The 143,848-nt window shown below is 42.6% G+C and overlaps 3 protein-coding genes across 5 annotated transcripts in view; 2 read left to right on the top strand and 1 right to left on the bottom strand.

Annotated features, from left to right (window-relative positions):
- Positions 1 to 9,244, bottom strand: part of LOC309670643 (b(0,+)-type amino acid transporter 1-like) — a gene marked incomplete at both ends in the record, with an annotated part of 10,565 nt that extends 1,321 nt beyond the window's left edge. The window contains 5 exons of the mRNA XM_082481654.1: positions 690 to 777; positions 1,220 to 1,344; positions 3,964 to 4,093; positions 7,004 to 7,137; positions 8,501 to 9,244. Coding sequence (XP_082337780.1) covers positions 690 to 777; positions 1,220 to 1,344; positions 3,964 to 4,093; positions 7,004 to 7,137; positions 8,501 to 9,244 — 1,221 coding nt within the window. The remainder of the gene's footprint in view (positions 1 to 689; positions 778 to 1,219; positions 1,345 to 3,963; positions 4,094 to 7,003; positions 7,138 to 8,500) is intronic.
- A 14,183-nt stretch (positions 9,245 to 23,427) lies between these two features.
- Positions 23,428 to 93,434, top strand: PUM2 (pumilio RNA binding family member 2). Of its 3 annotated transcripts, XM_082481843.1 has the most exons (21): positions 23,428 to 23,498; positions 45,109 to 45,177; positions 50,832 to 50,937; positions 51,230 to 51,417; positions 52,075 to 52,247; positions 55,557 to 55,827; positions 56,121 to 56,214; positions 58,220 to 58,345; positions 59,544 to 59,683; positions 61,319 to 61,457; positions 68,360 to 68,503; positions 69,556 to 69,837; positions 74,378 to 74,614; positions 81,134 to 81,401; positions 81,959 to 82,088; positions 85,882 to 86,010; positions 86,549 to 86,686; positions 88,321 to 88,446; positions 89,423 to 89,544; positions 90,809 to 91,001; positions 91,730 to 93,434. In XM_082481843.1, the coding sequence occupies exons 2-21, from the start codon at positions 45,127 to 45,129 to the stop codon at positions 91,859 to 91,861; spliced, it is 3,189 nt and encodes a 1,062-aa protein (XP_082337969.1). In that variant the 5' UTR covers positions 23,428 to 23,498; positions 45,109 to 45,126; the 3' UTR covers positions 91,862 to 93,434. The 3 variants fall into 3 exon arrangements, with proteins under 3 accessions (XP_082337969.1, XP_082337968.1, XP_082337967.1); XM_082481842.1 differs by lacking the exon at positions 74,378 to 74,614; XM_082481841.1 differs by lacking the exon at positions 74,378 to 74,614 and having other exon boundaries at positions 85,882 to 86,016.
- A 14,445-nt stretch (positions 93,435 to 107,879) lies between these two features.
- On the top strand, positions 107,880 to 131,816 carry SDC1 (syndecan 1; the record flags this gene model as incomplete). Its single annotated transcript, XM_082481844.1, has 5 exons — positions 107,880 to 108,108; positions 129,112 to 129,193; positions 130,259 to 130,752; positions 130,974 to 131,103; positions 131,650 to 131,816. The coding sequence occupies exons 1-5, from the start codon at positions 108,052 to 108,054 to the stop codon at positions 131,814 to 131,816; spliced, it is 930 nt and encodes a 309-aa protein (XP_082337970.1). The 5' UTR covers positions 107,880 to 108,051.
- Between the last annotated feature and the right edge of the window lie 12,032 nt (positions 131,817 to 143,848).

Genomic DNA, 143,848 nt, shown 5'->3' with positions numbered 1-143,848 from the left:
ACAGCCTGGCAGCATCAGCCTGTCGTCTATCTCCTGGGGGAACCCCATGAAAACCAGGATGTTCGTCACTGTCCTGCATTCACGGTCTCATGAGTCCCCTGTTCCTGGGATCTTTTCTGTAAAAAGATTTCCCTCAGTCACTGAGGGGAAACTCACTCAACTCACTCATGGCACCAGGGGGGGAGAACAGCCAACTCCTGATTTCCTTCCACTTTTAGCTCTTTTGTGGGGAACAAACCTGTCCCCTGGCCATCTGAAAGGACTTGGGGCATTCTGGCTGAGTTTTCTGTCCTTGGCAAGGTTCTTGCACCTGGGCTACCCTCTGAGGAGCGTGGCCAAACTCTGAGAGCATAAACAGGTGATTGCATTGTTGATCAGAATCATCTTTCATTTTCCTCTTAAATGTCTTAGGAAAAAGAGGGTATGGTAAATATATTTTCCACAGTGAGGGGGCAGTGCACGATTAGCTTATCAAGGCAGAGAATTGAACCTTGACTTATGCCTGCATATTCACACTATCTTGCCCCTCGTTGACTTGCTGAGAGAAAATGTAAAATGAAAAAGGAAGGACAACCACACTCAACCTGTAAGCAACTGGCCCCAGTGCTCGCTCTTTCCTCATGATGCTCTCTTAGTCATTTGGGCAATATAGGAAAAAAGGGTTTGAGGGTTTTATGTTATTACTTCACCTTGTAAGATCTTGGCAGTTCTGGTTTCTTGATTTTTAAATACAGGAGACCAGAAATAGTCATGCCATAGAAAAACCACGCTATAAAACTGGAAGGAAAAGGAAAAGGAAAAGAAAAAGAAAAAAAAAGACAGCGTTACATTTGGGGTGAGATGATCCAGGAACGTCAGACCTGCCTTGCAGATCTCAGATGTTCATATCTCCAATTAAAAAGGAGAATATAAATTTAGTAGTTCTTCTGTTCATTTCCTTTCCAGCACAAACAATGAGAACTGAATATTATAGATTCATTTCAATATGAGGATGAATCACATCCAGTTAAGTATATAGTTACAGAAGCATTCATGCGTTGCAAAGATGCTGGTTCCTAAGCTCTTTCTTTTCTTCCCCCTCCCCTCGCCCCCCTCCCCCCCTCCACAATATTGGTTAGAAACCAATGGCCCAGGCTCAAAAAAATATTAAAAGGAAATACTTCTAAAACAATGTAAAAAACCGGAAGCACAGGGGATCAGAGACGCTACACATACCTACCTGAAAAAGTTCACGATACTGGTGAAGCTTCCTGATATTATCATGATTAGAGACATAGCAGATGTAAACAGCAGAGCAGGGGAGGGCGTGAGGCATCGCACATGAGCCATAGACAGGATGTCTGGCTGAAAGCCAAAGCAAAACAATATACCATCACATCACGTCCTCAGACATCCTTACTCATCCCCTTCCGCTGCTGGTGGGAGCTCTGCCTGCAGCCGGAGCCACTCTTAATCATCAAATGAGCATCATCATAGGAAAGCAGTTCAACTCCGAGGAGTATAAACATGGAAACCCCTCCTCGGGGATATTTTTATTGCGTCTCACTGATTTCATATCATACACGCTCAGTTTAGGCAGACAAGATGAGGTTTTCAAACTACCAGTGTGACAGGCTAAGGCTGAGTCAAATCAGAGCTTTCCTGATCATCATGAGGACCTTGTGCACAGTCCCACCCTCCTGGGCTTTGTCACGTCTCTCTGGGACTTGACTTCTCTTGGGCTGACTGGAAAATGAGACAAGGACTCCTCCTGAAACATTTATGCAACCAACCACAAAGCAAACTAGGATTTGTTTCAGAACACGGAACGCAGAATTAATAGCCTCTTTATTGCTTGGTTCATTGGGAAAGTTTAATGAGAAAGGCTTCTTTTTTTTTTCTCTCTTTTTTATTTCCAACCAAAATACCATGCAAGGACTTCTGCTAGAGCTGAGTGTCTGGGAAATGGCATAAGCATTCAGCTCTGAGTCTGGTATGGTCAAATTCAGACCATCTGTGAACTGCTCAGCGCAGAGCTTGCCGCAATAGAGCAGACACTGTCTGCCATCAGTAAGAGAAGCTGAGGAACCAGTAACCACCAAAACCAGTAACCACCAACCCAGTCATCTCCACCAACCTGGTCATTCGCGTACATTAAAGATTCCCTCCTATGTACAAGGAGTGGAGCTGGTGCGGAGCGGTACCCTTCGCACCCCAGAGCAGCAATGCCAGAGGGTGTGGGGGGAGAAGGACCAAAGGAGCAGAAAGGTCCGGGAGGAACACAACACACCTGCTCAAAACAGAGGAGGACAAAGGGACAAATACCCCCTCTACTCTGCACTGGTGAGGCCACAACTGGAATACTGTGTCCAGTTTTGGGCTCCCCAGTTCAAGAGGGACAGGGAACTGCTGGAGCGAGTCCAGCGAAGGACAACTAAGATGATTAAGGGCTTGGAGCATCTGCCTTATGAGGAAAGGCTGAGAGAGCTGGGACTCTTTAGCCTGGAGAAGAGAAGGCTGAGGGGAGACCTTATTATGGCGTACAAGTATCTAAAGGGTGGGTTGAAGGAGGATGGAGCCAGGCTCTTTTCAATGGTTCCCAGCAACAGGACAAGGGGCAATGGGCACAAGTTGGAACACAGGAAGTTCCGTTCAAATACATGGAAAAACTTCTTTACGGTGAGGGTGACAGAGCACTGGCACAGGCTGCCCAGGGAGGTGGTGGAGTCCCCTTCTCTGGAGATTTTCAAGACCCACATGGATGCAGTCCTGAGTAATTTTCTCTAGACAATCCTGCTTTGGCAGGGGAGTTGGACTAGATGATCTCTAGAGGTCCCTTCCAACTCTGAAACTCCGTGATTCCGTGATTCCATGAAATGCAGCTCAGCCCAAGCGCTGAGAGGGAGAAGAAGTGTGGGTAGGTGTGGGGGGGTTGTGCCTGTGGGTGAGGGGGTGTCTACCAGCAGCTGGAGGGGGGCAGCAACCTCGGGGGCTTGTATGCCCAGGTACCAGCAACTGGGGAGACTGGGATCTGGGGGCAGCTGCTGGGCAGAGTGGGTGTCTGAGCCCAGCTGCTGGAGGGACCCACACTGGACATATATTTATATAGATACTTCCCACTAACAGATCAGCCAGAGAGGGGAACAAGATGAGGCCTTTGGTGCCGTTTGTGGTTGTGTTTGTGTGAGCGCTGGGAGTGTCTGCATGTGTAGATCTGTGTGGCCTGCTGTCTGCATAGACATATAGATACACATACGTATGTGTGTATGCTGCGTACTTGTGTCTGTGTGTGTGTGCCTGTTGGGAACACGTGCTGAACTTACCGGTTGGACCAGGGAGCACAGACCTGCAGCAGCCCGACCTCCACTGGGCTACCAGATTTGGCCCCACCTAACAAAACCAATTAAAAACCCCAGCTAGGGGAGATGTAAGGCTCGGTGTCACCTTGTAATTGCTATGAAGCTTAAAGAGCAGAGATGTCCCATGCTGTATCTGAAGCGGTCTACCCCATGGGAAGGCTGGAACACCCCTGAGACCAGCTTGCGCAGTCAGGGTTGCCTGCAAAGGCAACTTGCCAGAGCTGGGCTACCTCCCCAGTGGGAGCAGGGGCCTCACAACACGCAAGCAGGGCCAGGTTCGCCCTCCCTGGCAGGTTTGTTGGCTCGGTCACCCCAGAGCCTGTGCCAGGTGCTCCAGTGCAGCAGTATTGCAGTTGTTCATTTCAAAGCTGTTCTTAAAATTCAGGCTAGATGTGATAATGTATCTTTCTGAAATTAATGTATCTTTCTGAAGAAAGTCAGGAGACAACATACACATTACGTTTGAAAAAGATGGGGAAGAAAGTCTTTAAGCAAGAAACAAACCACTGAAGAGCTATCACCCTATCAGTTCAATGTACATGACATTTTCCTCTCTGCTTTAGTGTCACAACAAGGCAAAGTTGCTCAAAACAAGCCAGACCTCCCCCTTTTTTTTTGTCCTTACCATATGGCCTTCCCTTGCAGCAATGTAGCACACGCGGCCTCCGCTGAAGAACGTGCCGTTTGATGAACCAAACGTAGACAGTGCCACTGAGAGGGAAATGAGCCATGCCCAACTGCCCAGGACTTTGTCCCTGCGGTGGGAAAGAGTGGACAGCTTAACATCCAGCTCACAGATATATGAAATGCTCATCCTAGAACCAGACAGGTTTCTTCCCTCCATTATTTTCACTGAAATTTTTCCAAAGCCTTTCTAATGATTCAAAACCTTCTTCCAGTTCCCAAAATATTTAGTCGCTAGTAACTTTGTCTTGTCCAGAAAAGGTGGCTTTTCTTCCTGGCTGGTGTAGACATATCTACAGCCGTCAACGTTGCAACGGCGTACAAAGCTGTCACAATAGGCAAAACCCCCTTTTTTGCGTACAGATGCTGTGGCACGAATGCTGGAGATATTGCTATTACAGCCAACAATATTAGCTTGGAAATCTCAGAAAAACTGTTCCCACCAGACCTGAAGAAATATCCTGCATTATAACCTCTTCCCCAATACGCAGAAGAATTTAACCCTTTAATCCCATCTGCATGTACTTCTACTACTCCGTGAATCAGGCTTAAGCCAAAGCCATTGTTTGGATTTCAGACGTTTGGTTCTACAACATGTTCAGACCTTTATGGTTTGCTTTCTCCATAACAGAAGAAGTAGCAGGGTTACAAACAGAGTTCAAGGTAAATATTTGGAAGACAGGATAATCTTCTCACCTAAAAGTGAAGCTTGTCTTCTGGAACGAAGCAGCATGATAAATATTAATTGAGTAATAAATGCTGGTGTTTGGGGTAATTATCACATACGTGTACACACACATACACAAACAAACACACTGTTCATCTCATCGGCAAAAATCCAAAATTCAAAAGTTTTTTTAGAGCACTTTATATTTCCATCTGAATTGTATGGCTTTAAGCCATGTGTACTCTTTTTTCTCTATCACCTATCCCAAGCATTCAAAAATCAAAGAGTTGGGCTTTCCAAAATGATGGCAGAAGCTCATCTATCACATTAATTTAAAAACTGTAGTTTAGAAGCTTAATATCTGTGTTATGGTCCTTCAGGCTTCAAGTTATTGAGCTACTTGAAATAATCAGAAATAAATTTTTTCCCTTTCTTAGAATGATGGAATCTGGGCATCTCCTATGATCATGCGACTCCGTAATCACAAGATCTCAAGGGCAAACAACATATATCACAAAATTAATAATAAAATCTTTAGCAACTGTGTATTTGGCATTTATGAGATTGGTGCTTTGCTGTTTGGGCCCTGAAAATGAACTATGGGGGCTACTGAGAGTAACTTCTTACAAGCAAACTGAGATCTGCTGCTGCCGTTAAATCTCTGGCACTGAAGAAATGCTGGGGAGAGTTTCACAAGCTCCTTTTGTGGCCGAGCCTCTCATCACTGACCAATATTTCTCTGGCAGTTTTCTTCTTATATGGGGAGTAAATGCATTTAAATGTGATATGTCCTCCTCTGGCTTCTTTATACTCCTCCCATCCTTTGTTAACGACCTGAATAGCTCCATCTCTCGCTGGTGAACCACAGCCACTCCACCCTCCTCAGCCTGTGGCTGTCTACCTGTCCTCCAGGCTTTTGAGCGCCCAGCTTTCTGGTTGCTAGTTCAATGTGTCTTCTTAAATGGCACTCTCGGGGTGAAAAGGTTAATCAGGCAGGAAAAAGAGATGTGTTAAAAAGGCAGAAGCTCACAAATAACTTGTTAATCAGGAACAATGGGAAAGGAAGTGCAGAGAAAATTCATGACACCGCAGCTTAGCGAGGCTTTGTAACCTGTTCAAACAAAGCTCTAGACCTTTAAAAGCTCCTGCTTATAATGACATGAAAGACTATTAGAGAACACATCTAGAAAGAGCTCAGTCAGATCTTCAAACTGGAGATCTTGTGGAATGCACACAGAAGCAAAGCCGCTGCTGACTTTTTACGAAAGAAGATGAGCAGCGACGTAATCCCTGGATGTACCATGTTGTAATCTCTGGATATACCACGTCATTGTTTCTGCCAGATGACTCCTTTAGGGCTATCACGGATTCTGTGTCTTTGTAAATACTTAGACTAAGGCTGGATGTTCTGGTGGAAGAGCATCTGGTTAGAAGTCGATGGTGCCTACATCTCTCACGACGGTCCCTTCCTTCTCTTCCTAAAACCTTTGTCTTGCACAGAACCTGTTTAATATCACCAAAGACTACAGGTTGATGGAAGGTACAAATAGTTTCTGTGCAACTCTGGAAAAGCACAGGTCAACTTACAGATACAACTACAAAAGGCTACCCAACCTGTGTATAACGCTTCTGCTTCTCAAAGGTGTTGTAGGGATCAGTGTCATTTTCCATTTCCCCACAGATGGAGAAACTGAACCAAATGACTCTGGTCTGGTCTAAGTTCCAGGTGCCGAGTGGACAGAATTCACAAAGTTGGCTCCTGCCTCACTCCCAGACCACTGCTTCTGCACTAGTGGGGCAGCACACTGTCCTTTTCACTCTTCTGGAAATATCTAACATGTGGGGCATCTCCCAGTCCCCAGATCTGAGTAATGTTCCCTCACTGCATCCCCACTGTCTGAGGGGAGATGCTCTTGGTGCGCACTTTACCCCCTCTTTATGGCCACTTTCCATGGAGAAAAACATGAGCTGGAGGGGAGGCATGGGTTCCCAGTGGGAATGAATGGGAATGAGAAGTAAAGGGTGTGCTGCAGAGCACACCATCTTGGCAGCCCGGGGGCACCTTAGAGACCATGGGCCAGACGGGGCTGACCAGCCTTGGCCTTTGGTGGGGGAAAGCTATACATCAACCTGAAGGTGACGGAGCAGGGACTGGCAGCATGCTCCCCTGTAACACGGCCTGACAGGTCTTCCTGGCCTGACCAATGTAGCACTGTTATTCCCACTGGGAATAGCACCCAAACCTCCTGAAGCTCAGGAGACAACCCGTATTTTACAGGAGTGCGTTGGCTGTGTTGCCACAAGCAGAACTCACCCCCAAGTGACAGCCACAGCTCCTGAAGACAGCACTTCAGACGGAGTCATGGCTGCCAAGTAGCTCACGTTTACCAGCAAATACAGGCATGTAACCAAAGGAATGGCAATCATCACGGCTCGGGGAAGGGTCACCTGGAAAACGGATGACAAGAGTGTTAGGTGCAGCACATTTGTGTCTGCACTGGGCTTTTTCTGTTTGTCGTTTCTTTGCCACCACCCACATCTCTCATTCAAACTCCTCCACTCACTAAGGTTTTCCCACAGAAGAAGACTTAGATCCAGATTCACATGGCAGTTTTTACACCAGTCTCCCAAAGATGTCAGGCAAACAGTAAGTCTGTACATTTGGCTGGAAGGTTGTACATCATAACATAAGGTTGTACACCAAAAGCTAGTCTTAAAAAAAAAAAAAAAAAAAAGCCAACAAACAACAAAACAACCCCCAAATCCTATTCAAAAAGACTTTGGTTCACAGCTGCCCAAGATGTCTGTTGCACACTTCTTGATTACTTTAATATTGATTTATTTGTTACTACTGTGTTACGTCTCCTGGTGTGCTGCATCTTCCCATGAACATCCCACTGACGCGGATAAAGTACCACTGTGGTCACAGAGCAACTGTATACATCTAAAGCCTGAAATACCAATTTCTGCATTCCCCATTCCCACAGTAGGACAAGACATAGCAGTTCCTTACATTGATGACTCCACCCCACACGGGTCTGAATATCAGTGTTCATGGTCCCGTGGGAGAGAGTGCCACATGACCCTAAGATCTTTGCTTGCCATTTAGGTTAATATTTAACTATGTATTTTCATTTCATTTGTAAAATCTTGTGTGCTGCCCTGGTAGAAAGCACACTCTGCACTCACATAGCTCTTTCTGAAAAAGGGTCGTTGGCTGCTGTAGCATCTGATCTGTAAAAAGAGGTAATGTCGCACAGAGAGGGCTGATGTGAGTTGCAAGCGAGCTACTTCAGTGCCCATAGCACAGGGAGAACAATGCCTAAAAAGCAGACGTATGAAGACAAGGGTCATTCAGAGAGTTAGATTCCCTCTCCAGTGAGGCTTGGCTTGCTCTGAAGTTCCCCCTCCATGCTATGAGGGAGATCTTAACTTAAGAAACCTGTATGGGTTATAGCAGTGAGTCCTTTTCTGCATAAATCTGGGTGTCTACGGTGAGATCCTCAAAATGCTAAGACAAAATTTCATCCCCAAAGCATCCAAGTGCTGCCTAATAGCTTTTTTCCAGTCAATGCGGTATTTTAGTGCTTTCCTGTAGGTAGGCTGTTATTTTGCTTAGAGACTCATTTTTGTCCTTTCTGGACACATCCGTAGGTGTCTTGCCCCAGACGGCAGAACAAACCAGGAGGAAAGCTCAGTAGTCTTTCCTCGACGCTCTAATCCCTCGATTACCCCTCTTAACACAATCATAGATAGAATCACACATTTTAGCAGCAGGACTAAGCAAGTAAAACCCCACTCGCTCACTCACCTCAGGCTTCTTCAGTTCCTCAGTTACATAGTTCAGGTTGTTCCACCCATCGTAGGACCAGAGTCCCTGGTAAAACGCCACTCCAACCGCCCCGATACCGGCCGTCGTGTTTTGAAAAGCATTTTGAAAACTCTGAGTTTGTCCCTTGGCGAGCAGCACCACTCCGCCCACCACGATCACCAGCAAAGCCAAGAGTTTGGCAGCCGTAAAGATGTTCATAATAGACGTCGCCAGCCTCACGTTGAGACAGTTGATGATAGTCAAAAGCAGGATGCAGGCAGCAGCTGTACATTTGACGACAACCTGTGGAGACGAGCATCCTGGGTAGAAGGGTGCAACAGCGTATTCAGCAAAGCTCAGACAGACAGCTGCCAAACCAGCTGGTCTCACCAGGATAACAGAAGTGTAGGCGAAAAGGAAAGCAGGAAAAGAACCAAAAATCCTCAAGATGTAAATATATTCTCCTCCAGACTCTTTAATTATGGTTCCAAGCTCAGCGTACGACAAAGCTCCGAACACGGCCAGGAGACCACAGGCTGCCCAGATAAGCAGGCTGCTGGCAGGGCTCCCCATATGATGCAGCACCCACTCAGGGGACATAAAGATTCCCGAGCCTATCATAGTGCCCGCAATTAATGACACTCCGCTAATCAGGCCGACCTCTTGCTTCAGTCTTAATTTCTCCTTCCCTTCGCTCAGATCTGTGGACGAATGAGGTGAATCTGTTGTCTTCCTTTTCCTCATTGTGGAAATGTGAGGAGCTGTTGTTGTCAGGATAAAATATGGAACAAGACTGAGGCGTTTGCATAGGGACTATCTCAGGCTTTTAGGGTGAAGTTAATAATTACAAAAGTCACGCTGAAGGCTGTCAAGAAATACAGACTTACCTTCCGTGTTTCGCATTCTTTCGTTACCCGTCTTATCTTGTTAATTTATGATGGTCCAGATCCTGCCAACATTGATCACCTTGGAGTCTCATTGCAAGCCATGGTAATGGATAGCGTTCAGCACCACCTCAGAATCGCTCAGCACCTCGCTGGACTGTGTCCCTGATTACCTCTCCTTTAAACTATGCTTCAAATGGCACTTGAAATAAGGATCAGGTAAGGAAAATCCCCATGCGAATCTGTACTTTATTCTTTGATTAAAAGTCAATGCTCAAGCACCTGCTTTAGTGCTTGGTCGTATTTTCATTCCCCACTATAAAGCAATCAAACAACGAGGAACATTTCCAGTTTCTTAACCAAAGACACCAAAATGTTCTGCTAAAAACAGTCCCGAGACTTTTTCTGCACAAAATTCTGGGGCCAATTCTGTTGGTTTTTTTTTTTTTTTTTTCAAATTTTAGAAGATGCAGGAGAAGAATGAAAAGGCTGTAATTATATTTTTACTGGGCCCTTTTTGCCAATGTACATGAAGTATGCACATTATCCCCAGACTGTGATCTTCAGAGGACTTTGTCACTGCTCATCATGTACACATTTCAGTGAGCACCCAAAAGAAATGCAGAGGCACAAGCCTTTGGAAATGTCACTGACCCCTACTTAGACATCTAACATGTAAAATTTCAGACTTTGGGGAGGGTTCTGCTATAAATCTGAATATTGTTACAGCGCATGAGGGTGTATTTTGTGATCTGTGATATATATGCAGTATTGAGCAGAAGGGAATGTCCATATGGATTCCTTTGAGCCTAAACTAAACTTTCCTGACTGCAACTGTAAAGAAGGAGAATTACTGTCCTTGGTGGTCTCTTGCAGACTTCTGTTGTGATAAGTACCAGAAAACTGAGGAGTGAGACCTTCCTCAACCCTTCATGGAAACAGCAGACCTCGAATTTTTAAAACTGTCTGTCCTCCTTAACCGTTTGAGCTTAAAAAGGCATGAATATAAGCAGAGAAGTATTTTTATTGTTTGTCTAAAAATTCATTCTCTTCTAAATCATTTAGATTTCTCTTTGCTTACTATTTTTTTTAAATAATCTTGCTAGCTTTGCAGTTTTCTGCAAGAAGAGTCCAAGAGTTATCTTGGACTCAGCAAAACTCATGGGCCCATAGGAAAAACAACATATATAAGTCACACAATTTCTTATGCTAAAGCAAATAAAGTTGCACAAATTTTAGCATCAGGCTGAAGGCCTTTAATTTCGTCAAAGAAGCAAAAAAAAAAGAACCCAAATGTCATTAAACAGTAGGGGGGGTTTACAGTACAAATCTCACTAGATGAAGAAAATAATAACAGTTGGGGGAGTTTGTAAGGGATACTAGAAGCTATTCCTAATACCAACTCACTAGTATTCGCTAGGAAATGGATCCCAGCTGGATTTCTCCTAATTCCAAAGTCACTTACAAAAATTCACAGCTGGTCAAGCTGTAGCTTTAACAAGAGTGAACGGTTACTTTATCTGTATCAAATAGTTTTTTTAAGTCTTCCTGGCAAAGGTGTGAGTTCTGAGGGTAAACATACACACCTTGTAGTGCAACAAATTAATGCATTTCAAGTTAATGGTCTGCAAAATGCTTGAGAACTTGGAGGAAGGCATCCCAGTAATGCAGAGCGTTTTGTTTTACTTCTACTAAGTGACAGTGCTCTTCTTGTTAGCTGGTTTAGCTATTTGTAGCGTCTTCTTTTTAAAATTGCTAATCACGGGGTCAGGCGATGCTGGAATCCTTCAGAGGTCTAAAGGTCTGGTTTCTTCTGCACTATAGACTCTCTGCTTCTGTGTGCATCCACACGTGTATCATGTATACCAATCCTAACTGAAAACACATTCACAAAATATGATGGCATCAATGCTAAAGGAAAACTTAAGACTACTACAGGTAGTTAAGTATCCATCTAGTAAGGTTACAGATATGTTTCCATAACTGTTCTCCTGTTCTCCTTGTGTAAATGTGTAAATGAAAGGCTTTTGGAGGGCCTGAGAGGATCTTTTCAAAACATCACAGTTTCTGCTCTTAGAAATTAATAAATTTTAATCTAACATTGTAGAAAGAATCAGAATTTCTTCAAAATTGAACATGTCAAAAACATTTCTATATACGACTCAGGTAACAAGGATTAATTAGGTGGTACATCAATAGCTTCAGTCAGTTCCTAAAGGGAGGTCTATTTCCAATCCCAGGGTCATTGTTACTCACTTCTAACTGCTTCTACCTAAAGTAATAATGAATCTAATTAATCATGATAAGAACTTGAGGCTATTCCTGTGGAAGCTGAGACAGGCTGACTGCTTTAGACTTTTTTCCCACTGACTTGTTCTTTTTCTGACCGCTATCATCAGAAAGGAGCAGCTGTAAGATATTTTAGTCAAATGGATTGTCACGATTATCATTTCTCAAAACCGGCTGTGCAAAAGGGCATCTCACTGCTCCCCTTCAAAAGACGTGCATAAGCAGCAGCAAAAATAAAGTACTGCTTTCTTCTTATGCGGAGTAGCAAAACTTTGTTGCTCAAGCTGTCACATAATAAATCCCCTACTTAAACAACTCTCACTTTTCATTTACCTTTGACATTGCAACGGGTGGTTGCCATCTACTGGTCTCAAAACAATAAGGCAGCTTTGTTCAGTGAAACAGGGCTCGCTCTACATTTGGGTTTGGTATTTTGCATTACTGATTAAAAAGAAACCCTACAATAAGTATTAGTTCTTCAATATTAATGTAACACAAATAGAGAGTATACTTGAGTTGTGAATGAAAATTCTCCTTAATGTGTTTAGTGCTATTTTTATCCCAGCAATAGTTACAAGGACTAGAGAAAGCTAATTTAAGGTAAAGGCCAACATCAGCGGTAAGAACTAGACAAAACATGTGGGCAAATATTTTGCAACATTTAATTTTAGGTCCCAGGAATGGTATTTGGAACACAGTTATGGGTTTGGCTTCCCTATTCCATGCTTGGGAAAGAGTTGCAAATCTCAGAATGGCGATTAAAAATAACCCACAATCTGAGGATGGAGTGGCCAAAGCCATTGCTGGTAACTTTCTTTGGAGGTAGACACCAATATTACACTTACAAAATTGTGCAGGGATTGAGATTTTATTTTTTTAAATTAAAAAAAAAAAAAAACAAACACAAAAAAAACCCTCAACCAAACAAAACCCAAGTTGTAAGAGATGAACTAAAGGTTAGAGAATTCATCCGGGACATAAGATGTGGGTTCAATGGCCTTCTCTATCTGAGAACCACAAACCCAAGTGGAATACTCTCACCTCCAAAATGCAGGCTTTGAGCTGCAATTACAGGCAGATCTTGGTACCTGCACTTGTGATATAAGTAGAGATATTTGCTTAAAACGAGGGAGGAAATAAAGGCTAAGAAAATGGAGCTCTGAAATAGGTCTTGAGCCCAGAAGAAAAAACGGGGCAGGAGAAAACGTGTCCCAGGGGCCCTGTATGAAAAAAGGAGAAGGGAAGAGGACTCATTTAGAGGTGTCTGCCTGGGGAAGGGGTGCCCTATAGTGTCTGACTCTGAGCCTCTACCTCCCCAGGGCATCCTGGCTCTTCTCACATCTGAACCCTCAGAGAGCGCAGCTTCAGGCCTCCACCCCGCTGGAGGTGACCTGGGCCCACCAGGCCCTTTTGTGGTGCTGTCAGCCCCTGCGCACCCAGGGGCCAGCAATGCTTGGTTGCCCCCGAGACCAGAGTCCCCAGTATGCCTTAGAATGGAATTGTTTAGGTTGGAAAAGACCATAAAGATCATAGAGTCCAAGCGTTAACCTAGCACGGCCAAGTCCACCACTAAACCATGTCCCTAAAGCTCTTGCCTTACAGTGAAGAAGCTCCGTTTGGGATTGTAAAAATGCCAACATGAGCTGCAGCTAGCAAAAAAAAAAAAAACCAAAACAGCTTGGGCTACTGGGAGTAGAATGGGGGGGGAAAAGGCATTTCTGAGGATGCACGGCAGCCCTAGGCTCCACAAGAAGAATAATCACTAAAATGGAGCTTGTTTAAGTTGGGACAGTAACTGCCTTTCCCTGTCACGTTACAAGAGCAGATCTGAGCCCAGGGGATTAAGAGGGACTCTAAAACCCAAGAATTTCCCGTAAACTGGGTTAGTGGTTCCTGCCCCGGTCTGCAGACAGCCTGCGGCGGGGCCGCTGGAAGGTGAGCTCGGGGCTCCCCGCTCTCGCTCCGTAAGGGCTCAGCACCTTCTGGGTCTGCAACTATTAAACTTTGAAAGATTTGCTTTTGTTTTACAGATACTCTGCATGAAAACATATTCGGTATCCGACATGTTGCCAGTCAGGTACTGCGTATTTTGTTTAGTCACCGTACGGTATTCAGGAAGAAGCTACTAGTGTTGTCCTGCATGTTCTCTGGGCTGCTCTCCAGAGTTGGGCATACGACAGTAGCAGTTCCACTCTTATACGCTGCATAGGTGTACTCTTAACTAAAAAAAAAAAAACCTGTTACAGAAAATAGTGGTGGAATAACACAAAACAAGAACCACAGCTGAAAAGAAAGTAATTACAAGTTTCACAAGTACTGACCCCAGCGCCGCTTGCAAAGGTCAGGAGTTGTGACTTACAGTTTAGTTCACAAACATTTTATTTTTATTAGAAAGGTTTATAATGAATTTTTATTAGAAATGAAACTAGAAAAGATAACGCTGCTTCAGATATGATTAGCGTTCTGAAGCTAAACAGGCAAATAAGGATTGCACTTTTACCACTAGATGCTGCAAACACTAAAAACCAATACAACAAGAGAAGATTCAAAGCAAAGATCTCAATCTTAAGATTGAGAACAACACAAAAGTATCTGTGTAAGTGTTTATTCCCTGGGCTGGTGGAGCAGTGACTTCACTTAAAAAAACAAAAAACCAAAAAAACACAAAACCCCTAAACAAACAAAGAACTACCGCAAAACTACAAAAAATTGAAAGTCTTAGACTGATGCTGGCTCCAGGAATCCACATTTTGGCACCACAGGCAGTTACTGTATCAAGTGTCATTGCAACATTTTCTTTCACTCACTGGGGTAATATTATACAAATTTCTTCCTTCATTCTTTTTTCCATATTTCCTGATTCTATGGCTATATACATACACAATATATAAATGTGTATACATACACAGCAAACCTGTCCTGGTTTCTTTTTCTTTTCTTAGCAGTGCTTTAAATTAGCCTCAACGATGTCTTTGCATTTGTTTGGACTCTTAAGAACTCCTTCTAAATTTTGGAATGAATTCTTAATTTATTTATTAGGTTTAATTAGAGATTAGATTATCTTGTCCTATATGAAGTCTGTTTTGCAGAATCTTTATCAAATGAATGCTGTCATTTTAAATACTAGAATACACATAAACATTTTCATTAAAACTTTCTACTAAGCAAAATGAAAAATAGAATTAAAACACAGCTGTATTTTCAACTCTGAAATTCTGTTTAATCAGTGAAACACATTCATACATTTATGAGTAGATGATTAACAATACTTTCACTAGCACTAAATAGTTTAATTATTTTCAAAACAAACTTTTACAACACATGCTTAGAGCTTAACCTGTAACTTTACATTCACTGTGTGTTAGGTATCATTCGATAATAAAATAGTGTTCTCTATATGGTTCTTGTCAAAAACATCACAGTAACACTCGCCCAAACAATTCCAGGTTTTCTTAGGTGAAGAGGGGACATAGTAACTGAAGGTACTTAACTTAGTGCCTGAAAGATTTCACCCAAACTGGTACCTATTTTCTAATGAAACCCTGGACCAGACGTGACATTGAAGGCCCACAGAAGGCAGGTCCCTTCCCCAGCCCACCCCGCTGCTGCTGCAACAGCATCTTCCTCCCAACGACCCAACCGAGCAGGTGGCTATTTGCCCTCCTGCCTCTTCTTTTTCTTAATTGGCTGGGGCAAAAGGGAGGGAGCATCCAGCTTTGGTAGAGTAGTAGAGCAGAGGACCTGTGGGGGGGACCAGGAAAGACACTCCAAAAACTGTAGCCAGGAACAAAAATAGATTAATACCGCTTGCAGCAGCTCCTGAAAGTGTTCTGTGCTGCCCCTGCCTGTTTGCTTTCTCTCGGTCACAGCATGAAGGGCAGGGTGGGGGCCGGGTGGGTTTATCCCCGCACCCCACTGACTGAGGGCAACACGCGTGGGGCAGATCACCCTCCCACTACTCTGCCCCCACGGTGGGGTGGGATGTGCTTCAGCATGCAGTCACGGCCCGCCCAAGGTCAGGCTTTGCCCCTACGTGCCCAAAACATGTCATTTGTGGAGCATGTACAGGCTGTACAACGGGCTCTGGACCATGTTTAGGGCACTGGGAAGTTATCTCCCGGGATAAGCTTAGTCAGGGACAAGGGAACTCAGCCTGTCTCTGTGCCATTACTGCCTAGCTTCTCAAAAAGCTAGGAAAAGGGATTAATTTTAACACTGTTTAATTATAACCTCACTTTGACTCTGCCAACTATCAGAGACAAAAAAAAATAATGTTTGCTTGGAAAAGTCACATAGGTTATGACCCTCTATATCTCCGGCTGGTGCTTTATGAAGTTGTAACAAACATGTATTTTGCAGCTCATGCTTCATCTTGTACAATTTTACCAATAGAAAAACTAATGATCTCAGGAAGATAGTGATGTGTTGAGATTGTAATTACTCCCATCTGTATGCTTTGGTTTAAAGTTATAAATAGATATGAATAAAAGGAAGGATGAAATGGATTACACATCTTTTCTTGGCCTTCCAGGGGAAATATGTGTGGGAGATGGGACCAGGTTTTAATTCCATTTGGTAAATTTTCATTTGAGCTTGTATGAGGAACTGTGCTTAAAGGCTTGGAGGACCCTGTCTGGTCCCAGATCAGAGCTCCCTCACTGCCCTTGTCAGTGATGCAGTCAAGCTGATGTATTCATGACGTAATGACGATGGCCAAGAATCACTCTGCAGTAGTATTGTTTTCTTGAACGCAAATTGGATGAATCTACAGATGCTGTCTTCTAATTCTTAGCCAGAATGGGTGGAAAGGCACTCATATTTACACATACAAACTTCCTGTTTTGCAGTCCACTAACAGGATGTGTTATGAAGGAGGAAGAAGTTTTCCAGCTGAACTGGATTTCCGTCTGGACCCAGCTCAAACCAGTAGGCAAAGCAAGCAGCAGGCTGCGGGGGGGGAGTCTGGTGCCTGCTTTTCCTCTTCCCTGGGAAACGGGAATTGATTATTCCCGTTTGAACGGCTAATCTCTGCTTCCCACTCGCAAAGCGCTTTGCTCCCAGTGTTACAGGAACAGCAGAGGTATAGCTGGGTGGGTGGTGGGTTCCTCCCCCAACAGCTCCTGCAGAAAAACAGTGTGCTGCCCTTCCTTCTGGCCCTGCCTCTCCCATTCTCCTGCGGAGCAGCCGCAGGCTCACCCTTGGGTCCCCACCCCGGCACCGCGGGGCGCGGATGCACAAACGGCTGTTGGACCCTGATAGGAGATTAGCGGCAGACAAGGGGTCCTGTTCTGCAAGGGCAGGGAGAGCTGACTCAGAAACAGAACTTGAATTTTGGCAATATTAAAAAACACACTATTTCAGCTCGATGACTTTTTTGTTTCGTTCTGCATTTGACCAGCTGCCTAGGGAGAGGGATGCACTGGAAGCAGAAGAGGTACTTTAGAAGTCTGTAAAACCTGCAGATATAATTAAAGGTAAGCCCACACATGTATGAACACACCGTCGCTTTTTATGTAATACTTTATGCAATACATGCATAACATTGACACCTACTTTTCAGCATTACAGTGCTCAACCATTTTGTTTATGCTCAGGAAGCAAGCTAGGATTTCCCTTCCTGAATAGCTCTCCGGCGCTGTACGTTCACTGCGCTACGCCTTGTTGCTCTGAAGGCACGTTTGGCATAGAATAAGGTTTGGGTTCTCTACGTGGAAATGGGGGCCAGTGGGTATGTCTCCATGCTACAACGGTTAGTCAGAACCGGGGTCTTAACTGGCCCTGAGCGGACAGGGCTTGGCTGTGCTTTGGTATTCAAATGGTATCTCCAGTCATGTAGACGTGTCTTGTTGCTTGCGGTCGGCCCCCTTGACACCGTGTAAGAACAGCAAATTCTGGGGAGCTTCAGGTTTGATTAAGAGAGAAGAAAAATTTATAGTCTAGTGATTATATCGCAAGAGCAGAGATGACCACAGACCTAAGCAAAGTCCGCTCAGTGCTGGGCTGCTTCTTCAGAGCCTTATCAGAAGAACCTGCTGAATTAGGAGGATCGGTGTTTGGCACAGCAACAGGTAGAAGGGTGTTGATGAACCTAAGATGAGAGAAATTATATAAGCACATTGTTGCAGATCTTTCTTCTGGTTTATCCTCTGTAATACGGCTTCTTACTTTTGAAAATAGAGAGAATTTCTAGTTCATGCAAGCTAAGTTGGTCAGACTTTATGCAACAAAATTAAAACTTCTGGATACGCTTTTAGGATTCTTAGAATGGTTTTCCTTAGGGGAGAGAAAAAAAATTCTGCATTCTGCCCACTCTGCTTTGTTCTGATATGGCTGAACCATCCTCTTCTAAGTGGGAAAAAAAACCAAAACTGCGTTTTATTCAGAGCTCCTGTGATTACTTCTGTTGCCTATTTCTTTGAACTTCTTTAACTTTTTAGAAATTAGAATGTTTACTCATTACTGCTTAATGCATGAAATGAGTGAGAATCAATTCGATGCTCATCTTTGAGGTTTCGTTCTTTGTACTGAGCATAATATGTGATCTTCGGTTCCAAAAGCCACAGTCTGCATTCGTCATGAAGAGTTCCTGGAACTTAATTCTCCACTGGAAAGAAAAATATACTTCTGTTGAGACAGGCAGGCTTTTTTCTTAAGATAAGCATTGATAGCCGCTCTATTGTGAACCAAGTGAATGCGAATCTAAAAAACAGCTGGCGTTATCTCTGGCTTTGCCGCTCCAAAGCTATTCACATTCATGTACATGAAGTGATGCCATTAGTTACTCTTGTTCTGTTACAATGACCGTCTCTGGTGGTTGTGACTCTGAGGTACATTTATGAAGTTTGTTTATACCTCAGCTAATTATGAGAGGGTGAATGACTCAGGGACGAAAGCTGTCTTGCCGGTGAAACGAGTCTTCAGCTGACACCTTCTTGGCCATTCGAGCAGAGACTTACTTAGCAAAGCACTTCCACCAGAGACACTTCTTTCTCGGGACAAGTTCATGAAGATCCATGCTGCAGGGCTGCGCAATACATTCGCTGACACCTCCTCTCATGCGTTTTCTTAAACCTCTCGCAGACCAGCTTCTTTGGACAAGCTGATCATGTCGACAGGAGCAATGACCATGTACCTGAATGGCAAGTCAGCCTCCTTGCATTTTAAAACGGTAGTATAGTAACAAGTAAGCCTAAAAATGGGATTAGTGAAAAAATGTGTTATAATTCAGCTGTGATTTTTCTGTTGGTCCTAAACAGAAGCGTTCTCATTTGCACTAGCTCAGTACATTATGCCAGTTGGTAGCTAGTCCAAAGAAAACCCAACAGAATAGATGGTCTTCCTTGAAGAAACTTACAGTTGCACAGACAGGTAGGGGAAACAAATGGAAACAGTCCCACAGCAATAGAGCAGACTGGGCTTTTCAGCACGCTGAGAGCCTGGCTGTTTGCAAATGGTTTTACAGGAATCATACTAAAGGAAGGTCTTTTTATACCATTTTGCGCATTAAGTGGAAAATCTGAAGGAGGCTAAGGTAACTCCAAAGAGTTCTTCCCACACGTGGGAAAAAAAGCTTAAAGATGTGTAGTTTTAAACATTAAAATTGGGTAATGGATGCAGTTGCATATAGTGGGCCAAATGTTTCTGTATCGGAAGAGAGAGGGTTGAGACAGGAATAGGCTGTGAAGCTTGTAGGAATTAAGGCAACAGTATCGGTACAAGGAGGCACAGCAGCAGGAGACGCAGCAGTATCGGTACAAGGAGATACAGCAGGTTAATGAACAGGTTATGTGGTCAAAAGCAATAGAAGAGTCAACCCCGAGTTGGCATGGTGAATGGTTACGGCAGGGAAAGGCTGTGTTTGTGAAGCAGTGGTCGGGCAAAAAGATGCGTGGGTGGAAAAGTCCCTCTGTATGAAGAGTCTGCATCTTGTAAGCACATTTCCCTGAGGCCCCAGGCAGAGGCTTAGCCAAAGGGGACACTTGGCCCACTGGGCCAGAGTTCTCATCTCAGTGAACCCTCCTACATATTATGGTCACTGCTGGCCAAAACCATGAAGTGCCAGCCTATTCCTATAGCAATATATTTCAGGCTCGCTGATTTTTTTAATTAATTAATTGTATGTCTGTTGACAAAGTGGAATCCAGAATTGTGCATTGGGTGCATAGATTTGCTATGCAGTAAGTGGGAAAATTAATGACTTCAGAACTGGATCTGCTCCTGTAAACACATGAAACATACATCCAGATCAGCATATTTTAGAGAGATGTAGGTAACAAGGGACATGCTAACGACATAAACCACCATTCCGGGGCCCTACCTGCACAGATAGCTCTAATTCCTTCTCAGCTGCAGTGCTGTCCTTCTGTGGAGGTGGTAGGTAGTTAACTGCAGTTGCTATTTCAGAGAACTGAGAGAGGGTCACCTATTTATGACTGTTCCTCTTAAGCAGTAAGATGGTGGTTTGACTGAGGATTAGACTGCAGGTAGTTAGACTTGGGGGTTGGACTAGAGGACCGTTAAAGGTCCCCTACAACCCAAACCATTCTACGTTTCTATGACTGCAAGGCCAGCAAGACTATTAAGTAGCAGACCTGAGATGAAGACCTTGGTCTTCTCTGCAGAAGAGCCCAGCTGCAGCACAGGGCAGCCAAAGTAGTTTGCTGATTTTTGGGGCTCTCTCTTAGAAAGTCAGACCTGTGAATCTTGAGCAAAGGAATCAAATAATGGAATCATAGAATGGCTTGTGTTGGAAGGGACCTTAAAGATCATCTAGTTCCAACCCCCCTGCTATGCACAGGGACACCTCCCACTAGACCAGGTCGCTCAAAGCCCCAACCAGCCTAGCCTTGAACACCTCCAGGGATGGGGCCTCAACAACCTCTCTGGGCAACTTGTTCCAATGTCTCACTACCCTCACAGTAAAGAATTTCTTCCTAATATCTAATCTAAATCTACCCTCTTTCAGTTTAAATCTGGGTCCTCCCCAGTCCTGGGAGTAAAGGGTGTTGCACACTTTGTTTTATAAGAGTGCAACCTTCTGTAGGTACCTGCATCTTTTCTGGAGAGGCTTTGAGAAGGTCTACCACATCTAGGTTTTTTTCATTTCCATGGAGGAATAACTTGGTTTTAATTATTTGCTACCCTTGTAGATCTAACAGCACTGTCCGTCAAAACTGCTGGGGAAAGTGGATGTCACAGCACAGCAGGACAATTTTGTTCACGTAGAGAGTTTTAGGTCCCAAAGTTTGTGGCTTTAGAAAATGTAGACCTCTTCAAGATTAGAGAGCAGCTGAGTGGGGGTGGTTAGGACTGCAGCTTTCAATTTCTGTGAGTGCTCTTCAATTAAGTACCTTGCCCAATGTCTTGTAGGAAGACTGTGGAGGAAGGCAACAGCATCCAGGTTTTCCATATCCTTGGCTACTTTTCTAAACTGTAGACTCTACATTTATTACATCATTACTCAATTTTGGCTACTACACATACAAATCACAAAATGATAGTTCTTCAGGATTTTTCATTGAGGGTGCTTATTGACAGAAAAAAAAACCAAAGCGTAACTGTTAATGGAGTTTATTAGAACCATTTGGAGTGTAAGCAAAGCCCAGTCAGCTCTTAAAACCTCCTTAAAAAAGGAATAGCAAGGAAAAGCATTTTGTAATGGAGTGATACCAAGTTAAGTTATCTAAAGTATTAACTACTTTTAAAGTTTCCATTCAGAAGAAAGGCTTTTCTTGAACTATTGTAGAGTCAGCCAAAAACTTTAGTGCCCTTATGAAATTGTGAGGCATGTGGTAGTGGAATATTTTGTGCTTTTTCAGAAAAATACTTTAGCAAATAACCAAATAATCATATTTCTCAGCTCAAATCCCAAACTGATTGCATGTAAACATTTTTCTGGTTTTTGATCAGGTTGGGTTTTCCAGTACTGAGGAGCAGGCCAATGTAGAAATCCTTCAAGCATATGCTTACCAAATACATGCTGAGCTCTTCCCGAGCATTTAATGCTTTATACAAACATTGATCAGAATTATGCAGGACAAACAGGGACCCCAAAAAGGTCTGAGCTGGAGAGATGGAGTAACATAGACAAACTGCTGTAAGTGTTCAGGATGGCATGAACATAACAGGGTTTTCTTCAGTCTCAGCCAGTCTCCATGAAGGGAAGGGCCGACTTGGAGGCTGTGACTTAAGAGACCTTCTCTCCTTGAATAAGCAAAGGAATTGGCTTTTCAGCCCTGTAGCCTCCCTGTAGACAGCCCAAAGGTGGCAGCAGGGCAGGACACTAGGGATCACCGGGATTAGCCACACGAGCAGCAGCGGACTGCAGGCGTCTGGGTACTTGGCTGACTAGCATGAAGCCGAAGAAATCATTTTCATGTCTTGGGAAAACGCTTCTATCTTTACCAAGAGCTGGGAACTTTCATGTTTTTAACCATGACTACAAATACTGAAAACAGCGAGGGTTTTTCCTTCGAGACATCTCTATTTTTACAAACGCAGTTGCTAGTCACAGACATCTCATCCCCACGACTGCTGCCACCAGCCATAGCACTGGTACACCCGGTATTCCTGCACCCCAACTCGCCCGCTCCCTCCCTGCCATACCCTGAACAGGTCCCTGGCACTGGCAGAGCCTTCCTCCCTCTGCCTACAGAAAAAAACGGCTGGTAGCAGGGTTTGGAACAGCCCCCGGAGGACTGATAACCAGGTTTCGTCTGCAGGTTTGATCTGTGCATGGCATCTGCGTGCCGCTTCCTGAAATGGAATACTCCCTAACCCAACTCCCTTTAAAAACTGGTAAAAAGGCGTAATAGAGGATTTCCTTGTGAAAACCATATTTTAAATCGTCACTCACAGGCAGAGCTCCCTCTCTTTAGCAGAAGCTGCTAAATAAGAATTTATGCTCTTATCGAGCGAGGCTATTAAAACCCATCACTAGCAGTGTTTACTAGCATCCAGTACGGTATTTACCAACGGCAACCACGCAGCTGTATCTGAGATCCTGTGTTTAACTCTCTCGAGGGAAGGAAATAATCGACTCTTTTCCCAAACGCATCGCGCAGCAGCTACCGGCACAGCAGTTAATTAATAACTCCGGTGACGCGTTTCTGTTTACGGTAAGCCCCAGGCAGCCTGGCCCGCGGGCGGCGCTGGCAGCGAGGCCCTCAGGACTGGTCGGGTACCCCGAGACCGGGGCCTCGCCTTTGTCTCCTCACCCCCGGCCTCCGGGCGGGCACCGCCTGCCGCCACCACTCCCCCCCCCGGGAGGCGAAAAATGAAACAGAGGGGAAAACGAGAAAAAAAAACACACAAAAAAAAAACCAAACGAAAACACCACCACCACCACCACCACCACAAGCCGTGTTTCAGCCGGTTTGTTTGGCGGGAGGGAAGGGGCCGGTGGCTGCCCGAACCGCCGCGGCCGCGCTGATGGGCGGAGGGCGGGGCGGCGGCGCATGCGCGGCGCGTGGCGGAAGGGGCCGGGGGCCGCCGCCGCCTCGCTCTCCCTCCCGGGCGGGGGCGCGCATGCGCTGTGGCGGCGGCAGGGGCGAGCGGCGGCGGCGGCGGCGGCGGCGGCGGCCCGGGCGGGGGGAGGTTTGCCGCGCTCTCGCTGTCCCTCTCCCTCCGTGCGCGCCGGGCTCGCCCTCCCGCCATGTTGTTGTGAGCCCCTCGCCGCCGACGGGGGGGAGGGGAGGCAGGAAGGAGAGGCGCCGAGAGGGAGGAGGAGGAGGAGGAGGAGGTGGTGGAGGGGGGCGGCAGGCGGGCAGGGGTGTCCCAGCGCCCGCTCCGGCTCCATCGCAGCGAGCAGCGCCGCCAGCCAGCCCGTGAGTATCGGCGGGGGCCGGGGCCGCGCTGGCTAGGCCGCGGGCGGGCGGAGCGGGCGGGCGGGCCCCCCCTTCCTCCAGCCCCCTTTTGTCTCCGGCCTCGGCTGCGCGCCGAGGGAGGGGAGGGGAGAGGAGAGGAGAGGAGAGGGAGGGGAGAAGGAGGGCGGGAGGGGGCCATGTTGTGGCAGGTCACCGGGCGGCGCGGGGCCTGTTCGGCGGCCGCCCGCGCCTCTCCGCCTTTGTGTCCTCCCGGCTCGCCGGGGAGCGGCGCCGAGGTGGGGAGGGAGCGCCGGGAAGGGGAGGCGGTGTGAGGGGGGCGGGCGGGCGGGCGGCGGCGGTGCTGGCGGGGACGGACAGGCATTGTGTGTTCTGGGCGAGCTGGGGGGAGCGGGGGCTCGGGGAGCAGTTTCCATCCCAGCAGGGGGGTGGGGGGAGAAGTTGGTGCCTGAGAGAAGTCCGGGGGTGGGGGGTGGACGCGACACAGGGCCCTCGGGGCGGGGGGGTTCAGGTGGGAGAGGTACCGGTACACGCGTGAGGGAGACGGGAGCGTGTGGCAGGCCCCGGGGAGGTGGGTGGGGGCGGGGGGCGGTAGGGACGCGCCGCGCTGTGGTACAATGGGCTCCGGTACCGAGCGCCGTGAGGAGCCGGGGACGTGGGGGAGTGGGTTCGGCAGCCCCGCGGACGGCTGCCTGCCTGCGGAATTTGGGTGAAATGGGCTTTGTTTAAATGTACCGAGAGCGTGAAAACTTGCACTACGTTTTTTGGTGTGTGTGTGGTTTTTTTTGGGTTTTTTTTTTTTTTTTTTTTTAATGCTTTTAAGGATAATGACTGCTTTCTGAGGGCGGAGCGAGGAGGCCGAATGCTTGTGGTAGTTGATAGCACACAATGAGGTGTTAGGTTTTAATTTTTCTTCTAATGTGACTGCGTAGACAACAATAACAAAAAGTTGAAGAAAATGCCAGCTGCCCTGAGTGGAGTGTGCTTACAACCAACAGTTTGGGTTTTAATCTCCTTGGCAGTCGTTGTACAAGGATTTTAGTTTGGTTTGGTTTGGTTTTTTTTTTTTTTTTTGCATTGTTCTCTTTCGTATATTTCATAACTTCAGATTCTTAATTCCTTGAGAGAAAATTAATATACTCGGGACGCTTTATATTTTTTCTGGTTTACTGTTTGAAGCAAGATGGTTTAACACCGAAATGTGTAGCATGTTTTATACATGATGGGGTAAGGAGGTTTTATCAGCTGATCTTGGAATGCTTTTTCTTGAGTGGTGTAGCCGTGTATGAGCTATATAGGCCATTGCAAATGAGAATTGGTAAAACTTCTTATATCGCCTAATTCTTTGTCACTTATATGCTACATGTTAACAAAATCCTTTCAGATTTATTTTAGTTTCTCTTTTACCGAAGTCTTTGTTGCATCTCAACTGAGAGATCAGGCCTTTTGAGTTAGCATGAGTTGATGGTGTAGCTCTTCAGGTATGTGGGATATGAATGCATTTGAAATATAATTATGGCCCCATGTTACCATTTTTACATATGAAACATAGTATTTTGTTATATTTAGTCATGTCTACGTTTAAAACCGAATGTTAACAACAGTAATAGTTTTGTTCAGAAGCTGAGAGAATTATTGTCTACTATTCTCTGGTGTACAGCTCAATTGGTGTAAATGCGAATATAGATATGTTAGGTAGGTGGGAGAAGGAAACAGATAAAAAGGGAAATGATAATTTAGTGGTGGTGTAGTTTGGGTTATATGTGTAGAAATGACACTAAATCACCTGACAGTTTTCTGAAGTGTTCAGAGAGTTGAAAATTTGGAATTTGTCCCAGGAGAATGGTTAGTAGGCAAATGCATGTGAGAAACTGCTTGATAATGCAGTTTATTATGTGGATATTGCATGTAGGAAAGTCCATGTAATTTGAATAGCATTTTTTCTTCATTAATAGGGAATGGTACTTTTTTCCTATAGTACTTAATATTTTTCTTCTATGTTATGGATATTGGCACGGTGCTGAATAATATAATCTTATCTGGTATCATGATTGAGCCAATAGTGCAAGAAGCAGTTGGCTGAAAAAGTTGTACTTGCCTGTCTTCTACAAAAGATACCTCTTATTATGAGAGTATGTATTAAATCTTATGTAGGATTGCAGTGCACAGTAAAAGCTTTGTGTACGTGTTTTCCTCAAGATTTGCTCTCTCAAATGTTTCGTTGCAGTGTTCTTACTGGGCCAGATATTGCAGATGTTTGGGGCAAGTATGTTAACAGGACATTAGCTTGTTGAATACTGTGAACTAGATCTGATTTTAAACAGCACTTTTTAGTTCCCTTTTAGATATATATTTCCACATTGATTTAGTGATATGTGAGTGTGCATGGAATAATTGGCATATGTAGAATTTTGTAAAAGCGTTCTTGATAACTTCTTTTTTTTTTTCTTTGTAGTGGTTTCTAAAACCCCACAATGATTAGACCAAATTTTTATACACAGAGGCAAGTAATCCACTAGAGGGTTTGAATTCCTGCTTGTATGTCTTCAAGCTTCTTTTTGAGTGTGGAATTATATAAAAATTCACTGTCCATTGCAGTAAAAAGAAACCTAAATTTTCTTGAATGTTAAATTCTTTCTGTGTTGGGTATCTCCTGTGAAACAAGCATTAATACATTGTGTTGTCTTTAAAAACAGTTTCTAATAGAAACTCTACAAAGGAAACAACATAAAATTGTAGACATGCTTTATAAACACTTCTCTTTATGTGTATTACATGTATAGGTATGTGAGAGAGTTATCAATCTTCTTTCTCTTCTCTTCAATAAATGTAGTTGAAAATGCTTACCTCATCTAATGTGAATTTTCCCCACCCATAACATAGCTGTTGTCGTGATTATTCCACACAATGCAACCATTCCAGTGTTGTCACAAAGCCAGTGCCCAGGCTCTTGTCTCAGAAATGGGACAAGAAGTTTTTCCTTTAAAAGCTTGTTTTCTCCGCCCATAACAACAAATACTAGTTATGTAGTGCTTCTAATAATGAAGTTGGAGGCACTGCACAGTCATATAGTGGAAAAGAGTTATAAATGACATCAGAACGTATAAACATGTTCAGTTCTAGCTGCTTGGGTGTAATTTCAAACAAGTTGTATAAAGTTTATTTTATAATAATGTCTTGCATACTGAAGCTTTATAGCAAGATTTAGTTTGAATTCCACTCAGAGTACCTGCTATGGCTTTTAGAATAGCAGGCAAGAGCTTTTCAAGCTGGTATATGAAATGTTTAGCTTACAAATGAAGACCAGATGTCATCTCTAGCAATATCTTTAAAGATTATATTTTTGCTAACTGTTCTGTATATGCATCTATTTCCACTAAACTTTAAAAGCGGTGATATGATTCTTCATCCTCTACTGGCTGTGCTAAATATCACACCTGCAGCCTTTCTAAAAGGAAGATTTTTACAAATATTTTACATATATTTGTATACATTGGACTAAGTAATCTGGTGTGCATTTGGTAATTTTGTTTATTTTCAATTTTAGTTTTTTATACAATTCTAAGATAGGTTACCTCTTGCTTCATCAGTGATATTGAGGTATTGGCAAAACTCTCAGTTACAAGTAATAGGTCTGGTTGTCTCTCTTTTCATTATAAAGCTCTCAGCATGTAAATCCTAATGGAAATAAGGGTTGTGTCAGGCCTATGTTCATAACTTTGCTCTTAGATTTCATCCATGTTATTTCCAGGAAGAACTTTGAGAAGTGTATTGAATTAGTTGTATACGTTTTTTCTTTGTTTGTGTGGCTGGTCTGAAGTTTCATACAAAATTTGCCAACTAATCTCTTCAAAGGGGAAGTGAATTTTTGAAACTTGAGTCGGTGTGTTTAGTTCCGTAAGTCTTTACACTTGCATATTTATTAAATACAAAGCTAGGCTTGATGGAGATGACTTTGTGTAGTTGAGCTAAAAATAATGAGTCTGTCTGTTTTGACTCATATTTTTCAAATATCTTGCTGTTTATCTCCATTCCAGTATATATTGCTTAAACTTCAGTTCTGGGCATACTACAATGATAAGTCAGTCACGTAGTCTGAAGAAGTTGCAAAACTGATGTTAGTAAGGTATTTTGACAATAAGCAAGTATCTACTGTAATACTACTAATAAGACAAAGTAGCTTTAGATCTTATGTGTTACTCACAAAACAAAAATTGTTCAAGATTATTTAAAAAAATCCTTCTACCATGTATCTATATGTTATATATTTCCCTAAAGATTGGACATTTGGTAGTTGATAAGGTTAGATTAAAAATGTAGTTGTGTAGAGGGATTAGAGGATTGTGGTATCTTCTGTCTACATCTTTATACCTAAGTGTTCTTTTCTTATCAAATATCTTTCCATATACGTCAGTCTTTATTGTTTGGACTTAATAGTTGTTTAGCATGAAAAGTGAGACGTTTCTTGGACTCAAAATTTAAATTCTTCCCCCCCCCCCCCCCCCCCAAAGAGTACTTGGTTAAGGTTGTAGGGGATATTTGAGGTTTTATATATGTAGCCCTCTTGCCTTAAAGTGCATTTACATACTAAAAGATTGATAATACATCAGTTATGGTACATTAAGAATATTTGTGGAAGTCATTAAGTGTATGTGTTCAGGGACAGCTGTTTTTTCCTGTGGAGGATTTTGTCAAGATTGTAGAGATATTTTTGCTGTTGTCATTTATACTTGTTTAAAGCCAAGATTTAAATTCTTCAGAAAGGAGCCAGCAAACTTCATTTTAATCTGAGCCTGAAATCTTTATTTTGTTAAAACGCCAAAATGTACTATCACGTGGGTTAGAGAAGTTTAATGTCAATTACTGTGTTAGAATCTTACATAGCTTAACAAATTTGAAAGAAAAACTGTAAGAATGACGTGTAGTTCAGATAGAGAAGTTAGTTTTTCTGTGCTACTTCATAGTCTACAAATGTATAAAATCAGACATAGTGGTATGATAGAATTGCTGGTTTTACACATCATGGTGAGTAATGTAAAAGAAACTGCTGCCATTATGATTGAAAAGAATATTTTGATTGTTTTTAGCAAGGAAATATGTGGGCAAGCATTTATAATATATGGAACTGTACCATATTAATATATTGTCTTGTAAAAAAAAAAATTGGTGGTACTTTATTTGTTTATCTTAGAGGCTTAGTTTGGTAATGGTATTTAAAATTTAAAGTTTCAATCAATAAACATTTTGACAATGAATATTGAACTTACATAGCTTGGGCTTTTAAAATCCTAATTATAAGAACTGCATATTTAAAGATACATGGGAAAGCCTTTTATGTTACCAAGACTTTTCCTTTCTACATGGAATGAGCATTCCATGTGTCTTCCTAGGCATGAATGAAGCGGCCTGGCAGGAGACCAGAGAAATGATGCATGGGAACATTGGTCAGGAAGCCAAGTGGGGTTGGAGTAGGGGTTGCACCAGATGGAACAGTAGTTGGAGTGACATCTGGGCCCAATTCAGGTGGAAAGTCTTCTCACACCATCCCAACAGCTGCAGTGCTTCCAATGCTTCCATTGGACAGATGCTTCCAATGTCCCAGGTTCCCCTTCAGTGGATGTTCTCAGAATGATGCCACAGTTGGGTACTTCTTCCAGAGGCATGCTGGTGAGCAGTTGAGTGGCTACTCCAGCAAACTCTGCTAGCTCACATATAGTTAGCATTCATATAGATCATTTGGTAGGTAGTGTATTTGTTTTTAATTGAAACATTTCCCGTGTTTTGTGTTGCATCCACATCTTTAAGAAAGATAGGTGTGAGTTAAGGTAGTTTTAGAGTTTGTTACCACAGACTTTGAAAAGCTTCCATAAGTGAAACTGCATAAAATAATTTTGAAATGTTCAGTTTGAACCATTCATTTAACTTATATCAGCATTTCATATTTCTGTGAGTACTTGTTTTTTATCAGCATACCATCAAGTCATTAGGTTTGAATTTCTGCAAAACAATTGGTTTCGTTTGAAAAGGGGCTAGTTTCTGGTGGGCTTTGTGTGTGCTAAATCCGTATTACTCCTCAATTTTACATGTTACACTTGCAGGTAAAAAAAAATTGCTCAGGTAAAACAGAAGTAGTAGAATTGTGTAGATCAAAACTTAACTTTCTCCTTTTGTAGATAATAACCTAGAAGAAAAAAAAAAATTGAGGTTTAAGCTTTTACTCTCAAATGTTTAATTAATACAGCTTCCTAATTTTTCTTTAAAAACTTCACTCTGAACTTGAGATAGGAATGGCTTTTTTCTCCAGGACTCCTGTAATGTGCCACACTTAAATCCATGAGGAACTTTTTGCAACTTCCCAAGCCCAAATTTATGGAACATGTTCATAAAATTTAGTAAATGTAGGAGCAAATGTGAATAAACAAAATTTTCTTAAAAGCAGGAATACCTGTTGTGTCTGGTTTTTGCTTCCTCTGTTTTTTTTTCTCATTCTTTAATTTCTTTTGGCATTTTATTTTCTGGTTTTACTCTTACTTTTTTCTCCCTCTTACATTGATTTGCATAGTAAAATAAAAAATCTTTTCCCCTGCTATCCTGCTTCAGGCTGTATCACATTCTGTATTACACTTATACAGAACCTGTAAAGCAGTTCTGTAAATAACAAAATTCTACAATGTTCTACTTGTCCACATGAACACAATTACTAAATATAAAAACATTGGTTTTTTCCTTGCCAGCGTTCAGTTTGTTATACAGGCAACAGTGCTGATTTTCACTAGCATTTTCCAAGGCTGATAATTTGTGTAGATAAAATTATTCACAGATAGGTAAAAGCCGAGTAACATTTGCATCTCTCTTCTGCCACCTGCTTTCCATCCCCAGTGGGAATCAGAGCCATGTCTTAAACAGTAACTTTGTTTAATAATCAGTTAGGTCCATCAAAATATTTCTGTGTTCCTCCAGCAGGTAAATGTCATGTGTTTTCTGCTAACTTGAATGGGGGATGCAGGGGAACTATTCTTATTTTTTTTTTAAGTGCTTCAATGGTTTTGCACACTATGAAGATTTAGTGAAGGGGAAACTACTCTTACTCTTGCTTTGCTGTGCATTGTTACCCATGTGAAAACAGTGTTTTCCAATTTACTGTAATCAGCGGTGCCTGTATGTTCTGCCGTTTTTCACTGCTCTCATTCTTCCTTAGTAATATGAACTAACAGAAATCAAGTGCAGATCAGGAGACTTCTCCATCTCAGTTCTTTGATTTGAGTGTTCTGTGTACCAGTGCTTTTGGGGATTTTGTTAAGACAGAAGTTGTATTTTTTTTAACTTTGCTTTTTTAAAAGACAAGACATCCCGAGTTAAAAGTACTAAAGAAACGTGTTGGTTTTTTTTTTAAATCTGAATTTATGCAAACTGTGGAAGGAGTTTAGTTGTGATGGTGTTCTGTGAGTATTGGGTAGACAATCTGTGTAGATAAATATATGAAAGATAGAATATTTTGATGCATTTAGAGAAAAACTGGAAAGAAAAATAATAGAGATAAGTACGGTAGATAAATATCACAGAATGGTTGAGGTTGGAAGGGTCCTCTGGAGGTCATCTGGTCCAACCCCCCTCCTCGAGCAGGACCACCTAGAGCCAGCTGCCCAAATTATTATATAGGTCAGAAGTAGAAATGAAGATACTGAAATACTTGATTCAACATATGTTATCTAAGCAGTCTAAGGAGTCCCCTTCTCTGGAGATTTTCAAGACCCGCCTGGATGCGGTCCTGAGTAATGTGCTCTGGGCAATCCTGCTTTAGCAGGGGAGTTGGACTAGATGATCTCTAGAGGTCCCTTCCAGCTCTGAAAATTCTGTGATTCTGTGTGAAGCGTATCTTAAAACTGTGGATTTGACATCAATTATAGCATGCCATAGTGCAGTCAAAGAATGTAAGACAATGCCAAAGTTATAAAAAAGCATTTTAGATAAATATAGCAAAACTGAACCATTTTTGTATTAAGATAATGGAGCTTTAGCCCCACTGATTTAATAGGAACTTAAAATGTATAGAAAGCGAAATACAAAAATGGAAAACTGTGAATTCAGCATCAATTTTTCAAGCAGAAATAATAATTAAAAGTAAGAAATTGTCATATATTGAAAATAAGGATAGCTTATAATTATCTTTTGAAACCCTGCTAGTCTTCTGGTAAGAAACTGACGTAAGCCTGAGGCCATAATAGGTGGATTCATGTAAATGCAGAATGTGGAAAAACCTTGTATTTTCTTCTGTACCAGGAGATACTTGATAATTTTGACTGACTCTGAGTGGTACATGGAAGTGAGTTGAAAGAGGAGTAGTTGTGAGCAATTCTTTTTTAAGAGGAACAGATCAACTTGGCTGGAATCACTGATGGATTTTGAAGAATCTTCATATTAGTTGAAGTGCTAAAGAAGTCAAGTAACCCACTCTAAATCAGTCAGAATAAGAAGTTAATAAGTATGCTTGATTAATTCCAAGAAACTAATTCCTGGGAAGACTAGGGAAACATTATTTTGGTCTTCTGAAAGCCATCTGAAATGCCTTCAAAAGAACTGAACATCTTATTAAGCATAAAGCAAGACAGTGTCTTTAGTAAAGATAATTACTTGTCTAGTAGGATATTTAATTTTTACTCTGGTTAAAAGACTGAAGAATTGCTTGTCAATGTCCCTCATGAGGGATTATTGAGAAATGGACTACGGGAATTTTCAGTGAAGCATCAATAGTTGGAAGGCAGTTCATGCTGTTAATAATAACATGCTTTAACTTTTGGTCAGCCCTGAAGTGGTCAGGCAGTTGGACTAGAAGGCCCCTTCGAACTGATATACTCTGAAATACTCTTCTATATTGATACGCAGTAGCATTAGAGGCCTTTGATAGAATGGGGAAAGATTGATCAGGTTATCCTGGAGTTCCGTGGTAGTACTGAAGCTTAATGTATGCTGATTTGGAAATTATCAAGACTGCGATGGAAAAATTTCAGGTGCCACACGTCTTTAAGAGAAGAGCAGGAAGTTCAAACACTCCACAGTTGAATGGAATTCAACACTTAGATGAGACGGAAAAATCTTTTTGATATGTGTATGCTTGACACTTTGCTGTCTAAATTTACTAGCTGCTCTGACTCAAAACTAACTTCATTGGCTCATAGAACATTACAGACTAAGAGGCACAGAAATGTGTGATATTGTTAACAGTCACATTCTCTCTGTATCCTGCTAAGGTTGCTTCAGCTGTAGCAACAGAAAATTAAAGTGATGGACAGCAGTTACTCCTATGGCAAAAACTGTGGAAAGTTGAACTACTTTGTTGGCAGAGGGAGAGCCTATAGAGAATTATTGGCAGCATAAGGGAGGGCAGAGGCTAGAGGAGCACTCATTTGCATGAGAGGTGATATCCAGAAATCTTTGGACACTCAGCTGAAAGGTAATGCATGTGCAGCACCTCAATACAAGATGTCAAAGCCAAAAGTGCAATTCGAGTCAAGAGACCACCATTGTCACCCTTCATATTAAAATGGCAGTGAGCATCTAGTCACTGGCTGACAGAATTAAGCATAAACTTCTTAATCTAGAAATTACTGTCCCTGGGTCTCACTCATCTTCCTTTAAAATATTTAATATTGAAAAGAGTTGTTAAGGATAATGAACTAAGTATAAAAAACAGCTCACTTGAGGTTTTGCCATTTTTTTTCTTTCCCTCAAGACTAAAAAAGCACTTCAGGGTCTTTGGTAGCACAACATCTGAGGAAGACCACTGTACACTGTGGCATCATCCTCTTGTTAACATCCCTATGGGCTGCACGTAGGTTAGTGATCTGTTTGTCATTAATTCATATCACATGAAGAATCGTTTAGGATACAGAGGCTTAGTGATCAGCAGTCAGTCCATAATATTTGGAGTTACGGAGATGAGGTTTTTGGGAAGGTTAGGATGTATGTTCATGGATGTCAGAGTGCTCATAAATGTGCTTCCCGTGTGCTAAAGCAAGGAGCTACAGCAGTGTGATATTGCCCAAGCTGTTTGTCCGGTCTTTTCCCTTGTCGGCCCTATCTACTTTCCTCCTTCATGGCAAAGGTACTTAAGCATTTCAGCAGTTTAAGCTAAATACATTGGGTTATGAATTTTAACGTTTTCTGCTTCTGCTCTCTCTGCCTCCAGAAGAGGGAAAAGGGTAAGAACTGTTAGTGAAAACATTAGAATCCTGCAGCTAGGTCTGCCAGAGACTGTGTCGGATCCTGAAGAAGCAAGAGTTGATAAGCAAAAGAATGCCACAGAAATGCTCTGATTGTAGCAGCCTTTTCACAGCATCAGAAGGATAGTAGTGCTATAAACAAAAGAATATAAATTGTGTCTTTGCACAGAGCTTCAGTTGAGCTGCAGTTGCTGCAATTCATTTGTGTGAGAATTTACGAACTTCTGGAGAAGTTTTGTGAATAGCTGCTGAAACAAAGAAAAATCCTTTTTTGGGGGGGATGGAGAGAACAAAGGAAAGAGTCTTACTGAGTTCAAGAGCTTTTTAGCGCTTCTGTGGTATGGAGGAGAAGCTCTGTATATCAGTTTTTGCAAGTATTCAGCGTGGCTTCCATGGGAATCTATTAGAATTAATATAGCCAAGAGAAAATGGGTGGATGTTATTAAACTAATAAAATGTGCAAATGTTTAATGTTGTTGCCTCCAGGATGAAATGGACAATTTTTAGCAAAATTTTTGCCTTGATTTTGAACAATAAGATTGTTTTGTTTGTTTTTCAAATAAGATATGCTAATATGTTTGCGCAATGGAAATTGGGAAATAATTTTCCCATATGAGACCTCGCAGTCATGTAGCCATCCCTTGGAACAATGAACATAATCTCATCATTCAGATTGGGAACAACATAATCTGTTTCCTGACCTTACAGTGGGAGTTGCATTTCCTGAATCATTAGTTTGTCTTGTATAGATTCTACTTAAAGCAGTCCCTAGAAATCTGAGCAAGCTTGCAGTCCATATTTTTTGATTTCCAAACTTTGTTTGCAACTTTTACTTCAGTTTAAAAATAAAGTATAATTGTGAAATACAACTATTTTGAAGTGCTTTCAAAATAACTTTCGTAAACAGATACTTCAAGACTTTCTCAAGTGCTAAGCAACTAAGCAGCACATAAATTTCGTTTTATTGCTACTCTGTCGTAGTAAGAGCTCAAGTTTTACCTTAGCTGATTGATGAGGCCTTCTCCCTGTAAAGTTAACGTTCATCTGAAGCTGCTCTAAAGATCATTTATTTCTGTTTCTGCCATCAATATGTTCTATAACAACTTTGTTATAAGTCTTGTCTTTCTATGTTTAAGTTTGCACTGGTTTTAACTTTTTATTTTGCTATTTTCTTCAATTAATTACAGTAGCATTTAGGTCCACTTAATTAGAAACCCAGATTATGAATGTCAAACATCTGATTTAAGCAGCTTCTCAAACTTGCAAATTAGTAAAACTTTTCAAGCTTCACAAACTAGGAAAAGAAATTTTAGACTGGAAGGATTTTCCATTGTGGTTAGGGGAGAGCTGGGGGGAGGGCATTTGATTCCTGTTTTGGAAAATGTTGTATGCCCTGTTAAAACAAGTTTTTTTAAGTTCTTGGTGAAATTTTTTCCCATCATACTAGTGCTGTATAATTTGGAGCATGTATCATAAGTTTTTCAGGTGAATTTTAAGGTTGTGTCTTTTTGTGTGTTTAAAAAATCTAAATGTCTTGCAACCTGCATACTTGAGACCTTATTACCTGCTTGTGACTCTCTCAGTTCCAGCAGCAGACAGGGCTGGAAAGAGGTTACTTGTCTGTCTTTCCCCTCTCTTTGATTTGAAATAGCTAAAAAGGAATATTTTGTGACATACTACAAGGTGTTTTCATGTAATTCAACTGAAAGAAAAGCATTGAGGAATTTTCTGTGATATACTTTAAATCACTTCCCTAGCTAGAGAGAAGAAAATTACAGCTTTGAATTTTGCAGATGTTTGGTTTGTATTTTTAGTAGTTTCAAGCGTATATTGCATGGAATAGACATCTTTACCTTAACTGTTGTCAGGACAAGGAGAGTAATTGCAGTCACCTGTCTTAGATAAATTATCCTGTATTCTTGTGCAGCAGTAGCTGTGTTCAGAATTGGTTCGGGTCTGCCAGGAATTATTGACAGTAGCATAAACCTGAATGGTGGCACTGCTTCTGGAAGTCAGGAGGGCTGGAAGCAGCCGACGCGTATTCATGCACTTTGGAGCCTGACAGAGTGGGAACCAGAGACCCGAGCTGGCTGCTTGCAGACCCAGTTGAAGTTTCTTTGTGTTTTATTCCCATGTGCTCCACGTTCCAGGTGGGATTATGAGTGGGGCCTCATTCCAAACATGATTATTATGTGGTTTTGGAGTTTTGTCCCAAAGCTAAAACTTGTTTTAGGCATTCTAGCGTGTTTTTGCATAGACATCCAGGATAAGGTGCTGGGAGCCAGTAAGGTTAGGGGAAAAACGGCTGCATGTAGTCATTCAGGCATTTTGCATTTGCAGCATATTTCTTCATATTTTCTTATTCACTTTCTTCGATTATTCAAGGTGTCAAGTAAATGAAGACATTTTGAATTTGGGTCAGTGTTATTTTTTTGGCTTAAGCTAAGTTCTTATCTGCAGGTTTTTTCTTATCTGGGTTTTTTTGTGTGATTAAAATTGGGGCTTATGAAAATGTATGATACTACTTTATTGCTTGGAGGGGCTACATATAGTTTTCTGAACAAACTTGGTTTGGTAGAGTTTACGCTAAAGTCAGGGTGATGAGGAGCATCACTGTTGATATGCTGATAGCTGCCTTTACATATAAGTGCTCTTAAATTTTTGCTTCTTAAGTGAAAATGTTGAAGATTTTGGCTTTAAATCCATTGTAACACAGATGTATTACTCAGTCTTCGAACTAATTTTTGTTACAAAGCTTTTATTACTTTAATTTGAATTGTAAATAGCCTACTTTATTTCCAGTAGCTTAATTGTCATTAGTATAAAGTCCTCGGGTTTATTTTAGACATTTTTTTTTTTTTACTTCCTTTGAAGGACTATGCTGGCTAACATTTAATGAGATATTAATGTCCAAGGCTAAGCTGCTGCTCTTACTGAATTAGAAATGAGGCTTATTGAATTAGAAGTAGTCTCTTTGTAGGTTTGTTTTTTTTTTTTAGGTGGCTGTTTTTTTCAGGCAATCTGTGGTTAGTTTAAATACACATATTGTCCAAAGAGAACATCCTTAGAAAACAGCTGAAAGAATTAATAACAATTTCTTTAAGTGTCTATTCCCCTGTTATAGACGGATAATGTAGAAAACACATGTGCGTCCCTACAGTAGTTCTTTTAAAATATGTTAAAAGAAACATGCTCTAGTGTTCTCTGGCTGTCCTTGAGGTTATGCAGAGTTTAAAGGCACGAAGAATCAAGGTAGATTTTGAAGCAGACCAGCATGTATTTGAAACGTTTGTATTTTTTAGTGCTGTTTTATGCTGGTGATACAGAGAAGTTGTGTGCTTTATCAGCAGCTTTCTTTCGAACAACTGTGTGTTTATAGTGGAGTGCGAAGTCTGAAAATTCTGAATTTCCTCTTTGTACTACCCATGATTCAACTCATTGCCTTAAAACTGGGTAGTTCCAATTCTTCATCTCTTGTTTTAGCACCCACTTTGAGAAGATCAGTGTTGGTGTTCCCTGGTTTCCTATTGCCTGCTGGAGGAGAAGAGAAAAAAACGACAAGAGCTTGTTCAAAGGGTACTGGACTGTGAGGGAGGAGAAGTCACAATGCTAATAACTTCTGGGCAGGAGAGAGAGTTACTGATGGAACTTCTGTTCTTGAATCTAGTGTCCTTGAAAGATGAATGTTATCGTACATGCATCTGCCGTAGTCAGGAGTAGAGAAAATGAAAGTAAATGCTCTGAGGAAGAGGGTTGTTATATATCCAGAATTGCTGGGGGTGGGAGGAACTTCTCTGACAACTGTTACAATAACACAGAATAAAACTGTTTCCTGGAAATTTTGTTCGTGTGACTCTTGTCACTTCCTCAGCCCCACTTTTAATGTGTGTGGGGGTAGCAAATAGAAAAGTGAAAATAATTCAGATATCTGAAGAAAACACATAGCAAAAAAAAGTCTTGATTGCAATGTAGAAAGCTAATTTATGGAAATTTCTACTTGACTCTAGGCCTGTACATTCTAATTGTTCCAATTCTTGTTAACACATTTAAAAACTTGTTGACTGTCTGTTAAAATGACTGCTATATGCTTTAATAATCATTACAATATATATTGAGATGAATTGTCTCTAGTTCCTGCTTGTGGATAGATAAATTTTGGGTTTATACAGTTTTAATCTTCAGAAAAGGCAAAGTTTTAATTCATCTGTTATAGCATATTGCCTAGAGAGCACTGAAGTTTTTTAAGTTTTTTAACTTACTAAATAAAGTTTTTGAATAAGAGCTAATGATGAAATAACAAAGGCAGATGTCTCAAAACAGCAATGCAGCAAATTAATGTCATGCTTCCTTATTGAAGTAACTGTATAGTGTTATTACTCACAAAGCCTTTCAGTGTAGAATGGAACACGTTTCATGAATTCCCCTAAACTTCTGTTACATCACCAGTAGCACTTACTCTGCTGTTAGAGGAAGGTGATGCTGACTAGCTTAGTAAGAAAAGCGTAGATTTTTAAAGTTAGAAAAAAGAGATTTGTCATGTACATATACTAAGTAATCAGCACCAATTAAATAATCGTGTTTAGACAAGAACTGCAATTCAAATTTCATTTCACAGCTTTGTTTTCAAACTTGTGAATATATTCAGTGTCTTCTCTTTTTGTTTGTGGTATATACATGCAGGAACATTAGAGTGACAGATGCAGAATAATATACGCGTGTCTTAGAGTGCAGTAGGAGGAAGGTTAAGAGTATCACCGAACTAGACGGGATTACACCTAAAGTATTTCACGTTGAAAATTAAACCTGTACACTTTCTTGTATGAAAGACACTTCTTGAGTTTGTACAAGCAGTAAAGGACCAGTCATCCCATTTTGTGAAGAATTATCTTTTCTCCTAGCTCATTTAAATAAAAATATCTATCCGTACATTTTTTAGCTTATTTAAATAAATTGTTTTAATTAAAATTTTTAAAATAATTTCCTGTTTACAAAAATTCTCATTGGACAAGTTTTTGTGGGATTTTTCTTCTATTTGTAAAACAATATATAATTTTTTTATCGACTGTCTCTTCTCTAGACTTTTATTTTAGAAACTCTTGCAGCATCTGTCACCCTGACTTCCTGTTCTATACATTTCTTAGAAACTCTTTCGAGTGGATAATTTCTTACATGATTAAAAGACTTTGAGAAACCTGCTAAGTTATTTAGTATAAACTATACGCCCTACTTATGTTGGAATATATCACTTTAGCTCTTCAAATGGAGCAAATGGTGTAACTGTTATAAATAGTTATAAAATCTGGTTTCAGTACAGACACATTATTAATTTATGGGAGGCTGGTAGTTCTACCAGTATTTGACTGTAGGGATTAAGATCCTGAGCATTGAGGGCACCTGTCAGGAGTTTTTCTAAACTTGTGCTAAACAGTTCTGCCACTCTTGGAGCGAAACTTGAGCTTGTTGGGTGGGAAGACAGGCATGACAGTGTGTGCAAGGAAGAGATAAGTTTCTTACACCAGGGAAGAGTTCACATTCAGGGGGAATGAGTGCAATTAGCTATTTCTCAGAGCACATTTCATTCCATAGCTGGGAACAGAACCCAAGGTTCCTGAATCTTGGTAGGCCGATGGACCATCATGTAGCTCTGAAACAGGTGGCAAGATGTGCTTCATTGTCTTTTGCTTTTCTTCATGGGAGGTGGTGTCCTGTTTTGTTTGCTCTGTATGGTCAGTTGGCAGGGCAAGTAGATCTGTAATTTCCAAACTTGGTAGTGAGTTGTGACATGCTAACCAGCATAATTTTATATGCAAATATATGTGCTATTGATAAAAATACTAGGAGATTCCTTCCTCCTGTGTGAATGCTTCCAGGTTACTGATATTCCTGTTGAAAAGGAAACAAGCAAAACATTTGGTCAGTGTTGTGTATACAAGTGTCAGCTCTTACCACCACCTTGCCCCTTTGTGACTTAGGGTTTTTTTAGCAGACTGGACACTGCTTTTGCTGAGTATATTCCCCCCCCCCCCCCCTTGCTGTATGCTGCAGAAACCCTACATTGAAATCTCCTAGTTTCTTTTTTTTTTTTCTTCATTGTTGATGTCCTCAGCACTGGTAGGACTGCTTCTCAACCTTACAATAGAAAGTTTACAAGAAAATAAACGCAAGAACATTAAGATCTTGAGTGATTACTGAGCCTGGCCAGCTGAATTGACAAACTGAATTTGTTTTTGTTAGAGCATTTGAGTGTATTAGGGGTCATATGTTTCAATATATTATATTTAATATTTTAATGCAATGAAAATTGTTAAATACTTATTGAGGGAAGATGTTATGCTGCTGGGATTGTAACCATGGAAGTGTGTGTTAGAATGTAAAATTGGTTGCTTAGGTGTTTTGTCAGAACTACCTAGCATCGTGTTTATTTGAACTGCTTAAGGAGATTGGGCTGCTCCATTTTGGAGTATTTACTTAAGTCTGCAGTTGCATTACTGTTACGTACAGTGCTCAAAAATGTTCTCTTCTCAAAGCACAACATACCTGCAGACTTTGAATTACTCGGGAGCAGCAACTTTTATTAACCAGCTTGGCAGTGAGCAAACCTTTGGTTCCTTGATGCCTCAAAGAGGTATGGGAAGATGCATCTAGCCAAAGGCATCTTTAATCAAACAAATGCCTTGTTTTCTTAAAATGTTACACAAAACATTTAGTATTTTGTAACTGACTTGCATACAAAACATAGTTCAGTTGTAAGTGTAGTAGTTGCCTGTTCAGCTGCTGAGCAGCTTTTTTTTTTCATCCGAATGCACTATCAGCTGGCTTCCAGACCGAAAATGTTTAGAAATTTTAGCTAATTTGGCAAAATATTCTAGAGGGCAAATCTCTATATACAGCCTTGAACTGCAATATTTGGTAATCAAGGTTTGGGGATTTGCAGTTTAGGCTTGTTGTATAGTTTTCCCTCGTTGGCCTTTGTTATAAATGTACTAGATTTGTGTCTAATGTTTTAATTTGTATTAAAATATTATTTTGATTGCTGGCTATCCATCTGAAATGTTAATGAGCTTTTTTATATGTAGTCAAGTGTAAGTCTCTGCCATAAGCATATATCATACATAAGATAAATACTGCAAAAGAGCCACCCCTGTAGAAAACTGCTAAAAAGGTATTTTGCATTAAAGCGTTCGGCAAAATAAAGAAAAAGGCTCAAACATTTGCAGTGTGAACAGAAGCTTCCTTTTCTTTCTAATCACAGTACCATAATTGCCATGTGTTTTGTGTTGAATTTATGGCCTAGTACCATAACTTCAACAGATGTCATTCTTTTCTTTGTCAGGGTGGTTAAGAGTATCCACCTGGAAATGGACAGATGAGGTTTGGAATTTCTTCTTGCAGACAAAAGTGTCTTTTTACTACTTTCTGGTTAGCTGGTTTAACCACTTTTGATGTATAAAACGTAATCTTCCTATCTCTCGTACTTTTTGTTGTTGTTTTATTATTTTTCTCCAAGTCTTTTTTTCGAAGAAGGGGATGATCTTTGTTTTCACAAGAAGATGGTTGGAAGCTTATTTCTGGCAGGATTCAGTGTTACTGGAGAGAGTACTTGCCGTAGATCTGGATCTTGGTGCCTGGATTCTAGAAATTGATATTATTTTAAGCAGTGTTTCTTGTGGTAATCCTAGATAACTATCCAATCTACAGTCTGCCTCCTGAATTCTGCCCTAAGTTATGTCAAGACTTGGTTTCGTGTTGCTGGTTTGTCATCTAGCTGCTGCTGAGCAGGTGCTCCTACCCCACCTTGCTCCACACTAGTTTCTCCTTGTTGCTTTCCCTGTGTCAAATCTAGTGCCCTCACCGCTGTGGTGTTTTAGCCAGGTCAGCTGGCTGATCTGTGAAATTCTTATGCGTGGAAAAAGAAGGGAAAAACCTTCTGGATCAAACCTTTTACTTGATGATTACCAAGTTCATTGCAAAGGGGAGTGGTAAAAGCTGTTGGGGGAGGGATGGAAGGACTGTCACGTTCATTAGTAGCCGGCTGGATGTGCTCAGCTCTGTCATGAACTCAATTTATTGGTTGAACGATGCAGCATTCAGTATTGAGGACTGCGTTGTGGGCATAGCATGAGGTAGTAGTGAAATACAGAAAGAAATGAGATAACTAATCTTACTAGGAGTTTTGACAGAGTAAAGGAAGGTTTTTGTGTAGGACTCTTGATTTTAAATTATTTTGTGAATTTCAAGGGGAGAAAGAAAGAGTGTAAACTTTGGGAAGAAAGAGACTACTAAAAAAATAGAATTTTGTTTTTACTCTGTGTTAAAAACTCATCACAGCATTAGGAATGAAAAATGGACTAATACATGCTGGTATGTTGTATCCAGTTTCTGTGGAAGGGGGTAAAGGTCAGAATTGTCTGTCGGTGTGTCAAAGGGGAAAAGTTCATGGATACGCTTAAACCGTTCTACCTCTTTAACAGCAGTGTGTGAGGAATTGTTATACCTAAAGACTTCTTTGGTGTGTAGTATCCATTTGTGCATAATTTGGGGGCCCGGTGGAATGAGCTGATGTGTATCAGAAATGTGGAACTGTTGCCAGCTTCTCTTAGTTGGAGAGGCTCGTTAGCATTCTACTCCTGAAAACTACGATTAGATCTAAAAACTAATCCCAAAAGCAGGTAGGTGGTAAATGGAGAAAGAGGAGTCTTCAAGAGTGATGTTGGGGGAGTCAAAAAAAGAAAAAAAAATGTAATCAACCAAACCCAGGAAATAATTGTAAACGTTGAGCAGTATGTTTCATAGGCCTCTCTTTTGATTTGTGAATTATTCCAGATGACAGAGAATAAATAATAATAGAGGCCTTCTTTTTTGAATGTTCTGAATTTGAGGTTAAAAAGATATAAAACAAAAATTTTGTTTCTGGAGCATATGAATTAGGTGAATGTTGGCATTGAATTAGAGAAAATAAAACTTCCTGGTAAGACAGATAATTCTAACCCAAGTTTCTCCTGCGGGGAGGGGGCATGTCTTTATATGTAGTAGATGTAGCTTGGTTGTTATTACACTGGATGTTTTCTTCTGTTTTTGTAGTGATAGGGCTAGCATTGAAGAAGGCAGATCTTCAGAAGATATTAGTGCTGCCTGTATTTTCTCCAGACTCTAAACTGATCTGTGAAACATGTATTTACAATATAGGACAGGATTTTGTGGGCTGCTGTTTTTGATGGAAACAGAAATGGAGACTCTTTGCTCCAGGAAAAGGACTGTATTATTTCTCTTGCTGCTGATGCCAATAGATAATACTAACTTTAAATTCATGTTTGTGAGAAAGGGGCCAGTGAGCAAAAAGTTCAGAGTACTAAAGTTTATTTACAGTTTCAGAAAACTTCAGTTTCTTAGAGTTGGCTCTGAACCGCTCAGGAAAAAAAGGAGTTAGCTGTGCTATTACCCTGATTCTTGGATTGTCTTTTCTTAGAGACTTGGAAGTGTGTGCGGCCATGTTTTTGAACTTTGCTGGATTGTGAAAAATAAGCGTTTGGTATTAGATCTTGCAGCAGAAAAAAAAAGACAAAACAAAACCACCACCACTAAAAATAAAAATAAAAAAAAAAAACCCACAACAAAAAACAAACAACCCACAACCAAAAAACATAAACATCTTTCAAGTTTGGTTGTTTTGTATTTAACAGTCAACAAATTTGGTTTAGAGATACTGTTAGATCCAAACCACCTTTTGAGACAAAAGTATCTAATTTACTATTTGATTGTAACTGAGACTAAAGTGCATTACTTCAGCATAGGGAGTCGCTTATGGTAAGATAATCAATGCTCTCAACCAGCTATAGAAGAAATTCTGTTTCCAGAAGCAGTAATATCCAAATTCAGAAGTCTTCAAAATTTGAAGTTCTGATTTTTCTTTCTAAATAATTCCACTTCTACTGTTATTTTTTATCTATGTGTGTGCAAAGATTTGATTATCCCTCAGAGTTAATAAAAAAAGAGCATCTTTCACATAAATTATAAATAATCTATTTTTTAAATATTTTGAAAGCAATACTTCTAGCTTTTCTAAGGATACATGCAAATCTGCTCTCAGTTTTTGAAAGAATAAAATAACCTAATTGACTTAAATGTTGGCATCCCTGGAAAAAAAGGTCAAGGTGCTGATTCCCCCACCCCACCCCCCCATAAGTCACTGTGAAACTAAATTTACTATTCAGTAGCTCACTGAAATTGTTGGGAATTGGTTTCAGAATCCATCTTAAATAAAATATTGTTCTTTCTGAGGGAATATTTCTTTGAGCTGTGAAATTTCTTCTTCAAAAGTACAGAGACACTCAGCTTCAGAAGTTAATGGCTTATAATGATTATGGGACAATAACAATATTTTGAGAATAGAGCATTTTGAGAATGCTAAGAAAGAATTGGAAAAGTTGTTTACGCCAGAACATTAAAAGCGCAAGATTGTTGCTTTGCCTGGTATTTGAGTGTTTTTTGAAAAGTGATCTTAATGTGTTATCAGCTGTGTGGAGTAACTTCATTGTGTTTTATTTGGGTTTACTGGGTGAATTTAGCTCCTTAGGAGAGACTGGCATGGAGATGGAAACTTTTTAATTTTACTTTGAACTTTGAGAACTCTACCATTTTTCCCTGCTGCATCTCACTGTTGAGAAAGAAGGGAAGGGCAGAAACAACTCTGAATTTCCCTTTTTTATTTGTTTTTCTAAGCTTGTCATGGCTTTGAAAACTCCTTGTGGAAACCATTTTCTCAGGAAAGAATGCACCCAGTGAGTGCATTGTGTCTGCATGCCATGGAAAAGGAGGTGGTTTGTTGCAGCAACAAATCTTGCTTTAGCAATACACCTTTCATATTTACAACAAACAAAAAAAGACAACACACAGAGAAGGAAGAGTGATATTTCCTGGAAGAAAGCACAAGAAATTGTAATAATGCAGTCAGTAGATTTTAAAAGCAACGTATTGCTAGTAGCTTTTGTGACCTGTCTTTTGAGATTTTCTTTGCTGCTAAGTGGACTCAGTAGCATTGTGTGCAGCGGCTCATCTTCTTTCCAAAGGATATTCTATGTCCAAATCTTTATTTCACTTTTTCTTTGGATTTCTTGCAAATGTAGTATTGGTCATTGTTTCTATAGTGAGTGATACCCATCCAGATATATGAAGATTAAAAATTTCAAGTCTCTTGGAATTTCTTGCATATTATTATATTAGCATCGTTCATTAAATCAGTCACTAACTGTATCTGTTCACGAAATCTAAACTCTTACTGAATCTAGATTGAGTAGCAAATTTTGTGTGCTTCCAATTGTCAGAAATCTTGTGGAGTATTACAAACTCAACTTTTGAAAACATATTTGATTAATCTTCTGTTTTTCCCCCTGCAGGTTCGATCTGTGGATGAGATGAATCATGAGTTTCAAGCTCTTGCCCTAGAATCTCGGGGAATGGGAGAGGTAATTATTGAAGGCTGAAAATTCAGTTGGTGGTTTGGAAATGTTGATACAATTTAAGAGGTCTTAAATAATAGGACAAGAAGCAAAAAGCTTCTCTTAAGACCAAATTGATTTTTCAGGCAACTGAAGATTTCTTCTGTAAGGTGAAGATAAACTAAGTACTTTCAAGAACACTGGGATGATTGTTGACTGGATCTACTGTGTTACTATGTCGGTCTTACTAGATGACTGATACTCTTGGGGAAGTGACAGAGGGGAATTTGTTTGAAAGTTTGTGCAATTCTGTGAAATGAGGCATGTTTTCAGGGTCACTGTATCTAAGCTAGTGAAAGAATTGCTTACGACCTCAGAGAAGCCAAAGAGGCTTGGATCTGAAAAAGGTTTGGCTCCAGAAAAAGTGAAACTGGCATGCACTAGCAGAAATGTGTGGTAATTTACTTTTTTTTTTTTTTTTTTTAACTGGTATTTACTCCTTAAAAGAAGATTTTGACCAGGGTGAAGAGAGCTATTGTATAACTTAGCTAGAGGGAAGGAGGACTTTTTTGGTTGGGTTGGTTGGTTGGTTGGTTGGTTTTGTTTTTTTTTTAACTCGGTGTACTGGGGGTGGATTAAGATCATGGAGGATGACTTAGTGCCTTCAAAAGGAGTTCCCTGAACTGTTTAGAAAGAATCAACATGCATTAGAATTACTTGCCCTGACAGGACATGGTAATGAAACAAATCCACGCTGACCTGAGATTTCAAATACTGATCCTTTTGTCTTGCTGGTTATTTACCTAATTCATTTGATAATTGAACCACTGACAATATTTCAGCTTAACTTTCTTAAAATGATGATAGGACTGATTTCTACAGAAACAATAACTCATTTATGAAAAACAAAAGCCATGTTCTAGTTGCTGAATGTTTCTGGGCTTGACACATGGCTATTCTTACTTGATTTTTTTACTTTGATGAAGCATTTAACCAATCAGTCGGCTTTTCAGCAATTTTTGCTTCATCCAGGGTTTCATCTTGACTTTTGTGAACCATCTCCCATGTGAAAAAGCAGTAATAGATGAAGCCCTGTTCTTTTGAAAGCTGAGTAACTACACTGGACATGCTTGCTTTCACACAACCCCCCCATCCCCCCCAGCTCTTAAAACTTCTTTTGAAAGGTAAAGGTGTTAGTAAGGTATCTGTGATAGTACAAAGAGTGTGATAGAGTGGATGGGTAAAATTCATATTGGTGTTTGTTCTTTTGCTACCCATGAAGTACTCTGAAAGATTGAAAGCAGTGAAAGTGACGGATGGCACAAATGCCTGGGAATTAAGTTGAGGTGTATATAGCTGCTCATACAGATCTTTGTTTTAGGTTGTCTCAGATTGAGGGAGGTATTTCTGCGTGATTATGATTTTGTTTGTTTGTTTGTTTTAATGGTATTCTGTGGATCTGTGAAGATGTGGTTGGTTGGTTTGTTTGTTTTTCAAAAAAAAAAAAAAAGCACAATAACACCCACCCCACCCCCCCAGCCTCCACGCCAAAAGCCAGAGTTCTGGTACAGTAATACAGCATCAGAAATTGATACTATATTGTGACCCTGCACTTACTAGATTATTATGTCTTTCATTTTAGTGCTGTCTTGCAGGTATCTTGAGGTAATACAGGTTCACATAACTAAATTGACTTACTCAGTAATTTTCTTAAATGTATTGCTCAACAATAAAGTAGTTCTGGAATAGATTCCATGGCTGTTTTAACCTTCTTTTTGATTATAACCTTCTAAAATATTAAAGGAAATGTCTTCATAAATACCCTTGAAAGTTACAATTGGTAGTTGTATGTTCTTACGTGCCACCCTCTGTCTACTTTGAAAGGTGTGAAAGGGAGGTCACGTCAAGTGATCTGCTTCAAGTCTTCATTTTCTCTGTCTGGATTGATTTTTCTCTCAACTGGAATTAATGTCTTGTTCATAATTGTAATCCTTCTTGGTCTTTTTTTCCCTGACTGGGAATCATACTTGACATGAGGAGGCTGTTAAGTCTTACTTTTCACATCATTACTAAAATCAAGGCAGTCTGTGAATCGTCAAGCAAGTATCTCTTTCATGTTCCAATGTAAAGGAATATAGTATGAAATCTGTTTTCACTGTATCATAACACATTTTGGAAATAATGCGTACTGGAAATCCTTCTGTTAAGCTATCCATCTGAGCTGCATTCAGATGGAGCCTGGTATCAATCAGTATCGGGAATAGGACAGCATAACACGAGCCAGATGTACCATTTCCTTGATCTGTTTCTGTCTTGCAATTCTTTGTTAATGTATTCTGTAAAGAAACAGACTAAAGTTTTAATAGCAGATCTGCTGTATTGCAGGGATCTTTCTCTAAATGTCTCCTAAAATTTTAGCTGTTAGATTGGTTAAACACAGATGATGCTTCTGGCTCCGGCTCCCAAAAGCTATCATGACCCTTAAGGTCAAATAATATTCTGAAGAAATACTGACACATGGTGATGTTTCTCTTCTCTAGGTATCTGTTTTTTGCTATTTCAAGGCCAGCATAGTGGGCTTCAGGACCTTTAGTGTGACCTAATACAAGCATACATAAAATTAATTGCCAAACAGAATATAAAATTAAATCTTTTTTGGATAATGTCTATTCTTATAGAAAGTTAGAGTCAAAGCATACACAAATTTCATCTTAGGGACAATGTATCCATTTCTGGTGTCAAAACTTCGTTCAGAGAAATTGTAGAAGGCTCTGTGGGGATAATTTCTGCTCTTAAAAATAGATAAAATAAAAAAATCTTTAACTCAAGAGTCAGTAATCGAGACTGTGCAGTTACTTTATCAGAGAGCTGGTTAAGAGGCAACTCTAGCATAATTGGTTATTATCTATGCACAGAAAAGGGCTTTGTTCATCTGGCAGAGACATAACAGGGATCACTGCTGATAGTGAAAAAGAGACTTTTTCATAGTGTTGGAAGAGCTTAGTAACAAAAAGGGCACTCTTTTTCCATTATTCTGAAGTAGGGTTGGATGTATCTTTGTTAGGTTTTTTTATTGGATTAAATGCAGGAAGTATTGACCAAAATGCATGTTACCAGAGGGTAAAGCACAATTTTAGCTGCTTGTATTAATTTGTGATGACTACTACTTGATTAAGTCTTTTTCAGTAGAACTAATCAAGTGGTTTTTTCTTTTCTGTTAAAGAGAAACAATGTTTTGTTTTTCTGAAAAGTACTATTTTTTATTATTATTTTTTGAGTTTCACAGTGTATTTCTCATAGCTCTCATCTCAGCTGGACATATTTGAATTTGTCTTAGACTGCATTTAAATAAAATGGGATTCTCTTTCTCAAAACCAAAATTTCATAGATACCAGGAAATGCTTCCTTTCTGTTCTACCCCTATCCTACAGCATGAAAAATAAGTAGTATTTTTCATGTAGGCCCCCTTAAGGTAAGGGGGCCTACAGGAGAGCTGGGGAAGGACTTTTTACTAGGGCATGTAGCAATAGGACGAGGGGGAATGGCTTTAAACTGGAAGAGGGCAGGTTCAGATTGAACATTAGGAAGAAGTTTTTCACTTTGAGGGTGGTAAGGCACTGGCTCAGGTTGCCCAGAGAGGTTGTTGAGGCCCCATCCCTGGAGGTGTTCAAGGCCAGGTTGGACATGGTCTTGGGCAACCTGGTCTAGTGGGAGGTGTCCGTGTTTATGGCAGGGGGGGTGGAACTCGATGATCTTCAAGGTTCTTTCCAACCTAAACCATTCTATGATTCTGTGATTCTATGATTGCAAACTTGTTACAATATAAAGCTAAAAAGGATGAGTAGAATGCATCTGAAATTTCTAATCTTCTGCTTGTAGTTGAAACGCAGTGGTAAGATTCCATTAATCTATTTCTTTGTCCTCTGATGACTAACTCAATCCCTTAAATTTGGGGTAAATGTAATTCTGGTGCTCCCAAAGTACATGTAGTTGATACCTGGTGATGTATTGAGAAAGTTGGTGTCTCTGTCAGGGCAGGTCATAACACTCTTGAAAGCATAATACTCTTCTGTAGTTTTGTTGAGCTTTGGCTGTTTATCATCTTCTACCCTGAGTCCTTCTGCGTTAATAAATTTACGTGAGGAACCCAGGGATTTCAGCAGGTTAGCTGGTCAAAATACTTTTTCTGCGAAGAGCTCTGGGCAGCTGTGAAGTTCAAAAGGGTTTTTTAGTCAAGTAGCAGGAGAAACAACATACTTGTTTATTGTGAACAAAGCTTTATCAGATTACATTTGTGTTTCCATAAACTCTCAAAATCTAAAATTTTGAATTGATTGTTTTGCAAAATTTGATGGATTACATTGCTATCTTCAGAGCTTTTCCATATTATTTTTGCAAGTTGGCTTCATTGTAGCTTTGCTTGACAGACCTTGTAAACTTTGTAATACATAGTCTGAAAATACAGTTTTTTAATTACATATTCAAGACAAAATGTGATACGCGGAGTTTGGCAGTTGTACTGCTACCAATGGGAAAAGTTAGAGGAATAAAGTAAAAGGAGGAAAATAGGAGTAAAAAGAATGCTGACATTTGAGGTATTTTTGTTTGTGCAGTGTTTGACATGTTGCACCAAGTTTTCTGTCCTCGAAGACAGTAGAAGTCAAATCTAACTTTAAACACTCTGCTTTAGAAGTAGTAATGAAAAAAAAATCATACAGCTAAATGAAATTGTTGGTCTATCCGACTTCAAATTTGAATGTCACAGATTTGTAACCAGCAGATCCCTGTGGTCTAAAGGAACTGACTAGCCACCACGTGTGTTATTGCTTTCTAAAATTTGGAACATGATGCATTTCTAAGTGAAAAGAACTTTACAATGAATGGCTGCTGTTTCTGGTTCTCATTATAGTATTAGTTAAAGGCCAAGCTTTTGAGCCAACATGGAAAGAAGGCAGTGTTAAGTTAAAGTTTCTGATGGGATTGACTTGTTTAACACAGGGATTAATTTTAATTAATTACTGGTCCCATATTGGGAACAGCACTGTTTAATATCTTCATCAATGACATAGTGGGATCGAGTGTACCCTCAGCCAGTTTGCGGACACCACCAAGCTGAGTGGTGTGGTTGACACGCCTGAGGGACAGGATGCCATCCAGAGGCCGCTGGAGAAGTGGCCTGTGTTAACCTCATGCGCTGAGAGCGGTGAAACACTGGAACAGGTTGCCCAGAGAGGTTGTGGAGGCCCCATCCCTGGAAGTGTTCAAGGCCAGGCTGGATGGGGCTTTGAGCAACCTGGTCTGGTGGGGGGTGTCCCTGCTTATTGCAGGGGAGGTTGGACTACATGATATTGAAAGGTCCCTTTGAACCCAACCTATTCTATTCTATGATTCTAATTTTATTAACTTTCTTCACAGCTGCTTCTGTGTTCCGTAGGTCTCCCTCATAACTTCAGAATCTCAGTCTCAAAGTGATTTGAGCAATTCCTTTATACAGCATCAGCTTCAATAACAGAATGTAACTTTTAAGTGTTTACAATTATTCCTTGGCAATGCGTGTTTCCTTATGTAAAGCTGACTTGGGTATCTAAAATTAATTACTTGCATATCCTCTTAATAGTATTGCTATTTTCTGGCCATTTATAAGCATATTTGAAATAAAACCATTTTTTCTTTTGGAACAGCTTTTACCTGCCAAAAAGTTTTGGGAACCTGATGATTCAGCAAAAGATGGACAAAAAGGGATATTCCTTGGTGATGAGTGGAGAGAGACTGCATGGGGAACTCCTCGTAAGTGATTCATGTATATGTATTGAAAAATCAGTCATGTTTACTAAATGTTATTTCAAAGTAATATTATACATTTTAATTGTATATTAAATTTGATTTTCCTTTAATTCTGAAAACATATACTGCATTAGCGGTTGTGGGTCAGTAACATGTTTTGAAACTGGGATTCGGAATTTTTTATTTAATTTAATTTTGGTCTTGTTTAATATTGCCTGTGTAATGAAATGCGAAAACATTACAAGTTGTACTTAAAAATATACAATAGTTCTCTTTATTTATTTGTTTTTAACAGACCATTCTATGTCCCAACCTATTATGGTACAGAGAAAGCCTGGACAGGGTTTTCATGGAAACAGTGAAGTAAATGCTGTATTGTCTCCACGATCAGAAAGTGGTGGCCTTGGAGTGAGCATGGTAGAATATGTGTTAAGTTCCTCTCCAGCTGATAAATTGGATTCCCGGTTTAGGAAAGGAGCTTTTGTAAGTAATGCAGTGTGTTAAGCTTGCTAGTTACCTACTATGGTCTTACTGTCTTATATGGTTATAGTTTCTGCTATATTTGTCCATTTTCCTTTAACTCTCCTTTTTAGAAGGAAGTGTGTAGTTTATATCTGTCTGTCTTCCTTGGTTGGAGGGGACAGAAGAGGGAAGTGGTTTGGGAATCTTGACTAAATAGCTGTCTTAAATAAATAAATAAATAATAAAAAAAGTACTTTCCTAATACCTTTAAATAAAGGTAGGAAAAAGATTGCAAATACCTTAACTTAAAATGTGCAATGGGCTTTATTCTCGATCTTCCTATTCTATGTTTCCATACGGGTTTGTTTTGTGCTAGATGTTTTAACTGTATAAAGTAAACTTTATCTAATTCGACGTGTTACTGCTTTAGCAGCACCGCTATAGTTAAGGTTGAGTTAGCTCTTCCATTATAAATCTTGGCATTCCTTTTCACATTTTGGCAGTTGTTAATTGCATGTGGTTGAAACTTGATGACCAAGTTACCCACCAAATGCAATTTCATTGAAAACAAACTGTTTGTATTGTTTACGTGCACTGTAGTGTAGAATTAGGTCACCTTGTGGTGCTCCTATTGTGTTCTGTTCAATATTCAGAATCAAACAGATTCTTTTTCCTCAGGGCACTAGAGATGCTGAAACAGATGGACCTGAGAAAGGAGATCAGAAAGGCAAGGCTTCTCCATTTGAGGAGGACAAAAACAGAGATCTTAAACAAGGAGATGATGAGGATGTTACTAAAATAAATGGCAGAGGTTTGCCAAATGGAATGGATGCCGATTGCAAAGATTTTAAGTAAGCTTTTAACTGTTTCTCAAGAAGACGAGCATGTCTCTTAAGGGCATTATTACAGTTCTGGTTTGTGTGTCAGCTTTAAACATTACCCAGCTGCAGACTGATTCTTCCTACCTCACGTCCTCCCTTTCCCACTGTGCCACATGTTTCTTAGGATGTCATTAATGTGTGTGTCACTTCTCATGAGACAAACTCATCTTATTTTAGTAATTGTTCAAAGTAAGTGGGTACCTTTAAAATGTGGTGAATTAAAGAGGGATGAAAACTGTAACCCTTTTAATTTCAAACTAAATTCCTTTCTCTCTCTGCTTCTTTTTAATACTCTAACTTTTGCATCTGATTGTTGTTGTAGAGAGTAAGTCCTACAGAATTTTAATTTTCCTTCTAATTTTGCTAGTGCATACCACAGCCTAACACAGTTATTTCCCCACAAAACTCTTTATAGAAAGCATTTGTTTGACTAAGGAGAAACAATGTATTTCCCTATTCACATAGTTAAATGTCACCTATTCGCAGTATAGAATGGTGTTGTGGTTTGGTTGTTTTCTTAGGGGAAAAAAAAATTGGACCAAACTCGAGCTTTTGAACTGAACCACTATATGACAGCACAGCCAGACTGTTTTTTCCTAATACTAAACTGCAATTTAAATTGGGTATTTTTAAAGGACTAGTCTTTGTTTTTTAAGTGACTGTCATGAATTTGTAACTGTCATACAGAAGAATTAACAAGACCAGAAAACTAGAGTGCTACTCATAAATTTGTGTTAGTGCGATGAATGTGACCGAATAGTTGTGGTTTCATTAGTTCATAATTGAGCAAGTATATTAAAATGCATATTTGAATCCCATACGTAAGTATTTTCTACCCTTTAAAAAATGTATTTACCTGAGGCTAAGGAGGGATTCTTCAGGTCTATTTTTCAAGACATATTATTGGAAGTAATATAATACCAAGCATATTAGAGAGCTCAAATTAGCTCCTTTCGGATGCATGCTGCAATATGCACTATAAAAAAAGTTATCTTCAGTATCATATGTAGAAAATACAAAATAAATTTTGTCCTGCTTTTCTTTACCAGTATCTATTTCAATTTTGAAATAGTTGCTTGCAAAGTACCTTTTGCATTATTTAAAGAGAGAAATTATTTAAAAATACACAAGTGCAAAAAAGCATCCAAAGCCAGTAAACCTCTCTCTCAAAAAAAAAAAAAAAAAAAAAAGGCCATCTAATTTAAATGGGCCGTATAAAGTGGTGGTATAAAGCCCTCCAAACAGAGGTTTATAATTGAAGTATTGACACAACTTTAACTATAGCAACAGAACAGCAACAATATAAGGAGCAACCTATATTAGGTAAACAAAGAAACTTTGTCCTGTCCTCCTCCTCCTTGTATTTTTATTGTACTTACAGCTATTTTAAACTAAAATATGTACTGAAGTAACTGCCTTTTTTCCTTTTGTTCTTTGCTTTGTTGATATTGTATGTCACTTGGGAAGAATAAGAATATTAAGTGGCTTCAAACTCAAGTTTGTACGTTGAGCAAGACACAGTTGCTAGCTAAGATACTTAGATGGTAGCTAATATGTTATGTCCGATTGTCATGAGGTTGGTTGTTGCATTTAAAAAAAAAACTTTGTGCAACTGCTTTATCTCTGAAGTACTGTGTCCAAAGTAATAGATTGTACAATACTGTTGAATAAACTCACTAAAACCTGCTTTCTAGCTGTGCAGTCTTTAGAGTTGGTATCAGCAAATACATAAGTATTAGCAAATTTCCTTGCATTAATCTTGTGCTTCACTGAGGAAACAGATACTTCAACTTTAGAGTCCTGAAGAGGGAGGAGAACAGGTAGTACTAAGACTGTATCACTGTCCTAGAATTAGCGTTATACCAGAATGATCTGACAGTGTACTGGTGGAATAAATGTAGTTGCATCCTGCATGATGGTATTTTATATTTGAGGCCAGTTTTCACAAATAAAGCAAACTTAACTGGAAGTTGTATGTTTGAGAAACAATATATAGTTACCGAGTTCGGCCAACACAATAGTGCTGTTAAGCGATCATAGGTTCTCTCACACAACTCCTTCTGAGTAATTAACTTCTATTTTTGCCAGTAAAAATTGGTACTCTAAACAATGTGGCCTGACACAGAAGGTGGGGTACCATTGCAAATTAACGTACCCTAAATCTAAACAAAGGTAGGGCTGGGAATCTGTTTAGGATGTGAATCTGTTGACATCTAACTTCAGGTATTTGCCTGTAGGTGTTTATAGGTGCACAGAGATTTCCCTGTAGTCAGTGGGGACGTGGTCAATATAGCCAGTGGAGATGGAGAGCAATTCAGCTTTTACCCTAAAGTAAAAGCCTAGTGACTGGTCAGTTGAGTTGCTGTCTGGGCTCTGTCAGTGCTATGACTGGACTAGTGCAACTAGAGATGTGTAAGTCTAGCTGTCTACATCTCAGTTGCCTCCGGCCCTTCATATTCGGAAGCTGAACTTTCAAAGGTTTGGCATAGTAAACCATTTCTAACTCCGTATCTCTGTCTTACTGTCAACAGAAATCAAAGACCTACGTTTTGCTCCATCCTAAAGATTTTCTTCTGGAACAACAGGCTGTATTTATTCTTAGGGAAACTGGAATGGAATCAATGGAATTATATTAGGAACACTTATTTTTCCCCTGACCAATCATCTGGTGTAGTGTAGTCTACTAAATGAGTTGTGTAGGAAACGAAATGTTGTAGTCATGCTAAATGAGGCAGTTCTTAGTCCATTTTACTTAAGGTAAAACATGTATCGTTTGTCTTTGAAATATGAAAGATACGTACTGTATTGTATGTTTGTCTTTTCCAGTTAAGGTTTTATTGTCTTTTTCTTTCCTTGCATGAGATGCACTTAGCCATTTCCTTTTTTTTTTTTTTTTTAAATTTCTCCAATATGTTTTCTGGTAATTCCTGTTGTTTCTAAAATGCAATAGAGAGCCATCCCAAAAGTTACAGGTGACCACAGTTCACTCCATTTCATTCAAACAGCCTCAAAGATTAGTTGTTTTTTTCTTAGATATTTGAAGAGCTGTATAGTCTTAAAGTTTGAAAAAAAAACCAAATAAAACTATGCTTTGAAATTAAATGTATCCTTTATCTTGAACCATCTATGCATGCTGGTTAAAATTATTAAAATCAGTCTGTCGCTTCCCTTTGTAAAGTCTCCGAGTTCTGAGAGCCTTTTAAAGTAGAAATACTGTATTCTGTCCATGAGCAGCTTTATTTAAGACTGAAGAGTCTATGTTAAATTTGTTCCGAACAGTCGTACCCCTGGAAGTCGACAAGCCTCCCCAACAGAAGTAGCTGAACGCTTGGGCCCCAATCCCAGCACCACAGAAGGATTAGGTCCACTTCCCAATCCTACAGCCCACAAGCCTCTGGTAGAAGAATTTTCAAATCCAGAAAATCAGAATCTAGATGCCATGGAACAAGTTGGTCTTGATTCTCTGCAGTTTGACTATCCTGGCAATCAGGTACAAATGGACTCTTCAGGAGCTACTGTGGGACTTTTTGACTACAATTCTCAGCAGCAGGTTGGTACTGGACTTGAAAATGTGCCGGATTGACCCTTTAAGTAGTGCATTATCATCTTTGATAATCAGTCATTTAAGCATATAATGCATTTCATTTTGTTTTGTCTGTGACATAGTCAAAGGCAAATAAATGTATAATTAATCTAGAAGAATATTGCTGCATAATTTTCTAGTTTAGTATCTTATTAGGATAGAAGGTTGCTTTAAAATCTTTTTTTTTTTCTAAGTAAATCCCAGTATATTATAGCCCTGACTTTTCAAAACTGAAATGCATCTCTTTTTTTTTCCAATAGCTTTTCCAGAGGACTAATGCTCTGACTGTTCAACAGCTAACAGCAGCCCAGCAGCAGCAGTACGCACTGGCTGCAGCTCAGCAGCCACACATAGGTGAGGTTTTTGTAAAGTACAGCAGGCAGCCCTGGCAAAAGTGGGTGTGTTGCTTTGGTATAACCTTTTCGGTTTTCTGAAAGTATTCTAATTCAAATAGATGCTGATCAATTGGCCCATATTAGCAGTGCTCCTGAAAACTCCTCAGAATGACTGCATAAGACTGTCCTGTCCTTAGAGAAAGTTTTCTGTTGTGTGAATTTTTACCTGCTTTGAACTGTTGTATACAAAGAAAAAAAAATTATTTTTTTGTGTAGCACAGTAGTTGAATTTTGATGGGAGGAAAAAAAATCTTTTCTGTTATAAGTAGCTATTTACTAAACAAAAATATGCAATTCTGTTCTGTTGCAGTTTTGTATTTTGATAATCCAGTTAAAAACTGTTATATAGTAGGATTTTGAAATGAAACTTTTGTGTTGATTAATACATTCTGCCTTGTTAATGACACCTTTTAAACAGATAGCTCTTTATTCTTGTGGGTACCTTTCTTTGCGATGGAATTATTCTTCAGCAAGCATTTTTTTTCTGTCCCTTTAAAGTAATTCAGTGGATTAATTAAGTGCATACAATTCCTAGTTTGCTGGCAACTCAATAAGGAGGCTGTATTTCAGTGACAACGGTTTTATCTGCCATTATCGGGAAGCTGTGTGTTTGGGGTGAAGGAGGTAGGAATGCATATGGAAGCAATTCCTTATTTAAGGAAGGGAGCTCCTCAAATTCTGACACTGTAGGGCAGGTCTAAAGATTCCTGCCTTTCCCTGTCTCACCACTAGGCTGTTGAGGTGTGTGCACCTACCTCCTTCCTCTATGAAGGAAAAAGAGTTCTCGGGATCAGAAGGGCAGACAGAAATAGGAAGCAGCATCTCCAGAGGAATGTGTCCATGTTCTCCTGTGGTACGGTGACAGTTAAGTCTTCCTACGGGCTTGTTTAGCTCGATTGTGGGGTCTGTGCAGACAGGGGTCAGCAGCCTGGGGTTTAAAAGTGGCAGCTCTTTGGTATTACGTAGCTGACTAATACAGTCTTAGAGGTGGGACCATGGCAGATTGAGATGTTTGTGTAAGTCCGCAAGTCCTGTCTTCTGCCTGTCTTTCACCTCTAAACTGCAGAGGAGCCCCTATTTTGTATAAAGTTCTGACTGAGCAGTCTGCTCTATCTTGCCCCTTTCAAATGCAGCCTCTCCTGATATGGATATTAGTAGAAATGTAGCAAGAAGCCTCCTGTTTTGGAAGAGGAACACAGTTTGTGTCGTGCTTGCTGGTCTAGTTGCTGCCTCATTGTTGGAGAAAGTGTATGAATCTGACTGCCGGGGGAAACTGGGTAGCGATGCTTTGTTTGACTGAGTTTCTTCATTTATCTCCTTCCATTACAATCCTTATATCAAATTTGGATTCTTGAAAGTAAGACTAGTATCTCCTAACTGGCCGTTTAAAGGCCAGATATCTGATTTAAACTATCTGGTTAGATTTTTTCCTATTGATAGTGAAAAGTGATTTGTATCTCTAGCAGGTGACTCATTCTATCTGGCTGATTCACTTAAGACACTAGATGTTAGGGACATGGTTTAGTGGTGGTTTTGGCAGTGTTAGGATGATGGTTTAACTCGATGATCTTAAAGGTTTCTGCCGACCTAGACAATTCTGTGATTTGTCTGCTACAGGTTTAGTTCTAAGACTGGTGTAACTTTTAGATCATTAAAAGTCAGGCAAGGTAAATTCCACTTTGAATAATCCCTTCTATATAAGGGTGGGTAGATACGTATGAGATAAATTTTCTTGGAGTCTGTAGGTCCAGCAGAACAAAGTTGTTAGGCCTTGGGATTAGTAAGAAACGACTGGTGAGAAGGCATAGAAGTGTTGATTTCTGTAATGGTGTACCTGCTCTTAGAAACTTCCAAAGTACAAGCAGTTCTGATTTTAACAGATATGCTTTGTGATTTGATTGGTTTGAATATGATGATTCTTGCTAAGTATGTTAGCTATAATTAAACTCTGTTTATTACTGTAGCAGGCGTATTCTCAGCAGGCTTGGCTCCAGCTGCTTTTGTGCCAAACCCATACATTATCAGTGCTGCTCCTCCAGGTACTGACCCATACACTGCAGCTGGATTAGCTGCAGCAGCTACCCTAGCAGGTAACTGAACACTTTCTAGTGTCTGTCTTGATAATTTTACTGAATGAAATCAGAAAAAAGCTTAAATCAGTCCTGTTTATTTCTTTAAAAGTATTTCTAGAAAGGAGGGACTTGTAGGAAAATTAACAGTGCAGTTTTGAAAATTTTCACTAAAATGTTCAGGTTTTGTTATATATGGATACTGAGTATCTTTTTCCACAGGACTTCTATGTACAACAATTACGTTTCTTCTGTTTTAAAACCATTTATCTTTAATAAGGTTTCATCTGACATTGGTAGCACGTATTATTTTCGAAAGATGAGACAGCTAGCCTTTCCTTAGATGTTTTTACTTGGTGCCTTAATTTTCTAATTCCAGGTTTTCTTGTTCCCAGTGAGCATGAGACTAAAGGTGGTCTCCGGCATCCTAAAAGGCCCAGACGACAGATAAAACTGCAAGCGCAGGAAGATATCTTAAAAAGTTAATATCACTGTGAAACAGCACTACAGAGTATTCAAGTCCCGACCAGTGTTCAGACCTGAGCATAACATTTTGAAAAAAAACCTGTATCTCCAGTTAGTGGTTTCACAGGAAAGGGAGTAAAAAGAACTAAAATATACGTATGTGTAATGCATTGTGTGCAATTCAGTTGATACAGAGAGCTCATTCTTCTGCAGGTTCTTTATCAATAGACTGGAAAAAGTAAATGTGCCCACTCTGAAGAGTGTGAGATAGTAGGCAGGGGAAACTGAGGCAATAGTTGTGTTCACAAGCAAAGGAAGCGTACAGAAAGGAGGAATAATAGATGATCAAAGTCTCAGTATATCACTGTCAGGAGGATGAATTTGGTTCATTCTGTGACATTCTGAAATGATCTTTTTTCCAACCGTGGAAACTGATTTTGAGTGTTCTTTGGTATCCCAGCTTTGATTACTTTAAGTATTTTCTTTGTCACTTGAGTCTCACAAGGGTTTGTTGGTTTTGTTTTTTTTTTTTTTTTATTTTTTTCATAGAGACGGTATGGTTTGATTTGAATCTTTTAAATTAACGTGTTTGTGTTCATGTATCATTTTGACTAATACAGGAATTCGTTTCTTTTTAATACTGTTCTCCATTTTGACATTTAGAAGATAGATCAATGAGGGATGCTACAAACAATATAAACAGTTATTTTTAACTACCGGCAATAGATGGAATAATCATGTTTTCTGGTTTTAGGTCCTGCTGTGGTTCCGCCTCAGTATTATGGTGTTCCATGGGGGGTGTATCCAGCCAATTTATTTCAGCAGCAAGCTGCAGCAGCAAATACCACAGCAAATCAGCAAGCAGCTTCTCAGGCACAACAGGGACAGCAACCGGTATGTTCCTCATAAAAAGGAGATGTGCGTTTAAATTCTTACCTTAACATTTTCAATATATGTGTATCAGCTTCTAGAAAATTTTACATAATTCAGATGTATTGTATCCGATAATAAATGAATATTTTAAATTACCAATTTCCTTACACTGTTGATTATCATTGTCTTTAAAAATTCATTTACTGAATACTAAATATTCGGCTTATTTTGCAGTCCAAATTTTTAAAATAAAAAACGTTAAAAGAGAGAGACGTTTTAGTAATTTTAGGAGGATGTTTTTCTTTTAAACTTGGAAAAAAAATTGATCTGCATTTTTATTAATTAGCTGGAAAATGGAATGTTACACATTTTTCTTCTGTTTCTTTCAAAAGTAGGGAAATAAAGGTGTTACCAGTTTTGTGGCTTCATGGGGAAGGATTGCCCTGCGTATTTTTCTGTGATAGAATAATTGTATTGCAACATCACCATGTGCCATATGTTATTTTTGCCTTGGTAAATCAAGAGTAAGCAATTGTTACAAGAACTTACTGAAATATCCATTTCTTAAGTAACTAAAAAAAATTTTCTTTTGTTAACTCTGGATGTGTTTTTAAAACCATTGTATGATCTTTCAGTATAAACAAATGGCCTTTCTCCACAAAGGAAAAACCCAAATTGAAGTCATATAGTAATGTTATGCTTGAATGAATGTAAATTTTTTTTTTTTTTTTTTTTTTTTTTTTACTGGCAACATAGTTAATTTTAATGCCATTCTTATAAATTTAATAATGAGATGTGACTTTGAGTTACCATGAAGTTCCAGAGTGGCTTCATCACTGTTTTAATACTCAGGTGGATCTTTCCTCCTACTGATAGTTGTTATCAGTGAACTACATTGATAATTGAATGTATATAGTCTCTCCAGTGGGTTTTTTTGCCTTCTTTATAAAATATCCAATTTATGCAAATCACATGTAAGATAGTTTGTGGGGATATAGTGTAAGTTGTATTTCCCTCCTAATTTGGACCTGGAAAATACTATTTTAACCAAGAGGAATAGAGTAGTTGCAAGAATTTCGACTGCTTTTCAGTCAGATTCCCAGAGGTACGCTGTCAGAACATAATAAAACAAGCCTGTGTTGCGCAGTGATGGAGTGTTACGTGAATTTTTAAAACTTAGTGGGTGCATTTTTTACAGCACTGTTGGCAGTGTAGTGTTAATTATTTAGATGAGTTACTACAAGCCCTAAAGTACTCAGACTTACATCATTCAATTGCCTGAAAAGAATGTAAACAAATGAATTTATTAGGGAAAGACAGGTGTTCAGTTAATAAATAATGCAGAACATAAATGTACAACTCTTACAGATTTTCTTCCTTACTTTATACTCATTGCCATTGATGGAACATACGTGAGTTCTGCTGTCCAGAGCAGCGCAGATATTTTATTGTCACATTTGTCAGCAGAATAGTTTATGCCTTTTGTTCTTTGTGTGTATATATCTGTGAAACCAATAAGGTGGAGTATTCCCAAAACGAAGTTTAGAGCTAAGTGGCATCAAATATGCAAAGTACTTGTTCTAGACCTTTTTTATCATATAATGGGCTTGCTTTCTTACCTTTTAAGAAAAAGGGTGTTGTATTGGTCTTTTCCAGGTTCTGCGTGCTGGAGCAACTCAGCGCCCGCTTACTCCCAATCAGGGGCAGCAAGGGCAGCAGGCAGAGTCACTTGCAGCAGCTGCGGCGGCAAATCCAGCTTTGGCTTTTGGTCAGGGTCTTGCTACAGGCATGCCAGGTCTGTATGTTGTCAGTGGATTAAGAGAATCACTGCAAGTTAAAATATTGGTGTTATTAGATACCAGATTAACTACCAAAATCCTGCTATGTTTATGATAAGCTTCTTAGAATTGAGTTTTATATAGTTATATGTTGTTCAGTTGGATTAAAATACTGGCACAGGATTATTGGAACACAATAAAGTGTTTGGTGCAATTACCTGAGTGAAAACAATTTAATTGTAGCTGGACGTTCTTCAGAATAAAAGTTAAGATATTACACGAGAAAGTCAGTGTTGATCGTAGCTGCAAATGCATTTGACTTGTACAGGTTCCATCCTCTGTCAGCACTACTGTGAAGTGCCTCACAACCCGTAGAAGTCAGAGTTAGTTTGTTGCTGGATGCTCTGGGACTGCATTGTGCGCTTGATCACACGCAGATTTTACACCTCTAGCTGCAGAACAGACTGGCTCTTGTGTTTTTCTTACCTGTTTTGTTTTGTAACTGCCATTTTTATTTCTTCTCATGCAGTTCTATCTTCAGCTTTTAGGATCTTTCTCTTTCACCTAAAACGAGGAATCAGCAAAGTGTGCTGTCACAGCACCTGTCAAGTGGCATCTCTGCGCCTTACCAAAGCAGTGGAGAAGGCCTGCAAACAGTGAGGCATATCAGAGATGCTTTAAACATCTTTGCAAAAGCTCAAAGGCTTAGCTATACCTTTTTTGTGTGTTTGGGGTGGGTGGTGGCGTATGTGTGTGTTTACTGTTACTTATTAGTTCTTGCTTTGGACATGGAGCTCTAAGACTGTGGAGTGGTCCGTGCCTCGTAAAAAGCCTGTGATGTCTAGCCTGAGCCAGATCAGCGTCTGAGACCTTGACCCAGCCCAAATTTGTGACTTCATTATAGGAAGATGTAAAAAAAGCATTATTAAAAAAAAAAAAAAAAAAAAAAAAAAAAAAACAACAACCAAACAAAACCAAGTATATCTTAAATAACTCAAGGCTAATTCCTCTCCAAATGGATGATTGAAAAGAATACTGAATGGTCAAATACGTAAACTTGGTAATGCAAGAGCCTGTCTTCAAGTTTGGACTTGAAGATTATTTTTTTTTTTCTCCTGCAAAAACCCCAAGAGGTTTTCTGTGAGGGCAGGAAGCTTTTTATTGTTTCCATTGTAGGTTCCTTCTTTGTCCCATCTGTTGCGTGCCTGGATGGCCAGAGAAGAACTTTATTCATGTGAACATATTTTATGGTGTTCTATAATAGGAATTGTGTGCAACTGGCTTTCAACCTTACTGACCGTGCTCTTACAGGGAATGGGGCTCAAAATATGAACAGAAAGGGCATTTATTTTCTCAGTCATCATAAGATGGTTTTGTAGTGAGTCATAGGGAACGCTGGTGATTCCTCTTTTTAGGTGAAGGAGAAGGATATAGAATCATGAAATGAATACAAGCCATCTTAGATGGGAATCATGGTACTGGTTTATATGTCTGTATTTGAGCTAGGCTCTTTTTATATTGAGCTAGGCTCTTTTTATAGCTAGTGAAGAGAAGTAGGAACTTTTAGCCTTGATTCATTTGCCTCTATTTTGGTTACCTGATGTAGAATAAAGTGGGTTTTGCTCCAGAGGTGCCCGTTTCTATTCACTACTATAAAATTGAGTCAAGATGACTAAATTACATCTAAATACCAAAATAAATGAGCAGAAAATATGTGAAACTCTTTTTGCAATGAACTTAGATGTTTTACAGAAAGTGTAGGTTCAAATTGTATTTCAACCTTTTGAATATTCTTTAGAGAGAGAATATTTGTAGTTTGGCTTTGCTGTGAACTAATAAATGAGTGTATTATTCAGCTTGTCCATATTGCTCTTTAGATTGTTTCAGCTGCTTTCTCCTTGTCACAGCCTTAATGTTGGATGAAATTAATGAGCTATTCCAACTATGGGACTGTTTTATTTTTCATATTTGGTATTTCAAGTATTCCTGTATTAATTATTTAGGGAGGTGTATTCATGTAGCACTTAAGGCACATATCCTAAGTGCAACGAGAAAGTGTCTGAAATTCATGTTACTTTTGACATAATGTTTTTGTTAAGTCTCTTTGCTGAAAAATCAGGTTCGTTTTTAAAACCTTCAAAGTGAAATACATTTTGCATTGGAGTTGTGCAATTACATTTTTAATTTTTCCAGTCCTAATTTAGCAACTCTTTTGGTAACAAGATTTCTTAAAAAAACAGACAGTTTCTGGTTGAGTTTGTCTTGCACATTTGTTCAGAGGGGACTCCCAATTTCATCATAATATGATCAGTATACATTCTTTTCTACGAATAAAACCAGTCCTCATCACAGATAATGGTGGGACTCGGCTTAGTCATCCAAATTCAGGAATCTGCATGTGACCAGTTGTCTGAGGAGCCATTGTGCTCAGCGCAGATCTCCCTAGTGCAGTTGCTGTACAGAGGCTGCAGAGCTGCTTAGTTTACCCTAAAATAGATGTCTAGTGGAGGGTCAGCTGAAGCCCTCTGGAGGCTTCATTGACTGTTTTGGCTAGATCAGATGAAACTTAGTTTTATTGAATTTCATGTAAGTGAAGCTGTTAGCATTGACTGTAATGGTGCATCTAGTGTGCAGGTGGGCATGTAAACCGAGCTGCCTGAAAAAGTTGTATAAAACATTAAAATGAGTTTCTATCTATTGGCATTGTATTTTTTATTACCTAGAGGAATTCGAAGTGTGGCGTTGCAGTGGGTCGTACATTCTGTGCTTCCAGGTAGTATGAAATAGGAATCAAATTTAATTGTGGCAAACATACAGGGAGTTAACAGTATTGGCAAAGTTACAATGGTTATAGAAAGTATAAATCATGTACTGGTAGGATAGTGAGTTCTGAATTTGATTTGTGAGGGGACAAGTTCAAAGATAAGGGTGTGTTCATCGGAACAAACAAAAGGTTATAGTGGTTCAGGTTTTGGTAAGCTTGGGAGACTGAAGTGAAGACTGCAGCATTTAAGGAAAGATGGAAGGTTAAGAGATGTATAAATCGTCAAATCTGCATGCAGAGGAAAATAATTGGATCTTGGGAATGTTGAGAAGGTAGAAGCTGTAAATTTTCTACATAGGGAGAGAGGACTGTACAGTGACTTGCAGGTTATGCTCCTGAGTGGAGGGGGAGAGAGAGAGAGGTGTCGGGATGATAGTGTTAAAAGGGGCAGATAATTGAGTTGGCAGCAATATGTGTCACATCTGTTAACTTAAATTGAGTAGAGAGAAGTGACAAACTGTGACATACGTTTGGGTGTCATCAGGGAGGGAAGTTGCATAGAGGGAAGGGAGTAGGAGATCTGGGCAGAGCTTTGTGGTATTACGTACAAAAATGTGAGAAGAGAGTGAGAAGTATCCAGTGAAAGACACTGAAGAAATTACTGGATGGATAAGAGCAACACTAAGAATGGGCTGCACGAGCCAAGAGAACAGATTTCCTCTTATTCTTTAAGAACATTTAAGGTTTGTGTGAAAAGAATCCAGAAAGTTTTCAGAGTCTGTGGTTTTGGAGACATTTATAAATCATTTCAGCAAAGCACAGTACTGGTAAACCAGATTGTTTACTTTCATATTCCCCGCTGATCTCGAGAATAGATAGAGCAGTTGAATTCTAAAATAAAAGGTGTGATTAGGAACTGATGAGGAAGCAAAGAGTATGTTTTAGGTTTTTGGTTGCAGTGGAAGACAACAGTAAGCTTGAATGTGAAGGTACTGAAATGAGCTTTGATAGTTGTTAACTTGGAGGGGAAATTGCACAGCCACAGGGAGATGATGATGTGAGGGAGAGGTAATAAAAACTGAAACAGGAGGAGAGAGGGAATTAGAGGGGAGAAGATATCGCAAGCTACCATCTAATCTTTGATGGGAAATAGTTTTTATCTTTATGTTGACCTTATTAAGGTGGGGTGCAAAGTTGGTAGAATACTGTGAAGGAAGGGAAAGCAGAAGACAAAAGTTTTGCTACGGGAGCTGTTCTTCGATTATTTAATCCAATCTGAGACGGTATCCCTGAAATCATATTTTTGGTGTCAAAGCAAATAATTTTATAGCTTTGAGGCTGCAGGTGCGCTTAGCAACATCTCAGCAATTTCACAAATAGTCCTACATTGCTTTATTTTAGTAGATTTGAGTAGAAAGCTGAGAAAGCCTCCTATTCCAGGTCAGAATGTATTCATTTCAGAGATTAGGAACTTAGAAGCACCCATCAGTTCTCATACATAGCTTGAACTTTCTGTGATGGATGGTATCTTGATGCTAATAACCTAGCTTATTATTACTAATTTTCAATGACCTGTTTGGGGGTAGCATCGCAGATAACACAATATCAAAAGAAACTGAGCATTTTGCCCCTCTACTCCACTCTCGTGAGACCCCACTTGGAGTCCTGCATCTGGCTTTGGAGTCCCTAACATAAGAAGGACATGGACCTGTTGGAGAGTGTCCAGAGGAGAGCCATGAGGATGATCCAAGGGCTGGAGCACCTCTCCAACCTAAACCATTCTATAATTTTGTAATACAAAGAGCAAGTTCAAGTTGCTTCCATTTTTTAATTCAGCAGTCATACTAGTCAATTATTTTAGAAAATCTAGAATTAAACTGCATTAGTATTAATCCCAGTAAATTTAATTTACACAATAGCGTGTAAGTTATTTTTGGGTTTGTTTTTTTTCCCCAAGTATTTTGCATTGGAAAATAGGCTTGTTTACACTGTGGATCTGAAGTCATATAAAATGCTGTGTATTAGTTTTAGATGAGCACAACAGTGTAAATATATTATCAGTCCTTTTTTATGCAGCTATATCATTATCCATGGGTTTGAATGTTTGAAGAGGGTAGGTGGACAGAGTAAATACTGGTAAGTATTAGCCACTTCTGAGTTCTGAAAAAGTGGTTTTATATGACAGTAATAAATAGCAAGACCAGCATGGTATTATCAATTGATCACGTTATGAGTAAAAGTAGAAATGATGTAGGTACTACTAATTAAGCATGTTAATGTATGCAGGAACGTATGTAGTATTATAAAGAGCTTTCCTACCGTGTCAGTCATCTTCAAATATTCTATTCTGTGTTCTCTACAGAACTACAGTAAGACAGGCGGCAGTCGCTATCATCTTTCCCTGCCTTGGGAATGTAGCAGTATTTCTTAGTGGGGAAGGTGGTAGAGCAGCACAGCACAATTTTTTTAGGTGGAAGGGGCGGTAGCACCTATAGTGAAGGTTTCCTAGCCAATTCAATTGTAAGAACCTGTTTTGGGTGTTCTCTAACTAGCCAGACTTCCAGACAAATGCTGTGGAGGACAACTGTCTTCCTGTGCTGTTGGTGGGAAACAGGAGGTAGTTGCACCTGGAATGCAAAACAAGTAGTGAGCAGTGAGAACAAACAGGTTTGGAATGATAGGAATGACAAGTGTTCATAACCACTATAGTGCATTCATCTCCAGAACTGTGAATTGAACTTAAAGATCTGTATTTACATCACTGCTCTCCTGTTCAGTTAATATCTGGGTCTCCTTCACATCCTCAGATTTTCTTAGTGGGAGAGAATTTGGACCTGTGTTTCCAGCTTCCCTGTAGAGAACCATAACCACCAGGCCAGTAGGCAGATGGTATTTCCAGCTCTGGTTTTGGAGCGAGGCCTCTAGGCAGAAGAGGTTACTCAGATGTTATAGAAATTGTTGAGGAGGAGAAAATATGACTTGGAAGCCTGGTACTCGCCTAGAATTAGAGGCCCAGGTCTTTATGTTCAGGTCTATATTTATTTCAGAGAGAATTTATTTCAGCTAGACCTAGTTCTGAACGTACATGGAAACTGACTTAAAATAGCATGCAGAATCTTGGTTCTTACATGTACAAAAATAGATGTGTGATTTCTGTGATCTTGACTTTTTTCTTAATAGCATTAGTATATATTTGAACATGGGAGGAATATTGAAATTCTCTTGGGTTTTGTTTTATTTCTTTATAAAGAATAGTAAACCTAACAATTAGACAGTGTTACTTTTTCATTGTCAGCACCCTTTCTTAGATTATCCTAGCTTTTGTCTTCCATATTTTAGGGATTCTTAGTCCAGGTATTCATTATAAAATGTCAGAGCTTTAAAATTAATTCTCTTGCTCTTGTCCTAAATAAAGCTTTTTGTTTTGCCTTTTTTTGTCTCTTGGTTTCTTCATTCATATCTTGTATCATGTTTTCCTTCCTGCTGCTCTCTTTTCTCCTTTTTTTGATCCCTCCTCCTTTTTCTCCCCCAGTTCCAACTCTCAGCTATCAGCTGAATTAAATTATAATTGGATTAGTCTTTTTTTTTTTTTTTCTGTGAAACTGACTGGTCCAAGGTATTCCTGCACATAGAGCATTCCTTTCCTAATGTGTATTTGTATATGGACTCTTAAGCACGGCTAGGTAATGTATGGAATTGCCAAACTTGCCTTTAGTTCGGCCCTTTAATTGTACAGAGTTTACCACCTTTTCCATGTACAAAGGAGTACAGGAGGAATGTAGAATATCTTAAATTGCTAAAAGAAGTTGATTTGATAATGATACAAATATGTGGCCAGTTGTTGTTCCTGTACCTTTTCACTATGGTGTTAGAAATTTAATTTGTTAACCTCGAAAATAAAATTCAACCTTAGACTACTAAATTTAGCTGTTCTAGTTTTTTAAAAAAGTTATGTAGAGCATTCCTAAATAAGATTTTTGTCACACTGTTTTACGAGGTTCACTGTTCTTTTAATGTCCAGTTTGACGTTCTAAGGACATATGGCAGAAATGCTGTTTTCCCCCTTGTAGATTGTTGTCAGAATATTTCAAGAAGAGAAATGCTGACTGCATGAGACTATCTGTACTACTAATTCCTGTATTCTGTGTTGTGTAGGCTATCAAGTACTAGCTCCCACTGCCTATTACGATCAGACTGGTGCCTTAGTAGTAGGCCCTGGAGCAAGAACTGGCCTTGGAGCACCAGTCAGGTTGGTGGCCTCAACTCCTGTTATAATCAGTTCTGCAGCAGCACAAGCAGGTAAGTATTTGATCCTGCACGGAGGTTTCTTCCGCTTTTGTACTGAATCTTAACAGTAATGTTGGTTGATTGGTATCTGATATTGTTGATATGTTTCGTATGCATCTGTGACGTTTTCTAGTTGTGAAGGATACACTGCACATACTCTTTCTTATTCTGTCACCTCCCTTTCTCTGAGAGACACTGCTCTGTCTCTGAGATGTAGTTTTCCTTTTTTAATTCAAATTTACAATCCTCTCCCCATACATATATAAGCACGTTTCTGCAAATGTTGTTGCTTGTCAGATATGAACATTTTCCCCTTTCGTCTCCCCATGCATATAACATGCACTTCTCATCAATCCCCTAAATGGTGTCCTCTAGGAAGCATCATTTCATTGCTTCGGCCTGGCAGAAGATGATGGAGTGCTCTGGGGCCTTGCTATGCTTTTCTCCTGAAAAGCGTGGCAAGGAAAAAATCTATAGAATGAAAAGCAGAAGAGGAGAATTAGTTATATCAAAAGTCTCTAGTTTTCTTTTTCTCTTTTTATCAGTGATAAAGTCTGGTGCTACTTTACTGAACCATTGTATTTATTGCATTTGTTAAATTAAAATCCAGAATATTAACACCAGATTAATTAAATTAATCTGTTCAGAAAATTAGATTTTAAGTTAATCTGTAAGTTTCTTTCTCTATGCAGAACTCACTTCTGACATTAGTAGCTGAAGATGTCTTAGACTGACTCTTAGCTGCAATTCTGCTATGGCAACTTTGGATATAAAAGTACAGTTCTGTAAACAGTAATGTCTTATATGCTTACACTGAAAATTCCCTCAATTACATTAACAATTCTACAGTCTTGATTAGCCTACAACGTGTGCTGTCTTCGTTTTTTTTTTTCCTTGGGTAATTAAAGACTGTGTAATACTGTAAGGTCTCCTTTAGTCCTTTAATATGTGAATTTCTGCTTATTTAAGAGGGCTTCAAGAAAATACAATTTAGATCTGAATAGTCCGTTTTCAGTCAGAAATGTTTGAGAGAGTAATTATGATTGAAAACATGTGTTTTACAGCTGCAGCTGCTTCAGCTGGAGGAACAGCAAACAATCTCGCGGGAGCCACGAACGGTCTATTTCGGCCACTTGGTGCCCAGCCACAACAACAGCAACAGCAAACAAATAGTAGCCTACAATCCAGTTCATTTTATGGCAGTAATTCTTTGACCAATAACTCCCAGAGCAGTTCCCTTTTTTCACATGGTCCTGGCCAACCAGGAAGCACATCTCTTGGCTTTGGAAGTAGCAGCTCTTTAGGAGCAGCTATCGGCTCTGCACTTGGTGGATTTGGCTCATCAGGTAGGTTGTTAACATAGTGAGGAAATTCTGTGAGACTTTTGTGTTAAGCAAAAAAATGTATCTGTATCCAGACATATTATATACACATACATTTCTAAAAAGAATGCAAACATAGGTTATTTGAGTTTAAAACAAATTATGGGGGAAGAAAAGGGTTTTTTTAAATTCACTTGGGCTCTGTATACAAGATGCATTTTTGAAGAATATCCTGTAGTCATAGGTATCTCCAAAATTCTTTTCTATATTGATCATTGTACTCTGCCCCAGAAGTTTGTTACTGTTTTTAGTAAGCTTTTTTTTCTATTTCCAAGGAAGTCTTCGTTCTGTGTTTAAAGTAACGATTAATGACTTTTGAGATATGCGTTCTTTTGTTGTAATTTTCATGTCAGGAAAATCCCTATTTAAAAAAAAATAAATAAATAGCATGACTTTCTAAATTTGATCTGATTCAGTATTAGTAAGGCAAGCAAAATATCTTTTCTAAAGAGTATTTCCTTTGGCTATTTATCTCTTTAAGTTACAGCACTGAGTTGCTTATTATTACTTTAATGAAATCAGTGGAGCATGTTTATAATGTTGCATATCTTGCAGATGGGTAGGAATTGGGGGAAATTTATGAACTCTACCAGTATTCTTTACAAATTTAAATGCCCCAAAGGAAATAATTAAAATTAAAAAGTAAGTGTTGAAAGAAAGATTATTGGAAGATACCTTAATATATGGAAAAACTTGCCCTTCAGTGTTAAAACATGATACCTGTTATTTGGTAACTAAGTGGAGGTGAATAGTGATGTTAAATATACTGCGTACCAGCGCAGTGTTGTTTTTCATAAAATAATCTGAAACCTTATTTACTTTAGCAAAACTAATGCTAGGAAATCCAGAATCAAATTTTACACTGATCCTCTCTAATATCTGATTTTTAAAGAGTGGAGTAAGAGACTCTAAACATACCACTTTGTAATTTAAAAACAAAATGTAAAAAAAAAAAAAAAGTAGAGGCTACTCAGTCGTGTAGAGTTTCTTAATTTTCCGTAATACCACAGCAGATATTTGCAAAGTAATTGTGCTATCCAAGTGCTGTTTTCTGTAATATAATTTGTCCTGAGCTACTTGTAGGATTTCAGTGAATTCTTAGCAGTTGCGTTTCACTCTAGGTATAGTTTAATTTCATTGATAGATAGTGATCATAAGTATATCTGCATATTTCATGCAGTGCACCCATTTTAAGTCTCTAGATAGAATGGTTTTAAGTCATAAAAGTCTTTATCCAGCATTATTGCAAGGACCTCCATAGAATACAAATTTTAGTTGTTTATCTACTTAAGAAGAATCAGTGTAGTTCTTTCTGGCATAGGAGATTAAGCCTTTTTCTTCTAGCAAAGGTCAGTTCCAGAGCTTGTCCAAAGCCTTCAGCATAGACAGCATATGCTGAATTTTTGCAGCAGTATCCTAGGTGATTTAATTAGCATGATAGTTTCCACAGGGAAGCAGGAAGCCTATGCTTTTGCAGTTTGAGAAGTGCTGGTGAAAGGTGCTGTCTAAACCTGAAATATTTTTAGTAGTATTATTGGAATAAAAGTATATTGAAAGTGCCCGTCTGGCAAGTATAAATTGTACTTGCCATAATAGCCACTTAAAAAATGCTTCCTGATAATTTTTTTTAGAGTTCCTGAACTGTATGTATATATGAATTGCACAGATGAATATTTAAACAAATGGTGTTAATGCATGTTGAGGCAAATTAAAAACAAGTTTAATTTTTTATTTGCCAAAGTTTCAGCTTCTTTGTAACTCCCCTCAGTGTGGTGCAAAGGTTGAATTTCAGTTAAAATATAGCCATAAAGACTGACAGATGGCAATACAGATCTTGCCCTTATGTTTTCAGTTGTTGCAGAGGAGGGGGGGGGGAAAGCTCTGCAAAAAATGCAGAGATGAGCATGTTCCAGCTAAATGACTGAACAATTAAGTGAAAAAACAGGAAGAGGCGAGTGTACCATATAAACGGCTGTATGTACTTTACAATCTCAGCTATTTCGTTATAAAGTTACTCATACTCCATTTTAAAGGTTTAGGTACATGGTAAGTTACTGCAGCTTAACAGGTAACTAAGAATTAGATCAACTACAGTAGCTTTCCAGATGCCTACTTCTGGCTTGTAACAAGTGCAAAGTTAATTGCATTAGCTTAGACAGTGGTGAAGAAGGGTAAGCTAGTTCAAGCTATCTTCTGGTTTCTGTGAGCTTTGCTTGTGTGTGTGTGTGAAAATGCAGCTCAGCTGGTTCACGGTAACTTGTTAAGCTGCAGTAATTTAGCTGAGTAAGAAACCCTGAAAGAACGCTAAAGTTTCCTGAGCTTTTTTCATAGTTGGAAAAATAAAAATCCATCAGTAGCATCATATTAACATTCATGTGGTTCACCAGCTGAGCTGGAACCTGCAGAGCTAGTCTCAAATCTCGAGATTTCTTTCAACTGTTGCCTTAATTTGCTCTTCTGATTTCTTATTCTCAGTCTCCTTGCCTAGTTAGTCCAGTATCTTTTCCTTCTGGCTTCTCCTTTAGTATGTCTTCCTTCCTGGTCCAGGCAACCTTTATCTCCCGCTTCCCCTCCCCTTCCCAAATATGTTTCTGTTTCTGCCTGTATTGTGTGATGTTCCCATCATCAACTTACTATTCCAGTCTTTTTGACCCAGTCACGTATACCTTCTACAGCCTAACTTTTCTTCAGATCTGCTTTCTTTTCATCCTCAGTCCCACTGGTTTTGAAAGTGCTTGCCAGTTTTCTTGCAGTCTCCTTGTTGGCTCCTTTGTCTGACCTTCTCCTCCTGGTTCTGGTTTCTTTCTTTTTTTTTTTTTTTTTTTTTTTCTTCCCCCCCCCCCCCCCCGGTCTATTTCTTGTGTTTGGCTTTTGTCTCCTCTGCATTTGAAGTAGAAAACTCCCTTTCCACACTGGCTGATGGGCCTTCCAAACACAAGATGGGATCTTGGCCAGCAGTTTGAGTTCATTTTTTGGCATGGCACACAGAAGCCTAGAAGTTCACTTGCAGGAAAACCTTTATCAGTATCTCAGATGTGCCATGTATGGACAGGAGTTTAAATTTTCAGCTATGAATTTGCAGCAGATCTGTGCTGAAATTGTATGAACTGTGATTTTGCTAACATTTTTCACTCAAAGAGAGCATGAAAATAAAGGTCTCCTGTTGCTAGCACATTGGTCTGAGTACATGAAAGCATTAACTTCTCAAATAATAGGTAGCTGGATTATTTTGCTTAGGATAAAACATCTTTCCTTGCCTGTTTTTTTTTTTTTTTGAAATGGCAATGTTTCAGAACACTGAAAATGAAATGGCAGAACTTTGAAAAATTTGGTCCAAGCAGGTACCTGCCATGAAAAGGATTAGCCAAGATGCTAATGTTAGGAGAAAACAAATTAGTGTCTTAAAATGGGAAGGATCAGGCGACCTTTATATTGGGCCATGCTGCCAGCTTTAGTGGAAGGTACCTGACAAGGGTAAAGATTATGGATGTATAAATTCTGGCTTTTTCCTTTTTAAGTTGAAGTCAAAATTGGTTTTCCAAATTCATCTTAAGCATCTCTGTTATCAAAATACCCATAATCTTGGGTTTGTTCATGAGTATAATAATGTTCCAGTGTTTAAATAGGCACTTTAATATTTCACAAGTATGCAACAGATACTAGAATTTAACATTTCTAAAAACTTTTTATTGTTCTCCTAATTTATCCTAGACTATTCATCGCCCTGCTGAGTGATGCTGTGCAGGATAACCAGTCTTTTGCTAATACACTGTTATCCAAAGCTTCCAGTCTAATTTGACGTTCAGAAATACCCATAGCCGTAAAATCACATTTTCAGTTTCTCTCCTTAATTTTCCTATTTCTGCTCTGCTTCTTATGTTCTTCTTAGCCTATTCCTCCTTTATAATGTCTTTTCAAAATACTTCTTTGAGAACCATAATTCTCATAGGGAATTTTAAGTAGTCAATTTTTTCCTACAGGTGAGGGGTTCACAAACAAGAGGAAGTTCAGAAACAGCTGAACAGCAACACAGATTATTTTCTGAGCCCTTAAGCAGCAGCAACAAATTGTCTCTAGCCTTTTTTCCTGAAATGAAGTTTCACTGTCTGACTAATAATTAGCGGTGGAAAAAATTTATCAGAGTTTAGTGGAAATATTTTTAGAATCATTTATTCTGTAAAGTGACAGTATAATCTAATCTCAGAAATTCCATATTTGTCCCAAAGCCTAAAGCCAGGAGGTTAAAACGGAGTACTGCAATATTACTGTGAGAAGTCTAGAATGAAATGTTGAAAGACATGGGCATTGGTGAAATTACTTATCAGTGGTATGTTTATACCCACTTAGTTTTACTTAAAAGCATGTGTGGTTATCACAGTAATTGTCTTTGTCATAACGATTGCTGTAATTATTGTGATCGCATCTGTTATTGCCCAGCTGTAGTTGGGGATAGGTTTTATTCAGTTGACACTGTGTAATTAGGGTCTTTTTATTTCTTCTTCAGTTGGCAGTTCTGCAAGTAGTAGTGCCACAAGGAGAGATTCTCTATCTACTAGCTCTGACTTGTACAAAAGATCTAGTAGCAGCCTAGCACCCATAGGGCAGCCATTTTACAATAGTCTGGGATTTTCCTCCTCTCCAAGTCCAATAGGCATGCCTCTGCCAAGCCAAACGCCAGGACATTCACTTACGCCACCGCCATCACTTTCATCACATGGATCCTCATCCAGTTTGCATTTAGGTAAAAAAAAAAAAAAAAAAAAAACCAAAAACAAAAAACCAAAAAAACACTTTCTGTTTGTATGTGTGTATGTATTTCTATGTGTAAAATATATGTTGCATAAGAGATGTCACATTACCTTTGCTGTTAAAACAGTTCTGTAATGAAGAGGGGCCGTTCCTCAGAGGTGAAGAGTGCACTTAAATGCTCATTGATCTGACAGTGGAGGGCACTCAGCTTTTTGCAGTATCGGGCCAACAACTGATTTTTCTTCCCTTGCAGAAGCCCGATAGAGAGCCCAGTAAAGACTTATTTATCAGTGGTCCTTTCTGTATTATGTTTCTACAGTATGCCAAGCAAAGGTGCACTATTTTTCTTTCTACTTCAGTGTGTTACCACTTTAAGGACATTTTAAAATGATACTGCATTTCACAGTGAAGTGACTTTTCAGGACTGCCCCTTACCGTGATAAAGTAGAAAAGTGAGCAAAGCTCTCAATGTAAAATATATTGAAAGATGATTTTTTGAATCGGTGAGCCTGCTACTACCTCATGGCCCAGATGCTTTGCCAGGAAGGCAATAGTTTATCACCAGGCTGGTGGAAAAAAAGAAAATGCATTTGTGAAAGAAGTAGCAAAGGCTTTGGCAGTGGTGGCTGTCTGTTATCGGATGTATTTTTTAAGGAATTATGCTGGTAATCCTTTAAATTTTTTTTTGAGCTAGTTAGATGACATGGGAGCTCAACCTTTTTTTTTTAAAAAAATTAAAAATGACCTAAAGAAACCCCACCACAGCCTATAGTATATTTACAAGAGAGTGCCTCAAACATGAGGTTACTTGATAAACTTCCCTTTTTTCGCTGCAAATACTGGTAGTCATTTAATTTGGATGCTAAAATCATACAATGAAGCTGGATGTAGTTTCAAGACTGAGTTGCCTGTTGCTCCAGTAACTATTCAGAGCACAGTTTTGTGCCTGTAATAGGCAACCTAATCCCCTGTACTTCTCTTAGTGCAAATAAACCAGGAAAAAATTAAAAGTGCCTACCAAAATACACTTTAATTGAGAAATGTGTGAGTGATTTGTATAACAAGGTTAAAAGTAATTTAAATATATTACATTTACAGTTCAGTATCCCGTTCACGGTTAAGTGCTGAATACCCGAAGTAAAACTGGGCAAGGGGATGTTTCAGCACGTTTTATTTTTTTTACTTACCTTTTTTCCTTTTTCAGGTCTACAAAGTGCACCTTTGGGCTGAGACCAAGCATGGAAAGTTTCAGCCCAAATGGAGGCTTTTGAGAAAGTTCTGAACATCTGACAATGGGGTTATCATGGAAATCTTTTTCTTTCTTTCTTTTCAAAGTATTCTCACAATAGTTTTCATATTACTGAAAACTATGCTTAAACCAAATTTTGGAAGGCATTATCTAAAATTCAAAACAGTTAAACTTTTGTGTTGTTTCACATTTGATAAATGTTATAAAGACTTTTTTCACTTCTGAGAAAATAAGCTGCGATCAGTACAGAGGATTACCTCTGTCAGCAGCAATTGTTAAATACTGTTTTTTAATCCATTTTGGACTGTTTGGCAGTGTGAACTAAGCATAATAGTTTGTTAAAATCATGTACTAGATCAGTATGTAAAGGCCAGAATGTACAGTTGTACTCTGAAAATTGACACAACCTTGTTGGCTTCCATGTGTGCTGCCTCTTCATCTTCCAAATGAAGTGGATCTTGATTACGGGTAAACTTTTTGCTACCTTATAAAATCAACCTGAAATTTGGCAATTGAGGTCTTTGGATTTTTTGCTTTCATAAAAATGCAGTAATTTTTTTTAGCATTTCCTGCACTCTGCCCCGTGTCGTATCGTTGCGCAGTACATCCAAGATGCATCATCACAAAAAGTTGAAGACTATTTCTGCAGTTAATTGTCTGTCCTGTTAAATTTATTCTGGTGTGTTCATCAACCACTCTTGGAAGCATTTGTTTTGTTCTGACATATAAAAAAAAAAAATAAAAAGGCAAAGCTTTCTCACCAAATGAGAAGTTATACCTGAAATCAAATAGAAGTATATTTTAAGAAGGGTATGATTATCGTGTAGTCACTTTTCAGAGTAGAACAACATTGTAAGTTCATGTCTGCATGCAGTTTCCATTGGTATTATGATAATGCCTGTCAAATGCAGCTCTCCCTCCACCTTCAAAACTCGTTGTCCTGCCTGCTTGTATCAACAGGTTCAGCTAAGTTTAACTCCTATTTTAAAATGGGCATCAAACTCGGTTGCTCCTGTTTCAGCCACCAGAACACTAGAGCACAATACTGGGGAAGGGTGCATGGTTTTATAACCCCTTTGTCAGACACTGCTGCAATTTGTAGCTTAAGACCAATTTCCCTTTTACAAGAAATTTGTGATATTTTACTGTTTTTATCTCTTCTCACCAACTTTTATCCAACATCCTAAAATAGGAATGTGCCGATTACTTTGTTGTAGTGTCAGTTTTCCTGTATTTGAAGGGATCTCTCAGTTGTCTGTAACTGCTTCTTTACTGTAGTCAGTTGGAGCAGTAAGGTCATGAATTTGAACTACCCTTTCACTCCCAGGGACAAAAAACTGCAAGAGGAAGTATTTTTCCGATGCTATAAAATAGCCTTCTAGATTGGTAGTGCTTACTCTGTTTGGTACATGGCAGCATTTTAAGGGTTTGGTGTAGAGTAGGATTTTAAAATCTGGGCTTTTGGAGGTAATTACTTTCTGTGCATTGCAAGCCAAGCTTGTTAGTAGTTTAGATTGGTGTGGTGTTTATTTTCAGAAGTGGTCGTTCTGGGTAAGAGTGAAGGCCCCTTGGCAAGACAGTATGGGGAACTTTGCATTGCCTCTGCTGTGTACCTACTCTGTAGGGCTTCGGCAAACCAGGCATAATAAGCACTTACATTGGTTCATAAATTATACGTATATATGTGTACATATATGTGTGATTCTATTTTATGTATGAAGATGAAATTTTTAGCTGAGGATGAGATGAAGATACATTTTTTACAGATTAACAAATACTTCACAGCAATCAAGTTTAAAGTGTTTATTATATTCTCCTACGTCTTTTATTAGAGAATAACATTGCTGACTGATTTAAACAACAGTTACTGTGTGCTTAGTCTGTTTTATGTCTTGGTTAGAAACAATTGAAGGAATACTTTGGTAATAAGTACTAACAGACTAATGCTATCAAAACAATGTGTCTAGATCTAGTTTTTAATATTTTTTTCATGTTCTTTACATTAAATATGCTGTCCATGTTAAGGAGTTAGTAATTTAACATGGTTTGTGTCCGTGAAGCTTAGTAAGGCTCTGCTTTAGATGGTCTATATCCCCTTTATTTCTCTGTGCCTCTTCATCCCTATGGACTAGCCACAGGGACTTAGGTTCAATTAAACTGTAAAACAACTTAATATTATTCATTGCATTGGAGATCTTTGTCTTAGGAGATCAGAAGTGATAGTTCTGAAGAATGAACTTTATTCCCCAGCAGTTTGTAATTGTGTGGCTATACTGATGCCTGATAAATCTTTTAAATTTTCAGTGTTTGCAGAAAAGCTTTAGAGTAGGTGCTTTATTCAGTAGGGTATGTTCCCCAAGTAATTTATAAGACCTAGGCTGTTACCTTTCTAGTTTGGAATCAAAATCTGTGAAACAAGTGTCCTGAGTTCTTGAAGAACATGGGCATGTGGTGTGCTAACCAGGAGGATTTGGGTAACTAGAATTCAGATTTCAGTTTTCCATTTCTAAGCTGTTCACACTTAAAGTTTTCAGGAAGGAGACCAGGTGTTCTTATGTCCACACTAATGCTTTGGTGGTTTTGGACTGAGAAAGTAATGAGTACAGTATTTCAGAAAATAGTCCATTGTATACAAGAGTATATCTGCATATAATAAGTACCTATGACAATATGCTTTTATTTTGAGGGTTTTGCTGTTTTTCAAATCTCAGTTGCCACTGAGCTATAACACTGCTGTAATAAAAGGTTACATGAGGAGAAAAGCTAATTACCTATTAAATTAATGTTTTTTATAATAGTGTCCAGGGTTTTACAAGGTTATGCTTTCTGTGTGCTTTTGAAGTATGACAGGTTCTTCTAGGCATGATGGATATGTTTTCAGCCTTCCTGTATTATGATCCTGCTTAACTTGATCGTCTTAAGTAGTTTCACAGGCTAGACAGGAGTCTCCCAGTTGCAGCATAATTGTCTTACAAGTCTTAAAAAGAGATGGTTCCCAAATTAGACTGAAGAAAGGCTTGATAATCCTGACTGTGAAGTGTATTGTATACGTACAGTTCTACTACACGTATATAGCGTATTTGTTAAAAGCTACCGAGTTTCTTAATTTCTATTTTAGTTGCTGGACAAATTGTCACATTTAATTTATAGTTACATGAAGGATCAGCTAAAATTTAAAAAAAAAAAAAAAAAAAAAAGAAAAGATGAAACAATTCCTGTTTCACACGTGCAATTCCATGACTGTTTATGGTAATTAGAGCCATGCAGTTTGTGAACATATAGTCAAATACCCTATTAGTTTCTGGCACAGAATTGAGCATGTGATCAGTGGAGCAATAGAGATGCTACGACAGGAAAGTAGCCTATAAGATACCCTTTTTAGCAGGCTTTGCTGCCCTCTTGTGGCATTATAGTGTTACTACACACCATTTACAGGGAAGATAGGATTTCATTCATATTTTTAAATAATCTGGATGAGAAATACCATGATTTCATATGGCTTTTTGTTCTTTAGAAGGCTGTTCCTAGAAGAGAAATTACTGTAGACCATCCCTCTGCATACTGCTTCACCTGCAGAATGTTGGGTTTCTTTTTTCTTTTTGTGATGTTGCTGTCAGCTCTTTTCTTGAAATACTGATTGTCAATGGAAACTAAAAATGATAGTTAAAAAAACTTGATTTTTCTGGCTATAAATAACGAAGAGGCTTTAATTTAAAAGAAAACGTAGTGGTTTTTAAAAGGCATTTTGGGGCATAAAGTATTTACTGATTCTTTACTGGTTCTTACCACTGCATTTTGAAAACTAATTGTAAATTAAATACTAATTATTTCTATTTTAGGGCATAATCATATACAGTGCAATAAATGTGATGCTTCATATGTCTTGCAGAGCACTAACACCTCAGATTCTGGTATTGCAATTGGACTTTTTGAAAAACATACCATTAATATGTTACCAGCCCACTGTAATGCTGTTGTTGCCTGGCCTTAAAAATACTTGGAACCAAAAGAAGGCTTGACTGGGGCACTGTCAGCTGATTATTTTTTTTTTTAATTGATTTTGTAATAGAGCACCATTCAAACAGCACATACTGCAATTTATTTTAAATTCAAATGTAGATATTTCTTCTGTTCATTTTGAAAGGGCTTTCTAGTTAATTTGTAGGGAAACTGAAAATGTTTTCCTTTTCCAATTCATACTTGATAATTTTAGTTGTGTTTTTTTTAAGTAGAAGAGCTGAGGTTTCTAGGTAGGAATTGTCTTTGAATATTTCTGGTTGTAGTACAGTAGCAGTATCCCTTTAAAAATCACACTGTAGTTGGGAAAGATGCTTTGTTTGCATGCTTATTATGATAATTGCTGCCTGTGTTAAGGTGGAGGGGAGAGAGGCATGCTGAAGGAGTGCAGTGACCTAAACTGATTAGAGAGCAATATGGGAGGAGAAATTCACAGGCCTGTGAGACGATGATAGCTGTAGGTGGAATCACTAGCAAAAAGGAGCAGGACCTAGACATAAGAAGGCAATTCAGTTCTTAGAAAGTCAGGAAAGATGAAATGCAGTGAGAGCGATGAATGTTTTCGCAGGAAGGAAAGGACTTCATGTTTCTAAAAAGAACTTCAGTTTGATCTGTCTTTGGTTGTTTTAGAATTGAGTAGAGCATTCTTAGTTACTTGGTTTGAAATTTGACATATTTAGTGCTTACAAGAAGTACCAGATTGAAAGCCTGGGATGCTGAAGTCATTAAATATCCTGCAGAATAGGTACAGCATGACGAGGCACCATGTGTGCCTCCCCAAAAATGCCCTTTCGCACTATAAGTTGGAGAGGTATCTCAGTAGGGACTGAAGGGTAGTTCAGATTTCATGGTCTATTTTGAAATAATTGGCTAACTTCAATAACAAGGATATAAGTCAGTATTACTTGTGAAGTGGAAATCTGCCCACTAAGCTAAGGCCCACCCAATTCTAAAGTTTCTGTAAGTCTGAGTGGGTGCTCGCTTTACCTGCTTCGTTATATTCCTCTAATGACATTTCTTTTCCTGGTGCCCTTCACATAAAATAAAAATGGGGAGGAAAATGGTTTTATTTATTGGAAGATAAAGCTATCTAACTCCTCCAACTGTAATGAGGTAAATATAAATAACAAGACATCACTGTTGTTTTCTTTGGCTCCAGGGTGTATCCATAGTTTTAGTACACTTACTGTTGTGCTTTTGCTTATTTTCCTTATGGCTTTTACTGACAGAACTGCTTCCTTGTAGGAGGACTGACAAATGGTAGTGGTCGCTATATTTCTGCAGCACCTGGAGCCGAAGCAAAGTATCGCAGTGCAGCAAGTACCTCCAGTCTTTTTAGCTCCACCAGTCAGCTCTTCCCTCCTTCACGCCTTCGTTACAGTAGGTCTGATATTATGCCTTCTGGACGTAGTCGATTGCTGGAAGATTTCAGAAACAATCGTTTCCCCAATCTTCAACTAAGAGACCTTGTAGGACATATTGTTGAATTTTCCCAAGACCAGCATGGTTCTAGGTAATTATTATAGTAAAGTTAATAACTTAATAATATTTTACTGCTTTGGTATTGTTATATTGACATGAAACATTTGAGTGAGCTGCTAGGTATCTTAATACAAAGCATGCCCTTAACTGGAGAACCTGCTCTTACACTGACCTTTTTCTTCTCTAGGAAATTTCACTATAAAAGTGGTATTCATTTAGCTGCTTGTAGAAGTTCTCAGTGTAGAAATAGCCTCATAACTAGACTTGTAAACTCTAGTATTTAGGTATCAAAAAGCCGTTGATTAAGAAAACAAAATATCTGGCATCTGGAATGTAAAACCATTTTTCAGCAATACATCATCAGGTACTTAGTTATCGTTATTCTTTTCATCTTTAATCCTTTTCAAATGAAAGTTTTTAAGTGACATTTTACTAAAATACCCTTTTATATGCAAAGGCAGTACTTTCATTTTAATAAGTTTTATAAATGCTGAATACTTTAGAATCTTGAGGTGTCTCATTGAAACAGTGTTTGAGAGGTTTTCCTGTTGTTTATGTAAAGCATAATGTACCTTTTTTTGCACTTAGATTTATACAGCAAAAGCTGGAGCGAGCTACTCCAGCTGAGCGCCAGATGGTATTTAATGAGATCCTGCAAGCAGCATATCAATTGATGACTGATGTGTTTGGAAACTATGTAATACAGAAGTTCTTTGAGGTAAGCATAACCCTGAGTGTATGAACAGAAATGCGAATGAAATGCTGTAAATAAAATCTGATTAAATTTAACTGATTTTTTTTCTTAACATCGGAGCAGAATTCTACTGGATTCTTACCACAGAACCCAAGCGTGTAACACTGCACACGTGTTTTCTCTTCTGTATCTCCTGCTTTTTCTCGTAATGGGCACAGTTTCTCTTTACACCGGTGGTGCACATGTTGGTGAACATTGGTGAACGTACAGGCTGCACACTCAGGCTTTGCAAGCCCTTTAGTGTAATTTATGGAGATTTTCAGCAGATGATGAGGAACTTAAAGATTTGAAAGATACTTTTTGTTGGTTAGTGCATTTTGGTAAAGAGTGAGTCTAGAAAATGCTCTTGCACCCAAATAAATAGCTGTGTGAACTTCATCCAGTCCTGTATATGTAGAAACTCACATAAAATGCATTGAGGCGGAAGAATTTTGAGGAAGGGATATCATAAGCTTTGTTTTTTGTTAAAAACTGGGGTTAAAAAAAAAAAAAGCCTTATCAATAAGTTACAAGATTTGACTAACAGAGAGAAGAAAAAATTAATACCTGTGTCCTGGAAAAAGTTATCTGTAGATAAGGTATCTAAGGTATCTAGCGTAGTATACTGTAAATCAAGGACCGTATCAAAGTATCCGGGTAGATAGAAGGTGAAGCTGGAAAATATCCAGTAAGAAATAAGGTGGTTGCTGTAAACAGGAATGTAGTTTTTAATGAGTAATCTATGAAACACTGTGCTCACTTTTTTTTTTTTTTTTTACTTTATATCCTTTTTGCAAATCAAAATATCTTCTGAAAAGCATGGCTGACATATGGTGTGTAAGATCTTGATCTTGCTCAAGGGTCATCAATTGCTGGGTTTTCTTCCGTAATGTTATGTTGGATAGAATAGATGCATAGATAATCATTGTCAATTGAGTGTTTTCATCATAAATCTGTGGAAGAGTTCTCAAGAAAAAAAGTGCACTAGGCCTTAGGTGTACTAACAGACTTAGTTCATTATTTAAATAGGAAGATGAAGTTGTTTGAGTTTTCTTCAGAGTCTTAGGGAAGTAGAGGTGTGGGGTTTGACAGGTCACAGCAGTGCTGCATGAATATTGCTGGTGCCACCCAGTTGATTGTCAAGGCCATCGCTTCTGTGTGGTCTATTGTACTGTGCCAGCTCAGGACTTGTGTGGGGATCTGGGAACAGGGTTATGTATATTGTTATGAAGCTTGACTGGCTTCTACTATGCTCAACATGGAGCAGCACAGAAGGTTGTAGTAGCACCATGGAGGGAATAATATGGGCAGGAATTAGCTATTGCTGAAAAACATGGGTCGAATTTTACTCTAATACAGCCAGTGTACAAAACCCTTTTGATTTTGCTTTTCGAAGCCCAGGTATTTATAGATTTCCCAAAGTGCCCATGGTAAGAATTATCCTTCAAGCCACGTGAAGTTACCAAGAAACTACTTCAGGGGTTGAAATCTTTCTTCCGCACACCCTCCTGTTACAGTTTGCTTGCTGTATACAAGATAGAACTAAATCTGGCCAGGGACATCAAGACAAAAATAAAATCCTTCTTTAAGTATGTCAGCAAGAAAAGAAAGACTAGGGAAAATGTGGGCCCTTTCCAAAAGGAAGTGCAAGAACTGGTTACCGGGGACAGAGGCGGAGCTGAGGTACTCAATGACTTTTTTGCCTCAGTCTTCACTGGCAAGGACTGCAGCCACACTGCCCATGATGCAGAATGCGAAGGTGGGGATTGGGAAAATGGAGAACCACCCACTGTAGGTAAAGATCAAGTGCGAGACCACCTGAGGACCCTGAAGGTGCACAAGTCCATGGGACCTGATGAGATACATCCACGGGTCCTGACGGAGCTAGCAGATAAGGTCGCTAAGCCACTAGCCATCATATTTGAGAAATCGTGGTGGTCTGGCGAGGTTCCTGCCAACTGGAAAAGGGGAAACATAACTGCTATTTTCAAAAAGGGAAATAAGGAACTACAGGCCAGTCAGTCTCACCTCTGTGCCTGGCAAGATCATGGAGCAGATCCTCCTGGAAACTCTGCTGAGGCACATAGAAAACAAGGAGGTGATTGGTGACAGCCAGCATGGCTTCACCAAAGGCAAGTCATGCCTGACAAATTGGTGGCCTTCTACGAAGGGGTTACAGCAGCGGTGGACAAGGGAAGACCAGCTGATGTCATCTGCTTGGATTTGTGCAAAGTGTTTGACACTGTCTCACACGATATCCTGGTCTCTAAATTGAAGAGACGGATTCAACAAATGGACCACTCGGTGGATAAAGAACTGGCTGGACGGTCGCACTCAAAGAGTTGTGGTCAATAGCTCAATTTCCAAGTGGAGAACGGTGACAAGTGGCGTTCCTCAGGGGAACCTGTACGGTACCTGTACTGTTCAACATCTTTGTCGGCGACATGGACAGTGGGGTCGAGTGCACCCTCAGCAAGTTTGCCGATGATACCAAGCTCTTTGGCAAGGTAGACACGGTGGAGGGGAGGGGGGTCATCCAGAGGGACCTGGACAGGCTGGAGAGGTGGGCCCAAGCCTACCTCATGCAGTTCAACAAGGCCAAGTGCAAGGTCTTACACCTGGGTTGGGGCAATCCCAAGCACAAATACAGGCTCGGCGGGGAATGGCTGGAGAGCAGCCCTGAGGAGAAGGACCTGGGGGTGCTGATTGACACAAAGCTCAACATGAGCCAGCAGTGTGCGATCGCAGCGCAGAAGGCCAACTGTATCCTGGGCTGCCTCAAAAGAAGTGTGGCCAGCAGGTCAAAGGAGGTGATTCTGCTCCTCTACTGCACTCTCATGAGACCCCACATAGAGTACTGCATCCAGCTCTGGAGTCCTCAACATAAGAAGGACATAGATCTGCTGGAGCGTGTCCAGAGGAGACCATGAGGATAATCCAAGGGCTGGAGCACCTCTCCTATGAGGAGAGGCTGAAAGAGTTGGGGCTGTTCAGCCTGGAGAAGAGAAGGCTCCGGGGAGATCTTACTGCGGCCGTCCAGCCCCTAAAGGGGGCCTACAGGAGAGCCGAGGAAGGACTTTTTACTAGGGCATGTAGCGATAAGATGAGGGGGAATGGCTTTAAACTGGAAGAGGGCAGGTTCAGATTGAACATTAGGAAGAATTTTTTCACTTTGAGAGTGGTGAGGCACTGGAACAGGTTGCCCTGAGACATTGTTGAGGCCCCATCCCTGGAGGTGTTCAAGGCCAGGCTGGACATGGCCTTGGGCAACCTGGTCTAGTGGGAGGTGTCCCTGTCTATATCAGGGGGGTTGGAACTCGATGATCTTCAAGGTCCTTTCCAACCTAAACCATTCTATGATTCTAAGATGTAAGATACACTGACCAGTACAAATTTGAGGTATCAGAGAAAATGTGATTCTAATTAAGATATTACAGTAATCTCTGATTAATTTCCCTGGTATAATCAGTCTAAATAATCAGGTTATTACATTTAAATATTCCTACAGTCAAGTATAAACTACTTTGATCTCTTCTGTTGTCTTTCAAGGTCATGCATTTGATAGCAGGTATGTGGCAGGAATGTGGAATATTACAAAACGTTGCATTTAGAATATAAAAGCTTCTGGTAAATATAGCCAGCAAAAACACAAAGGGAAAAATCCTTCAAGGCACGCAGTAAACCTGTAATACATCTTGAAAGTACTTACTCTGACCTGTAAATTTCAGCATGGTGCAATATGTCTTCATTTGTTAACAGCATATTTATTTTCTTTTAGTTTGGAAGCCTGGATCAAAAGTTAGCCCTAGCAACACGCATACGTGGTCACGTTCTGCCGTTAGCCCTACAGATGTATGGTTGTCGTGTTATTCAGAAAGCACTTGAGTCAATCTCACCTGACCAGCAGGTAATTGTAAGTTAGAGCAATACTTCTTTTTAATTTTATTTCTTTCTATTGTATCCATCTTTTTACTTGCTGAAGTTGTTCATTGTTCCTTGACAGAACAAGAGGGAATGGCTTCAAGCTCCAACAGGGCAGATTTAGACTGAACATTAGGAAAGAATTTTTCACAGAAAGAGTGGTCGGGCATTGGAATAGACTGCCCAGGGAGGTGGTTGAGTCACCATCCCTGGATGTGTTTAAGAGAGGTTTAGATGTGGTGTTGGGGGATATGGTGTAGGGGAGAACTTTGTAGAGTAGGGTAGATGGTTGGACTCGATGATCCCAAGGGCTTCTTCCAACCTAGACAATTCTATGATTCTATGATTCCTTTCATTATGAAATGCCCTAGGGACTAAAATAGTTGTTTAAATTAAATTGCTGAGCTATACAAGTAAACCACCCGTGAATACGGGGATTGGATAGTTAGGATGAAATGGGATATTCCTTTGAGGGAGGGGGAAAATCATTGTAAAGACAAAGATAATCTTTTTTTTTTTTCCAGAATGAAATGGTGAAAGAGTTGGATGGTCATGTTCTGAAATGTGTGAAAGATCAGAATGGAAACCATGTTGTACAAAAATGTATTGAGTGTGTTCAACCCCAGTCGCTCCAGTTCATCATTGATGCGTTCAAAGGACAGGTAGTGACAACAGCTCATTTCCTTGTCTGTAGGGTTGCTTTGATTTGCAGATCTTTTTCCATCATTTGCATATACAAGATAGTGTTTGATGCTTTGCAGTCAGCTTGTTTTAAGTAGGATAAAAAAGGGATGATGAAATGGAAAAGCTGTTGAAGAGACAGTTAACGTGCTGTAAAAAGATTAATATGTTGGAGATAAGGCTCGAGAAAGACCTGTATTTGCCTTAAGGCCAGGCTTTCCGTTTGAATTTTGTGATATGCCATTTCAGATTTCCTTTATAACTCTTAACATTGCCTTTTTTGATGTAATAATAAAATGTCTGCGTTCTAGCACATATTTTTCATTAAAATTTCCCTTTTCTTCTTCTGTTGCTTATGTTGCAAGTCTGTCTTTCAGTGTTTCCCCATTAATGTCTATCATTAAGGAAATACTTTGAAGAAATATACTAATCTGTTCCCTACATATGGGCTAGTGTTAAGCGTATTTGTTTATTTAAGGTTGGGGGGTTTGTTTCCAAAAAAGTTATTAATATAAGATTGATATTGTGCTGCAGGCTAGAGAACATGCTGCAGCTAAATAAGATTTTAATACTGTGAGACAAACGTGTACTTTCATAGTCTCGAAGAACTGTAAAATCTTACTAACTTGGCTGGGTTACTCAATTTTACTTTAATGGATGGCCAAATGTATTTCTTAACAAAATCTACAATATCCTTCTCTCGTGTTTTACACAACAGCAATACCTGAATTATTGTTGTACATAGTAGTAAATGGCATACCAAGGTTTCTAGGGTTGGGTCTTCTTACATCAAGAAGTGTGTATGGGTCAGATGAGATGCAGTTTCTAAACCATAAATAGAGCCCCTTGACTAAAATATGACTCTGTTTATTTACATCCATCCTCAGCTCCAAGTAATTATATTTAAAAAATATTAGCTAATCTGAAGCGTAAATGGAAAATACCACATCTTAGTCGTGTCATGTAACAATACGTATCTTTTTTGCCTGCCTCCTGCATCGTTTGTATCTGTGTCTAATCAGACAAGATTCTGTGTTCAGTTCTGACCAACACTGACTCTTAAATATTCTGAATTAATCCCTGAAACACAAACCTGGTTTCTGGAGACACAAGCAAAAGGAATAAACAAGATTTTGACTGTATGTTTTGAGTACTTATAACGTTTATAAATAACTGTAACAGGGAGCCTGTTGTATATGCTGGAATGTGGAATTAGTGAAAATCAGCCACAGTAATTGAAGTCCTTTTTATAAATGTCAAAAATCTTGAAATTTGAAAATTAAGTACAAAGTTAAAAAGAAAGCTTGAAAGGTGAAGAGTGCTTAACTAAGGGTCATACTTCCCGGCTTTCCTTTGCAGCTAAGTAAGCTAGAAACGTTGTAATGAAAACTTGGGTTCTTAGTTGTACAATTATTGGAGTCCTTAAAACACAAAAAAGACTGCGTTTTCATCTTTTCATGAGTTCTACTGGAGGTGGAATTCTGATATTGGCAGGCAAAACTTTTTTTTATAGAAGTATGTTCAATTCCATTTCGAACATGGTAATATTACTATATCTGTAAATATATTCAGTTGGTTCTGTTGGTTTAACTCCAGTTTGCAATCCTATTTTAAGGTATTTGTACTTTCAACTCATCCATATGGTTGTAGAGTAATTCAGCGTATTCTGGAACACTGTACTGCTGAGCAGACTTTGCCAATCTTAGAAGAACTGCATCAACACACAGAACAGCTAGTGCAGGTTAGTGCGTATATTAATTTTTTAATGCATTTTAGAGCTTTTTATTGTTGTCATAATTTATTCCTATTTCTTAGTTTAAGAAATAGTTTAAATGCATTTGCCTCTTTTTAGTTTTGTAGATATTGATTTTTTGTTTTTCTTTCCTTCCATAGTTTTAATGAAAATGAATTTGGAAGTTGGGAGGCAAAGAAGATATAAAAAGCCTTTTTCTTACACTTTTGACTGTAGCTTCGAATATACATTGTAAATGCACAGAATTAGTATTTTTTTTATTGCAAAGATTGCTTTTTTTGTAGTTTATCTTGATTCACTCAGATGTCCTTCAGATGACTTCTAATAATGTCTAAACACAAATACATTGTCAAAAATATACGTGTTGCATATCCTTATACAAAAAGGGCATCTTTTCTAAAAGAAGGCAAAAGACCTTATACAATATGATTTCCTGTCTTGGTCTCAGAGGAACGAAATAAGTGCTACAATTGGCTTTGAAACTGAATCAGTTTAAAATATGGGAAGGGACTTGGTGTTGAGTAGGAATTTCCCCACATAAAAAGGCAACAATTGCCTTTTGCGACGTATTCACAGCCTAGTTTATTTCTCAGTGGTTTCTTGTGTAAGCAAGTCTCTAGTTAAAACAAAACTGTCTTGGAGAACCAAAGTTCAGGGAGATATTACAGCTGTTAAAGAATTATGATCTTAATTTTGAGGACTTCTTACTTTAAGAGGATAAAAGGTACTTTAGCAAAATGATGTTTTTTACGGATTATTTACATTTTGCATGTAAATTTTGTGGTCCTTTAAGTAATTCTTGGTGCAGTATTTCTTGCATCGCTTTGCTTCTATAATGTTGACATTGTTGTATTTTTCCTTATGTCTGTGCAAATACTAATTTTAAAGTTTATACAAATATACAAAAGCTATATGGATTACTTGGTATGAACGCAAAAGAAAATTGAAGTCATCTTATTTTCAGGATCAATACGGAAATTACGTTATTCAACATGTACTGGAGCACGGCCGTCCTGAAGACAAGAGTAAAATAGTTTCAGAAATACGAGGAAAAGTTCTAGCTCTGAGTCAGCACAAATTTGCCAGGTATTGCACAGCCTTCGTATATTAAAGGTTCACTAACCTTTTTAAAGTTGTAGCATCGGATTTATTTATTGTGTTACAAAAAGGCTATGATATGTATTTTTCTGTTGTTTAACTTGCCTCTTGACATTCCGTGTTTTTATAGAAATGAACGCTAGTGGTATTTTATACTAGATTTGGGGAAGGGAAAGGGGAAATGCTGTTCTGTAGCAAAACAAAGAAGATTCCACGGGTTCACGCAGTGGTTTTGGTTCACTCTGTACGAGTGCAGGGAATGGGTTCCAAGTCTCCATGTGAGGATCCGTAGAGCCAGGTGAAAACCTCTCCTAGGACTTGGTGGATTTGCTCATGATGATAAGCTGCGGCTTCCTGTCTGTCTTATCAGTCCGGCGAAGCAATTTACAAGTATAAAGTGGTGGTTCAGCCTGACAAGGATTTTATGCATTAGGAAGTCTCGAAGACTATTGTAGGAGTCCTGAACTACTCTTAACATTAGAACCTAAACCTCATCCTTCAGTGCTTTTTTCCAATTATGTGCCTTTTGCTAAGGAAAACACACCTCAGAATTCGTGCTGGGTGATTTAGTGAGACTAACCACCTCATAAGGTAGAAACGCCCTGTGACCTTATGGGGGCATTTCTTTTAAAAAGTGATTGTATGCAAACTAGCAAGTTTATCTGGATTTTATTTTTCTTTGCCTAAATAGAGCTGTTCGCAGCCCTTTCCATGGAACTTGCTTAATTTCTAAAGCACAAACTTAAGACCAGAATCACTTTGCTATCTTATAAGCATTGATGGCCTTTCCAGCTTCTGAGATATCTGGAAGTTCAGAGGCTTCCTCTACAGACAGAAATATTTGACAGTATCCCCTGATCCAGGCATACTCCTGAAAAGCGCCTTCATTCAGGAAGCAGGCAGCTTTTTATCTGGCTTTCTCTGTTGTGTCTTAAATGGGCCCACAACCGAAATAGACGTACTAGAATACCTCTGCAGCCTGAGGTCCAGTGTATCTACTGTAAGTCCAGTGGAAAATGTCTCCTACAAGATAATAAGTATCAAAAAACTACTTTTGCATGAGTAGGAGCATATAATCTTTTACCTTCCTTGGTCATTACAGGCAAAAGATTTGGAAATCGGGACTTGCTGCTGTGTTTACAGTGCGTTCTTTAGTGGCGTTAAGACACTTGAACTGTTCAGATAAATTTAAAATTGCTACTTAAAAGAACGTTACATCTTAAATCACAAATACATTTGTCTTATTTTTCAGCAATGTGGTAGAAAAATGTGTAACTCACGCTTCTCGCGCTGAAAGAGCTTTACTTATTGATGAGGTCTGTTGCCAGAATGATGGTCCTCACAGTGCCTTATACACCATGATGAAGGACCAGTATGCCAACTATGTTGTTCAGAAGATGATTGATATGGCTGAACCTGCTCAGCGGAAGATAATAATGCACAAGGTATATTTGTATATAGTTTTATTGGTTCAGAAAATATCGATACTAATTTTTCTGCTAGAATACATTTCCCACTAGATGTAAAACTGACTCGTTCTGGAATCTAGAACTTGATGTATAAACTTTAAATTCAGTGGAGTTTGATAAAGCAGAATATATCCAGGTCTCTGAGCACTAAGCTAAAAATGCAAAGCTACAGAAAAGTTTCAAAAGTTGCATTTCATATCCTCGCTTTTTGCCAGCTTTTCTGTGACAATACTTTTAATGTAAAAATTGAGTATCTGTCGTCTTTATTAATATCGCAGAAGAAATACAGGTTTCCCTATTTATTTGCTGGTTGCTGGTATAAATCCATTCTGCAGTTCTCCCAAAAGAGATTCACGCACTTCCTAATGTACGGGCACATTTTCTACTTAATATGCAGACAGGGACAAAAGTGCTATTGCCATAACTGCCCTAAGCTATTTAACGCGGGGCCCAGAAGCTCTGCTTCCCCCAGTCACCCACAGGGCACTCCCACAAAAGGGCTGCCTCCCGTTTCCCGTGACAGGTACGTCAGTTTTTTGAGTGAGTTAAAATCTCCAATTCTACATCTTTCCAGAAACTTCCAGTTGAATTACAGGCTTCTGACATATTTTTTTTTACATAATATTTTTAAAGTGTAGTAACCGCTACTTAAAGTTTTTGAGGGGGGTGGGCAAAAAAAAAATATAACCGGTTTCTCCTTACAGATTCGACCCCACATCACAACTCTGCGTAAATATACCTATGGCAAACACATTTTGGCCAAGTTGGAAAAGTATTACCTGAAGAACAGTGCTGATCTGGGGCCAATTGGTGGACCACCAAATGGGATGCTGTAAAAGACAAAAAGAAATGGAAGAAAAAAAAAAAAAAAAGAATTGTGAATGATCAAAACATACAACTTAACTATAAATGTTCTGATTTTTTTAAATCTATTTATTGACTTTGTTCATCCATTTGTAAAATTTTTATTCTTGTGTATATTTTTGGGGAGTGAATTATTAAAAAAAAGAAAAGAAAAAAATATCTCCAGCCCTGATCCGGAGACCTATCAGATTGGATGGCTGGCAAAGCACAGAATGCCTGTATATGATGTAATTGTATCAAAATAGCTGTCACATATTTTGTAAATTTTTACCTTGTAAAGTCACTGAAATAGTTTTTAAAGGGAAAAAGTACAGTATTCTTTTAATACACTGGCTTGCAATCTGGTAGGTCTACCCAGCATCATAGCACAACAGGTTTATAGAGTTGTATATAGAATTAATCCTTATTTTTCCCTTTTGTGTGAAGTCTTTTATACCAGATTAAAATTGATCAGCTGCATAAACATTATTTAACATGTTCAAAAGTTAAGTTGTATTTTGGTGGTTCACAACATACTATCCAAATACTAAACAGGGCACAGCAAATTAAAGTAGGGAATAACAAAACAATGGAAACTTTAAAAGTCTAGCTTTCATCACTTGCTGTGGATACAGGTTTTTTTTTAAAGGTGCCCTAAGGTTTTCTCTAGCGATGTATTAAAAATAAAAGTGCTGTATATACTTATATATTTAATTGTTGTACAAGTTAGAGGGATTAAAATGATGGTGGTACTTCCACTCAGTAAAGTACACTGTTGGAGAAGGAGTGAACTCTGTATTAACTTTACAGTCAGTTTTACAACGCAGGAAGAGTAGAGATTTGTATTTTTTTATTTTGCATATAGAATCGTAAGGATTTGAAAGTGTTGAGCATTTATTTTGCTTTCTCACTGTAGATGCAAAAAAATAGGTATTGATGAAGAGAAAAGGGGCCACTGAAAAGTAAACTTGATAGCTCAACATTTAAGCATGATTGATTAAATATTCAGATAGCTTTTTTGCTTCCTATAAATATATGCATTGTATACGTGTAGTTAATAGGTGTAAGTTTACAGTTTGAAAACAAATCTCTCGTTTCGATGTTTATTACAAGCCTTGCTAATTTAGTAGTGATGCTTACCTTGGTTGTACAGATGTACATTTGTAAACCTTCATGCTGTAAATGTAATTTGTTTTACCCCTTTTTGGGACAAAAATTTGCATTTTAGTGTATATTCATATCCCCATTCCCCTTTCTCCCCCCTGGCATATAGTGTTGTATAATGTAAATTTATTTCAGCAAATCAAGAGTGATTTTTTTAAATTCTATCTTTATATGGTTTCAGAAATATGAACCGGCTTTCTTTTTATCTATTGTGAGAAACATTATGTTTTGTTTATAACATAGCTGTTGATTCTGTTAATATGGACACTTTGGGAAATCAATCTGTTCAAATTTTAAGTCGGGATAATAAGTATAGTAAGAAATGGACTGAAATATTTGGTTATCGCAGAAACCAATGCTTCTTCCATCTTAATAAATGTGGCATGATTTTTTTGTACAGAAGAGTACTGTATTTTTGAATAGCCTTCTCCCAGCGTAAAGCAAATATGTATGATACTGTCAATTTTTTTCTCTGGACATATGACATTGTAACAGTAACATAAAGATGATGTACATTTACAAGCGGCCTTATGTACATTTCCCAATGATCTTTTTAAGGCAGAATTGTGACCATATGTGTATAATTAAAATCCTTTTTAATCCTTTGCCTATGGAAATATTTTGGAAAAAGCTTACTTTGTATATTCAGTTTCTGAAAGATAAAGAAAGTGCTTTGTATGTTGTTGAAGTAAGTATTTTGTGTAAAACATTCGTTTGGATGGCTGAACCTAAAGTTTTGATCAGCACGATAGTCTGAAAGCAGTGTCTTGAGCATTGATGGAATGGAAGGCTGTTATGGTAGGGCTCTGATCATGAGGAAGGAGAACAGTAGTGCTGTAAACTTGTATAAGGAATTCTGTCGTATTACTGTTTATATCAGGTTTACATAAATCTTATTAAAGCATACGTCGGAGGCGCTACTTTTGTTAATGGTAGCGTTAACTCATTAATAGGCAAATGGGAAAGTTTGTTCTGGCCTACTTCCAGTTTCTGAATCTGTCGTTTAGTGCCTGCATTAAGTGATGCAGGAGGCCTAATTATTTTCGGTAAGCACAATTCTCATCGCCAAGTAGTTTTTGCATGGCAGTTGACAAAATTCCTCTCGAGAGGGACAAGCCCTGTCACTGGAGCCAGAGCTTTCCCGTAGTCACACAAAGGATGACTTTAGAGCCACTTCCGTGGACATTTTAATTCTCCTCAGTGACTATTTTTACCCTGTGTACAAATGCTGTGTGTTACAACCCACGGAGCCGACATTCTTTTCAACACGTAAGGTGGTAATTTCGGCTTTCGGGGATGTCCAGGCAGAAACTGATCATGTCCCAGTACTTTGTCCCTGTAGCATTCATGCCATGGTTGAATGTAAACAGTCCTGTAACTATCATCCTTAGTACTTTCAGTATCTTGAACATAATCTTCTACTTGCTCTCCTAAAATCATTTTGCACAAATTCTATCCAGGAACATGAAAATCACTGGTTTTCCTTTCAACTATTTTAGGCTTTGGGTAGAACCACTAGACTTTTTGCTCAAGTATCGCTTTTTGATATAGATTGTTTATGGACCAGTTTGATTAGGTTTGACTCCAGGTGGCTCATATTGAATAATGTAATGTTCACATGTATATACTGTAAAAATCAAAATGAAAATGTGTGAATAACACTGTGTGAAATACATCTGGTCTTGTGTTTTTCCTGTAGGAAACCAGCCGTTCTTTACATTCTCAGTTGCATGACTTGTCTGCTGTCTGTGGAGCTCAGCTTTGAAAAGGTACACGTTTCTAGTGATCTGATGGGAATCGGTCCATTATTGAAGACCCCTGTAGTAGATCGTTACGTTTCCAGAGGCCAGTTCTGAGCAGCTAAACCTACATATTGTCTTACAAAAAAATCTTTACCCATGTATAGTTAAGGCTATAGCCTGACGATAGTTTCTTTGCCCACCGCTGGATCCAGGATGAGTTCTTGAGCATTTGAGAGGGCTACAGTTGTTAGCTGTCCTATCACTGGGTCCACGCTCGTTTCTCTTACTAGCTTAATATGGATGGATCTGCTTTTCGGTGTTAAAATAACTCACCTAAGCGGCCCCTTCTGGACAAAACAACCATAATGCTACTGCCTCCATCGCTGACTGCTAGATCCACTGATACTTCTTCATCAGAGCATGGGGAAGACTGAGGTTTCTGGGGGCATAATGTCTAGATGGTTTAGAGTGCTGATGGAGGTTCAGAAACCGATTTGGTCACTCTTCTTCCCTCTGCTCTAAGGAACAGACATTTGAAGAGATGCTCATGATTCACTGTGTAGTAGCATAGTAATTGGGTTGATTTGTCAATCAGTTTTGTTCCGTGAGAATGTTTGGTGTTCAGCATACTAGGAAAATGGGTAAACTGAGGTGACAACAGCTCCAATCGTGTCACTCAAGGAAGTACAGTTGAGAGAACGATTGCAAAAGCATTTTAAGATCTAGTGACTGGTCATTAAAATTGCAGATCGCATGTAAGTCACGCGCCTGGGGAGAAAACCCAGTGCTAAGTCTACAGAAAAGCAGTTTGCTGCTGAACGGTTGCAGCCAGGTCAGCCACAGTGTTCTAATGCTGAATTTCGTACCACAGTGGCTGGTCATCGCGTGTCCTCAGCGTGGCAGATCGTTCTGTAGCTTTGCTCAGTGATGATTCTGTGGTGCTGCTTGAGGAAGGAAAGGGAAAAACCACATGCTGTGGCTGCTCTCAGCTGCCCCGGCCCACAACAGCGTAGGAGCGTCTGTCGGTTTAACACAAAGTTCACATCTTGCCAAGCTACTGGTAGCACTTGAGGCAATCCCAAGGTCTCATGAGTCTATGAGCAACACTGATGTTTCGATGAGTGTGTGGTACAGGCAATGCTTTGCTCTGCCTGGAGTTTCAGTTTGAGGTGTTTCCTGCGTTCCCTCAAGGGCTACTGTGCAGAATTGGGCTGGAGAGGTTTCGGGAGAACTTAGCGAATTTAGGTCCTGCCACCAAGGAAGGGACAGTTGAGTGATGCTGCAGAAGGAGCCTGGGGTGTCAGCACTCCTGGGTGGCAGAGCAGCCCAGGCCTCCCCCACTCCATCATCAGGAGGGGTTAGAAACCAGCACCATTATCATGGAAAGACCAGTCACCTGTCACCTCCTCCCATGGGGAACGGATGGAAGGATGTCCATCAAGTGTTGATAGCACTCCAGAGCCAATACACTACACGGGCTTTTCCCTGCTAGTGCAGTGCCCGCGTTAAGGGAAGGAGGCAACTGCTTTATTCAGGAGAGTGAATCAAAACCCACCGTTGCGTATTAAGTTTCAGAACATAGAGGCTATCGGGAAGCTAACCGCCCTGCGTCGGGGCAGAGAGCCAGCAGGGAAGACCAAGCTTAGCGGTTTAACTGAACTGCTGGTGTTCCTCGGTGAGGTGGTGCAGGAGGGGTTCCTCCATCAGCCCTTTGGACGGAGCCTGCTCCCTTCGCATGCTCACTTTGTGGTTAGGGAACCTGCCCGGCAAATGAGGTGCTTGAATTAGTTTCCTTTATCAGCCTCAGGGTTTTGAACCCACCTCCTTCACTTCACAGGAGTATGTGCTAACCGCAAGGAGCTGGGCGGGTTCACTTTCTACTCCTGAATTTGGGCTGGGCTTTTAGCACAGCTTGAACCATTCGTTGCATCACAACCAGCACAAGACGGAGCATGACTCCCAACGCACGCAGGTGGGAGTGGGTAGGTTCTGCTCTCCAGATCCTTGTCTCCACCTCGGTTCTCCCAGACTCACTTAATGCAAAATATGTCTTGGGAGCAGCATTCCCCCATCATTAACAAATTGGAAATGTTCCAGAGGCTTTTTATGTAGCAGCTGAAATGTAGGAAAACCTAAAGACCCTCTTCGTTTCATTAGTAAGAACGAAGATAGGAATAAAACGTTCACCCTCTCACCAGCGTTGGTACGCTGGGCACAAGAGGCCCTCTGCCTCTTCCTCCTCCGCTTGCACAGTACCTACCCAGCCTTAAAGCACCTAGACCTGCAAACCACAGTCAGGGCCACGTTGCAGGTGACGCAGCTGATGTACTGGAGCATAGGACAGGGAGAAACCCCTTACTAAGCTGAGCTGAGCAGCCCTAATGAGCTTCCTTGGAGCTTCAGACCTGCCTGGAGGGTTCAGATTTCCTGGCAGCCACACGGCACCGCAGCCCTTCCCCTGATCGGCTGCCGGATCTTTTCCCAGCCAAGCCGAAGGAGGGCAGGGAGGGAGACAACCCATCTCCGGCACGACAGGGCTCAGGTGGTGGAGGCTGTTTGGGGACCGCAGCCTGCTTGGCTGCTCATCACAAGGCAGGTTCACACGCTACGGTTTCACAAAAGCTCCCTTCGGTTGCTGGTTACAGATCGTACGTACCCACAGCAGCGCGGAGCTGCCCACCACTGCAGAGGAACGTCACCGGTGGGGACTGGTGAGTAGTTGGCCAAGCCCCAAGGTCCCTCTCCTTACAGGTCAAGTTCGTTGTGCCATCTCAGGCTGCAGGACCACAGTCTGCTCCTTTTCACGGTGTTATGGAAGCTGTTTCAGGCACCACTTAAAGCATGTCCCAAAATAAAGTAAGGTCCCCAAAGATACAGAACTGCTTACTGAGGGCCCGTGGAAACTGCGAGAAGAGGGAGTGTTGTGGCAAGAGTGACACATGGGAAGGGGGTGGCAGAAAGCACGTTCATGTAGTCTCTTCTCCCATGAGCACAAGTATAGGCACCCTATTCCTTGTCTACCTCAGGAGAACCAGAATTTAGAGGTTCCCCGGTGGGAATGATGACCTCTCTTTCCTCCCCTATGTAATCCTTACCTCCCTCTCTGAGAGCTGAAATACAGCGTCAGAAGCATTTGCAATTCTCCACCATCTGCCCCAGGATCAATCCAGGAGGAGAGGTTTCAGGAGACCCTCTGCTCATACAAGCTAGGATCTTGGGGAAGGGTTCAGCTGAGTTGCTTCTCCGTTGGGCTCAGGTCTGGTGGGTCTGTCTCAGTGCTGTTCCCTGCTCCACACCTCTGTATCTAAATTGGCTTCCAGAGGCTGGTACAGCAATCAGAGCAATCGCTCGTTAAGCGAGGATTCCAGAGGGCTGAAGTTGGGCTGAAGAACTGAGGAGAGACAAACTCAGTGCAAGCCGCCGAGTCAATTCCAAGCCCCTGCATGAAGGGATGGGATGAACAGAGCAGAGTTCACCCCTGTCAGAGCTTCAGGCTATACACTGATCTCATTCAACTGGGCTATTTGGCTCTTAAATGCCTTTTTGTTTGAAAACTGGCTATCTTAAGTACTCCAAAATTCACATGATGTCTCCTATTTCCTTGAAATGTCACGTGTCTCATGAGAACCAAGGGTTTGATTATTCACCCCAGTTTGGGAGTCATACGAGCTCGCATCCTGCTGGGAAAGGGGCTCTCATCCAGCCCTACCCCACGTGCCACCCCCTCCACATGCAGGGAACCAAAAGCCCAGAGACCTGATAAGGGCGTTTAAAGGTCACCCACTCTACACTACAGTGCTGCACAGCTCCCGCTCTCCACTTGGAGAAGGGACACTTCCACAGGGGTCACACAGCTACACTCCATCCACAAGATCATGGAGGAGACACCATTCCAGCTTAAAACCACTTCTGTTCAGGTGTAGACCCTTCCATGCAGATACATACACTGGAACAGCTCCTGTTGCCTCCAGAGGTATCTAGTGCCGCTTGAGAGACCCTTGAGCATCCAAGAGACCTGGAGAGGGCAGGTGAACATCCCCTAGGAGCTTGCCTCAGCCTAGCCTCTACCTTCTACTCTAGAAGGACCTCTAAGAAGGTACTGGACACCTTCATATAGACAATGGGTCTCTTCACCCAGAAGGTACCAGAAACCAATAAGCAACTTTTTAAGAAATCGGTGGTTAAAAGGGGGAGGAAGGGAATCGACGGCAGGAATAGGTCCAAAATGTTTATTGGGGGTGGGAGTGAGAACAGCTTTATATGGCAGAATAGGATGGGAGGAGAGGCGGAGAAGCAAAGCACACTCATCCCCACACACATGCTCAAAGCTGCTGTAACCAGCATGTAAGAAACAACCATAATGATTTTTTCGATTATAAATACCGGGAGAAGGAGCACCTCGGGAACTCAGTGGTTATCTTTAAAAAACTGCAGTAATATAAAGACACCATTCTGCACGGCAAAACCTTCATTCCAGGCCTCCCTGTGAAGTACAGCTCATTTCACAATCACCCAAGAAGAAATCAAATTTCAAAAAGGAAAAAAAAAAAAAAGGGGGCAGAAAAAGAATATTAAGCAATTAAAATCTCTGTGTTCACCCTGCCAGAGTTAGTGCTGCTCCGAGTGGGGCAGGCAGCACCCACACACGCCACACCAATCCTGAACCCCAGGTAAAACCCCAGCTCTTGCTCCCCTGTAGACATGTAGGTCCTCTCTCCCCTGTAGACATGTAGGTCAACACTGCAGAAACCCACCCCGTGGCCCAACCGGGGGTACGGCCCTTGCTCCCCTCCTTTCTTCCAGTTCCTCACCCACATATGTCCCCTCCTGTGCCCCCCCTGCTCTCCTCCCTGTGGCCCTGCGCCCTGTCTCCCGCCTGGGCACATGTTCCCACGGTGGTGGTTAATCACCAGTAACACGTGCTGACGGGCAGACAGCTCAAGCACCGCTCGGTCCCTGCTCCAGCCTCGTGCCAGCTCCATCCCTACCTGGGGTAGGGGTTACACCGACCCCTGCCCCCAGGTGGGGTGACAGCGTGTCGTGGTTTAGGCCGAATCGGCTTCTGGGGACGTGGGGGACGCCAGATGGGACCAACAGATGCTCCCCTCTACCTCTCTTCAAAGAGAGAGGCAGAGGAGGGAAAAAGAGACTTGTGAGCTTAGAAGGAACTGAACTACTTTAATGAAATATTAATAATAAAATAAAAGGAAATAATGACATCTATACAAAACCGTATCAAGCACCCAGGATGACAATCACATCACCGGCTGGCACTGGGGAAGTCCCAGACTGGTCTCAGTGATGGAGGGGAACTGGATTCTGGATCTGGATTCAGGATCGGGATCCAAGGCAGACGAACAGACAGAGTCCTCCTCAGAGTCTTCCTCAGACATCGGCCACTGAAGAAGAGCGCTGACCCTTTGATCCCTCAGCTTTTACACTGAGCATGAGGCAGATGGGATGGAATACTCTGTTGGTCAGTTTTGGGTCACCTGTCCTGTCCGATCCTCCCCGCAGGTGGGACCCCTCTATGCTTTTCTGCTTCTGACCCTCCAACGGGGCAAATAACAAAGTTGGTTGTTGGCCCTGGGGGTAAGAGCAATGAGTATAAGTGAGAGCCTCTCTGCACGCCATGCCTGGGCATCAGCTATAAACATCGGTCTTACCACGCTGAGAGCGGACAGTGTCTACAAAGCACGCTGCTAATTTCAGTAGTTAGAAGAGGCCCAGCTAAGAAGCAAAGTTACTGAACAAAATTGGTCCTGTTTTACCTCAAACCAGGACACAATGGGAGCTGGGCAAAGGCGTTCTCCTAATGACTGCGTGAGAAGGTCCAGGCTGAGACAGGATGGGTGGGGAATCGGTGGGTGAATCAACGCTATGACAGCGATGGCTCAGAGTCACTCGTACCGCCCGGAGGGATGCGGCAGCGGAGTGACTGCACACAGCCCTCAGACAGCCAATAGCCGCGGAAATGGGTAAGTGGCCTCGAAATGCTAAATGAAGGATGATAATTACAGCAAGACACATCCTTTTGGTTAATCAGGAAGAAAACCTGTATGTTATATCATAGCAAATTCACGGCATAGTCACGATTGCGAAGAAGAGTAGACGATAAAACCTGAAGTTAGCCCAAGAGCAGCATTCCTCCGAGACCCTCAGCGAGCCTGGGGTCCAGATCACACCAGATTGATGAAAAGAAAAAAAAAAAGAAAAAAAAAAAAAACCAAACAAAACAGCATTTTTCACAACGTTGCACTTAGCTGTTCTACCCAGCAGTTACTGAAATCGAGCTAAAAGCCCTGGTGCAGCCTAACCCTGCTCTCATGAGCTACAGCAGCTGCTTCTTCCAAGACCACAGCTTTTTTGCATACGTAGGAGTATTAAACCCGCTTTGGCAGAATTCCTGCAGCTATACGTGCTCACTCAAACTCTCCGTGCAGCAGAAACACCTAACCCAGGTCACTCGGCCGTTTAAAAGCCGCCAGTGTGGCCGCACACAGTTCACGTGTTTCGTGCGGACCGAATACTTCTGTATTTTGGTTAAGACTTTTTAGTTTTCTCTTTCGTTTTGGAACTTTTTAACCAGCAGTACAGCACCGGTTTATGCAAAAACTGGTGGCTGACTTCAAGAGTCCCCTGTATAGTTGGTACGGCCAGAGAGAAACAGGCACCACACCCCACAAGGAGGACTTTTACTGAAGTTTTGTGCGAGTTATTCGAGCATCCAGGAGCCTCTGTCACGAATGAGGACAGTAAAGGTATAAACAGAGAAAACAGAGGAGTCCTTTGATAAGAGATTATGCCTCATTTGACCTGGAGTCCCCACCTCGCCCGGGCAGATGCTGGCTCTCTGTGGCACTGCCAGAGCCAGCTGTAGGATTAAAACTACATATATTTATTCTCACCGGCAGCCATCGAGGCACTAAAAAGGCGTTGAGCGCCACAGGCCCTATACTGCAGGGCGGTGGGCAGCTATGAAAGGTTCAACTTCTCGCCCACGGTCAGAGGGTTTGCAGCTCAGGCATCCAACCTGCGAGTCTTGGTCTGAAGCAAAGCTCCTGTCCCTCGTGGGACCACAGGATCGATGGAACCCCCCCCCGGCAGAGCCGGGCTGGCTGGCAGAGAGAAAGTCACAGTATCACAGTATCACAGTATGCTAGGGATTGGAAGGGACCTCAAAAGATCATCTAGTCCAATCCCCCTGTCGGAGCAGGAACACCTAGATGAGGTTGCACAGGAAGGCGTCCAGGCGAGTTTTGGATGTCTCCAGAGAAGGAGACTCCACAACCTCCCTGGGCAGCCTGTTCCAGTGCTCTGTCACCCTCACTGAGAAGAAGTTTCTTCTCAAATTTAAGTGGAACCTCTTGTGTTCAGCGGGTCAGTCAGCGAGTACCAAGCAGGGGATGCCATGGAAATAGGTGGGCTCTGCCCTCCCGGTGACTCTTCCTTCTTCTCCCCAGAGGGAGCAGCAGCAGATGCCCATCTGTGTGCTCCGGGGGGTTGTGATACCCTTCTCTCTGTCACACCAGGGCAAACCCCACTCTGTGCTTATTTAAGGTCACAGAGGTTGAGGGATCGCACACTGCAAACCAGTGTTAGTCACTGCGAGTGAGTTGTCCCGAGTTAACCACACGGGTAAGTGAATCACAGAAATGCAGGAGAGTCTCTCCCTGGGCAAGGGAAAAAAAAAAAAAAAAAAAAAAAAGTGGTTATTCAGGTGAGTGCTTTGAGAAATACCTGCCTAGTCCACAAGCCCTGAGACTGGTGGGCCAAAATTGTTGAACAGTGAAAGCATCAGCCAGTATTACAGAAAAGACCTCATTACGGGAGAGCGAGTCAGTCTTTTCTTGTGGGCAACAGCCACGTAACTCCAGCCAAACCCCACGGAGGCTAATGGGAAACCCCTCCGTAGATTTTGATCCACCAGCCCCCGAAATCCAGTTCTGAGGCTCTCTGTAATGAGCATGCAGGATCCTACAAGGCCCTCACACACAGCATCAAAGAAGCGCAGCTGGTTTTATTACAGCTGTTTATGAAAACTACCACAGAAGTGGCATGCCACTGCCAGCTGGGCTTTTGCCAAAGGAAGCTCTGCTAAACTAGGTCGAGAAATATTTGGTTAGTGCCACAGACACATTTATATATGGTTTTCAGTGTCCGCCCAGAAGTTCTCATGAGCGGGACGCTGGGGAAGGGGATGGAGGAGAAGAAAAAAAAGCCACCAAATTCTTGGGAGAGGCAGCCAAGTTGATTCAGTTGGTATCTATAAAGCCAACGCTACAGCTACACTGACACTTGGACCATTAAATATTGCATTGTTTAAGCCGAAAAAAAAACCCCAACAAACAAACAAAACCCCCAAACCCTCGGAGTTTTTGCAAGCAGACCTATTCTTCTCCACATAAGCACGGTCACCCCTTCCATCTGAGCGTTATGTGGGGGAAGAAGGAGGGAGACGGGAGCAGGCATCCCCTCAGGCCACCTTCTCACCCCACGCCTCGGGGTGGGCCCAGGGGGGAACCTCCTTTGGTCTCTGGCTTCCTGGGAGTGGGAGCCAGGAGGCAGATGGAGCTGCTCAGAGATGTCTGACTCACCGCAAAGGCGGCCGGACAGAACAAGCGAAATCAGATATCACTGTGCAAGCGGCCTGGGTGGGTTCAGGTGATCCTGCTATAAATCACCGTCGGCATTTGAAAAGGTCAGAATCCATTATTTCTACATCAGTGCAAAAGGACATCCAAAACAAACTGCAGAGGATTTGCCAATGCATGGGAGGAGGCGGGAAGAGAGTTAAGCGTATTCAGTGCCACCACCCTGAGGGAAGAGTGACAGTCTCAGGAATAGGGGACCGCAGCGTCTGGGCTCCCAGAAGACGAGCCAGCACAGCGACTGGATGCCAAATGTTGCACACTGGCAGACGGGCTTTGGTAACCCAAGGTTGAAGGTCCAGGCTGCTTCCTCTGCAGACTTGTTCTTCCACTCCGTATTGACTTAAGGAATGGGCGAATTGCTCTTTTGTCACTGCACGGAGTTAGAAAGAGGAGGATGTGGTGTGAGCCACGGGTAATAGAAACACTGCCCAGAGGGGCTTTATAAGGGGAAGGAGTCGAGAAGCTCCAGGCTAGCAGGGATTTAAACTTTGCAAACATTTCTGGTCTCCGCAGTCTCCAAATAGACCACCAGCCACATTGTCCTAACCTCCTCCCGGCCCTCTCAGGATAAACAATCCTTCCTCTGCCATCCCCAGGTTTTAGGCCACTGATCAAGACCTCTCATTGCCAGCTCACCGGTCTGAGGGACCATCCATGGGAAAAACCCAGACGCCAAAGGGAACATCAGTGACGGTACTTCAAGCCCTTACCAGACACCATCACTTGTTTCAGGTGCATCTCTCACCTCACTCCAACCGATTTCTGGGGCAGACTCAATCTGAAGGCATTTAAGTGAATGTATCTAATGTCCTGTAGCTGCCCCGTGCATCTGAAGGCACCTTCTTTCCTCTCTGTCCCGTTCAGCAATCGCCACACAGATTCAGGGCTTTCACTCAAAGCCTTGTCTACGCGTTACAGCCGAAAAGTGAAACACCCAAGGAGCTGTGGGTTTCCCGGTCTTAGAATCTGCCTTTCGTTAACTGAGCTACCGAATAGGGGAAAACAAAGAGTTTTCTCTCTGGCACAAAAGCAACAACTGAGAAAAGAGCAAACATCAGGAGGGAAGCCAACTATCTGACACCAACCAGAGAGAGCACCCACTGGCAGTGAGCTGTCACCTCCACCACCCCAGTAGGCAGGCAGCTGCCTGTATACTTCAGGCAATCTCAATATTTGCATATACTCTAACCTCCTGCCATGTATTAGCAAATATACTCCCCTTCTCCATTCAAGGCGTCAGGCTGTAACGTCCTCAAACGGGGTTGTCACCAGGTGAAGTCACTGAGATGTGATGTGTGAACCTACCCAGCTTGGTGCCGCAGGTACGATCCAGCCCTTGTTAAGGAACTTGGAACAGGATCAGCTTTCTCTAACCCCATCCCATCTGGTCACAGGCCATTAATAAACCATCTAAGGACACATGGCACCAGACTTTGGGAGAAGAGGTGGTCATCTGCTCTGCAGGCTCCACCGCTGCCGGTGAGCAAATGGGAGGTGGGGGCACACGGTGACAGTGGCCACGTCCTCACACGCTGCCGTGGGTAGGGGCGACACCTGGAAAGGTGACATTTTCAGGCGGGCAGCTCCTGCTGCTGCGTGATGCTCACATTCATTAGGGGATGAGGAAGGACGGCTTCTGCTGCAGAACGCAGCGAAGAATGGTGGCGGTTGCCCAAAAGCAACAGTTGCCATTCCTGCTCCCCCCTTGCCTCTGGTGGTGGCGGAAGCAGCGGGCTGGATTCCTCCCCCGGCTGTGTTTCCACTCTTCCCATGGCAGGACACAGTTCAAACCAGCCCCTTATCCCGGGGGAGGCTGAGTTCAATTGGGCTACGCTGTTGGAAGCCCTTGATCCAGTGCTGGGAAATCCCCACAGCTCCACTGTGCTGGGCAGAGGCAACCAACTCCTGTCGCCCCCTGAGCTCGGGCCTGCCAAGAAGCTCCTCTCCATACAAGTCTCATCTGGCTTTTCAGCATGGAGCGCTTTTGACTGAAACCACAATACTTTGCATGCTTCAACGATCAAGCAGAGGGCACGGGAATGTCACTGAAAACACTTGGCTTCCGAACGCAGCATTGTTCTCCCCGTACCCCATTCACAGATCCTGACCAGAACATCCTGATCGAGCTCTTGACTGTTTTCTAGCAAACCCAGCGAGAAGTGCCGCAGCGCTGTTTGATCTACCACCTCCCCGAGCGCGCACGCGCCCACGCTTGCACGACACCCACGCGTCGCGCAGCCCCACCGGTGCCTCACCACTGCTCCTGGGAGCAACCTCCCTGGAGGTGTTTCCACCCTCCTCCCTGGCTGCAAGGGTCCATCAGACGCAGCCTGGCCAAACCAGCCTCTGCCACGCCGAAATCAGCCGGGAAGAGTGTCCATGCCCGGCGTGCATTTCCCAATTCCCAGGGACGCCGTCACAGCTGGATGTCACGACCTGCCCACCAAGCCAGGGTGACATTTTCAGCCTCACGCCCTGCAGGCCCCAGCACCAACGCATCTCTGTCCCAAGCCCCATCCCCAAAGCCTCATCTCCAATGTTCTGGTGGCATCAGGTTCAAGACGTGGCTCCCCCCATCGGCCCCTCAGCAGCAGCCTACTCTCCCACCCGGGAGCTGCACAGCCACCCGTGTGCCCTCACGACTCGTATTTTGCCTCCTTTCCCCTCCCCGTGTCGCCATCCCACCCGGCCACCTCGCGTGCCAGTGTCCGTCGTGGCTGTGGAACCCCATGGGCGCCATCTGCTCCCCATCACCCCCATCGTGGGGAGAAGAACATGGTGGCCATGGTTCACCTGAGGGAAAGGCGTCATGGTAGGAGTCATCCCTAGGAAGGCTGCATGAGTAATTTAAGAGAGAGGGAAAGAAAGCAAGCTAATTAAAGACACGTGATAAAATCACAACAGTTTTAGCCACATTGAATATCCAATTAGGTCTATTAAGCCTTTGGGCCACAGCTGTGGGAAGGGATCCTGGATATGGCACAGATGGGTCAACACCCACCAGGAGCCTCCCGAGCACCCAGGAAGCAACAGTTACGGCTCTTTTTTGGGTATCCCCCCTCCTCCCCCAGCAGTCCCGGGGTGGCACGGCCCCATACCCGCAAGCTTGGCCACATCCCTCATCCCTCCAGCCGCCCCACAGTGCCCACCGACCGTGTGTGTGCTCCTCCAGCTCCCAGCAGTGACACTAATTCTTAAAAACTGCCTTTTTTTTTTTCTTTTTTATATAATGTTTGCACACCCGTTCAGTCACATTGTTTATAGCCAACACTTCACCGTGCGCTGGCACACACACAGGAGAGGGGAAAAGAAAAAAACCAAACAAAAGACGACGGAATCGACTGGAAGCGAACAGGAACTCCAGCCCTGACCCTGCAAGTGGGGTAATAAAATTCAGCCTTTTTTTTGCAGCATGGTTGCCCACCTCATTTTTGCAATCTTCGGTGGTGAGACGTGCAGAGACCGACCCGTGGCAGCACTGAAGAGCACTAAAGTTGCTTTTAACTCCAGAAGAAAGGGTAATTTTTCAGGAGGGCGCTGCTTTGAAAGCAGCACTTTTTTTTTCTTTATTTTTTATTTTTTTTCCTTTTTCCTTTTTTATTTTTTCTCTTTTTTTCTTTTTTCTTTATTTTTTATTTTTTCCTTTTTTCTTCTTTTTCTTTTTTCTTTTTTTTTTCTTTTTTCCTTTTTTCTTATTTCGGTTTTTTTTTTCTTTTCTTTTTTTTTTTTTTTTCCCCTCAAAACCTCTCGCAGCGTTTTCCAACTGCCGGAAAACTTCTTCCGAGCAGCCGAAAATCGGATGCGATGAAGGCAGGGGGGAAAGGGTGCGGGGAATCCGTGTGCAGGAGGGTGGGCACCCGCTTCCAGCCCCCCCCCCGACCCCAAACCCTTCTTTTTTTCGGGGAGAAACCTCCGCTGGCGGTGATGGGGACCCGCCCGGGGATCGGGGCCGCCGGGGGAGCCCCCTCCTTTCCCCTCTCCCTGGAGCGGCGCCGGGGGAAGGGGGAAAAAGCATCGCACCCCCGCGATTTTCCCACGCTGGGAAGGGAAGGGAGGGCTTTTAACGTTATTTTTTATTATTATTATTATTAATTATTATTATTATTTTTAGCGAGAAGGAAGGAAGCTCGGCGGGAGGAGAGGAAATGTGGGAATGCGGTGGGAGGGGAGGGAAGGGGCGGGGAGGGGGGAGCGGGACCCGGGGGCGGCGGCGCAGGTAGGGCGGGCGGGCGGGCGGCGGGGCGGGCCGGGCCGGGCCCGGGGAGCCGACGGGGCGGGAGGCGGAGCACGGTCGGGGCGGGCGGGCGGGCGGGGAGGGGGGGGGGTGTGGGTGGCCGTAAGGTGAAGGTTGTTGCAGCGTGGGTTCATTAAAAGACAGAGTTCAACTCCTCGCCGCCGCAGAGCGCTGCTGGGAGGTTGTGTGCGGCGGCTTGAGAAGGGGGGGGGGGGAGGAAGAAAAAAGAAAAAAAAAAAAAAAAAAAAGAGGGGTGAAAAAAAAAAAAAGAAAATAGAAAAAGGGAGAAAACCCGCAGCTACTTCAGAAGACTACGAAGAAGAGCGGCGGAGGGGACCGCGGGAAGAAGGGGCAGGCTGTGCTCTCCCGAGGCCCGGCGAGGAGGAAGGATGATAAACGTGGTGGCCCTGTGGCTGGTGGCCCTTTGCTTCCAGGCGGTCGTCCCGGTGAGCCGGCGGGCAGCGGCGCACGTGGGGCGGCGAGACACGACCCTACCGGGGTGGGATGGGGATGGCGGGACCCGACTCGACTGGGATGGGATGGGATGGGATGGGATGGGATGGGGGGGGTGGCCGCCCCCCCCCCCGCTTCCGCTGGGTTATCGCAGCGGTGCCCTGCCCTGGGGGGTGGGGGTGGGGGTCTTCGGTGGCCTTTTGTGCTGTCGGCGGGCTCCAGCCCGGGCTGCCCCGGCGGATTTAATTCAAACCAGACCCGCTGCGGCGGCTCCCGACCTGCCGGCGGCTCCGCCCCGGCGCTGCTCGGGAAGCCCCCCCCCTCCCCCCCCTTCCCCGAGCAGCGGGAGCCCCTCGGTGCGCCCGGGAAAGGGGGTGGTGAGGGTGTTGGGGGGAGGTGATGCTCACGCCCGGTGTGCTGCGCCCCGGAGGGAGGGGGGAGCGATAAGTTTGGGCGAGCGCCGGCATGTGGCCCTTTGTGGCTCAGCGGTGGTCCCCCCACCCCCGGGCACGGGTGACTTCTGAAAACAGGGGGTGCTCCTGCCGTGCCGCTGGCACAACCCGGCTGGGCAGGGAGCTCGGGGTGGGCTGTGTCCCCCCCCCTCCCCCCCCGCCTTTGTGCCCGCAGGGCTTGGCCGGCAGAGGGTACCCCCGGACGCCTTTGATTTCTGCCCGCTAAAACCACCACCACCAACAAAATATAATCCCCCAGCGCTGGGCTCGGCACACGAATCCCCCGCCTTCCCCGGTGCCCGGGGCAGCCCCGGGAAACCAACCCCGCTCCCCCATCCCCCGTGTCCCGGCCCCCCTCCTCCTTCCTCGGCTCCGCTCCCATTGATTTCATCCGCTCCCTCCTGTGTAATTAATAACGCCGCCGCCGTGCTGAAGGTTTGCGCATCCCCAAAACTCCCGTGTTTGGGGGGAGAAGCTGTCGTGGGGGCGCCCCCCCCGGGGCTGCGGGCGGCCCGTCGGTGTCCCCGCGGCGGTGGCCGCCAGGTGTCATCCGCCACTCGGGGACGGCTCTCCCACCGCTCCCCGCCGCTGCCCGGCCCGCCCAGGGGCTTCTCCGCAGAAATCCGGGCCCGCAGCCTTGGAAAAGGGTGCTTTGTGTGCTGGGGATGGGGGCTGGGCTCTGCGTGGGTCCCCCCCCAAGCTGTGCGTGGGGTTAGGGAGCGTGGGATGAGGACACTTCACGGCCACCTCGCGAGGGGACACAGAGCCCCTGTGGCCATCCCCTTCTCCTCTGGCGAGGGACAGGCGCTCGCTCCCCGCGTTCGTGTGCCAGACCTGTGTGCGTGTCGCTCGTGGGGCCTTCCGGGGGTGAGTTTGGAGGACGAAGTGGCCCGTGGGGCTTAGAGTGACGCAGGCAGGATCAGCAAAGTCAAAACTGGCGGGTTTGTTCCTTTCTGTAAGGGAATAATTGATTTGAAACTTGTCTGGAGAGGGGACTGCAGCAGTTGGATAAGGAGCAACAGAGCAAAGTGCACGGCAGGATCCAAAACTGCTCAAAATGCCTCGTTTCGCTGTGCCGTTCTTTCTGTGAGCTCCGCCTGTGGCTCTGGACATGTACCCCTCCAGCCCACGTGGTAGTGAGTGGCGATGACATGGCTAAAAATGACAAGCGTGTGAGTGTAATCAGCCCCGTTTCATGGGGAGAGGGCTCCGCTCGTGGCTTCTGAATAAGCTTTCTACTGAATAAAGTGAAAAAAGCGCAGTTTATTTGCAGCCTCTGTAGTGCATTTGGATAAAATTTCCCTATTGTAAATATTCCTTACTAGAAATGGTAAATGAAGTAAGTGCTCGTCTGGAGTTCTCCTGTGCGCGAGAGACACGCCGGCCTGGATGACACTTCAGATGGAGGGGTTCCCTGGGTGAACACATGGAGGAGCAGAAGTCCTCGGGGCTCTCCGTGGTGACTCAGCGCTGAGGCTGTTTCCCTTCTGGTGATCGCAGTGGCCTTTTTTTCCCCATGTCGAAATGTCAGTGACACAGACTAAGCTGCCTTTCCCACCTGCCTGGAATAATTACGCTTTTGTAGAAAGCCCCTCGTGTTGGGCACAGAAGGCAGAGTGACCTTACACGGTCCTTTGCACGTGGCAGACCGCAGTGCCACAGGCAGTGGTGTGGTTGCGTTGGGTTCTTGGTGGTCTGATTATTGGAAAGTGTGTCACTGCTGCTGGCGCATCACTTCACCCTCGGCTACTGCTGCGTGACTTGACTCGTATACTGTCGTAGAAGTAATAAGCAGGAACCAGAAAGTGGCCAAACGATAGCTGTTTTCTTTCTGAGTACTCTTACCCTCAGGAATGGTTGGGGAGGTTCCTGTTCTTCTTCAAGGTGACACTTTATTGCTCAAAGCGCCTTGTATGACAGTAATTGCCCTCTGTTGTTATGATGGGGGCACTGATCTCCTTGAAATAAGAAGGGTGATGCGTCCTAATGGACTAACCTAGTTATTCTCTCACGTGGAAACTTCAACATGGTGTAGCCCTGCCGTGAAGCCAACTCGGCCAAGGTGCGGGGCCTTCTGCAGGAGGGCAGTGGCCAATCTGGCCTGTGTCGTAGGGGAAACCAGGCTTTGGGTTGTTTCATCTGGTGTAGGTACGTGCGGGTGGTTAACACAAGCTTAGCAGAGCAGGCAGAACCTTTTTCCAAGGGTGATGTCATGCCTATCTGAATGTAAACTAATTAGAAGAAATTAGGTAGTCCAGCTTGCTTATTAAACATGGAGGCAGTGGATAACGAGGAAACACTTTCTTCTATAGTACATGCAGAGCAGCGTCGTGTTATTTATCCAGCACTATCAACAGCACTTCTCCATCTGAACACTCACTCGCTGGCGGCTGCCTCCCGGGAAAATGGGGACTCCGTTGTATCTGGTCAACTCTGATCAGAGCAGAGACAAATGAGCTGCGGTTTGTATTCTGTAAGGGGGCTCTGGTGCAAGAACCTTTTGTTCCAGGTTTCCCTCGGTTTCAAGCGGCTGGAAGAGCTAACATTTTTAATGGGAGCGCTCTGAAACTTCTGGAAACCAAACAATCCTCTCTCAACAACCCCAGACAAGTTACAGCAAGCGCAAGAAACCTGTAAGCCTTCTAAAATTAAGCTAGTGCACTAACCTGAAATGTAGGCTGCTCTTTTAGCAGCAAAATTGGTCCATTTTAAGTTTGTGTTTTGCATTGCTAGTGCTTAGATGTCTCCAGGTGGCCTACACAGCAGCACCTCGTCCTAACTCTGTTTGAAGTGGCTCTTGTATCCAAGAACCATACTAACGCTTCTGAGAGGGACGTTCCACACTTTTGTGTCACCCGGCACCCAGGAAGCTGGGATTTTAGTATTTTAGTAGGGCCTGCTACAGGGAGGAGGGAACTTCTTGGGAGAGAGAAGATAGGACCCCATTCCAGAAGAGGTGCTGTCAGGGATAAAATTGCAGTGCTTCAGCATTGCAGCGTTAGTATTTTCATCTTGGACGTCTCCTGTTCTTTATTAACTCAGAGTTATTAATGCAGCACTCCAGGACAGCTGGAGACTGATGCGCTCGCTGAGACATAGGGTACTTCAAATGGCACTAGTGCCTCAGGACAATGTTTGGTTGATGTTAAGGCACCTAAATGTAGGTGTCTGTGTGTGTGCCGGGTGCCTAATCTCTCATTAGAGCCATGGAGATGTAATCAGTGGAGCCAAAGCGAGCGATTATCTGACCAACCCCTGCACGTCTACTTCAAGGTGAGTTGCTTTGTCGGGGCTTTGACTACATCTCATTTTGCCTATGAGGGGAGCGCAGACACCTTTACTCTCGTGTCTTTATCTGAGAGCAATTTAGCTCAAAGCTCAAAGTCTTTTTATTTGTGAAGCTTTTATGGTAACTCTCTCCATAAACAAACAGACTGGACAGGTGCTGTTTCGGTGCCAAGAGAACCAGCAAAGCATTGGGAAACATCAGCTTTCAGCTGGAACAGCAGCTCTTCTTGTCCTGGTGCGACTGGATCAGTGCCTCCAAACAAACAATACCATAGTCTTGCTCTGCTAAAGGCTGTGGAAGACGTGAGGGAGTATAGTTGGGTCCTGTATCAGTGTTCTGAAGTGAGGAATATGAGCAGAAACATAAGCGGATGTATTTGGGGGGGGGGGGGATTGCGAGCTGTTGAGGAGGCATCAGGGTATTTTAGTATTTAAAGGCACTGTTTTATTTGTGGTTAGAAGTGAGGAACCTTTGTTACTCCCTAGACTTTGATACAGGCAGTGAACTTGCAAAGTGGAAGTTGTTTTGACCAACAGCGTGAGGACTTCTGGTGTTTCTTGTAGGTTCACTTCTCTTCTGAGCTGAGGAGATACTCTGAAATGCAGAGAGCATGTGGTGTCCCCTTAGGAATGTCAATTTTGTTAAGAGGTCTCTAAGTTGGAGATGACTAGCATACTTCACTTGAACTACAGCTCTGCTAGGCTACTGGTGTACCGCAGAAATGAGCTTTATCTGGCCTGGCTACAAACCTGGGATAGTGCACTTTCTACTGTGGAGATGCTGGTGGAAAAGTTACTGCACTGTGAAGCCTTACCTCAAGGTGAGATAACATTTGGACCTCCTACAAGCAACTCTTGTGGAGCAACATCTACTAATGTGGTGGTTTCCCAACCTCTCAGTTTCTCAAGCAGTGCTTGGCTGCAGCTGACGTTCTGGGTCTTGTGGAACCGGCATGGGTCCAACGGAGTCTGTTAGCTTGGGCTCCCTGCCACGCTTGACTGTAATGTTTGTATCTCACCGCTGAGACCAGTCTCACCAGTGAGGCTTGCTTTGCTGGATGGGAACCAGTGCGTTAGTGGGATTTGGATGGAGTTGGTAATAGAACTTCCCGTTGAGTCACTGGAGCTGCAGTTACAACTGAGTCATGGAGGTGTTGTAAGTCGTGGCTTTCCCTTCTAGGCTTCTAGTTTGAAACTCCTCTGGATATTGATCAGTTGAAGAGCTCTCGCCGCTTCACTTGTGCGTCTTGCTGCTGTGCCCTCTGGCAGAACTACCTTCTCCATAGCCCTTGTTTTTGCAATATGGTTCTCTTTAATGTCCACTCACTTTGCCTCTTAGTGTTCAGGGCTTTTCTAATAACTGGAAGGTCTTCAGGATTGCTATTGCAGAATGGCTCCTGACTAAATCAAAGGCATTGATAAAAGATAGGGAACTGGCTGTCAACCAGCTTAAAATACCCATGGGTATCTTGCCTTTCATGGAGGCTCTGTGGTCTTCTTGTACTCCACCCTGTAACTTTTCTGCACTGCCTGTGCAGTAATGACAATGTCTTGTGTGCCAGTCATGGACACAAAGGCTGGCAGTCTCGATTTTGGGCTGTAGGCAACCAGCCTTCTGCAAAGTACAGTGACAACTTCTCTGAGTGCCCCGGCTCCATCGCCGGCGCGTACGCAAGCCATAGCTGGAGACCAGGGGTTGCTCTTTGTCTGCCTCCGCCACGTGATGCGGAGCTTATTGCCTCTTAAATGGAAGGAAACTTGAACTCCACTCCAGTTGTATGGGGAGCGTGCCGAATGCTTTCTGGGCAGCACTGCAGACCGTGACTGTCCTGCGCTGTACACAGGAAAGCTCTTCTAATTAGTTTCTAATGCTGGTGGCAGTACACATCCTGGTCAGAGCCAGTCAGCAGCTCCAGTCCAGCCCCTCGCATCTAGGGGTTATTAGACGAGCAGACTGTATATTGAAGCCAGAGGTGGGCAGGGGAGAGTGGAGCCAGTCTGCCATCTGGAGAGCAAGCGGTGATTAACGTAACGATTTCCAGATGAGAGCTCTTGTGAAGCTCCGTGTCGCAGCAGTGGTGCTGCTGTGGCTGTGTTGGTGGGGAGCCTTTGTACGTCCCCGGGGGATGAGAGCTGGCAGCTACGGTGCTATAGGAAGAGACTACCTGGCTCTTTCCTGTCTCAAGGCAGGACCCTGTTGCTGCCTTATTGTACTCTGTGAGAGCAGTAGAGTGGAGAAATATAAATACAGTATGTATGTGTTTATATAGAGAGATATCTATCCCTGTCGTGTGCTATTTGTTGACCAGCTCACAGCAGGATTTGGAGGCTGTATGCCCTGACCCCAGGATGGTGATCTGGGAGATTTGATGCCTGTGCTCTGCACAACCCAAGGAGGTCTGAGCAGCCTGTCTGTCTACCGAAACAGCAGTCTTGGGTAAGAGCATCTGAGTAGGAAAGAGACCCTGTTATCCTATTGACCAGGTAATAGGTATCTTCTTTAGGGACCAAGGGGTTTTCTTTGGTCAAGAAGATGAGGGGTAAGAGGAGCAAAAGCCCGAACTAGAGGAACCACAAAGCTTGTTTGAATCCATATCTGACACAAACGCTAATACGTGGGATATTTTTCACTCCCCTGCTGTGCTCTCAGCTTATGAAACTGTAATAGAGACTCTCATGCTGGCAGGTTTGATGGCCAACTGAGATTTGTCCACCTCACTGGCTCTAACAGGGTGTAAGTGGCACCTACGTGCAGTGGAACAGCGGGAGCGAGGCTTGCATCGAAACTTGCCGAACAGCCCGCAGCTAGGCAGCTTTGACTTCTAAATCTCTTTCTGTCCTAACGGAGGAATCATCTAGATCCTGACTACTTTCCCATCGGTGAACAAAGCAGCTAACAAAAGAGGCTGACTCTGGCATGTCTGGGCAGTGGCAAAGGAGTGCTCTGCTATCGTGCGCTTACATCAACTGAGTCATGGCCTCGCCGAGGAGAGCTGCTAGCTTAATCCTCCAGCGGCATCGGCTCCGCTCTGAAGCACGTTTAACTTGCGAAAAAGTTCCTCGGTCTGCATCTGTAGTAGCACTGAGCTGGGAAATGGGGGCGAGCTTCTTGCTACAGAAGCTGGAAGACGCGATTGTGAATAATTAGAAGTTATTACAGCAGTAGCCGAAAAGTGCTAAATGCTCAGTACGCCCCCGCCTCCCCAGCACGCAGCCAAAAGGGGTTAAAGAGATCCACCAAATCTCCTGACGCTGATTCTAGTAAGTAAAACAGGCTGGACGCTAGTTGTCCTGTGGCCAACTTGAATGCTAGAGTCCCAGTTGTATAGCAAATCTTATTTTCTGACCTGTCCTTTAACGCTCCCCCCTCCCACCCCCCCCCCAGCTTGCCTACTGGGGAACCTTCCCATGCGTTGTTTGGGGGCATACCAGTTGGCGAGGCTCAAAACTGTGCCAGAGATCATTCTAATAACTTGATGGTATAGATTGTGTTCCAGTTCCCCGGGGATGTTCCCTGATGTTGTTTAATTTACTAGTATGGATGTAGCCAGTGGGTCTCTGGCAGCAGGCCCAGAATATGATGAAACTGTGAAAACGGCAGTATCCAGTAAAAGAAAGTGAAAGTTCGTAATAGGAGATCACGACTTTCTCATTGAAAACTTCACCTTTTTGGATGCTTCAGAAGGATGAGCGACTGCAGTTGCATGAGAAATCCTGTGTAATCGATCAGCCGAGGGTTGCGAGGTGAGTGCCACGGACCTGGAAGAGCAGAGCACTCAGTGCAGTAGTGGTGGCGCTGGTACCTGCCTGTGCTTTCAGAATTGGCCCGTAAGGTGGTCCTTCTGCATTTCAGGCTCTGCTTTCTGTAGAGATACATTGTGCTGACTCGACTTGGCAGTCAGTGAGTAGACCCAGAAGTTTATTCATATATGAAAAATCTTTAACTTAGTGATGCTTGAACAGTGTCTTACAAGTTGGAACTACTGATACGTAGCATCTAACTATCCTGATGGTAGTCCTTGCCAAAAACTTGTCTGAACTAAAGGACATGTTGTGCTAGGAGTGACTTGGTACTACAGCACCTCACCTTGCCTTGCGGTTTTTAGTACTGTTTTACTGACTTGTCTGAAATGCCCGACAGTCCGTCAGAGGTGGCGTTAGTGAAGTCTCTCATCTCTTCACAGTATAGATGTGTAAAACACAGACATGTCCAAATCGCAACTTAGTTCTTACAGTTGCCCGTATGAGGCAGGAGAGCATCTAGACTCTACAAATGTGGTAGCATCTCCCCCTGCACTCTAACCTCTTCAATTGATTTGGTGACTGCTCCGAAACAAGGCCATGGGGAAGATGGGTGAATGCGCTGTATACCCAAAAATGAAGGCATGAGGTAGCTGAAGCTAGTATCTGTTACAGTGGCGCTTGGATAACAGCTCAGATCAAAAGGAAGCGCTCAGATTTATCCTGCCTTTGTAACAGTCCCCTGTTCAGGGCTCGGCTGTACAGATGTGGTACTAAACAGTGCAACTGAGTGACTCTAGATCAGAGCAATTAGTTTAATCCATTTAGTGTTTGGTCAAGAAATGCCTAATGTTCATTTCTGAAATGAGTAGAACTACAGGTGACTGGAGCGCAATTGCAGAGCAGTTTTTTTTAAGACTGTTTCTGATGGGAGGTTTTCATTTGATGCTTCAGTTTTGAAATGATGCTTCAACACCCTCGTGACTCAGCTTGGAAGCACACCAGCCACCTTCCATCATCTCACTGAGGTGTTGCATAATTTAACTGCAAACGGGGCAGTAGTAAGCAACTGCTGTCAGAACTTTGTCTTACATGGAGGATTGCCAATGCTTTTGTAAACCTGAACAGAGAGACCATTAGTGTCTTAGGAAGAGGTGCTGAGAGCTTGATCTCCGCACCATTTTGTATGGGTACATCCTTGCTGTATGCTCCCGTGGTTATGAGCACACGTTTCTCAAAGTGATTTCAGGCAGTCTGAACTGTGTTCTAAATTAGAGTAATTCAGTGAAATGTGGTCCAGCCTGTGCCTGAAGACCATCTGTCCTACTGCTGTTTGTTACAAGAAGACTAGTAGTACCCCAAACGCTTCCATGCTGCTTTTCTTCGGCACCTGCACTCTGGAGCTGCTAAGACTATGTGGAAGGAAGGGGTGATGCTGAAAGTGCCTCTTTGAGAAGACTCCTGGGATGGGGGGATGGGGTATTCCTGACCTGAGATGTGGCTCCTGCATCTGGTGGAGATGTTTCGGTCCTTTTGTGCATGGCTTAGTCATGCTGGTGTAACTGCATCTGTTTGCCAGGGGTAACTTCTGCGTTATAAACAATCTAGGCTTAGTCAACGCTGAGATCTTGCGGATAAACCAGACCTGATAGGGTGCCTCATAGTGTAGGGAGAGACTTGATTTCTTCACGTCCATGCTGGTTTACTTGGAACTGCAAATGATGAGGCATAGAAGCACATGTAAAAAGTACACTCAACCATGCGTGGTGGTGCAAGACCTGCCAAGGCGCGGGAACTGCCCTGCGCTGGATCAGAAACAAGACCTAAAGCTGCTTGCATAGTCTGTGTGAGAGCAGCAACTGGCTGCTGATGTCTTGCACCAGTTCCTTCTTAACAGACCTGCAGCTGACTGGTGTGGGTCCTGCTGTGCAAGAACAGAGTTCTTAGAACTGGTTAGAGCTTGGCTATAGGGACCGTGACCATATCAGAAGGGAGCTGCTGACTGCCAACTGTTGGCTCGTTTCGCTGCCCAAGTCTAACTTGATTCTGCAGCTTCTGTGCAAATAGCCGAGGTCTTCTGTAGGAGACTGACCAAGGGATCAGGTTGTGGGGTGTGACCGGTCCCGCCATCTGGTGTGCATATGTGAGACGGAGACTTGGGACAGTGTCTGTTCAAGCCGGGCGGCTCTTTCTGGATGCTTCCAGTTCCCTGATCAATCAGCTCTTCAATAGGGGGTGTGCCTGAAAAGGGGTGGTGGTGTAACTACAAAGCTGGGTATGAGATTTATAATGAAATACAGCGTTCAAAGGTGACAGATGTCTGGGATGCGTGCATGGCAAATACAGATTGTTAGGAAAAAACCTCTTCACAAGCATTGGAGACTTCCTCGTGCCTCCTTCTGGAGAAAAGGGGGAGTTTACAGAAGCGATCAAGAAGGCCTTGTCTTGGATGGTTGAGTCTTAGGATGGCTGTCATGGTATGAAGGGCTTGATGTATGTCCTGTAGGGTAAACTACGTGCGGCTCAGCTGGGGAGCTAAAGCAGAGTTTGGCGGCAGCAGGCCTCACAGCTGGCAGGTGTTTCTGCCACTGAAGTGTCAGCAAATAAGTAATTTCTGTTGTCTGGTGCATGGGCAGTTGCTATAGGATACAGCCACTTGCTGTAGGATATATCCTCCCATAAAACCTGAAGTCCGGGTGGTTCCACTGTAACTTTATGTAACTAATCAGAATGCCTTGTCAGCTTTTTTTGGGTTTTGTAAGGCTAACTGTTTGTAGGTTGAAGTAGTCTCATTGAGTTTACCAACTAACCTGCTTTAGCTGAGACCTTTAGTACTCCAGGGCTGTGACTTCATCTTTCTGCTGAGGTTTAAGTAACTTCCTAGCTGCTAGGAACCAGAAGTACTGCCAGTAAACCCTTAGTTCGATGACACACTAGGGATTTTTGTCTGAAACTTGTGTTTCACTGACCTAGCGTAGCATCGCTAGCAGTTTGCTCAAATTAGAAACATATACATGTATGGCGAATAGAATGAAAATGTGTCTGTGATCCTTCAAGAAGATCTTGCAGCTTTGTCTCCTGGCTTCTTGGCATATCTCGCACGAGGTAATTGCTGGGGTTCAAGGAGGAGAAAAGGGAAACTCCCAAGGCTGAGATAAGGACCTGGGTCTTCTCCTAGCCATGTGCCTGGGTACAGAAGGCTCTTACACTTACTCTTGCCTGATGCCAGTTCCTGGAGGCAGAAGTGTTCCTGGCTGCTTGCTGGCTTCCCTTTCTCAGGTGAAGCGGGGCAGCTTCTGCCCCCCGAGAATACTGGTGATGAGGTGGCTTCTGACTTCTGGGAACGCATCTGCTCAGGTCAGAGCAGTCGTGCAGCTGTAGTGTTGCTCGTGGTAGTTCCTGGATCACACAAAAGCTGTCGTGGAGCTCGTTTGTAATGGGTAGGGATTCCACCAGCCAAGTTGTATGGCATTTGTCTCTGGGAAATACGCTTCCTTAAGTCCAGAGGCGTACGTGTCTTCCTCGTGCTGCTGAGAGGCGTGGGTGATTCATAGTGTGCCACCAGCCTAATCTGAAAACCTGAGATGCCATAGACACGTCTCTGATTTCTGAACTGGGACTTCCTAAGCTGAATGGCTGAAAAGAGCAAGTTGTGGTCCTGTGGGACCAAAGTCCTTGAACTGTCTCCCTTGTGTCCTGACATTGGTGTGCTTCAGGCTTGCGCTCTATGCTGCAGTGGTGGCCTCTGCAGGAGGAGCGCGTGGGGTTGAGCCTCTCGGCATCCTGGCACTTGGCCTACAGCCGCGTGCTGACCAGTTGGAGCTAACAGGCAGACTGGAAGAAGACACTCTCAAACGACGGGATGAACGGAGACGCTAGCTGCTTCGCAGCTCTTCGCTCAAACCCACTCTTGGGCTACATTCTTCAGTCTCGGGGCTGTAACGCTAACTGGTCTGCTTTACTGGGAGCTGGGCTGTTTCTTGGCTTTATGGGGAGAGGAGACTGGCTTCTCCAACTCGTGCGTGCTGCCCAGGAGCAATGGGGCAGCCTGAAGCCCACTACTTGCATCTGCCAGGGAGCCTGGGTGGTTCTGTAGCAAGTTTCACTCCAGTGACAGTCCTCAGTGCTCCTCCTGAAAGACAGGGTGGGTGGGTGGCAGGAGATGGGGCACAGAAAGGAATTTACACCCGGATGCAAGCGAGACTGTTTGTTTGACCATGGCAACAGAGGTCAGCGCAGGGATGGGATTAAATGGCCAAGGATAGGGACTGGTTTTGCTGGGACTGCTGGTGAAGACATAAGGTCAGTGTGTGTGTTTGTGTTGGAGGGCAACGCTACAAAGTCCAGTCTGCATTTAAGTGGCTGTAACTGCTGATGACCTGTCTGAGGTGAGTTGCTCAACCTCACCTGCCTGAACTCCACAGCAGAGGTTGCGTGTACGCTGCGGTCATCTACATGCTGTGAACTGGCCATGTCAGAATCCGTGGTAGCCGGGGGGCACGTGGCTGTGCCGCTGCAGGGGGAGGAAGAGGCAGCAGCGACCTTAGATCTTGTCACTTTTAATTTCTTCCATCAGGAGGGTCACGTTTATCTGTGTTGCAGTTACTAGTTATGGGCGGGTGGTGGGGTTTGGGCTGTTAGAGCCCTTTGCTGGATGGGTTTCCATTGCATTAAGATTCTCTGACCTGCAGCACAGTCCACTCTTTTAACCTTACTTAGTCCGGGTTGCTGCGATGGGCAGCCCACCACTCGCTTTGGCTGAAAGTCCGTAACGCCCCGTCTGCGCTTTTCCAAACACGCAGAACTGGCCGCTGCTCTAAGACCAAATCTTCTCTGCTGGTTTTGCTATGTTAGAAAGTAAGAAGTGCTGGTGACTTTTAAGTCAGAGGGGCTTTAAGATAAGTTAGGTTTGTCTGGTCTCGGCTTACGCAGCTCACTGCTCGTGTCTCAAGCCAGCTGAAACACTTTGAAATTAATTCTCCAGGATGAACTGGAGCTGTTAAGCTATCACAGTATCACAGTATGCTAGGGATTGGAAGGGACCTCAAAAGATCATCTAGTCCAATCCCCCTGTCAGAGCAGGAACACCTAGATGAGGTTGCACAGGAAGGCGTCCAGGCGAGTTTTGAATGTCTCCAGAGAAGGAGACTCCACAACCTCCCTGGGCAGCCTGTTCCAGTGCTCTGTCACCCTCACTGAGAAGAAGTTTCTTCTCAAATTTAAGTGGAACCTCTTGTGTTCCAGCTTGAATCCATTACCCCTTGTCCTATCATTGGTTGCTAAAGCTATGGCCTCCCTGAGCTGCACCTACTTTGCACAACTCTTTGAGGTTATATGTCACCTGTGGCTTTCTCATGCTATCTGAAGAAATGGATGCCTGAACTATCAAGTATGCTAAAGAGCTGCAGAGAATGTTCTTTAAAGAAAAGCAGCTGCAGCATAAAACTGAGCTGGCTGCTTCTCATGGGATTCGCTGCAGGGAAATGAGCTTTCTCGTTAGACTGCATCTTCACAACAGAGGCTGCCTTGAATGTGAGAGACAAAAGGTACCCCGCTTTTGGCCATCTGGTGACAGCCTGCACCTGCCGCTGATACAGAGTTGAGCTGAGTGCTTGTTGGGTGCCACGTCTGTGGTTATGTTGACCTGTGAGTGAGATTCAGTCGTTGGCCTGGGCTGTATCGCTTGGCTGGAAGGAGCAGGTTGGCATGAGTGAAAGCAGTGTGTAGTAACTTACTGGTTTGATGCATCCTCCAGGTGAAAAAGCAAGAGCACGGACCCTTAACTTGCTTCTCTGTGTTGCTGAAGGACTGACCCGGCTTCTAGTGGAGTTGGCTGAGAGAGAACAGGGGGGCAGCTCAGCTCTTCTGCATGAGAATGGACGTGGTGCTCTGCCCGCTCCTGGCAGCGCGCACAAGTGATGTGTTGTCACTGATGCTGCGTGTGTTGCACGGCCACAGGCTTCCCTGGCTGTGGTGTCCATAAACCTGTTGGGACTCCTGCTACCCCTGCCTTTGCCCAGCCCTCTCTGCTGAAGGATGTGCAACATACTCCTTGTCCAGTGCTAGACAGCAATCGCACCGGACCTCCTGTAAAGTTCAGGTGGCTCAAGACAAAAGCAGTACTACTGCTTTTTTTTGAATAAGGCATCTATTTAGCCTTTGCTCCTGTGTTCAGGAGGTCAGGGGAGGACTTAAAACCAATGTCGTGAGACTTAAGAACAAACCTTATCCATCGTGAACAAGCAAACTCTCTGCAGAAGTTTCTCCTTGCTCCTTTTTGTATAAACCTGTGTGGCCCATTGAGTCAGCCTCTGGTTTGCATGTCGCCCGCAATCCGATGGTGGTGATGTGCGTTTCCATCATGCACGGTGGCGGCAGGGTATTTGACTGCCCCTCTGCCGCAGGGTGGGTGAATGTGTGTCAGCGGCCCGGGAACCCAGGCTGTGATTCTCCACGAATTGCTTAAGCAGCCCCGGCTGCCGCGCTCTGCCCTGTGCCAATACAAACACTTGTGCGTTCATGCACCGAGCAGGACTGGGGAACTGGTCCTGCTGGAAAAATCTTTGCATGATGTTTTCTCCTCTTTTTATTTTTTTTTTTTTTTTTTAAACCAGACCAGTTCCCTGATCTGGTTCACCATGGGACTGCATGAACAGCTATGCCAGGGATGGTCCAGGAGATGTGAAAGGGACACGCTGTTGTGGAAGGTGGTAGTTTAAAGGGCTCTGCTACAGAACGTGAAACCCAACCTGATGGTGACAGGCTGGTTCGTTTTCACTCTTGGCATGGTGATCGCCTGTGTTTCAGCCCTACTTAATTAAAACAATTGCCCTGTCGCAGTAAAGAGAAAATGTAATGCTGATTGGGCTACAGTGTGGTGTTTCTCAGGTGAGCATCTAGAAGTATTGGGACTGTCGCTGCTGGAGTAGCTGGATGCTCTTCTTCCTTGGCCACTGCATCTTGTTCAAAGGATCAGGGTATGCTTCTACTGCTGCAGCCGCAAAACTTGACAGAAAAGGAGGATCAAAGATTAAGGGACAGTGGGCAGAGTTTACAGTCTGTTTTGGTCCGCCCTCAGTGGAATAGGTCCTAAAAGCTCTCATCCTATTTTGAGTAGGAGTTGGAAGGCGTTTCGCTGCCTCGAGACCCGAGTGCCAAGAGGTAGCTACTGTGTGATGATCGGGTGGTTCATGCTTCAAACAAAAGCAACTGCTGTTGCAGGTAGAACCTGTCCCTCAAAGATAGTCCCCTTCTCAAGTCACCAGCCAAAAATAGAAGAGGAGGCCAGTAGGAACTCAATTAACCAAGTTTTTTCCAGATTTCTTTATACTAATAATGATATGATAGAGAAGCAGCCAGATTAACTGGCATATTTACCTCTTGCTGCTAAAATGGTGTTTGCCGTGCTGAGCAAAAGAGTGTCCTTTGCTTTCCACTTGCTTCCCTTTGGAAGGAGCACGCTGCGAGCCACTAACCAGCCTTACTCCAGTTGACATGGACTGATGGATGGAAGGGTGGGGGTGCTGAAGCCCCACACAGCAAAAGCTCATTGAAGGAGGGGGGGAAACAACACCATTTGAAACAGGGAGGACAGATAGTGGTAATGCTTTGAACAGCCTTGATTGGAACGCTAGCCAGGGATAAAAGTACTGCTTAAATCTAGTCTATCCAGTCCATGGGCTCTTTGTGGGATGGTTTGTAGCTGTTTTCCTGCTCTTTGGCCTGTGTGTGTTTGACTCTTGTAGGAAGATAACTAACTTCATTAACCTGCAGAGTCACCAAGCACCACTGGGTGCTTCTCCTGAGCAGTGGAGTAACAACTGGAAGAGCATTTAGCTGAGATGGTGCCACATTGCTACTGACTTCTGATGTAGCAGACTTGCACGCAAGCTTCGCTCCTGACTTGCCATAGAAAAGCATCACTTCTATTTCAGCTACTCCAGAATTTCTGGCTAGCAGTCTGTATGCCTGCAGAAGATAGGTGAGGGTACTGGTGATTTGGGGTTGTTTTTTTTTTTTTTTTTTTGCTTTTCCCTTAACCATTTAAGCTGTCTGCAGACCATGGACATCCGGGATTGGAGTTAATAGTGATAGGACAAGAGGTAACGGGCACAAACTTGAACACAGGAAGTTCCATCTTAACATGAGGAAGAACTTCTTTACTTTGAGGGTGGCAGAGCACTGGCACAGGCTGCCCAGAGAGGTGGTGGAGTCTTCATCTCTGGAGATATTCCAAACCTGCCTGGACGCCATCCTGTGCAACTGCTGTAGGTGACCCTGCTCTGGCGGGGGGGTTGGACTAGATGATCTCCAGAGGTCCCTTCCAACCCTGACCATTCTGTGATTCTGTAATAAAGTGCGGGCTATTAACTGCAGAATATCAAGCTTTAACAAAGCTAAAATTTCTTTCAGTAGGAGGTGGTTTTGTCTTCCCACATAGTAATATCAACATTTTGAGGTTAGAAACTCAGACAGCATTTCAGTTAGCAGGTCTGGCTTTGATCTTCAATGTATAGAAAAAGGTGAAAGACAAACCTTTCTGTTTATTTTAAAGCTGATCAAATACTCATGAAAAGTCTTTTTCTATATGCTCCAGTGTCATATTTGGTAGCCAAATGAGAGAGCAAATGCTTGTCTTGTTCCTATATACCTCTCTTAATCAAGAGCAAACCATTGGTTTTGCTTCCCATAAAGTTGGAAGAATCTTGCAGGATGCTTAGGGAGGAGTTTGAGGAGGGAGAGCTCATTACAGCTCATTGCTTTTCAGCTGAATAAGAAGGATTTATTAGGAGAAACAAATGTGCAAATTTAACAGCATTATTCAGATAATGGAGGATTTCAAGTGGTTTTGACACTGCTGTAACAGGCTGATCACTAACTAGGATTAATAAGAGTGGGATACAAATCATCCTTAATCTAGTTTAGGGCTTGTAGCAGCTTGTGGCAAAGCCAGTGTTTTTGCTTACCTGAAAGAGCGATTTGGAGAAAAAAAAAAAATTCTTTTTATATATACCATGGCTCCAAATTAAAGAAATGCGGTTCCCAGTTTGGGTGGGGTGAGATCAACTAATAAACTACAAATCTCTCCTTCATCATGAGAGACTACTTGAGATCTGTGCTCCAGCAGGAGGGAACTCGGTGGCAGCTGATGGGATAAGCACAGAAAAATTCATGTATTGAGACTGGGACCAAAATGAAGACTGGAGAATAGTTAGAAACGATGCTTTAAAAATAATAAAAAACCCCTGAAGTCTGGAGTATGTCAGACTTCTGGAGCCAATAACATTGCTAATGATTTGTGAAAGCCTGGCCCATTCTTGATTAAATTGAAGATGCCACTAAGCAGCTTTCTGGTTGTCCCAGCAGAACTGAATAACTATTGTTCCGCAACAATACAGCGCTCAGCAAGAGCAGAGGCGAACCGTCTCCCCAGGGTTCCCCCTAAACAGGCTGCTTTGATACTCGGGGAAGGGGGTCTTCCACTGGTTAATGGGAACTGGTTAATGCGTATCAAAAATGCTGGTAAAGATTTTCACCCCTTGCAACCAAATTCAGTGACTCCAAAAGGGCTAGGCAAGTATTTCTCATCGGTTGTCTGAGCAGCTAAAAAACCAACCAACCAACCAAACAAACAAAAAACCAACTAAAAAAATAGGAGCTTGTTAAATGGTAAAAAAGCAACATGCTGTAGGTGCAGTATAAGGATTTTTTGACAAGAATACGTGAGATACCATCAGAGATCCTTCAAAGGATCCACTGCCTGAACTTAAATGTGTTCATCCAGCCTCGCTGGCATCAATTACAATGTCAATGGCCCACAAATAGTCTCAGTGGACTGAAATATAAACTGGATGATGATGGAAGTAATTTCTGAAAGCACATCCGCATTCTCTGATTATATCTAACAGCCTGATAATAAAATTTTGAGCTAAAGTAACGCAAAGTTTTTGGTAGAGCAATCTTGCTTTAAGCTGGAATTTATTTTCAGCTCTTTCATATGATAACACAACCTGGCGATTCAATCTGTGCTCTGCGCCCCTAATCCTCTTGACTAATCAAAACCTTTCTCATTGGTGTAACTCAGCTGTAGTAAAAGGTCATGGAAAAGCCTTGACCATGAAGTGTTTGTCGGCTGAACAGCACGCTCCATCTTCCTGATGCAAATTAGTTCAATCCCTTTCAATGGTATCCTGAGACAGTGCTTTTTGTTAACCTTGCTACGTCTGAAGTCCTTCAGCAGCACGTCATCATAGAAGCGTGACCTTTCAGCAGTACTTGTATTTTGTGGGGCCATAAGGAAAGGTTAGCGCCTGTCATGCCTACTGAAGCTGTAGTCCGTGGAGCAAGAAGTGTTGTCTCCGTATAAGCGTACAGTTACATAAATTAGGCAAATGTTCCTTAATGCTCATGTGTCATGAAATTGGATGATGTCATGAAGTTAATCACTTTGTGGATATTCTGACTGGTATCCACGTGTGCGTAATCCTGTCCTGTCCCTTGAGTGTTTGGGGCAAAGAAAGTCCCTCTCCCATCCCAGGCCTTAAACTACCTGGTCAAAGGGAGATGCTGCAACTCCCAGAGGAGCAGCCTGGGACAAAACCCTTTGGGACAACTAAGTAGAAGGACACATTTAGTGCACCTTCACTAAGTTCTCATATAAAGCTGTGGAAAACAGACTATTAACCCTAAATCGTGTTTCTTGAAGTCCAGCAGCCAGCCTCAGGGGACAGGAACCAGTCTGAGTCTGCCTTCATGTTTGCAGGGTGGCTGCTGGGCAGCAGCTGGGCAACTCTACACTGGAACAGCATGGGTCTCCATTGGTATAGACTGGACTGCACTGGACTCTCCTCCTTGAGGAGGACCTAGCTATCCCTGCTAAGATCCAGAAGTCAAACTAGGATTCAAACAAGTACAGGACAAAGGCTATGGAGAAGCAGGACATGCAGCAGCCTGGGAAGAGGCTAGAAGCTCAGGTGTGAGGGGAAATGGAAGGGCAGACTGGCTGAACACACTGGATAACGAGAAATGAAGCATGGCATGACTGAACAAACCTCATCCGTTAACACCATGAGGGGAAGGAAGGGGTGCTGGCTCTGTAGTCAAGATCAAGAGTTGCTCTTTCATTTCCGGACAGTCTGTGATCCTTTCGGGAGTGTTGCTAAGGTCTGCAGGCCATCAAATCTCTTCAGGTGTTCTTGGAAATCCTGTATGAGCTACCCCTGAAAATTCAGATTTGGGGGGAAGTTAGTCTCATTCCTAGATAAAGATGTATGGCGGCGGGTCTTAAACTGTATGGGCAGTCCCTTTCTTCAATAAAAAGCTGGAGAGATTGCTTTCTAACTGCTTCAAGGTAGAGCCTTCCCACCGGGAGGAGAACGCACCCCGCCTTTTGCAATGCATCCGCCTTTTGCACTCAAAACCAAGCTGAGAGTGGGAGAACGAAGGATTGTGCTTGCTACTGCTAGTGCAAGAAAGGAGGAAGAAAAATGGTCCCCAACCCCCTCATCAACCAAAATGGTGCAATTTCTGACGCCTGTTCCGAACTTACTGGAAAGGACGCTCAAGGGAGCAGAGTTTGGGAAGCCCGACAATTCTTTTTCCTTTCTGCACTAACAGTTCAGACTCTTTAATATTTGAAGTGTAGTGAGATCAGCCTGTGTGAGTCACTGGCCTTCGACACAAGATGGAAAACTTAGAGGAAGTACTTATCTGACCTACTTTCCATGGATGACTGCAAAAGCACAGCGCAAACAAGCAGGGACAAATCTAAAAATCCAAATTACCTCATGACATGCAGCTAAACAGAAGATTTCTCCTTAGAAATTACTCTAGATGTTGCTTGCAGAAGCTTGAGGAAAAGTGGCGTGGTTTGGTTTGTTTTTCCAGTAGAGAGAGTACTAAAAAGTTTAGTGTCTATATGAGGGTTTTTTTTTGTTGTTCTTACTTTTTTGTTATTTAAAAAAAAAAAAGTCATCTAACTGCAATGACCACCTGGAAGGGGTGAGATCTTGGGCGTGATTAGGCTGGTGGCAGCTTGCACAGGTCTTTGTCTTTGGAGAGGTTGAATCTAATGGGCTAGTTAACCACCTCGGAAACTAGTTCTTCTATGGAAATGTGGGGAATGGATAAGGTATTAAGGATGGAGGAGAAAACTGGATAAACCTGGTATCTTAAAAGGATGAAAAGGAGATAGGGCCAATAAATACAGCCTTGTAGGTAATAAAGTGACAGTGTAGGTAATAAAGTGACAATGAGAGAGCTCAATTGCTTTGTTTGACAGATCATACTAGTGCTGGCTAACTTCTTCCTAGGGTGAAGATGAGTGTTACCGTCATTTTTAAGTGACACTGTGTTAATACAAGCTGGAGAAGTACAGTGGGTCTGGGTGCAAAGCTGGCCGGAATGCGTGTTGCTCTTTTTACATAACAAAATGAGATTTCACACTTCCAATAAAACCATGATCAGCTTGGACGATGCAATGCAGCATCTCCTAAACTTGCAGGTGGGGCAGTGCTGGAAAGGGATGATGAGGGCATCTTGAGGATGGGATAGAAGTCAACATTCCGGAAAACGGGGAATGTAGTTGGATGGCAAAAGATGAAATCCAGAAGGGAGTGGCTTACAGGGCTTTGGTTTGAAATCCGAGAAGGGAGAATAGCTGGTTAGGTAATGGTAACCCTGCAGAAACGTACCTGGGGCTAGTCATGAGTTGAGAGTCGAACACTTTGTACCGATAGGAACAGTGAGTGTATACAGCAGAGGCCAACAAGATGAGTGAAGTAATCGTTCTGTTTTATTTAGTGTTGTCTTCTTTGGGTATCCCGAACAGCTTTGAACGTCGTGTGTTACGACAAACAGGGGTCTGGCCACTTGTTTCAGCAACTGAATTTCTGTGCTGGTTACTGTACTCATTGAAGCATAAATGGAGAAACCTGAGGGCTGCATTCTCCCACATGGAAGGCTGGTTTCTATCTAAGTCTGAGCACCCACACTTATAAAAAAGGAATCTCATTCTACTTCCAGTTAGATGCTGTAGTTTCAGATATGTGGACAGTGCTGAAGAGCTCAAAAAGGCAGAGAAGACAACTTTGTCTCCCCTTCCTTTCTGCTCCTTAGAAGTAATGCAGCAATTCACAGATGAAGTGGTTGGGAGATAGCGAAGACACGAGTGGTTAGAAGCAGAAGCAGAATGGTCATGTTGTGTAAGGACTGAGCTTCGGCTGCTACCACAATGCAGCTCTGAAGGGATTCCTTGCTTTCTTCTTTCCCAAAGCAAGTGCAGCCTGGAAGCAGCGCAATGAAGGGAGACAGCAAGACTGACCTTCCCAACACCAAATAGGCTAACCAGAACTACTCTTTTGGGGAAGGGGGATGGAATGAAGAAAGATAAGAAAATGGAATCAGAACAAAGAAAGTTTGTGTAACCTTCAGGAGCCCTTAGAGGACTCTGCGCAAGCAACATGGTAACTTAAAGTAATCTCATCACTAACACACCTTTCCTCCTTCTCTTTACAGCAAACTACAAATCTGAACCTTCCTCCTGAAGATCTCGATTCATCTGGTGATGACGACGATGCATTCTCAGGTTCAGGCGCAGGTGAGTTATTAGCACTTGCACTGTTAGTGCTTGATCCTTCCAGAATGTGGCAATTGAGATCCTGATGAGCATCCAAGCTACAAGGGGGGGAGGGAGGAACCACACACACCCCCCCCCTCAGAATATGAGAATTTGGAACAGAGAAAGAGCCTTATCTATTCATCTCGTATTGCTTCAGATACTAACAATTAGCAGAAAACGAGTTGTAGGAGACTTGAAAGGGAGCAGAAGTAGGTATACTCCATGTTACTGCTGATATGAGATACTGCGTGAAGAATGTTATGAAACTGGAGTCATTCTTTACTCATGGGGATGAGAGACCGTAAGAAGGACCTTTGTCCTCTCTTACGAGCTGGTAGGAGATACCATTTGAGGGTGTGTAAACCTCAACCTGCCAACATACGTTAAGTGCAAATTTTGTCTGTCATCAGATGCGTAAGTTCCCATGGACCATAATTTTTTTAAAAGCAGAATAAAGTGTGTTTAGGGTGGGGAAGAAGTCTATCGGAATGATTACTAAACTGCCTGAGAGAGAAGTGTTCACTGCTGAAGCTGAGGAGATGCTTCTGAGGAAAGAGCAAGCTATTGAAAGCTGAAGCATGGTCTCCTTCTGCTACCGTCCAGCCATGTGCTTATATTTTCAATTAAATTCTGCAGGAATAAGACCCAGAAATCGGAGCCAAATGTGCCAATGGCAAAAGGTGTTGAGTATATGGGTGACTGCTCTGAAACACATGAAAGATATTTATGGGAAAAAAAGTCAGATAACCATCCTGAGCAACCAGTGTACTGAAAGCAGACGTCCCCCTTGTTGACTTGTCTGCAAGCAGACTGGCACTTGTGCCTTGGGGAGAAGCAGGTGACTAACAAAGTATTGCTGAATAGTGCATTGGTCTGTCCTGTCCTTTCTCCACCAAAAAGGATAAGGAATTACAAACTGAACTGCTGTTGTTATGAAAACTGGCTACGCAGGTTAGGCATCCTCCTGAGACCAGCGTCCTGAAGATACTATTAATAGGTCTCTAAACTGGTCATGGAGGATAATTTTGTTTGTTTGTTTTGTAGGTCCCCTGACTGACCAGTCTCACACCTGGAGAATCCCAGAAGAACCGACTAATTCCTCGTTGCTGGTAACACCAATGGATTTCAATGAACAGCCATTTCCCGGGATTGAGAGCAGAACTGAAAAAGAAGTAATATCTCCTTCTGCAACTAGTAATGTAGCGACAGAGGAGCCAGTTGTAGCCGTGAAGGATGAAGTACCCATCCTGGGCTCACCTGACGAAAAACCAACAAATGACATGGTTACAACAACAGTGAGAAGCCCCACTACTCACTTGCCTTCAGTGGTTCATGTAACCCCTTCAGAAGCCTCAGGCACAGTCCATGAGCTCGAACCTAAAATCCCTACCTCTGATGTGCCAGACACTAAAGACGAGCTTGACCCCCACGCTACCATCCATCACGAGGGAGACGTCACTGCCACCCCCACGACGGCAGCTCCAAAGGACGTTGTTCCTACGCATGAGGAGGTTTCTGAAGATGGCTCTGGAGATCCGGTGAGGACTAATAGCTTTGACACACTTTGCAGGGGGGTGGCTTTAGTAGTATGTAGTAAGTTTGTTTTGCAGGAAAGGGTGGTAATTTGTCAAAAACAATGATTGATTTAATAGGTTATATTGGTGGAGAGTTTTAGATGAGAAAAAAACAAAGCTGTGGAAAGGCTCCAGTAACAGACATGATGAGAAACGTGAATAACTTGCCTTGTATGTCCCAACAGGGAGACTTTATCTTGACTAAAGATGAGGATTTGGTCCCCACCCAGAATTCGGAAGTGCCGGCTGACTCTGGGAGGAATGCCAAAGCAGCAGGAGCCGCGGGAATTATGGACAGAAAAGAAGTTCTTGGAGGTACCTGATACTCTGGATTTCTAGTTGGTGAAAGCACACTCCTGTAGGAGTCTTCCAGGCAGCCAAAGCTGCAGTTGTGCAAGTACATCTCTGAGTGTGAAAGGCAACCTTTTATGTTAGACCTCTGAAACGAGGGTGGTGATTCATGATCCCGTGTTGTGAAAACCCCAACGGGGGCAAATATTAATCTGCCAAAAGCAAAGCAGCCACTGCTAGTTATCTGGCGTTTTATGTATAAACCTATTCCATTGCTCCTCTCAAAAACTACAGTAACGCTGCTCTAATGCTGCCTGAGTCACATTACCAGAGTTGAACAACGTAGCCTTGTGCACTTTGCAGCACGGTCCGGTGGGAGATGTTTCTCTAGGTTTACCTCCTGGAGATGAGCGGGCTCTTGGTAACGGGAGGGGGGCAAAAGGACAAATGAATTTCCGAAAGTCATGAAGTCAGGGACCGCACAGTAAGGAACAATTGGGAACTTAACAATCATACCGGCATTATCTGGTGTGGTGCCTAGAGTAATTTGTGGCTCTTTTCCCCTTCTAGGTGTTATTGCCGGAGGACTAGTAGGCTTGGTGTTTGCGGTGTTTCTAGTTGCATTTATGCTGTACAGAATGAAGAAAAAAGACGAAGGCAGCTATTCACTGGACGAACCAAAACAGTCTAATGGAGGATACCAAAAACCACACAAACAAGAAGAATTCTATGCATAAACACTGATCTTCAGGACATTTCTTATTTCATCTTTCTTGGACTCTTCTCTCCCTGCACGTGGACCTCCTAGTGTGCTTTGCATTAAACTTAAGCCATATGATCGTTGGGTTATTTGCCCTTACCACTTTGCCATTGGAAATTTTATAACTACAAAGTAGATCTGGATTCATTGAACATTCCCCGCTTTCTTGCACTTTTTTTTTTTAATTTTTTTTTTTTTTTTTTAAACAGAAGTGGGACTGCAAGTTCCTAAACTCACTTTGGTTTATCTAAAGACTGCTGGGGCAGGCGGTGGGGAGAAGATAAGGGAGCACTGTATGTATAAATCTCTCGATATTTAGGGAAAGGGCTAGCAAGAATAAATGATCATCAGTGCTTGAATTCTGTACAGCAGGGATCCTTCCTATTTAACTCACAGATGTGTATTAAGTGTAACAAATGGCTGCGCTGGGCAGATGCTTGTTACACTGCAATCCTCTAGCTCTTTCTAACTGCCATATTTGGAGCACTTAATTCCTATGAAACATCAAGCTGAACATGGTTTGTAGTGAAAGGAGGTGCGAGGGGCAGGGTAAGCAAATGACTGTCAGGTGGTTTAAAATAACATATTTTGGAAGCATTATCCCATACTCAGAACCAGCTCCTAAGCGGTTGGTGCGTACACTAATACAAAACAAACCCCAAAGACCCCAAAACTAAGTGGAAAGTTCATCTTACCGATAGCGTCGGACTGTCCCAGTACCCTCTTGCTCTTTCTAGGCTTAGGTAAGAAATAGACTTTTTTTCTAAGCAGTCTCATCTCAGACGTTCCCTCTTCTTAGGTGCTGATTCCAGGCTGGGCTGTCGTGCTGCAAGTACTCTTATCCCGCGCTACCGTGTAGTCGCCAGGCGACCGATGGCGTGTTGTAGCACCTACCTCTCTGTGCACCGTTTACAGTGGTTGGCTCGGGACATGGTCTGCTGTCTATGCCCCAGAGTACCTGGGCACACAGGGGTGGAAGGTAGAAAGCAGCACGTCATGACTTCGCAGCTAAGGAGTAGAGAAGCACAGCATCCGAAACAAGCCTGATGAAGGCTAAGTGTAGATGGCCTTAAATATATACAACAGTTGGCGTGCTTGACTCTCTCGCAACTTCGGAACGGTTCTTCAGAAGCTGTTCCTGCACTTTGGAGAGAAGCAGCTCCAGGGATGTCAGACTAGTAAGGGCCGAAAAGCACCTCCTGAGGAGAGTCTGGATGCATGAAGCTGTTAGTGGTCAATGTGCTGTCAGATGCGAGGCGCTGAGGCCTCATTGAGGGTCTGGAGGTCTCCAGAGTATCTCAAACCGAGTGAGAAGAAAAGTGTGGTGTTCTGCACAAGCCTTACATCTGCTCTGCCTTTGGTTAGCTTCTTGCAAGTTCAGGTCCTCATCGCTCAGCGCAGAAGGTATGGGGTGGGTGGAGGAGTGTTTACAACTGATGTAAATATTTGTACTGTTGAGCCAGAGGGAATGATTGGAGAATATTGGAGAATATTGCAACAGTTGGTACAAATGTGGCACATTAATGGTAAAACTTAAAAACCTGTGTAATTTAAATGAAGTATATAACACTCCTGAGCTGCTACGCGGCTAAAATTGGTGCCTTCTCTGCAAACCCAAGAAAAAAAAACACCACTTCTTGATTCCAAACTCTTTATGCACAAGGAAAACTTGTGCATACATGTAGCTGGCTGTTGTTAAGTAAAGCTGCAAAGTCCATTACGTCTTTTTTTTTTTTTTTTTTTTTTTTTGTTACTGAATGAATTTTTATAGGTTAATGCAATGACCAGATGGTGTTAATTTCAGCTGTAATTCTTTGCTTTGTATAGGAATGTAGAAATGTTGTTTGATAGGTTTATCTATGAAAAGGTTCTTGTAAAGCACAGGAAGATAAAGTGGTAAACTTCAGTTGTACCTCATGACCTTGCTAGGGGGAAAGGAAAAAAAACTGTATATTTTGGTAGTCTAAACTGACAGTTTGTGAAACAAACATGACATTCTGTGTTATTTAAGTGGTACAAATGAAATATGAGTTCTAACGGAAGATGCAACATTTGGTTATCTGTATGCCGCGTAAAGGTATACTGCAATAAATGACATTTTGGCAAGAATGCGTCTGATCTCTGGACGTCACTCTATATAATACTTCATAAAGTAGATGTGGCTTTTAAGACTGCCCAGGTCTTTAAGGAAATTGGATTCCAAGTAGGAAACGTGAACTTTGGTGTTGAACATATGGAGTTCTAGCTTGCCGTTTGAAAGGTATGAGTGTGGTCTGTTTCCCTCTTACCCTGCCCTGGATGTCCCGGTTGCAGGGAGCTGCTCTACCCGGAGGCAGCGGTGTGGGATGTGAATGGGCTGTAACGGATACTGGCATGAAATCGCTTTGTTGGAAGCCTGCAGCATTTCATGGGAGCTCTCCTTGCTTGTGCAGTATGTCACCATCCCCAACAAGGTGGAAAAAGCTCTAAATCTTCCACAGGATTCCCTCTTGCTGCCTGTTTTCTGCCTCCAGGAGCCTGAGAGCAGGGAGGGTGACAGGAGCGGCAGCTGCCGACCTTTCTATTAAAATGTACTTCCCAAGACAAATTTGGAGATTGTACCTCTAAGGAGGGAGAACAGAGCAGCCCTGTCTTAAGTATTCTGCCGTACAGAATTACTCTGGGGTGCTACGGCTTGCGCGGGAGGAGATGGAGCAAAACAGAAGCAGAGGAAAATGCCCTTCACAAAACAGGGAAGTCAAAAGCTGCTGCCTGTCTGGGTGGGTCTTAATGCAGTTTATACAGTTATTTTCTTTTCCAAGGCTTTGAGCTGTAAGAAACTTACTTTCTTTGTTCTGTAAGCTAGCCACCGTATCTTTAGTTTATAATCTCCTCTTGCTTGCACTGGAACCATGTGGGCTGTGCGTTTCCCATCAGAAAAATGTTTGGAGGACTGTTGGTAATCGAAAGGTTTTGAGATCAGGCAAAAGAATCGAAGGATTGATTTTAGAAGACTTTGCTTCCATAGCTAAAGAAAGCTGCAAAGTGCTTTCTAACTGCATACAAACTTTGCCAGTTCCTTAAACTGGGTAAAAGATCAGCATTGACTTTTGCATAGCGGTGTCTCACCTGCTCCGAATTCTCCTCCTTGGGGGTTCCCAAGACTTTCGCTTTTCTAGGCAGAGATAATGTGAGAAGGTGGCAGGGAGGGAAAGAATGAATTGCTGAGGAAAAGTGGGAAATTTCTGTGTGAAAACCCTTACAAGTGAAACAGAGCGTCTCATCTGCAGCGTGCATTTGAGAGAAACTTTGTTGTACTGTGAATAATGTGTAGAAGGGATAGTCTGCCTCCGTGTTCTGGCACAGGGCAGCCTGGGTTTTCCCGAGTCACGTTTCTCTTTGCTGTGCTTCCTGACTTTCTTCTTCATCCACGCTGGAGCAATTATCACATTTGCTCTTGTTCACAAGTGAGATGCAAAGAATGTGGCTGGCAGAAACTCTGACCTCTTCTTTGTTCGGGAAAAATGAGCTGGAGGGTGTAAATGCACCGAATGTCAAGGAAGGCAAACTGTGAGAGAAGGAGGACTTTTCACAATTCTCACTTTGTCAGGTTGCATTAGCCCCTACAAAGGAAGCTAAAGCAAATCTAAAAGGCTGTATAATCTTGTAATTGAAATAGAGGACAAGAAAGAAAGAGGGCCGCTCTATGGGGGTACTGAGGAGAAAAGCTATTTCAGACATTTCATAAATGCCTTATCTGAGCCTTCATCAGGGCTAGTATGTACATTGCTGAAAATGAGTAGGGGAATAATGGTGCAGGATGAAATTTGCTCCGTTTGAGGTAGCAGCAAAACTCCAAAAAAAAGCCCTTTAAATATGCAGGAGATGAGACAGAGGCTCAACACCAAATAGTTACTTGGCATTCTGGGGTGGTGTTTAGCTCACGAAACCGGAAGCCTGAAGGACAGCGTTTTTAATAAGCTTGTCAAATTAGAGGACAGCACTTTCACTGCAGAAAATGAAGTGCAGTGTCTGCACTAAGGAAGGATGGGAGAAAAGGTACGGCCTCAGCAGTATGCAGGATCTTACAAAAGGATCTGACAGACAGAAAAATGAAGAGATAGGATGCTGATACATGGGATAAAATATAAAATAGATTCACCAAAAGTAGGTGGTGAATCAGATCTCTTGCTTTTTGATAGCAGTTTTTTCAGTCAAAGGCAATCTAATCTAACAACCTCAGTAAAGCAGTTTATCAGTGTCATGCAGAAAATGAATAATCAAAAGGAGGAAGCTGGGGATTGGTGCAAGAGTTGTAAAGCGGTGCGGAATGGGCTAAGGAGGAGCCTGCAGCAGGCTCTGCAAGACGGGGAGTTAGCAGGAAGAAAAGACCTCATTTTGGGGCCATCTTTCTAAATACTGCCTGAAATGGAAGGGAATATACGGAATTACATTTGCTGTTGGGAATTTGGGCAGCCTCAACAGTGTGAAATATCAAGAGTAGAATATTTTAATGTTCTGACAAGTAATAATTAGCATCAACTTCAACGGGACAAGGTCAGGCTTTGGAGGGGGTAGCAACAGGAATTTCTGCCCTGACCTGGGAATAAGGCAGGGGAAGAAAGGGCTAGGTGAATTAGTCAAATTTAGAATAATTATCTGTGTGATGTAGCTATAAGAAAGGAAAAAATAAATAAATACAGGGTGTAGTACCCAAGGCATTTCCAGCAAACAGAGGGAATTTTCAGCATCGTGGGTATTGTTATACAAAGAACTAGTGAGCCCTTTGCTTCCCATCACCTACATGCTCCAGGATTAATTCGTGCTGAGCAGGAACAGAGGAAAAATAATAAAATGATGTGGGAGTACAGAATCTTCCCACAGTAAACTTAACGGTATTGGGTTTGTCCAACTTGGGAAAACACAGACTGACAGGTCCTACAGTTGCTGTCTGCATGCTTGTTGTGGTACAGGACAATACCAAAGATGGAGATGAATATTTCAGTCTAAAGAATAATATGAGATCAAGAAAAAAAAAAAAAAAGAAGAAACTGGCAAGTATAAACATTGAAATAATTTAAAACCTTGAGAATCCTTCCATGAATGGTAGGGGCAAAAAATCAAAATGGATTGAATACGAAGTTTGGTGTTCAGGAAGATTATGGTATGAAATGTTCCTGAGCCAATAGGATGTCTTTCAGCCAACAGTCTATGTAAAGAATACAGAGAGCAGTTAAAACCCCTTCCTCTCTTATCCTGTTTTTCCTGCTAACATTCTCTAGATCAAGATTGGAGTTTTTCAGGCCACTTCACGACAAGCTGAGAAGAAAGTTCTTTGTCTAATACAGACAAGATCAGCTGAGCCACATTTCCAGGTGGAGGTTTCTGGAAAGCCACCTCTTTTAAGAGAGTAGACTGATTAGGCAAGTCAGCGTCACTTCTGTTAGGAGAAAATGTGAAAGTCTTCTTCAACATGTTTATCATTAAACTTTCCCAATTACACCTCTCTGCTAACACTGCCTGAAAAAAAATCCTAATTCAAATTTAAACCATTATGTTTCTACACTTACCATTGCTTAGAGCAGATAAGCCAGGCTGGGATTCTGACAAGATTTAGCCCCACTAGCATAAAAGCAGCAAATGCAAGAGGAAAGCGTGGGGACAGAGGGAGGATGACGCAATATGTAGCCATCTGGAGCAATATGCTGCTTCAGGTATCAGCACTGCTGGGTTTATGAATTGCCCTTTAGTTTGCTCTGTTGTTCCACACACAGACAGACAGTCCCATCTTACCCTAGTGCCAACGGTCTGGTATTATTTAGCACATATTTTATTTACTCTAGTTCCCTACTTTCCTTCCCCTGGTGTGCTTTAGCATGGGAAAAGCAGATGGGCAGCCTTCTGGACCATTCTTTGAGAGGATAACAAAACATAATTGGGACCAATGTACTCTACTTTGGGTGTGCAAACACACGTGTATATATGTACATGTGCTTATGTGCATGCATGCACACGCACACACACGTATGTGCTAACTGGAAATCAAAACAGGAACTAGGTAAGGGCAACCACTAAATTTAAAAAATTCAGAAAATACAAAGTGCTTTTCGAAGTAGAAAACCCTACTTCAAAATGGCATAAAGCAAAGAATAAATAGGTAAGATTTAAAAATAAAGAAAGATTAGCACTTAGTGGATCTCAGAATAAAGCCATTCCAGTTAAACTAAAGCCATGTGGCTGTTGTATTGAGAGGTCCTCAGCATGAACCCCCACTTGTCCACCCCTGAGAACCTGTGTGGGGGAGAGCTGTATGCTTAAGATGCACCACCAGTCCAGGGGTCCCCAAACTGCGGTACATGTACCACTGCAGTATGCAATATATTTCCAAATAAAACCCCTAAACAAACAAACCTCCAAAAATACACCATCAAAACCTGTCACACCTACCTTATCTCTGGAAGTGATAGGCAGGAGCCAGCTAGATCCCTCCTTCTGTACACAGAGCTAGGAGCTGCTGCAGATGATTGAGGGGACGGAGGGACGGACGGACACTGAGGAAGGGACTGGGGCGGCGTGGAAGAAACTTCTGTTGGTGCCACCAGTGCATTTCTCCCTCCAAACAAAGCCTGGGAACTCCAGTCTTAGGTGACTGGCTAGCTGTTGTCCTAGGGTGGTAAAACAGGTTGCATTTCTTTCTGAGAGGAGAGGGTTTGAGGGCCAGCAGAAACTCAGCAGGAGCTGAGAAATGCAGCTTCTGAACAAGCTATGATGGTGGTGACATCTTTCTTTTCTGCAAGGAGATGCCTCCTGACTTCCATCAGATTTGGAATGAGTAGGTGCTGAGAGCAAGGGGCTGCTCCCTCTGGGAGATGCTCCGGGCTGTTGTGGTTCCCTAAGCATGAGCAACGCTCTGGTCATAAACCTGCTGCTGCCCTGCTTCGGCGCTGCGCTGGATGCCATTCCCCGCTGCAGGACACCAGCCAACGTGTGACCTAAAGGAATCACATAGTTTTTTTTGTTATTCTAGGAGATACACCCAGACTTTTTCATGCAAAGCCTTAGCTAAGGAAAGCTTGAAAGTGTTAAAACTTAAGATATTCTTTGTGCAGAACAAAATCAAACCAACTGGAATTAAGGCTGAAATAATTTCAAAAGGCCATAAAAGAACATTATTGTCGTTTCAAAAAACCTCACAAATTAGAAGCCAACAAAATTCTTAACTTTGCGGGTGACAGAGCACTGGCACAGGCTGCCCAGAGAGGTTGTGGAGTCTCCTTCTCTGGAGATATTCAAAACCCGCCTGGATGCCTTCCTGTCCAACCTGCTCTAAGTGAATCTGCTTTGGCAGGGGGGTTGGACTAGATGATCTCCAAAGGTCCCTGCCAACCCCCACCATTCTGCAATTCTGTGAAAATAAAGTGGAGAGTGCATAAAAAGAGAAAGTTTGCATGTATCACAATCAAGTGAGCCCATGGCCCATCTAATTGCTTATCTATCCATACCTGGAGGATATCTGAAAAGCTACCTTTGCTGGCAATCAGAAATCATCGTAATCATCCATCCTCTGTGGTCAGAGGCCTTCACAGCCCAGCTCTGAGTGAACACCAGGGTTTGGCCAGCCCTTCAGGGACTGTCACATGAGGTAAGTAGGACTGTACATGCAGCTACATGCAGCACACAGCCCTGCCGATGGAGGAATCCGTCCTTTCTCACTCAGTACATCCAGGCCTGAAGTTGACTTCATGAATAACTTAAAAAAGCAGTTGAGTGTTCAGCCTTCATGACCCAGAGCAGTGGGTTAAGAAGGTCTTCTGGGAGTTTTTGTTGTTCTCAGGGTGGCGCAGGGGAAAATACGGTTGTTTTGGAGCTACGTTACCTGTGTTTTATGCCGACTGAAAATGTGGCTTTATTATTATTGCTATTTCTGGAGGAAAAGACAGTTTGAAAATGTTGGTTGATTCTGCTCTTCCTGCTCAAACACTGCTGTTAATGTTTGATAGCAGCCGCCTGAAAACAGAAGCCTTTGAACTGTTTATTGTTCTTGGGAGGTGGCGTGTCTTTTTTGTTACACATATATATATAAACTGGAGCCTCGCTGCAAGTTTCTTGGGCACAGCATAAATGATTAGAGCCCTGTTCAAAAGTGTTGTTGGTTTTAAGTATTCTTTTCGGATGTTACCATTCCTACTTTCAAACAAACCCCCCTCCTGCCGAAGCGCAGCTGTGAGTGCTTGCACAGCTCCAAGGAGTGGTTGTGCGGTCAATCCACAGTAAGGATTAGTCACACATTAACCACAGCTGCAGAAACACGTCTATGGGAAAATCACATCCGAACACTGCGGGCCTTTGAGTCTGCTGCTTATTACCGAGGAGGTGGCTTTCTGCTCCATTTTCCGTTCCATCTCACTCGTCGAGACGAACAGCGCCGGTGCAGGCACGTCCGCAGCGGAGCCGGCCGATCTCAGCGAAAAAGGGGCTTTTTCTGAGATTTTTTGAGCCAGGGAAGCGCCGGGGCGGCACAGGGACCCGCCGGGCGGCACAGGGACCCGCCGGGCGCCGGCAGCTCGCGCGGGAGCAGCTGACGTGAAGGGGCGGGACCCACTGCAACGGCGGCTCCCCCACTCCCGTGAGGGGCAGCCCGAGGGGGCGCTGCCACCAGAGCGGGCAGTCGGGGCGCGGCGCGGCACTTCCCGCGGAAGGGCGCTGCCGCCGCTGCCGCCAGTTCCCGAGGTGGGCTCACCTGGGAAGAGAAGCTCAGGCACGGTCTCCGCCCGCCAGAAAGCCGTGTCCTCAGCGCCTGCCAGAGTAGACGCAGCAACACAGACGGCGCTCCCTCGGAAACACACAGGCACCCAGGCCTCAGGCTGCAGGGAGTGCCGCAGCCTCGCACAGCGCGCAAGTGGTAGCGGTAATAGCGGCTGTGTGGGGTGTGAGCAAGTGGGCGATCTGCTGAGCCTGGTGGCAGAGCTGAGGGAGGAAGTTGAGCGACTAAGGAGTATCAGGGAGAGTGAGGAAGAGAGAGCCTGGTGGTCCCAGGCCTTGAGCTCCTTGAAAGAGAGACCGGGCCAGACACCGGAAATAAAACAAGACCACAGGGATATCCTCTCCTTGCCCTGTAGGGATGAAGGGACAGAAGGCAGCGGCCTGCTGGAAAATGGTGAATGGAGGCAAGTCTGTGGTAGGGGCAGCAAGCGAGCCCCCTCCCTGCCCGCCTCCCCTCCCCTGGTACCGCTGTACAACAGGTATGAGGCCCTGGGTGTGGTAGAACAGCCTAAGGACAATGAGGCTGACAGTCCTCATACCTCACAGGAGCCGCCAGGACCGGGAAGGCCCACTCACCACATTAAGACCACCTCTGCAAGGAAGAAAAGGAGGGCTATAGTCATGGGCGACTCAGCCCTGAGGGGGTCAGAGGGCCCGATATGTAGGGCAGACCCACTCTCAGGGAAGTCTGCTGCCTGCCTGGGGCACGGGTCAGGGACATCACAAAGAGACTCCCCAGCCTGGTGCAGCCCTCACACTACTACCCGCTGCTCCGGTTCCATGTGGGGGGCGACGAATGTGCAGATCGGAGTGTGAGGATCATTAAAAGAGATATCTGGGCCTTGGGACAGTCACTACGGGGATCTGGAGCACAGGTCATTTTTTCGTCCCTATTTCCCGTTGCGGGCAATGACATTGAAAGGAACAAACGAGCTCAATCTGTTAATATGTGGCTCCGTGGCTGGTGTCAGTGGCACAATTTTGTTTTTTTTAACAACGGAATGGCTTATGCGGCATCAGGCCTGCTGGCAGCAGACGGGGGTTGGCTCAGTCAAAGGGGGAGAAGGGTTTTTGCCTCAAAATTAGCAGGGCTCATTAACAGGGCTTTAAACTAGATTTGATGGGGGGAGGGGGTATTATCGGGTTTGCCTGTGACCAGCCAAGGGATGTTGAACCGAGGAAAGGGGGTGCTGGTGAGGGCCTGCAGCCATTCGCTGTGAAATGTGCTGGCTACGCTGCAGGATGCTCAAAGTCTTAGGTAGACAAGCCAGGAACTCCTGGAGCAACAGGAGCCAATGGGGAGGCACCGTTAATACATGGCAAAGGAATGCCGCCTGGAGAGCAGCACAAAGTAATTACAGCTGCTCCAGCCAAGTCAGCCTCAACGAAGACAGGGCTGAAGTGCCTCTATGCAAATGCATGGAGCATGGGGAACAAACAGGAGAGCTAGAGATGTGTGCACGCCTCCAAGGCTACGATCTCATTGGCAGAATGGTAGAAACTTGGTGGGACGACTTCTATGACTGGAGTGTTGGCATGGAAGGCTACAGGCTCTTCAGCAGAGACAGGCAAGGGAAATGAGGAAGTGGTGTTGCCTTATATGTTAACGAGCAGCTGGAATGCATGGAGCTCAGCCTAGGGATGGCTAAAGAGCCAACTGAGAGCCTATGGGTCAGGATTAAAGGGAAAATGGGGAGCAGGGGACATTACAGTGGGGGTCTGCTACAGGCCACCCGACCAAGAAGACCGAGTGGATGAAGCCCTCTATAGACAGATAGGGGCGGCATCATCACGTTCACAGACCCTGGTTCTCATAGGTGACTTCAACCACCCTGACATGTGGCCAGTAGGTCGAGGGAGGTCATTCTCCCCCTCTACTCTGCACTGGTGAGGCCACAACTGGAATACTGTGTCCAGTTTTGGGCTCCCCAGTTCAAGAGGGACAGGGAACTGCTGGAGCGAGTCCAGCAAAGGGCAACTAAGATGATTAAGGGCTTGGAGCATCTGCCTTATGAGGAAAGGCTGAGAGAGCTGGGACTCTTTAGCCTGGAGAAGAGAAGGCTGAGGGGAGACCTTATTATGGCGTACAGTATCTAAAGGGTGGGTTGAAGGAGGATGGAGTCAGGCTCTTTTCAGTGGTTCCAAGTGACAGGACGAGGGGTAATGGGCACAAGTTAGAACACAAGAAGTTCCGTTCAAATACACAGAAAAACTTCTTTACGGTGAGAGTGACAGAGCACTGGCACAGGCTGCCCAGGGAGGTTGTGGAGTCCCCTTCTCTGGAGATTTTCAAGACCCGCCTGGATGCAGTCCTGAGTAATGTGCTCTAGACAATCCTGCTTTAGCAGGGGAGTTGGACTAGATGATCTCTAGAGGTCCCTTCCAACTCTGAAAATTCTGTGATTCTGTGACATCTGTTGGAAGGGTAACACAGCCAGGCATTGGCAATCCAGGAGGTTCTTGGATTGCATTGAGAACAACTTCCTTCTCCAAGTGGTTGAGGAGCCAACAAGGAGAGGAGCTATGCTGGACCTTGTTCTTACCAACAAGGAGGGACTGGTAGACAGTGCCAAACTCAAGGGTAGCCTGGGCTATAGTGACCATAAATGGTCAAGTTCAAAATCCTCGAGGCAGCAAGGAAGGTGCGCAGCAGGCTGACCACCCTGGACTTTGGGAGAGCTGACTTTGGCCTTTTGAAGAATCTGCTTGGTATGGTGCCATGGGATGAAGCACTGGAGGGAAGAGGGGTCCAAGAAAGTTGGTTAGTATTCAAGGACCACCTCCTCGTAGCTCAGGAGTGATGCATACCTACAAAGAGGAGGGCAGGCAGTAAAGCCTGGAGGCCTGCATGGATGAATAAGGAGCTCCTGGACATGACCAAAAGAAAAAAGGAGGCCTATAGGGAATGGAAACAGGGGCGGGTAGCCTGGGAGAAATACAGAGGAATCGTTCGAGCAGCCAGGGATCGGGTTAGACAGGCTAAAGCCCAGATAGAACTAAATCTGGCCAGGGACATCAAGACAAACAAAAAATCCTTCTTTAAGTATGTCAGCGAGAAAAGAAAGACTAGGGAAAATGTGGGCCCTCTCCAGAAGAAAACACAAGAACTGGTTACCCAGGACAGAGACAGAGCTGAGGTACTCAATGACTTTTTTGCCTCAGTCTTTACTGGCAAGGACCGCAGCTGCACTGCCCATGATGCAGAATGCAAAGGTGAGGATTGGGAAAATGGAGAACCGTCCGCTGTAGGTGAAGATCAAGTGCGAG

This window comes from Vanellus vanellus, assembly GCF_965231255.1.
Source record: "Vanellus vanellus genome assembly, chromosome: 3".
Lineage (NCBI taxonomy): Eukaryota > Metazoa > Chordata > Aves > Charadriiformes > Charadriidae > Vanellus > Vanellus vanellus.
Note: the sequence above shows the minus strand (reverse complement) of the source record. Positions and strands in the feature narration are given on the sequence as shown.

Excerpts from the sequence above, each read along its gene's own strand:
- PUM2 (XM_082481843.1), top strand. The coding sequence starts at position 45,127 with ATGAATCATGAGTTTCAAGCTCTTGCCCTAGAATCTCGGGGAATGGGA. Across the intron at positions 55,828-56,120 it reads ACTACAATTCTCAGCAGCAG|CTTTTCCAGAGGACTAATGC; the intron begins GTTGGTACTGGA and ends TTTTTCCAATAG. Across the intron at positions 91,002-91,729 it reads GGAAGATAATAATGCACAAG|ATTCGACCCCACATCACAAC; the intron begins GTATATTTGTAT and ends TTCTCCTTACAG.